General features: G+C 35.9%; 1 protein-coding gene across 3 annotated transcripts; it reads left to right on the top strand.

Moving 5' to 3' along the window:
- The first annotated feature begins 60,646 nt into the window (after positions 1 to 60,646).
- Positions 60,647 to 141,868, top strand: HBS1L (HBS1 like translational GTPase). Of its 3 annotated transcripts, XM_061130200.1 has the most exons (18): positions 60,663 to 60,827; positions 66,335 to 66,400; positions 74,031 to 74,159; positions 76,956 to 77,150; positions 111,798 to 111,906; positions 118,717 to 118,979; positions 119,445 to 119,610; positions 121,276 to 121,393; positions 122,287 to 122,433; positions 124,364 to 124,438; positions 125,117 to 125,234; positions 125,632 to 125,700; positions 128,835 to 128,939; positions 131,991 to 132,081; positions 132,509 to 132,617; positions 136,507 to 136,607; positions 139,181 to 139,325; positions 141,197 to 141,868. In XM_061130200.1, exons 1-18 carry the CDS (start codon positions 60,785 to 60,787, stop codon positions 141,206 to 141,208), a joined length of 2,061 nt encoding a protein of 686 aa, XP_060986183.1. In that variant the 5' UTR covers positions 60,663 to 60,784; the 3' UTR covers positions 141,209 to 141,868. The 3 variants fall into 3 exon arrangements, with proteins under 3 accessions (XP_060986184.1, XP_060986183.1, XP_060986185.1); XM_061130202.1 differs by lacking the exons at positions 60,663 to 60,827; positions 66,335 to 66,400; positions 74,031 to 74,159; positions 76,956 to 77,150 and adding an exon at positions 78,547 to 78,570; XM_061130201.1 differs by lacking the exons at positions 111,798 to 111,906; positions 118,717 to 118,979; positions 119,445 to 119,610; ... (9 more) ...; positions 139,181 to 139,325; positions 141,197 to 141,868 and adding an exon at positions 78,352 to 82,346 and having other exon boundaries at positions 60,647 to 60,827.
- Positions 141,869 to 144,179: the final 2,311 nt, after the last annotated feature.

The raw sequence follows: 144,179 nt of genomic DNA, 5'->3' as shown, positions 1-144,179 counted from the left end.
GTAAACTTCCTTAGATACCCAAGGTCATACTAGGTTCACAGCCCATTTTACGGAGGTTTGCAAATCTTTCAGCAATGATGAATTGGATTTCAGTTGAATTGCACGCAAACTTGGGCCAAGTTTTAAAGGAACACTGTGTAGTTCTTTCAGGTAGAAGTCAGGTGAAACTCAAGGGGTCCAAAGTGGGTTTTGCTTTGAGTTTCTTTGGGGTTCTGCTTGAACTTGACACTCAAAGTGAAACTCAGGAGATCTGAACGTCTTGCAAACTCAGGCTCAAAGGGAGGTTTTTGGAAGTAAACTTGCATGTTGAAAATGCTGAGCTAACAGTGCTAATTGGTGCTTTAGTTTGCCTTGTCCAACCCTCTGAATAGAGTTTCATCGGGAAAGAAAAAGAGGTTCTCTTAATAGGTTAAGAGTTTAGTAAAGCTCTGCAGAAGGACTTTGGTATTGCTGACAGGTTATATGCATATGCAACAAGTGGAATGTATAAATTGCCATAATGTTGGGTTAATAAGAGCAATTGACTGGCTCAAGCAAGTCCTGATATCACATCCCAGAGTTGAGATTAAAGGCCTTTGGGGACGATTCAGTTTATCTGGGCAATTCAAGTGAAAACTGAGTGTATTACAAGCATTACCTAGATAGTTGCTACACTATAGATTTGACCACAGTGACATGAAAATATTCTCTTACTTATGAGAATGAATAACTGGAAGGAAAATTTTGCCCCCCTGCTCCACTAAACATATTCAGTAAGACCAATCTATGACAGTGCTTTAAAGGCATAATAAGCCTAAGCATGCACATCAAGTCTGTAGGTGAGCCGAACGCCATGACATTTTATAAAACATGCTTCTAATCTAATTAGGGGTTGGTGCTAGAGCAGAGGGGATTTAATTTAGCTTTGGCAAATAAATCTAAATATTAAAATAAACTTAGAAATTAAGGGGCTTTTTGAGGAAGGAAACAAGTTGGCAGGATTTTGGCATATCAACAAAAAGAAAGTACAACAAAAGAAAAGGATTAGTCAAAATAAAGATCAAATAAAAATCAAAAATAATTTGGCTTCTATCCAGGAAACTTTTGTTGCATTTTAGAAGCATGTCTTTCCTTCCCAAGTGTGACGAACAGAGGAACCATCTGATCTTCCCCTAAAGGTCATCCAGCACACCGCACGCCACAGCAGAGTCACACCTGAGCCCGGTGCCGTATTGAAATTCACACCTCATAGTCATAACTCTATAAACAACATGGAGGCAATGAATGGTGGTAAGCAGATTCTAAGGAACTGATGAACCAGGTATTCACACTTCAGAAATATTCACACAGTGAGTGCTTTAAGAAAATGAATAAACAATATTTATCTTATCTACCTATCTCTCCATCTATCTGTTTATCACCTTTCTATGGAGGAGATGTTCCAAAAGATATTGTACTTTTTTGGACTTCAACGGATCCTGTTTGACGCGTTATTAAAACCAACACCTCATAATCTGTGGGGCTCAGTTCAAAATCAAAATACAGAAAACTTGTTCAGAAATCAGACAGAAATGCTGTTAAAGGTATTTATATGAAGCTTCTTCCTTTCTTTTGGGGTCTGTTTCCTCTTATGGGTTTTTCTAATTTCCAACTTATTGTCATTTCAAGTGAAGAAAAACTAAAGTCGAATTTATTAGCTCAAATCTTACTGCTCATCTTTATTTTGTGCACACAAGGTGTTAAATACAAATTGAAGAGCATCAATTGTGTATGCCTAATTACTGAAATTGCACAGCTCGTATTTTGCAGTTCATCTGTATGCTTTGCATTCTTACCAGAACAGTGGAAATGTTTCACAGAATTAACTCCTGTTTTTATTTCATTTCTTGATATGCACACATTCTACCAACACTCTCAACCTTCAGTTTACTAATGAGTAAGGAAGGCCTTAAAAAAAAGAGCAGCTAAAGGATTTATAGAAGGCTTACTGAAGAAGGAGACATCCGAAGATAGTAGGAGTAAGCTACAGATGAGAAAGCTTCAGGATAATATCATTCTGGTAAAGAGGCAGGATTACTGTATGAGATTAAATATGCTTTAGCACACCTGATAATTTCATTTTTGGCTTATGTTTTCCTGTTCTTGAGTCTTTTGGATTCCCTGTAATCAATTGATACATTTTATAAATGAAGTGCTCATATTCATCTTGAAAATTTGATCTTCATATCAATGTATGACAAAACCCACTGAAAAAAATAAATTAATTAAAAAAACAAACAAACAAACAAACAAAAAAAAGAAAATTTGATCATCTCCAGCAAACTTCAGTGTCATTCAAAAATTTTCATTATTTGTCTATAGATTATAAACCTAATCTCGACTAAGCTATTCAGATAAACAATAAAGATGTGTTGGCAGTTCTAATACTTTTTCTAGAACCACGTCTAGAAAGAAATTCGACACAGATCACTAAATCCTAGATTCAACAAAAGAGTTAAAAGTAGAATGATTCTGGAAACATTATTTCAATCTGATAGGAGACTTTCAGTGAAATTAATTCTGAGGTCTTTGCAATAATATAATCATTATACTTGTATAAGAAACTAATCGAGGCTATCATTTTGTTTTTGTTCAGTCACTAAGTCCTGTCCAACTCTTTGCGACCCCATGGATTGCAGCAAGATAGGCTACCCTGTCCTTCACTATCTCCTAGAATTTTCTCAAACTCGTGTCAATGGAATTGATGCTGGCATCCAACCACCTCATTCTCTACTAATCCCTTCTCCTCCTGTTCTCAATCTTTCCCAGCATCAGAGTCTTCCAGTAAATCAGCTTTTTATATCAGATGACTCTTTGCATCCTATCATTTTAGGAAACCATTAGCTTGGATATTTCTCATATTTATCAATTTTTTAGATAAGGAAATACAAATAAAATTTTAATATACCCTTAAAAAGTATTATACACAAATTTCTGAGTTTGAAATACATTTATTCTTCAAGTTGTTTCACTATATTGCAAATAAACATACTCAGAACCTAAATTACTTACACATACATATATTCATCTTACTGGTATATGCAAGTAAATAGATATATCTACTTAAAGAACTATTATACAAGGATGGATATGTTAGATGAATGCAAAAAGGAAGGGAAAAACATTCTCAGGGCACATATTGCAGTATCTCTAATTTTGTAGCCTCAGACAGCTGGGCTATGTAGGTAGCTGATAAACTGGCCCAGCACAAAGTCATGAAGCTTGGAGCTATCCGTTGGGGAAAAGTCTGCACAGAATCTGAAGAACTAATGGCCTATACATTTTTATTGAAGATATAAGTCCAAGAGCCAGTGTAGAAAACACAGTTTTTATTAAGCACACTATTAGAATTGAATAGGTCATCTTTAAAAATCAAAATGAAAAAGAAAAGAGGAAAATGGAGGCTGGGAAGCCAGTTGTGTGAAAGCATGTTTATAATGAGGTTTATAATAAGGGCATAGATCCAGTCAGTGCTACGTACTCCATGGCCACATACATTCCCCTAAATCATAACCTCAGAACTATGCTTCATTAGTCATACGGAGAATCACAGAAGAAAACGTGGGTTGGTTTGTGCAAAAGAAATACTACCCCAGGAAAAAAGCAGCTCAAAGTGTGTGCCCTGGAGACCATGGTTCAGAAACGTTTTACACAAGGGAGAAACATAAACAGCAAATGCCATATGCTTTTGAATTGTTTTAATAGTAGAGGTAGCTTTCCATACTCATTCAATTTCCCATGTGACCAAGCATCTGATCTCCAGCTACATACAGCAATGACCACAAACCCTGTATTTAGTAGATCTATATTTGTTAAACAGCAATAAACCATCCATTTAAATTTTTATCTATTATGACCTAGAATTTACCTCAGCTTTCTGTCTTACTTTTATTACTACAAGTCTGAAGAGGAAAGAAGTTTAATATTGACAGATATTTTTGGACTTGACTTCTGGGAATATTTTTGTGATCCTCTTTTTGTGTGTGTGTAAGTTTCTTTGTGGAAAAGGACAGCCTTAAAAAGCAACTGGTCTGTTTTGTGGGCTGTTTCTGTGGTCTTGCCAGACAGTGTCTATTTATTTCTTCACAACCTGACCAAAATGCCATCGATAATGGCATGGGCTTATGTGACAGAGCAAGAAAAATGTCAGCCAGATCAATCTGAATCTCAGTGAGTCCAAGACTGCTTTTATTCTTGAAATTTTCACTAATGTGCTTTTATAAATTTTAGAAAGTGGCAAAGATTGAGCAAATACATATTTAGTATTATCATGAAAATGATTTGACTTTGTGGACCCTCAAAGGAACTTTGGGGTCCTCAGATACTTTGCAAATCATTTCTGTGACAGTGATGATCCCCTTGGTTGATTAATAGCATTATGGATAGCATATTATATACTTCATCTTCACCTTACTTGTTTTTCACTTAATGAACCATGAACCATGTGAAGTCGCTCAGTCGTGTCCGTCTCTTTGCGACTCCATGGACTGTAACCTACGGGCTCCTCTGTCCATGGGATTTTACAGGCAAGAGTACTGGAGTGGGTTGCCATTTCCTTCTCCAGGGGATCTTCCCGACCCAGGGATCAAACTCAGGTCTCCCACTTTGCAGGCAGACAGTTTACTGTCTGAGCCACCAGGAAAGCCATTATGTTCTAAAGATCTATCCACATCAATAAAAGGAAAGCTTCTTCACTTGCTCTTGTAACAGCCTACTGTTTCATTGTCTGGATTTACCATAATTTATTTTAATTGTTCTCCTTTGATAGACACTCTTTGCCCTATTTAATTTTTTTCCTATCATGAGCAGCAGTGAATTACCTTGTAAATGAGAGTTTTATATACAAGCAGGTATAACTGCAGGGGGAAACTGTAGAAAGAAAATTCAAATTGCAATTTGTCAAGTTTGGTCAAATCGTCCTTCACAGAGTTTGTTCCATTTTGCATGACTACCTAAGTTACATGAATAGGCTTTCTTCCCCAACTAGCTATTGAGAGCTTTGCTAATCTGGTAGGTGAGCAGTATTATCTTAGAGTGGTTTAAATATGCATTTTTCTTATGCTGAGTAAGGTTGAACATCTCTTCATATGTAAGGACCCTTTATATTCCCTTTTCTGTGAACTGTAGATTTTCTTTTAGATTGTTGCTCTTTTTCTTCTCAATATCTAGGGGTTTTTTAAGAATTAGAGAAAGTATACAGGAGCCTCTAAAGTATTGCTTTTGCTGTACATTTCAGATGCTTGATCTCTATGTGTCATTTGATTTTAGATTTGCTCCTGGTGTCTTTTGCCTTGTAGAACTTTCCCTTTTTTATGTAGTCTGTTTTAGCAATCTTTTTGCCTTTTGAGACTTGGTTTTGAAAGGCTTTTTTTACCCAGAGTTGTAAAGGAACACATTGAAATTTTCTTTCTGTACCTTTACCTTCTTATATCATGGTTTACATTTAATCATTGGCACATTTGTAGAGTACCTTTGTGTTTAGTATAAAAGCTTAATCCAGTTTAATATTTTTCTATATCCTATCCACTTTTCATAACACCATGTGCTGACAAAGCCCATCTTTTCCATACTGAATTAAGTAATCTTTATCATGTAATAAATTCTTGAAAAGATTTGGTTCCAGTAGTATATAAAAAAATTAAAATCTCACAAGCCAATAAAATGTGTTCTAGCAATGCAAGAATCACTTAATGTTAGATGATATGTAACTTATTAGATTAAAAGATCTTCTATCCACTATGTTGATAAATGTCAATAGTAGGATCCAATGGACTGAGGAACCAGACCAAGACACCTCCTGATAAATCAAGAAAATTTAGTTATCTGGAACCTACAGAAGGAAATTATTGCAGTCATGATATACAGCAAAGAGGCCAGCAGCATTCTCCAATAACAGACAGAAGACACTGACAGATGTACGTTCGCAGATAGTAAGTCCAAAGAGCTAGAGCCCCGTGAGAACTCCTAGAAGTCCAACTGACACCCTCCATGCCCAGCCTTACATTCCTGTGGTTGTGGCTTTTTCCTGTGGACCACAGTGGATGTTTGTGAGGGTCTGTGTCATCAGTGTTAGGTATACCATCAATCTTGGTGGAACCCAATGCATATTAGTCTCCCTGACACAGTATATATGTGGTTTATTCCATATATTTATCGCCTTTAGCCTCTTCAAGATACACATCCTATTTCAATTTTTTCTTAACTTAGAGCTATGGAAAAAGAAAAAGCATCAGTTATGAACTTCTTTGGTAGTAATGTGAACAACTTCTTAGCTGTAAGAACCTGTAAGAAGAAAGCACATATGATTTCTCAGCAGGTGTAAAAAACAATTTATTGCTAAAGAAAGACCCACAAACATAGAAATATTAATAAACTAGGACTTTACCAAGAACGTATAGCCAACATTCTAATAACGAAATATTGGAAGAATTCTTACGAAGACAAGAATTTCTGCGAAACTATTGCTATTTAGTATGCAGTGAAAGCTCTGAAAAGTATACTGAGGAAAAGAAATTTAAAATATAAATATTAAAAGGGAAAAGGTAAAATCAACACTTATAGGAAATATAATAGCTATACAGGAAAGTAAAAACAAATCAATGGATTTACTATAAGATACAAAAATAGTATTCTATATAAAAGCAATAACTGATAACATAATATAAAAAGAAAAAAGCCTATTCACAATAGCAACAATAATAAAAACTATAAGATAGTAATAATAATAATACTTGTGTGAGATCCATATGAAGAATACAATCAAACTTTTTCTTAACGTTGTCAAGAGACTTGAAGAAAATGGAAAAATCAGCCATGTTCTTAGATGGGAAAACAATATTATTTAAAAAACCCTTTGATTCTAACCCAATTAATTTATAAGTTTAATGAAATCCTAAATACCATATTACCAGAATTTTAAAGGAAGTTTAATTTAAAAATTTCTCTGAAAAATAATCTTAAAATTTAAAGAGAAAAAGATGCAAAAATGTTCATAAAAGAATAGAGGAAAATCATAGTCATTGGAGCTTGCATTACTATATATGAAAACCTAAAGTTTTACTAATGAAAATTGGATAATGTTGATGGTAAAGTGGACACAAAGATCAATAGACCAGGACAGTCCAGATGTCAACCTTATTTGTATGCAGATATATGGTAATTTAAACCAAAGGGGAAAGTTAATGAATATCACTAGAAAATTTAGCAAATGATTTGGAAAAAGTAAGGCTAGATACCGTACTCAATTCATACAGGTAGACAGTTGAATTTCAGGTGGATAAGGAGCTATTCATAAACAAAAGTGAGCCGGAAAGTAGAGGTTAGATGATTTCCAACTTGCCTAATTAATAAATTGAAATGGGATTGTTGCAAACTGGATACATAATAGATCCTTAATAAACAAAGACTCCTCATTTTCTCCTTCTTGCAATGCCCAACATGAGGTCATATTGTCTATATAAACATATTCAGAAAAGGTGACACCCCTTGCTCATCATTTAAGTCATCTTTTACTGTCTCTAGCCTAGGGTCTAACCCGGAGCATCTCCTTATGGTAGGTTCCAATATACTGCTTATATCATAAAATAGAGTAATTGCTTAGAGTCACAGCACATCATGGATGAAGAATGCTCCTTTAGGATTGGATTCCTAGGATTTAATAAGATTTTTTATGCATTCTCACATAGCTAGAGTGCCCATGGCTAGCACACAAATTGTCTGGTCATTTCCCAAACAGCCTGAATGCTCTCTGAGAAACAGGGATGAGTAAATGTTTGTTGTAGTTAAACTAATAGTAAGTCCCAGACTGCTCTCCTACTGGGACATTGAAACATACAGAATGATCCTAAAGAGTGTGTCTTCTTCAGAGTAAAGATAAAATGGACTAACCATTGGGTGAAAATAGCCGCAGTAAAAGTAAAGATTCATTTGACTAAATGTTGCAGACTCTTTCTCCATAAGCCCACATAATTTTAGCAGTTTTGTGTCATATTTTATGAGTAAATTTGTTGTTGATCATGAAGTTTCAATGAAAAGTGCTTTCAGTGGCTAAATCTTGAAAATTTTCACAACTCAGTCCATTTATACCAACTTCCATAAACCAGTATATGTTCTGTGTCAGTGTGTGCTTATTTATTCCATATTTGTTTACAGTTGCTTGCAAACCTAGTAGGTATTTATTGAGGACATAAGAGGGATTTCTTTTCATTTTTTGGTCTCTCATCCTCCAAAGCAAGGAATGTTGCCTAAGGATGCTAAAGTTGTCAAAATCCAGCATGTTCTCTATGGAATATGCTATTCTCTTAAATATCTAACAGTATAAATAAAATACAGTGCATATTGATTATGAAGTGAAATTGGAAATCTTATAATAAAGCCAATGAAATCAATGAAGGAAAACTTCCAATTTATAGACAAATCTGTAGACAGATGAGGACCTGGGAGAACTAGATTAGTTAATAACCAAAGAAGAAATAATTGACAAGAATGATAACATAATAGGCATTTCAAAGAGACTTACTTGCATATCAGTGTGCTAAGAGAGCACCTTGGAAAATCAAAGTTCTCGAATAATTTTCAGTGACTCAAACTATGATCATTTTGCAAATGTCAGACAGGTAACAAATTGTATACCTTGCTAGCCTGCATCTTTGTCAGAAAACTTAACCTTAGAAAGAATCAGCTCTTGATTCAGTCATTGTTTCAGTAATTACTGCACAATTGCAATTTTAACTTGTATACCATTAGATATGAGATGAAATAGTTTCATAAGTTTCGATTTTATTTTTCAAAATAAATCTTTTGTTTATACAAAATGATTTTATTTCCTCTTTTTACGTAGGTTTACTTTAGGTGAGCTTTTTCCAAGACAAATCATCCTGTGGCAATGAAGATTTGCTCTTCATTAAACAATTGACTCTACACTAGAAGAAATGACAAAGTACAAATTGAATAAGACAGGGTCACTATGCTAAAGAAGCATACAGGTGAGTCAATATATATCACGTTTCCTAGTTTTCTAATCTCTTTCAGGTCTTGCATACTATTTTGAGAGGTTTTTGTTTATGTTTTTCCCTAATTCTTTTTCTTTATTCCCAATAAAACTAATAGTTTCAAGACGGTAAAGACAACGAGCACAGTGATTGCAAACTTGAGGTGAATGTTCAGGCCTTAATTAAACAAATACTTCCTATGTTTTCTTGTTTGCTTTGTATAAAAATCTTATTTATTATTCTTTCTGTTTGATGGAAGGACATGGTTTATTGCTGTCTGAGATCCTTTACAAATAATGATAGAAACTCTGAGGGATGTTGGCTTTTCTAAAGCAGTTTTATTATGTTTGAATATGAAGAGTGCATAGCTTCCCGGGTGGCTCAGTGGTAAAGGATTCCCTGCCAAGCAGGAGAACCTGGATTAAATCTCTGGGTCAGGAAGATGCCCTAGAGAAGGAAGTGACAACCCACTCCAGTATCCTTGTCTGGGAAATCCCATGGACAGAGGAGCCTGGGGTCACAAAGAGTCAGACACAACTTAGCAACTAAACAAAACAATATCATGAAGAATTGATTTGAAGATTTTCCCCTCTCTATTTTTTTGTTAAAATTTTTTTAGTTCTAGAACTTGTTAGGTGGAAGAAGCAGATGCCTTTTTTAAAGCATCAAAAACAGTTTAGCTTTTCATCCATATAAAAGAAAAAAAATTTTTGAACATTTGTGTTATAAATGAATCACTACCTATATACACCACTTAGCCAGGGCAGTCCCAGAAATGATATTCCTATCTTAAATGATGATCAATGTCTTTTAAAATGTACTGCTAGACAGGATTTTATTGTTACTAGTAGAAATTCTACTCTCTACAATTTGTATTCAAGGCAATATTTATTTTATTTCTCACTCCATTTCTACCTCAATCTTAATATCTATGAAAAGAGAGATAGATAGCTGTGTAGGTAAAGAATGTTCATAATCTCTCTGTGTTATAACTGCAATGCCTAAATAAGAAATTAAACTTGCAGTCTAGCTCAAAGAATGATCTTCAATTCAACCTTCAATTAGGATCACAAATTGAGGACTAGACATGCAGAACTGTTTCTGTAGAGCAATGTTTGCTAATGTTAGTGAAACCAGATAGATTACAACTCAGGAAAAATACACCAAGTTTGCAGTTTCTTAATGAGACTAAGAAAAATAAATTTAAAAAACCGAGAAGATTCTATTGGTCAAAATCTTTTTCATGACAGGGCTGTGTCTTTACACCTTTTAGTTAGTGGCGAAAGAAGATTCTGGTGACTAGCTGGGTCCTGGTTCTCTTTCCTGGCTTGCAATCTTGATATTTACTTCAAATGTGGCTTCTTAGTTGTTCTGGGCAGAGGTTAATTTTTTCTAAAGCCACATTTTGCAAACTACTTGGAAGAGTGGTGGTGGTGTTTAGTAGCTCAATCATGTCCAACTTTGTGACCCATGGACTGTAGCCCACCAGGCTCTTCTGTCCATGGGATTTCCTAGGCAAGAATCCTGGAGTGGGTTGCCAATTCCTTCTCCAGGGGATCTTTAAACTTGCGTTTCCTGTATTGCAGACAGATTCTTTACCATTTGAACCACCAGGAAACTCACTTGGGAGAGTGCTGTCTCCCAAATATCTCATTTTACAAATCCCAAGCAATCAGCAAGCAAGGCCTCTTTCTCTCTCACTGCTGGTGGACTGGCTTCTCTAGGGGCCGCATTGCTCCCTTCCACCTAAGTCTTGACAGGGCCACCTGAGGTCCTCCAGTCCTATTTCTGCCTCAGGCATGGCAGCTGCCCAACATCACAGACATTGCTCCACCCTGAAGCTCTCTGGGGCTTTTCCTTTCTCCTTTGTCAAAAGTGCAACCCTCAATACCCAGCTTTACTCTGGACAAAACTACCTTTTGTTATTGCCACAGTGGATGCTTTCCTACAGTGATGTAGAGAGGACTCCTCTGCTTTTCTGCCTTTACTAGAATGATAAAGAACAGAAAGAAAAAAAAAAGAAAGAAATCTGTCCCAAGGGCAGATACTTAAAACTTATCTGTTGTCTTATCACAGATAGAACAAAGGACTGGAGTCAGTTTTTCCGTGTCTTCCAAGGAAATCTGAGCTTGCCAGGATGTGGATCTTGTGGCCTAAGTGTTTCTTATTCTTTCTCATCTGCTGCTTGTTCAATGGGAAGAAGCAACACAAGGAGCCCCCCTTTCTATCTCCTGGTTCCCTGCCACCATTTTCAATAATCACAGCAGTCTAATATTGTAGCAGAGGAGAAATAACTTACTCACTATGATGATCCTGGCCTCTGGTCTTAGCCTCCAGGGCACAAGCAAATCCCTTGTGTTATGTTTTTTGGGGCCAACTAGTGCTTATGCTAATGTTCATTGGACGTAGTTACTGCTTTCTTCTCCCCTATATTTTTAAAATTTTTATTTATTTATTTATTTGAGGCTCTGCTGGGGCTTCACTGATGCGTGAGCGCTTTCTCCAGTTGCGATGAGCTGGGGCTATTCTCTAGTTGTGGTGCAGGGGCTTCTCATTGCAGTAGCTACTCTTGTTGCAGAGCACAGGCTCAGTAGTTGTGGCACATGGGCTTAGTTGCTTGGGGCATGTTGGATGTTCCCAGACCAGAGATCAAACAGATGTTTCCTGCATTCACTGCCAGGTGGATTCGTAACCACTGAACCACCAGGGAAGTCCCTTCCCCCCATATTAATGTCGATTTTTGTGATTCATCAACATTAAGTGACTATTGTGTTTGTGTTAAGAACTGTCGTGTGTTATATTGGCATGCTTTATGGTAGATTATTCAAAGAAAAGGAAAAGGAAAGGAAAGAAAGAGGAAAGAAAAGAAAAAGAGAGGAAAAAAAAAAAGAAAGGCAGTAGAGATGAAGTTGGAGAACACCTTTGTCTTTCTCTTTTTGCCTTATGCCCCTTCACACGTGCTCTCTTCCACCTGCCACAAACCCCGCAGCAGCTTGTCCCAGATGGCACTGGGGCCTAGGGAGCAGGAACTACTCGAGTCTGAAAGGCTTTCTCAATCGTATGGATGAATGGATGGGTGACCATGTGTTTACTTTACTATTTTTAGTGTTTTCTGAAGTTAGATTATAGGAAGCATAAAAAAGCTGGGTAGGCTTGGTCTCCAGAGTTTGTTGCTTGTTACTATATAGGCTGGAAAACAACAACAAAAAATATGACCATCGATTTTTATTGGTGACACAGGAGATCAATTCACATCTCTGTGTGAAAGACTCTACTTTCATTCCATCTCCATAACACATGAAGAAATAACAAGTCCTTACTGTGGTCTCCAAAGCCCTACATGATCACCCCTGCTTACTATTCTGACTCTTCTAGCTGCCATACTGTTTCTTTCTCCCAAGAATCTAGTCAGCGTTGACTTTCTTGCTCTTTCCTGAACATGCTGTTATATGCTTATCTTAGAGTCTTTCCACTTGCTCTTCCCTTTGCCTGGATCTCCCTGCACCTAGGCTTTCTACCTAACTTACTAAGATTGCTGCTCAGACATCACTTTAAAGAAAGGCTTTCCCCAACCATCCTTTCTAAACTAGTTCCCCTTTCCTATTCCCATAACTAGTTTTATTTTATTTTTATAGCACTTACCATCTTTTGTTATATGTTTGTTTATGGTCTGTTTCCCAGATAGGAATACAAACTTCTGAACTTAGATTTTGTTTATGGTCCATATTCTTAGCACTTACAACAATACTCGGGACAAACCAAAGAGTCACCACCATCAGTGCCCCTCCCTTGGAATGTACCATTTAATGTGCTCTTGCCAAGTTCTGGCTTCTAACTTCTGCATCTCCAAGTTTGAGGATACTTTCCAGAAACTGTAGGCTATTTTGTCCCCCTGTGCATCTGACTTGAGGGTTGATATCTCTCCCCAAACACTGACGTGCCACACCTTCAGTTGTTGATTCTCAACATTTGCTGCATAAATACTGCAGCTCTGTAGTCCTTGAATTGAGGGAGAGGAGTACTTCTGAGACTGAAGCAGCTGTCTTAACCACACACTGTTTATTGGCTAGCATCCCTTCCCAGTGGACTTTCCTGGTGGCTCAGTGGTAAAGAATCCTCCTGTCAATGCAGGAGATGTGGGTTCAAATCCCTGGGTCGGGAAGATCCCCTGGAGAAGGAAATGGCAACCCACTCCAGTATTCCTGCCTGGAGAATCCCATGGATAGAGGAGCCTGGTCGACTACAGTCCATGGGTCACAAAAGAGTCCAACACAACTTAGTGACTAAACAATCACCATCTCTTCTCAGTATCAGTTCTCCAGTCCCCTACCAACTTGCACCTCTCAAGTAAATATTTTGCCTCAAACTCTCATCTCGGGATCTGTTTGGGGCCACCCAAGCCAATCTAATAAAGATTTTGTTACTGTTGAATGAACTACTCAGTTCAGTGGATTCTAGACACATGTTTAGAAAAAAGGCTGAAGAGGAGATGGGGCAGCATAGTTTCATAGAAACTATCTAGAAGGTGGAAAGTTTGTTCAGCAGTCAAGGGATGGGGCTACCACAACCTGGGGAGGAGATAAGATGGTTAGAATATGAAAAAAAAAAAAAAATGAAAATGAAGTCTTGGCAACATCTGGAAATCAGTTTCTGCAACTGAGTCTTTAGAAATCTATAAAGCTGAATACAGAAACATGGACACCCAACACTGACTTCTCATGTGAAACCTGGGGAGCAGCACAGGGCCTCATGTTCAGAACGACCCTTGTTGTTGTTTAGTCAGTAAGTTGTGTCCAACTCTGCGAATGACCCTGACGTAGCTTAATGCTCTGCTGTTGCTGTCTTGAAATTCTTAATAATATATATATATGTATATTTTTAATCAAGGAGCCTTGCATTTTCATTCTGTACTGGGTCCCACACCTAATCTAGTCGACCTAAGCCACGTCATATTTTCTCATTACAGCTGAGGAAGATGCATAGAATATAAAGAATTTGGAACGAAAGAAATAGATACTATAGCACTAGATGGTAGGTGACTAAAAATCACTAAGATTCTTCCTATAGTCTACTTTAAGAGTGTTTGTTTCTTATTTCAGATGATTATAGCTGTCTTAGATGCAGAAATAAGTGATGTAGCAATATTTCATGATATGATTTGATATAAATCATTAAACATTTTTGGATAGATGTGATATGTATTCTTAGTTTAAAGTTTGATTTGTTCAGAGAAAAAAATACAATTGATATAAACTAGAAAAAACTATGATGGAACAGTTACAAAAAAGTCACATTTCTCATCTTCATTGACCTGTTATATTCTATTTTTATGGAATGTGTCTTATTTGCTGTAGTGACTTTTTAATTGATCATTCATCTGACATTCCAGTTTTGCCAAGAATTTTTGGTATTTCCAATCTGACAGCTGGCATGTAAGATGTTATTTTTAAAAATATGCTATTTTGTTTATTTCCAGTTAAAACACTGAAGATTTTAAATAGTACACTTAAATACTAAAAAAGATGTCTTTTGATATATAAAAGAGAAAAATGTTTGAGAAAAAAACAATGATCCTGTATAGGAAATTTGGTTTGTGGATTTTCAAGCAGAGTGGCAAGAGAGTAAAGTATTGTAGCATTTTCCACTAACTAAAAACAGATGTCATGTGATGATGGGTGTTACATTTGCAGCTGACACCCACTTCAAAGAACAGGTGCCTCTAGATGTTTAAAAAAGAAAAAGCAGCTCTTGTACCAGTCTGTAGCAGCTTCCGGAAGTGAGGAGTGGGAGCAATGGGAAGACTCGCTCAGCAGCAGCTCTGGGTCACTATGTCAGGAAGGTACACCAGGGCCCTTAGGTTCTCACTGTACTTTCTCCTGAGTGAGTCTTCAGTGTCAGAAGCTATATTGCTGAATGATAACATTTATTAAAAAGTAATGACTATCCATGCAAAAGAATGATGTTGGACTCTTACCTTATGTCGCATACAACAACTAGCTAAACATAGATGACAGGTCTAAACGTGAGAGATAAAACATAAAACTCCTAGAAGAAAATAGGGAAAAGCTTCATGACACTGCCTTGCCAATCATTTCTTAGATAAGACACCAAAAACATAGGCTACAAAGAAAAAAAACAGATAAATTGGATATCATCAAAATTGCAAAGTTTTATCCATTGAAGGACACAACAGACTGAAAAGGCAACCCACAGGTTAGAGAAAACATTTGCAATCCATACAGGTCTTAATATCCAGAATATATAAAGAACTCTTCCAACACAATAGCAATGAAACAACAAACTCAAATTAAAAATGGGCAAAGGACTTGAACAGAAAGATCTATAAATGGCCAACAAACACATGAAAAAACATTCAACATAATAGTCATTAGGGAAATGGAGATCAAAACCACAAAGAGATCTTACTTTATACCCATTAGGATGGCTATTTTTTTTTTTTTTTAAAAGCAAGCTTTGTCAAGGAAGTGGACGAATTGGAATTGTTGTGTATCACTGGTGGGAATGCAAAATGGTGTAGCCAACTGTGGAAAACATTATGGAAGTTCCTCAAAAAATTAAGCAGAATTATCATATAATCCAGCATTTCTACTTCTGACTACATGCTCACAAAAATTGAAAACAGGCACTTTAACAAGTATTTGTATGTCAATGTTCACGGTTACATTATTTACAGTTACATTATTTACGGTTTCCAAAAGGTGGACACAACCCAAATGTCGATGAACAGAAAAATGGATAAATGAAATGCAATACACATATTACATTATATAATATATATATGCATATATATACACACACATGTATACAATGGAATATGATTCGACATTAAAAAGGAATGAAGTTGACATATGCTACAACATGGATGAACTTTGAAAACATTATGCTAAGTGAAATAAGCCTGATATAAAAGGACAAATACTGTATGATTCCCCTTAAAAGAGGGACCTAGAATAGGCAAATTCATAGAGACAGAAAGGAAAATAGTGGTTACTATGGGCAGGAGGAGTGCGGAATAGGGAGTTAATTGTTTAATGTGCTCAAAGTTTGCATTTGGAATGATGAAAAATTCTGGGTATGGGTGATATTTATGGTTGCACAACATAGTGAATGTAATTAATACCACCAAGCCTTACACTTAGGCATGGTGGAAACAATGGATTTTGTTTTATGTATATTTTAACACAAACACAAAAACAAAAGAAATCATTTAATCAGAAAAAGGTAGTGACTTTACTAGGTTTTTTTTAAAAAAAATGATAAGATAGGCATATGAATTTTAGACAAAAGAGAAATTACCAAACGTAAAGGGGCAAGTCTCATCATTACCTCACATCATGGTGATGTCATTTCAGACATGTCTCTGCATTATTTAAGATGGTTGAATGAGTGGATAAATGTGTTGGCAATTGTTTGGGCTGAAATATAGAACATAGGTAAGCAATTTAACAAGAACGAGGTTATATTATGCACACTACTTTTAAAATAGAAATGTTATATTTCATTTGACCTAAATATAATGCAGTGGCTTTCCTGGTGGTTCAGCAGTAAAAAATTTACCCACAATGAAAGAGGCATGGGTTCGATCCCTGGGTCGGGAAGATCCCTTGGAGAAGTAAATGGTAGCCCACTCCAGTACTCTTGCCTGGGAAATCCCATGGACAGAGAAGTCTGGTGGTCTATAGTCCATGCGGTCACAAAGAGTCGGACATAACTTAGCGACTAAACAACAACGAATGTATGTGCTAGTTGCCCAGTCGTGTCTGACTCTCTGCAACCCCATAGACTGCAGCCCACCAGGCCCCTCCGTCCATAGGACTCTCCAGGCAAGAACACTGGAGTGGGTTGCCATTTCCTTCTCCAAAAGGAACTATAGAAAGAAAGAAAGTGGAGTCGCTCAGCCGTGTCCGACTCCTTGTGACCCCACGGACTGCAAATATAATGCAAGAAAAAAATGAAAATGAAACTGAAGGAATTACTGAAATTAAGAGAAATATTTATTTTTACCTCAGGAAGACATTGGTTAAGAAAAGAGGATGGAATTTTATTTTTAAGCTATATGTTTCAATTTTAGACAATGTATGGATTGACTCCATGCAATGAAAGAAAGGTGATTAGTAATCTTACACTTTCACCTCTTCCACTCCGGTCTTGCAATTTTTGTTGCTTATACTATTTTCACTTGGTTAGAATCTATAGTATTTATGTCTGATTCTGAAAGTACAGTCTCCCAATTTTTTTAGTCTTAATTTATATATTTAAACAGACTTAATGACCATCATCAGTCTTTTCCCCTACAGTCTCTTTTGCTGAAACTTTAGTTTTGAGCCCCGTTCAAGTTGGTTAGCTTTCATTGTTAAAAGTGTTTTTTAAGAAAAGTTCTTCTCCCTGAATGCTTTCACACTGAAGAATGCATGCACCTGTGTATCTGAATGTCCAATCGGCAGGGAACAATACTTTTGAGTCATATTTTCTCTCCTTCAGAGCATCGTAAGCATTGCTCTGCTGTCTTACAGTATTGAATTTTGCTATGAAGATATTAGAAAAGACCCTGATGCTGGGAAAGATTGAAGGCAGGAGGAGAAGGGGATGACAGAGGATGAGATGGTTGGGTGGCATCACTGACTCTATGGACACGAGTTTGAGCAAACTCTGGGAGATAGTAAAGGACAGGGAAGCCTGGCGTGCTGCAGTCCAAGGGGTTAGAGAGTCAGATACGACTGAGTGGCTGAACAACAATGAGGCCTCACTGATACACACCCACCCTCTCACCTGTAGATAACCTCACTTTTTTGTCTGCCTGGATTTCGAAGAATTCTCTCTTTGACATTGATACTCAGTAACGTTACCAGTATATGCCCAATATTGGCAATCAATATCAATCTTTCCTAGTAAACAATGTGTCCATTTGACCTGTTAAATCGGTTTTTCCTCATTTCAGAGAAAAATTTGCTGAATTATATCTTTCTTTCTCTTTCTTCCTTCCTCTGGTGTATTTGTCTACTTGCTGTGACATTCCTTTTGTCCAGATTTACTTAGAAGGCTTAGTTCAAACACTCTGTCTTCTATAATGAAGTGTGGGTGTGTTCTCCCTAATTCTCTTCCCACTTATCTCTGGGGCCTAATTGTTCTTTCCCCTCTGGGCTAATGTATCACGGCAGTTTTATTCTTTCAATTTGCTTTCTCTGTAATGTAATAGCAGAGATGAAAGAAGGGAAAGAAAGTGAGCTTAACCTGGACTCCTGGCCTGGTGCAGTCCATGCTGGGAAATCTTGTTCCGCAGAGTCTTCCTGGTGTGTTACGCGTTCTGTCTCATGGCCCAGTCCAGTAAACCAGAGGCATATCTCATCCATGGGCTTTGGCATACCACCCCAAGACACCATAGCACCTGTAAGATGGTGAGTACTACTGACCTTCTGCCTCAGACAAACTTCTAAGTTAATTTTAGATGTTTCTACTCTTGAAGAATTTCTCTTGACTTTTCCCATAGCTAACAAGAGGCTCCTTAAGCCTACTCTGTAAAAATCTTTAGCTCATCTTTTTTCTCCTTACGGATTATATCTGGGGAAGAGTTGGAAGCTATAATTGTCATACTATGCCCCGTCAAAAAATTTTCCCTCCTATTCACCCCTTTTCAAATTCTGTAGTCCAAGTTTATTCACTTTTCTTGGGGAGCTTGGAAGATTCTGTGATCTTGCTTTATTCTACAATATTTTCCTAAAATCTTAAAAAAACCCTCCAAAATGAAAATTCCTACGTGATGTACACCAACACGATGCTAACCAGTGTTGATTAATTCTGAAAGCCATGTTATTTTAAATCAAACAAGTGTTATAATATTTAAATGCTAGTGCAAAATTGTAACAAAATTATGACTACTATTAAACAGACAGCATAATTTGGGGAAATTGAAAAAAAACAACAACATGGAGTCACAGGACTGAAAGTCACCCTAGAAGAACATGTCTTAACTGTGTTCTCTCTCTGTGGCCTGGAGCTGACAGCATATTTGCAATCTGCTGTAGAGAGGCTGGATCCATACAACACACACAAACGAAACAAGAGTGTAGCATGTGAACCAAGTGGCATTTCAAATCAATGAGGAAAAGCAAAATTATTCAATAAATGATGTTGTAACAAACAGTTAATCTTTTGAGGCAGAAAATACAAGATATATATTATACCTATCCTTTGATGCAGGGGTCTCTATGTAAATGTGTATTCCTAACTCAAGTAAAGTCCCAAAACAGATGCCAGAGATATTGTGTTCCTAAATGTTAAAACCAAAACCTTTCAATGCCAGAGTATAACTGCTAATATTCTTACAATCTCTGTATAGAGTGGAAATTTCTAAGTTTGATGCCAAAGGTAACAGATTAAATTACATAAGAGTGAAAACCTTGGGTTTTTTTTGTAAAAACATCAAAGATTCAAAATCAAAAGAGACTGATGAATCTATTGCTGCATCTATAACAAAGGATTACTGCATAAAGAGTTCACAGAAATGAATAATAAAAATATCCAATATGAAAGTAACAAAGAACATGAACAGGCATTTCACAAAAGAAGAATATAAAAGACAGATAAATATACTTTAAAAATTGGATATTAAGAATAACCAAAAAAATACAGGGGTTTAAAAACCTAGCAAACTTATCATTTAAAGAAAAACAACAACAGACAAAGATTGTTTTTAGTGATGTTTTTTGTTTTGGGCAAGGTTGATTCATTGATGGAAGTACTTTGGTGAGAATTCAAACTATTTAAAACTTTGACCAGGTGATTCCACTTCCAGAATTTTATCCTAATAATGGAACTGTATCTGTGCACAGAAGTTTTTATAGCAAGAGTGCTTATAATAGTGAATAAATTGTAAGCAATCATATGTTCAGTTAAGTAAATTACTGTGTATCAATGGAATAGAATTCCACATAGCCTTTTAAGGTGATGTTGTACAAGACTATTTAACGACATGAAGAATATCTATTGCAGAAGTAACGTGCAAATTATATAAATATTGCATGCACTCTGCCCCAGTAGGCCTGTGCTTTTCTCAGTAATGACATTTCTGAAAATTTTTATTTTATTCTTTTTTTTCATTTGTACTTTCTAAATTGTCTACCATTAACTCTTATAAGGAGAAAAATGTTAAATTTTTTGATAGTAAATGTCAGAAGTTTTTGCCAGTAAGTGTCTTCTGAGGGAACCGCCCTGATAACATTTTGTGGTTTTGATATAGTAACATCTGCTTTCTAGGGTGAGTTTAATCCTGATGTAGCGTCAGTAGAGCTCCTTAATCAGAAAGACCAAATTGCTTTGTTCTCCTGCAACGTCACAAAATTATTTTCCCAATCAGGCTTAAAAAAGAACTTAAAAATGGTGTGTACTGAAAACATGATGGTGGAGTTAGATGAATGTGAAAATTAACTAATTTGTCCCTAATAACTACAGAGATGAAGAATAACAATGAGTGTCTGGGCAAGCTAGGTTAAAAATCTGAAGACCCAGCTTCTAGTTCCACTTGATTCTTCAGCTAGAAATGTGCTTTGGAGCTAATGAGAAAAATAATAATAATTACAGGCATTATTATTAACCTCTTTATAACTAATATATATTAGTTTCCACAGCACTTTATTATCTAATTTTTACAATCTCTTTCTCAGGATATTAAGTATTCTTATTTTTACTGTTGAAGAGACTCAGGTTCAGAAAGCCAGCTATTAGCCAACTTCCTAGTTGCAGAAAAAGATGTGATGATATTTCCAGCTTGTTTCATTCACTAGAGCCCTGATTGCCCTGCCTCAGTAAAAACCTATTAAAGGCAGTAACTTTGGTTTACTTTAGAGGCAGTGGCTCACGAAGAATGACCCACTAAATTTCCCTGACCCAAACACTTTCACTACCGTCATAATTCTATTCAGCAAATACTTAATAAATACTTCTAAATACAATCTACTACATTCTTTAAGGCAGGAGCACATGATTGTTGAAAATGATCCTTCCTCTGTAGAAATTTAAAATCCAGAGTGCTGAGTTTAGATCCCAGGTCCTTCACTTACTATCTGTGTGGACCCTGGACTTCACTGTGTCCCAGCTTTTTTTTTTATCCATAAAATGAGAACCATAATAATACCTACCTGAAATTTATTTAGGAGGATTAAGAGAGTTTTATGTAATGTGCTTAGAATAGTGTTTGGTACTTACTAAAGTACTAATATGTATTTTATTGTGGCTAATCATATAATGTTGATAGTATTCACTGATAGAGCTACTGGTTTTCTTCTTCAAATTTATAATTCCTTCAAGCCACATTCACAGTTCTGAGCAACGGCCCTGTATGTATATATGCATACATTGAGCTGAACTATGCTTTTCTACTACCTGGTCCTCTGCTTGAGTATTGTATCTGAAAAATAAGATCAGTAATAACACTAAATTCAGCAGTTTATTGGCTAGATTAAATAATACAAGAAATCTGAAAAAAAATTATACTCAAAATGTGTACTTATTACTGCTATGGATCAGTCAGTTGTCTTCTTAGTCGCTTTCTTTAAATACAGAGGTTTAAGAGAAGATAAAAATCTGACTAAAAATCATAATTAGGGTCAAATCTAGAATGAACACTCACAACACCATAGTTCCTAAGTATTTGAGGTACTGCTTCTTTTAAATATGTTCCAGACATGTCAGACATTATGAATAGATGTTTTTCTAAAACTTCACAGAATTCTGTGAGTAGGTATCAGGTGTAAGTCTTGTTTTAGTATTTCAATAGGCTTGAACACTAGCCTTTTAATGAGTTTGTGATTTCATACAAAATTCTGAATATGTATCCTTGCCTATTTTCAGGTATATACATAATGTATATATATATTTATACATTGAATATATATTCAGTATATAATTGAATATTATATTCAAGAATATAATATTCATACATTGATAAAGTCAGAAAAGACAGTCCAACTTCATAAATAATAAGAGAGTTATTTAAGCAAACATGAAGAAACAGAGGAGTAGGTGACTTGGTTAATTTAAGCACATGATGTAAATTAATGTCAGTACTAATTAATTAAAGAAACTCTTGGCAAAGAACAGTTTTCTGCTGAGAGAGCTGAGATTGTTAAACTGCATGTGCAGAAATGCACACTTTCTTAGTTTGGTTTATTTTTCTATGACTTCATTGCAATTCAAATAATAACAAAGAACAATGACTGACCATATTTAGCAGATGAGCTGGTCTTTGGAAGATATGCTTTTGATACTCTTAGAGTATTTCAGGTTATTTCTTTATTCATAAATTATCAGGCATTAAAAAGAGAAACTCAATCACTTAATTGAGAGTTCAGTTGCATCCAATCTACCTATCAGATGAATTCACTCATTAATGAACAAATGCAGTAGTGAGAATATCTGAAGTGGTTAATATCTCGGAAGAGTCTCAGCCTCAGGCCAGGCTATTTTCACTCAAAATATAACCATAATCACACACATGTCAAAACTCATTTACTATGAAGTGATATAGGTTTTGAAATAGGTTAATACTTGTCTAAGTATAGCCAGTGAAATATACTATAGACTTTTCCCTACCACTGTTTCTGTCTTCCTTTGCTTATCTTGAAATGCTCACTGTTTGAAACAGATTAAAATCGCATTTTATATTCTAGTTTTAAAGATTCTGCTTTATAGCTAACTTGCAATTAGAAAAAAATCTTTTGTTCTTTAAAAAAAATGATCTAGAATAGAAACTCAGAATAATCCTGTATTACAAAAGTATGACCAATTCTTATGTTAGACTTGAAAGACTCAGAGTATTTAATTGTATTTACATTAAACAATGGAATAAAAATCCAACAAAGCCTCAAGGGTTTAAAAAATTGTTTTTGGAAATAAGAAAAGCTTAATTTAAGCAGTAAAGATAATTATCACGCTTAAAAAAAAAATAAGTAGCAGTGAATCACCAAGGATCATTTTACTATGAGTCATAATGATATGTGATCAGAGTCTTTAGTCTTTAGTCTCAGTAGTCTTTTTTTTTTTTTTTTAAGAATACCCTTTGGTGGTTTTCTCCTGCCTCCGGATTTTTCATAATTTGACATTGCTTTCTGGGGTTGAGACTTTTCCTCTCTAGAAGATTCACTACACTATAAATACAGTTCTTGTGGTTCACATGGTACAACAGAGTTGATCATACAGATGAGTCCTCTTCAGTGTCACCTACTCAGCTCCTTTCTTCACCCCATCCTGTCTCATGTGCAGATATGTAAAATGTTCAGTTGATAAACAGGATGGTTTAAGGTGAAAGGTGAGAAGGGAAAAAAAAGATAATACGAAGTTTTTTGAGGGTGGCTATATTACTTCTTCGTGTCCTCTCCTTGTGATTATAGCCCGGTTATCCTGTCCATAATAGGACATCAGTAAATATTTGTTGACAAAGAGAATGAATGGATAAATGAGTAATCATTGAGGATGGTTTGGAGCCTCTTTAACTTAAAAAATTTTTTTTAAAATTTTATTTAAGTATAGTTGATTTAATTTCTACTCTACAGCAAAGTGACTCAGTTACACATATATTTATATTCTTTTTCACATTCTTTCCTATTACGATTTATCACAGGGTATTGAATATAGTTTCCTGTGCTCTATAGTAGGACCTGGTTGTTTTTTCATCCTGTATATAATAGTTTGCATCTTGTAACCTCTTTTACTGTACCTGGGAAAGCAATTTGAATAAAAGAGAATTATCAATAAGGACATTGGAATAATAATATATGTTAATAGTACTTTATAGAACATGTAAAGCAGTTTCACATATTTATCTCATCTGAACTTCATAAAACTCTTGTAAAAAAGACAAGTGTTATTATAGGTGGAAAATATAAGGTTCAGGATCAAAAGATGACAGTGTTTTTCGTCAATATCTCACTAACAAAGCCCCGACCTCTGGGAGTGTCTATCTTCTTGATAGCATATCGTTAGTTGTGGTCATTGTGGTGAGCAACAAACCATCCCAAAGATTAGACTTACACCAGTTTAGGGATGAAATAATTAGTCTAATGAGTAGCTTTATGTATATGTGGATAGCATGGCGGGGAATGGAGTAGGATAGAAGCCTATAAACCAACATTATGCAAACAATAAACATTTAATGAGGACTTACTATGTGTCAGACACTTTGATAGGTCCCTTCTCATACATTTTCTCCAGTTTACAAGTGAGGCTTTTAGAGACTGAGTGACTTCTGCAAGGTCACACAGCAAATAAGAGGCAGGGATGGAATTTTAATATCCAAAAAGTGTGATAAAGGTTTCTGTCTTAAAGAGCATAAAATTTGGTTGGAAGAAAAACCATGAGTTACATTCATCAACTGGATAAGCAGAGACACAGCACAGAACAAACTCAGTTGTACAAATAGTGAGTATGGAGTGAGCTAGAGCAGTAAAGTTCTTAGGAGAGGTGGAAAATTTGAGCTGGCCCTTGATAAGTGGGCAGGATTTAGTTACCTATAAGGAAAAGTTGTTTCAGACAAAGTGAAATACATCAGTAAATTACCAGTACAGGGGTAAACATAACAAAGTCAAGGGACAATAAAAATCTGGTGGATTTTCATGACCGTTAGCATCTGCCATCTTACATGATTTAGGGCATGGTGCTGGATATGTCAGAAAATTCAGAGGCATCTGACACATGATGTGAAGGATCAGAGAGGGCAGTCAAGGCCTGGGTTGGCTAATAAAATTTCACGACAGAGCCGTATCTTCAGCTCAGTTCTAATAAAAGCTTAGAACCTAGATATGCATAGAGGAGGAAAGAAGGGCCAGGAGAACACTCTCAATAAAGACACGCTGGGTATATGATGTGTTTTGATGGAAAGCAATATTTCTATGCACCCTGGAGGTCAGGCTAAAGGGTTTGTGCTTTTTTAGTCAAAATTTCAAATCACTGAAAGTTTGGAATTGCCTTCAAGAAAGACAGAGATAAAGCCTTTGTTTTTGTAAAACTGAATAAAAGAAAAAAGAAATAGCAGCTTGAGTTAGAACAATTAGGAGGCTATTAAAATAATTAAGCATTAGCATGTGGAATGGGCAGTGAAAAATGAAAAGATAGATGGAAAGATCTGAGGGCCTATTGGACATGAATTGAGAAGACAAAGGGAAAGAGGGTGTGAGGAGTCTGGTCTGGTGACAAGTAGACAGAACACCTTGGTCTCCTGCACGCTACTCTGTAATGTCCACAGCTCTCCACATTCATCATGTCATTTCACCTTTCACCCTTATGATGAACCTATGGAATGGATATCATTTTTCCTTTCTACAAAAGAGGAAATTGAGAGGTTAAGCTAGGGTCTCCAGGCCCCAGGCAAGTAGTGCCTGTGAGCCTGGGGATTTGGTGGTGGGAGTAGTGGGGATATGAAGACCTGGAAAGCATGATCCCTAGCTTCCACATTGTATAGATTCTGTTTGTTCATATTTTAACATTTTTGAAACTGAAACAGTCACATAGTCCTTATCAGTGAGGTGGCAGTTGTAATGTAGATCTTCTTGCCTGAGCATGTATGAACTTGTCATAGCCGCTTATGCTACGGTCAATTCAGTTTAATTACTTGCATGTTGATACTACATGTACTGAGTTTAATTGTCAGAAGAGATGTCTCTTAAAGGAGCATACAATTATTTGCCATTGAAAGTGAAGGTAACTGTTCAAAAAAGGCATGCAAACAGAGCAGTGGGGCATACCTTTGATATTTGCTATATTAATTTTCTGGGCTTCCCTGATAGCTCAGTTGGTAAAGGATCCACCTGCAATGCAAGAGACCCTGGTTTGATTCCTGGGTCAGGAAGATTCGCTGGAGAAAGGATAGGCTACCCACTCCAGTATTCTTGGACTTCCCTTGTGGCTCAGCTGGTAAAGAATCTGCCTGCAATGTGGGAGGTCAGGGTTCAATCCCTCGGTTGGGAAGATCCACTGGAGAAGGGAAAGGCTACTCACTCCAGCATTCTGGCCTAGAGAATTCCAAAGACTGTATAGTCCATGTGGTCACAAAGAGTCGGACATGACCGAGTGACTTTCACTTCCACTTTTCGCTTTTCATATTAGTTTTCTATTACTTCTATAACAAATTTTGTAACTTAAAACAATAGATGTTTATCATCTTATGGTTCTGGAAGTCTGACACAGGTTTCACCAGGCTGAAATGAAGGTGTTGGTTGGGCTGCTTTCCTTTCTGGAAGCTCTAGGAGAGAATCTGTTTCCAGGTCCCCTGGACTGCTTGCTTTCCTCGGCTCCTGGATCTCCTCCTCCATCTTCAATGCCAGCAACAGCAGGTTAACTCCTCAAATCACACCTCTCTTACACTTCTTCTATATCCACATCTCCCTCTGAGACTGACCTTAGCTAGGAAATCTCTGCTTTTAAAGACTCATGTGATTTCATCAGATCTGCCTAGATGATCCAGGATAATCTCCCCATCTCAAGGTCCTTACCCTTAATCTTTACATTTTTACTTCTTAATCTTTACATCTGTAGAGTCCCCTTTGTTCCCATGTACTCTAATATACTCACAGCTTCCAGGAATTAGGACTTGGATGTCCATGAGGGTCATTATTCTGCTTATCACTTTGGGTAAAGCAAAAATTTGTCTTTTGAGAAATGACGGAGCTTCATATTTTCTTGCAAAGCAACAACCAGTATTTAAAAGGACCCCAAAAAGGAAATTATCACAAGGAATATGCAACCATATTACACCTTATTATTGAGATATGTCCAGGAGACTTTATCACAAGTCAAGCAATACAACTAGGTGAAAGGGAGGTTGTCTAATCCATCAGAATGGATATAAAATAATGCAATGCCAAGAGATGGTCCTTGTAGAGCTTTAGAATATCAGAAGAGTAATGATTTTCTAGACTGTGTAAAGTCTGAGCCATGTAAATTCTCACTGTTTTAGAGTCTGAATTAGTTCAGTATTTCTTGCGCTATTAAGTTCCAAATGTATATCAAACAGGCTTTGTTAGAATTGAAAGTTGTCCTCTCTTTGTTTCTTGCCCTCTTTCTATTTAAGAGTGAAAGAACAAGACAAGCTTTATTGGTCAGAATATGTGTTATTCCTGGGCAAGAGTACGTTAGTGACAATTTCCAGTGTGGGTGGATTTCAGCTTCTGAAGGATGAATATTTTCCAGTTTGACTTTCTATCAACATCAAAGACTCTATTGTCATATCGCCCCCTTTACTGCTTCAGTGTTGTGCCTGTTATAAAATATGTTCTCAACCTTAAAATCTTTTACAGAGGTCTTGTTTCATATATTTAGGTTTATAGTTAATTAAATGGAAAATTTAATTAACACAGTAATGGCAGAGTGCCTACCTGTGCCAAAACTGTGCTAGAGGCTTCAACATGTGTCAGCATATCACATCTAATCCTGACTTTGTCCAGGAGGCATATATCCCACTACTGTGAGCTAGGCTTTATTTGTTCCTAGCAGTCTGGACTTAGTTCTACATGATATTGACTACAGCAATCAATCCCCCTCCAATCCTGCTAATGTGGAGGCTATTGAAAACTCCAATGGCTCTGACAGATTTTAGAAATATCATAATACACAGGCAAGGCAACTGCTTTTAAGAAAGCAATGGTTACATAGATAATTGGCCCCTGGACTTTTGTTTAGCAAAAATCAATGTCCATTTTCAGTCATATTCGTGTGAGGACTGCAAGTAATTAAAATGAACCATAATTTGGACCTAAATCCTTATAGATTTTCTCAATACATATGATTGCTCAATAAATGTTAGTATAAATATGTGACTGAAAATTAAAACATTAGGAGCTGCCAAAATAGAAGAATTAGCTGGTTCAACTGTGCATAAATAAATGAGTGTGAAAAAGAGAATCCGTTTATGTAAATTTCCAATTTCTCTTTCAATACTTCTGCTCCCATTTATTAGGGCCCTAACAAAGCCTGTTTATAGAGGAAACATTACTTTGCTTGTATCAGATTAGTAACATTCTAAACGAAGAATCCATGTTCCCAAGTCACCATGTCCACAGAGTTTAAATGTGAATCCATATCCATCACACAGGACCCTAACTATAATTGCAATCCTATGCAGATTAAAAAATTAGCATTCTAATCACCCAGCCATTTAGAAGAATGAAATAGGACTTCACTGGGGACTCAATGATAAAGCATCCGCCTGCCAATTCAGAAGACACAGATCCAGGAAGATACCTCATGCTGTGGAGTAACTAAATCCATGTGCCACAACTATTGAAACTGTGCTCTAGAGCCTGGGACCCACAACTACTGAGCCCATGTGCTGCAACTACTGAATCCCCTGTGCCCTGGAGCCCATGCTCCGAAACAAAAGAAGCCACGGCAATGAGAAGCCCATGCACTGCAATTAGAGGAGCACCTGCTTGCTGCAACTAGAGAAAAGCCCATAAAGCAACAGCCAAAAATAAATAAATCAAATTGTATAAAAAAGAATGAAATAATGCCATTTGCAACAGCACTGCGTATGAAGGTCATACTGACTGAAGTAAGTCAGATGGAGAAGGAGAAATTGTGTATGACATCCCTTGTATGAGGAATCTAAAAAGAAATGATACAAATGAACTTACTTACAAAACAGAAAGAGACTCATAGACTTAGAAAATTAATTTATGGTTACCGGGGATGGGGGGAAGGGGTAGTTAGGGAGTTTGGGATAGTTATATACACATTGCTATATTTAAAATGGATAAAAAACAAGGACCTATCGGATAGCACATTGAACTCTGCTCAACGTTAATGTGGCAACCTGAATGAGAGAGGGGTTTGGGGGAGAATGAATACAGGTATGTGTATGGCCGAGTCCCTTCATTGTTCACCTGAAACTATCACAACACTGTTATTGGCTATACCCCAATAAAAAACAAAAAGTTCAAAAGAAAAAAAATTAACATTCATTCCCAACGGTGTTGACTTTTCTTGATGGATCATTTGCATGTGACTGTATTTCATAAGCTCTCTAATTGCATGCTACCAGAGGACAAAAGGTTGTAGGTTGCTCTATCCTCTATAGATGCAATAAACCAAAGCAACAGTGTGATATTTAAGAGTATCAAGAGTGTCCTTAGGTGTGAGGCAGAAATAGACTGGTGCTGGTTCAAACTGGCTCATGAGAACTGCTTGTGTTCATTTCTTCCCAACTCAGCTTCTATGACTTCATGTTGGTAACCTGAAACTGGATATGGTAGGATTCTTTATATTGCGGAAATTGGCAAACAATGCAAATCAGGTTTGTTTGTTGATTTACTTATTTGGAGCTGGCTTATCAGCTCACCACTGGTGTGGGTGATTTCTGTCTCCCAGACGAAGAAACACACAATGTTACTCAATTTTAACTTGCATTATCCCATACTGACCCCAAGCCAGGTCACCTGAGCTATTACCTTAAGAGTGTGCAAGACTACAGGCAACAGAAAGATCTGCAACTGTTAGCAAATTTATATTGAGTGCCTGTTACACTCTGTGGAGGTGACTAAAGTCAGGGACAGTCCCTTGCTCTCATGGTTTTACAACTGTTGGAAGAAATTGATGTCAGCCCAAGAGAATGTAAATGTAAAATTCAGCTGTAATGAGAGCTGTGAAGGTGGGATAAATAGCATTTCCAGCATGTATAAAATGAGGATTTGACCTCTTCAGGGAAAGAAGGAAAGCCTTTACTGAATGATGATTCACTGAGATTGAAAGAAACAGTGGGATTTAAACAGACAAAGATGGGAAGGTGCATAGTTCACAGGAGGTGCACAATAAAGACGAATGGTGGATAAATTGCCTGTTTGTGTACTGGAATTTCTGTTCAACCTTGATACCAATTTCCTGGGAAACCTGGATTTCTTTTGATTTTAAATGCGTGTCACTCTGGGACAACAGCTGGAGGTGTCTTTCTGACCCTTCTTTGGTCTCTCTTAAAAACTGGCTTTCAGGGACCGTTGGCACCTGCTCGCTGGAAGCACCCCAGCTCTGTGTGAGATCATATGATAGGAGAGGCATGGCCTTTAGGTACACACCAACCACACAAGTAGCTGTGGTTTGCCTAGTTTAAAAAAAAAAATCATTCTACTTTAGAAGTCCAAAAACTGCCAGCTTCTTAAGTTGTTGTGACGCGGTCTGTTTTCATGTCTGGCTGCTTGTTTCCATGAGCGCGGTGATTCATGTTCTGTCTTGTCCCTTTGCCACATGGCTTATGGAGGCAAAATTTCCTTGAGGAAGAACAGTCACAGACACACACACACACACACACACACACACACACACACACAGAACCACATAATCATTACTATATTAACGCAGTGGAACTTAAGTGTGGAATGCAATTGTATGTTGAATGTCATAACTTTATGCTGAAAGAAGCAAAATATAATTATAATATATATATAATATATTATATATATATTCTATATATATAGATGCACTTACCTAGGGTTTCATGTCTATGTGTGGCTCTAAAGCCTACGCACTTTCTACTATGCTCAAACTGCCTTTATTTCTTTTTTTTCCCCATACTCTAGTCTTCATGCATAAGAATTTTGAATAAATTATTTAGTTCTGTCTCCAAATATCAGACTAATTTTTTTCTAGTCTTAGCATTGAAGTAACCATACTATTCAAGTGATAGGATTCATATTAAACTTCCTATCTTCTTTCAAATACTGCTGAAATTAAGTAAAAATAGATGACATTAAAAAAAAAAGACATCTTTTAAATATAAAGATCTTTAAGGATTTCTGAGAGTCTAGGATGTTCAAGTGAAAGTTACCTGCTCCGGGTTTTAAACAGAGCCACTGATATTGACTTACTGTTATTATCTTTGAGACATTCAAGTCCAGAGTGTAGGACCATAGCAGTAGTAACAGGCACAGGTTTGCAATATAGAAACACAAAGTTCAGAAACTTTACCAAAATCAAAATATGTTTAGAACCCAGCCAACCCGGAGGAAATTGTTACATAACAAAAAGAGAAAATGCATTAGGTGAACCACCTCTGCGAAAGTAAAGTGAAAGCAGCTGAAGTTGTCTTTCTACCATATGATCGCATACGCAGGACACATTAAGGCATCAGGCTGAATTAGGTGACTTTGATCAGGCCGTCCTTAGAGTCAGTGCGCAGCAGCGCTTCCGTCTGTCTGTCTCTCTGTAGTTATGGGGAACTTCGGCAAGAGGTGAGCCAGGGACAAATCATCCCAGACACCCTCCTCTGGGTACGTGCTAAGCTCCCCTGAAGGTCCCAAGGAAGGATAAAGCAGATCTACTGAAATTAAGCTCCAGGCCTAAGCCAAGAGTTTAACTGGAAGTAATTTAAAAGCCTGGCTTAATCTGTTTGTGAAAAATATATACCGATGTCACAGTTTTAAAAACTGGATTGCTCCACCTCTTATTTATCCTGGACAATTTTCACTTTGACAACCCAAAGTCCATCACATAGATTCTTATTCTTTCTTAGGGTTTTCTTGGTGAAATATTTCCTACATAGAGTTTCTATCACAGTTCACCTGAAACTATCCCAACATTGTTAATTGGCTGTATCCCAGTACAAAATAAAAGGGTCACAAAAAAGGCATTTGATCACTTACTGTCTCGTGTTTTGTTTATATGTGGCTCGTTATATTTTTGAGTTATAGTAAGTGAAAGTGAAAGTTGCTCAGTTGTGTCTGACTCTTTGTGATCCCATGTACTATACAGTTCATGGAATTCTCCAGGCCAGAATAATGGAGTGGGTAGCCTTTCCCTTCTCCAGGGGATCTTCCCAACCCAGGGATTGAACCCAGGTCTCCTGCATTGAAGGCAGATTCTTTACCAGTTGGGCCACAGGGAACCCAGCGTTATAATAAGGCAAAAGATAAAATTAAAAAAAAATTTTTTTGGGTAAAAGGCATATTTGAGTTAGGGGCTTCCCTGATACCTCAGTTGGAAAAGAATCCGCCTGCAATGCAGAAGACCCACGTTCGATTCCTGGGTTGGGAAGATCCGCTGGAGAACGGATAGGCTATCCACTCCAGTATTCCTGGGTTTCCCTTGTGGCTCAGCTGGCAAAGAATCCGTCTGCAATGCAGGAGACCTGGGTTCTATCTCTGTGTTGGGAAGATCCCCTGGAGAAAGGAAAGGCTATCCACTCCAGTATTCTGGACTGGAGAATTCCATAGATTGTATAGTCCATGAGGTCGCAAAGAGTTGGACACGACTGAGTGACTTTCACCTTATTTGAGTTAAGGTGATTTTACTTCTACTTATTTTGATGATTGTATTATCTCCACTAAGTTTACAAGAGTTTTCATTAATTTTGGTCTTGTTTTTGGAGACCGTGCTTTAAATTTGCAGCATGCATTCTACTCTCAGAAGGCTGGTTAGAGTGAAGATTGAATTTCAGACACTGCTGTCTATCTATCTATCCATCCACTTATTCACTCACTTATTTTTACCACTCTTCATTAAACTGTAGTTTCCTAATTTGACAAGTACTATAAATACTTTTCTGATTAGGATGTTTTCATGATTGTTACATCATAGATAAAAAGTATTGATTTTCAGTAAATATTTATTTAGGATCTTCCCTCTGAATAAATGAAAGGTTGAACAGCTATAAATAAAATCTGCAAAACATTGAAGGAAATATTCATTCTGAGCCATTATATTTTTGGAATTAGTTGACTATACTAATCAAAAGATAGAAAACACTCAATAAAATTATTACTGTATATTTCCTTCATAGCAGGAACCAAGCTAATATTTTTGGTGTTTAGACTGACGTTTCCTTGACTATTAGCCACACAGATAGTTCTAACAATTTTGAGCTCTTATAAGAGTATGTTGTAGTCTGGGATTTCTGACCACATTATTTATCTCTAAAAAATGTACTTAGCATTAATTTTCAGTTTATCCTTATATGAATTCTTTGGTTTGTGGCAAAAGATGAGGAAGTTTAATATTTCTGAGAGCTGAGTTTAACTGGAGAAATTCAGGATACTATAGCAGAATAAGGACATTTCAGGCAAGGGGATATTAGGTAAAGAAAAAAGCAAAGGGATTTCATTATAATTATAGATCTTTAAAACACAGAAAAAGAAACAGTCAGCCTGTTTTCCCCAATCCATTCTGTGTGACCCCATTCTCTCAGCCCCCGTTTGAAATATTTGCTGCTGATTCTGGCTTCCTCCCTTTATTGGGTGTTTCAAATAATTTCTTCATAAGAGCACACACCATATTCTCTGCAGTTAATGACTTTGCAAAAATGGCTTATTTTTGAGTTTCTTCATGACTTTTATTTTATTTTCTCTGCTAGGTTGTCCAGATAGTAGTTGTTCCAAGAACCTGCTATAAATCAGTCCCTCATATGACAAGCCTTGGGAAGATAACCATGTTCTGCTGTTGATGACCTTGCAGAAGACCTGACCATAACACCTCTTAACTTCATTTCTTTTATTTTTATTTGGAAAGTATTTGTTTATTTCTTCAAAAGGCAATAAACTCTATGGAGCGATAAAAACTGGCATTTAATATGATACACAGTGATATGATGAACTAATTCAGATTGCATGGGAACACTATAAGTGTGCATAAAAGAATGTGGTACAAGGAGGTACGCGGAAATCATGGTCATTTCATCTATCAGAATCAAATTTTCTTTGTTTTGTTTCCTTTTGAAGTAATTAATGATGGAGGAGTGATAAATACGAGCTTGTTTTCAAGTTAACAACAGGTCAAAACATATTCCTGTGTTTGAGTAAGTTCTATTGAATAAGTTTATGGGAATATTCAGTGGCAGCTGAGTAAAAAATTCCATGTCTATTAGGCAGACTCAAAAGAAATAAATACTTGTGAATATATCTTCTCACAGCAAGGCAAGGTTTCAGAAAGAATAAGAAAATTTCACTGAATAGTAATAGATCTTGAAAAGTTTTCAGTAAATACACAACGGGATGTGGAAATGAAATATTACTGGAGTATTATGCAGTCCTTTGATGAAATAGGTTTTCCCCATTTGTCTGAGAAACTCACTTAAGCTAGCTTAAAATTTTTAAGAAAGAGGTGGATATGCCACCACTTAACCACTCACCTATTGGTTACATCTATTTAATTTCCTGTCACTATAAATGAGAGCTGCAATCAACATCTTTTTATACATCTTTGTACATCTTTGAGATTGCTGAGCTAAAAATATATGTATATTTTATTTTAAATTTTAATAGATGCTATCAAAATGCTTTCTGAAAAGGTGTTAATAATTTGCTTCTTTAAATACCATCTTTCTACTGGATATATCCTACCAGTAGCAAGCATTAATATTTTAAAATTTTAGCCTTGTATGACAGGGTAAAATGAATCTATTAAAAACTACCAGAACAAGTAAGTGAATTTATCATGGTTGTAGTAAAAAGATCAATATACAAAAATCAATTCTATACCTTTATATTAGCAGTAAAAAAGTTGAAAACAGCAGATTACAATAGTAGTCTTACTTAGGGGTACGTTTAGCTATATCTATCGCAAGACCTGTGTAATGAAAACTTAGAAAAGTATTTTCTCAAACTGATCTATAACCAGTACAACACCAAGCAAAATATTTATTTGGTGGTAGTAGCCATATTTAAATAACTAAAAGTAACTTCTCTTAACCAGATTGCTAGAATGTTAAAATAGTGTCCGATTTGCTTTATAAGTTAGTAGTCAAACATGAATATCAAATGATGTTTGATACAGGACAATTAAACTGATTTTTTAAAATACCTAAACATTTCTCTTAAAAGTAGAAAGTAGGATGATCTTACATACTAGTTAGCCAGAGACAGTTCCTGTTTATGCCTTTTGTCCTTACATAATTATTAATAATATCCTCTGTCACTCTTAAAGCTACTTTGATTTCAATGATGAATTTTATGGTCATCTTGATAAATAAGAACTCAGTGGTTTAATTTTTCCACATTAAGCAAAAAAGTTGAATGAAGTTTAATAATAATCACCTGCTTTTATGTTAAATTGGTAGAGTCTTATGTAAGATTTTAATTCCCTATTGTGAGTGTACACATGTATACTATATATAGCATAAAAAGTGAAGTGGAAGTGTTATTTGCTAAGTTGTGTCTGACTCTTTGTGACCCCATGATCTGTAGCCTGTCAGGCTCCTTTGTCTGTGGAATTCTCCAGGCAAGAATACTGGAGTGGGTAGCCGTTCCCTTCTCCAGGGGATCTTCCCAACCCAGGGATTGAACCCGGGTCTCCCATATGCATATATAATATTTGTTATTTTCTTAGTGGTCTCCTTGGGGTTATTGTTAGCATGTAAGTTTTAAAATCATCTATTTGTATTAAGAGTAACAATTTCAATAGCATGCAGAAATTTTGCTCCAATATTGCTCTGTTTCCTCTATCTCCATTGTGTTACTATTGTCATACAAATTACATCTTTAGGGAATATAAGCCCATCAATACATTTATATGATTGTTGTTTATGCAGTTACTTTTAAAATCAAATGGGAGAAAAAAAGAATCACAAAAAATACATGTATATAATCTTTATTGAACCATATATTTTTCATTACTGGTACTTTTACTTCTTCATGTGGATTCAATTATTGTCTTGTGTTCTTTTATTTCAGCTTGAAGGTCTACCTTTAATATTTTTTGGACTTTGTTTATTTTGTAATGTCTTCATTTTCTCCTCATTTTAGAAGTATAGTTTAACTGGATGTAAAATTCTTGGTTGAATGTCTTTTTCTTACAACACTTTGAAAATATTCTCACACTGCCTTCTGGCCTTATTAGCCTCCGATTAGTGGTCAGAATGTAATAGTTATTGAGGATATTTTGTAAATGTTGAGTCGTTTCTCTTGTTTTTCTTTTTCAAGATTCTTTGTTTCTGTTTTTCTACAGTTTGACAATGATTTGTCTAGACTTTGATATCTTTGAGTTTATCATATTTGGGATTTACTGAGTTTTTTGAATGTGCAGATTGTTTTACTCAAATTTGGAAAGTTTTTAACAATCATTTGCTTAAATATTCCTCCTGTCTCCTTTCCTTCTTGGGCTGCCCTTTTATTTATCTTGGTGAAGTTGATGTCATCACACAGGTCTCTGAGGTTCTGTTTATTTTTATTTTTTTCATTCTCTCATCCTCTCTGTTGTTTAGGCTGGATAATCTCAATCTATTTCTCTTCAAGTCCACTGATTCATCTCTGATTCTGTTTCTTTTTCTTCTGTCAGTTCAAATTTCACACTTCAAAATTTGAGCCTTTCTGGTGGAATTTTCATTTCAGTTATTGTACTTTTCAATTCCAGAATAAACTTATGGTTTATCTTTTATAATTTCTACTTCTTTATTAATATTCTCTATTTGAGAAAACATCTTTCTCATACTTTTCTGTAATCCTTTAGTATTAGTCCTTTAGTTCTTTAAACATACATACAACAGCTGATTTAAATCTTTGTCTAGGCAATTCAGTGTCTGTATTTCCACTTTTTTCCTGTGTATGAGCCATAACTTCCTGTTTCTTTGTGTGTGTTATAATTTTTATGTTGAAAATGGACATTTAAGATAATATAATAAAGCAACTGTGGAAATCTAGAAATCCAAGGATTTATTGTTGTTGCTACTGTCGTGTGTTTGTTGAATGACTTTCCAAACTAATTCTGTAAGGTTTATATATTTTACTGTATGTGGTCACCAAAGTCTCTGGGTAGCTTGGTGATAAGTTGGAAATTAGTCAGTGATTTCCTTCAAGGACTTCAACTAGTTAATCTTGCTGAGGGTCTCTGTGTGTGTGTATGTGTGCGTGTGTGTGCGTGTACGCATGTGTGTATGCATGTGGGTTGAGGTATATTTTCAACCTCAGTCAGGGAGTTTTTATTACGTAAAAAAATGAATTACTTTTTATACCATATACCTTCTGTGTCTTAAGTTGAAAGCAGTGTACAAATTCTTAAAATGTTTTTAAACAGCAAAAATAAACACTGCTTCTTTTTAGTCTATACATTGCCTTTGTGTTCTAATTTTTAAAAAATGGCTGTCTTACTATACTCAGACATCTCAAGGACCATGTGGCAATGCTTACAAACACCTTCTTTCTCTAGCAAAATACTTGCTGTTCACGGAAGTAAATGTGTCATGTTTACATTAGACTTAGAGAGTAAGTAACTGGGTCGGCAGAAGTCTTGAACAGATTGTCTGCTTATATATTATTGTTAGCATAAAAAGTGCTATAGTGAAACACGCTCCCAACAATTCACTGTAATTCTGCAATATGCCTTTCAGCATGTGGAGTGCTGATGCTTCAGAATGTTTTAAAATGTTCTGTTGCATTTGATGTCTTTTTGTGTATACCCCAAAGCATAATTTAATGTTTAATACTCTTCAAATTAACAAAAATTCTGAAGAGAATATGAAAAGCATCTATAAAGGCTTACTTCATCTAATCTACGATTAAAGGGTTCTAAAGGAAACTCATTATTAGAATTTGGGGCACAGTGTTCATGTTTTTTTTCAAACATTTTAGCATGCTATTTTTCATAGTAAAACACATATTTAATGCATGAAAGCTATTGACTCTTGGGGTTTTTTATATGAGGAACTAAGAGGGAGAATGCCTTCCTCAAAATAAAGCATATCACAAATACAAGCATGATACTTAAATTAGCATAAATATTTATGATTTGTGTTCCTAATTTGCATAATTAGTAATGTCTAATTTAATTGGCACATTTGAACTGAAATCAAAATTTCACAGCGGCTATAAGTATTATCAGTAGGATTCTACAAAGGTTTCTAAACCTCACACAAGAGTTTGTGCTTTAAGCTGAAAAAGCTAATAGCTATCTAAAGAATGCTTCTCTGAGAAATCAAAATGTTACTTCAAAATCTCTTTGTATAGTAGAGAATAATGAGGGAAGAATCTAACATTTGTGGAAGAACTTCCCTTCTGAACTATATCTTTAACTTTGTTCCCTATTAGACCCCTGTATTTTCTGATTTTCAGCATTGCAGTGACTCCACTGTGTGCTGATCTTCACCATGGGCAATTTAGCTCTTATCACACCATTGTGGCACTGTGCTTTTGCCCGAAATTGGGGGGCAAAGAACTCCTTCCCTGCAGTTTGTGATACACTCTGCCATGGGGAAATCTAAGAGGTATCCCTAGTGCCTTGCATTTTACAAGGACTTCATGAATATGATCTCTTAATCCTGTTTACAGTTTCTCTTTCTCTCCTTACAGGATTCCATATTTGTCAAAAGAGACCAAGCTGAGAATTGAATGCAGGCATACTCTTTATTTTCCAATCTTTCTCACTGGCCACTTGATCATTAAAACCTATTTCCTCTTCCTTGAGCCAAAACAAAGAAATAGAACCCCCAAAAATAAAAAATCAAACTAACAAATAAATACATCAACTGAAATAATTTCCCTTAGGCCAATCTCAAAAGCTCAGTAAAAATGCCTAGACACTTTTGAATCACAATAGTGGACACAGTCTAGGCTCAAACTGAGATATTTTTCTCTATATATTCTGCCAACAAGACAGCAGCCCAACCTTCATGGCCAACTCCCAGCTTCATGAACCCATTCCTCTGAACCCCTTCCTCTGAGTTTCAGCACCAACCAGGCGAGGCTCTCTGCAGAGGCTCTGCACGGTCCTTCCTCTAGGCATTTTAAGTTCTGATAACTCCCACTTCTTTTTTTTAGCCTTTGAGTGGCAACTACTTCCTGGGGTTGCTTATCTGTTTTATCTCAGTGTCTCCTTTCTGCTTTTTCAATTTTTTAGGTTGGAAGGCATCACCAATTCAATAGACATGAATTTTGGCAAACTCTGAGAGATAGTGAAGGACAGGGAGGCCTGGTGTGCTGCAGTCCATGGGGTTGCAAAGAGTCAGACAACCACTTAGTGACTGAAAAACAACAAATATATAGTCAATCTTTCATTTCATTAACTTGGTGTCATTTCTGTTTTCCTGACTGGCCCCTGGCTGTACCAATGTGGGGACACCTTGAGACTGATAGGAGACAGGAATCATTGCCTCTGCCAGTTTGAGAGACTTTTGCTGAGACAACACCAATGAAACAGGAAGCAAACAGGAAGGAGCAAGCCCTTTCTTCAGACCCAACCTTCCTGCCTTCCTCTAACATCTTCTACTGGCTGAGCCCAGCAGGGAGCCAGATGGCCAGGGAGAAACGTGCTTTGCAGTCTCAGCCCAGCATCACAAAACAGAGTAGAAAGCGTGGATTTGGAGCTGAAAGATAATTGCTTTATAATTGGTACACATAGTTGTGACAACTGCTTTTAAATATTAGTGACCTCAACTGGATTTCTGACAATATTAGAAAATCAATGTATTATGTTACTCACTAGGACAAGAGGCATTCCACGGTATAAAAAATAAAAAAACTAATTTTTTTTGGATCTTGAATAAATATACAGAAATGTACATTATTATTTCATTACTAACTTTCATTTAGCAAAAATTATATATGAACATATACTTTTCTAGATAATTTGACAGTTCTATAATCTAAAACTAAGGATCAGAAAGTAGTAAAAATGGAGTTGTAGAACTTAGCTGTAACATACTATGGAAAGACTTGAAAGTGCATATGAACTCTGAACAGCACAGTTATAGCACTGGACTCATAATACTATCATGTTTTAATCTTTGTTTTAAAAATATTTTTTATTTTACTCAACCCACTGGTTAAATTAACACTTTTTCCTTTAGGAGTGTTGAACTGCATCTTTTCACTCATTTGCTCACTCAAAAAGTATTTATTGTGTACTTATGAGTCTGAAAAAGTGCAGGGTATTAAGGATATAGTAGCAAGAGAAAAAAAAAATCAGGATGTTTCCTGTGTTAAATGTCTAAAAATAGACATTAAGCAAGTAATATAATAAAACTGCTGAGTTATATTTTTTTATAATTTTAATTTATCTATTTTTGACTGAACTGGGTCTTTGTTGCTATACAAAGATGGACTTTCTCTAGTTGTAGTGAGTATGGTCTACTCTTTGTTGCAGTACTTAGATTTCTTGGCTTAAACTTTCTACAATGAAGTCTGCGCACTGTTGTGGCTTCTCTTGTTGCGAAGCACAGGCTCTAGGTGTCTGAGGGCTTCAGTAGTTGTGGCTCATGGGCTCTAGAGCATGGGTCCACTAGTTGTAGGTACATGGGCTCAGCTGCTCCTCAGCATGTGGGATCTTCCAAGACCAGGGATTGAACCTGCATCCCCTCCATTGGCAGGCAGGCAGATTCGCAATCAGCGGACCACCAGGGAAGTTCCGAGGTTGACAATACATTAACCTACAGCTTGCACCAAAATTTGTCTTAGGCAAAAGACTCTTCCCCTTTGAAAAATAATTTGAGGAAAAATTTCACCTCCACTTATCCTCAGCCACCATCATCATGGACCTCCATGAAGGCTAAAACCAAGGCTCAAGAGAAAAGGGCAGAAAAGATCTGCTGCAGAGACATCTGGGAAGAGGGCCTGGCCTAAGGTTGTCCAGAGTAACCTGGATTGGGAGCTAGTGACCAAAACTAAGCATATATTTCAGATGAAATAACTCTGAGCACTCCTAGGCTGATATTCATTGGCTCGTGTTGGAGGGTCTCCTGTGGAGGCATGGGGTGGCAGGGGCTTACCACAGGGATGGGGGGCTGGCAGCGGCAACCTGGGAAGGTCCTCGTTGGCGTAAGGCCTGAGCTTTATTATAAGGAAAAGTTGTGAGTTTATAGCCCACATATCTATGTCTATGGAGTAGGAGGAGGTCTTCCTCATCTCCAAGGAGCAAGGTTTAAGTTGAAACCTGCAGGGGGAATAGGTATTGGTATTGAAAAAGAGATGGAACGTGGAAGAGAATGAAGGAGGAACATGGGGCAATGTGAGTGAAGTGAGGAGTCGAGAGAACTGGGAATGGAGAAGAGGATTCCGTCATATTCAATGACAATATTATTTTCTCTAGATTGACCTCTCCTACAGTTTTATATTATTTTTCCTAATTCATTTTGTATCTCTGGTTTCTAATGAAAGGCTTATCAAATGGTAAGTGTTCAATAAATGAATGAAAAATATATGAATCTAATGTGTTTTTTCTTTTCCCAAAATACTGAACCTCACTGATTGTTCTGGTGACCAAGATTCCAACGATTAGATACTTAAACCTGAAGGTTTAGGCATCTGGTTTTAGAAAGCCCAGTTTAAAATTCAAAGGTCTCATGCCCTAAAAAGAAATAATATCTTGACTCGTATTCATTCAATAAGATAAAAATTGAGATAATGTTAGCATTTTAGGATTCATGACAGTATTTAGAAGTTTAGGATCTCAAAGGGGAAATCAGATGTTTTGGCTTTACCTAAAAAACTCAAATATAAAATATCAATATTATTTGCTAGTTCTCTAAAATACAATTTAAAGAACATTGTATCTAATTCATTGAATATTTTTGCACTTTAAATGAACATAGAAATAGACAGCTGTATTCTGTATGTGAACTTTTCTAATAAAATCCTTAAAAATGTTAGAGTGAGACGTTACTCTATAAATATAATAAGAAGAACATGAATTTACCACAGATCTTTATGATCAAATTTCTAATTAGACTAAAGAAAGTAGCACAAACACATAATAACCAACAAAACAAAAATATTAAAAAGCAAAAAAAATCAAGTGCTTTAGTTCAACTCCCAAGTTCTTAACTAGAGTAAGTAATAAGAAAGAAGAAAGTAAAGAAGGAAGGAATGAAGGAAGGCAAGGAAGAAAAGATAACATATTCCTGTCACCTAGTATCATAGTAAAATGGTAAAATGAAGTCAAATAGATGTGAAAAAGTCAGATGATGAGCAATTAATTATCCATTCACAAAGTAAAAATAGAGATCATAATTTTCTATAGTTAAATTTTTTTAAAAAATTTCTGAGAATAAAAGAGAATCCTGATAAATACATCAAATAATAATAGTCTTATTTAACTATGCATGCACAGATATGATTTCTGAGGTTGAGGGGGGATTGAAATTATTAGGAAAATGTGACTTTTTAGGGCTGGACTTGGTGAAATTTTAAAAATGTTTCTAGCTTAAACTTGCTTAATTAAATTTTAGAGGAACAGTTTCTCATGTGAAATTGGACATAGTTAAAATAAAGTGCCCTATTAAATTATTAATGACTATATAGAAAACAATCTTTATCTTCAATTATAGGCTATTGGACTTGGCCAATGGCTTCTACAAATAAAATTATAATAAATTTACAAATAAATAAATAAAGATTCAGGGACAAGAAAATAGGGGAAGCTGGGAAATGGGGAGATTGAGAATATTTTCTGAGAGAGTTTTCCCTCTTATTAGAATTCAAAATTGACTGTAATGTTTGAAGCAAAGAAGAATTTTACTCCCAATTTCAAACATATCATTTAAGAATGAGTCAGGACAATATGTTTAACCTCAATTTTAAAATAAAGATAATGGCCAAAGTAAATAAAACCTTTCTAAAGATTTACTAATTTTTCAGGCAAATTGAGAATTTGTCTCTTTGCGCTCATGTAATAAAGTCTAAAAAACCTTCTTAGACAATTTTTTTGTGTGGAACTTAAATGTTTCTTCTTTTCATCTTGTGGCTAATGTTTTCCTATTATCAAGACTTTGCATGCTTTTAACACCCACCCAACCCATCACATAATTTTTTCTGGGGGTGAGTTCTAAGTGACAAGTACATTGATACAACTGAATCATCCTTCTGCAGGCATGTCTTTGTTATCAGATTGGTTTTCAAGTAGATTTATGCATTTTAAAAGTGCATCCGTTGAGCAAGATTAGTCTTTTCAAGATATGACATTTATCCTAGCAATGGGTGATAGAATTTTACACTTCAGACATGTGAAACAAACCAGATAGTAAGCTGTCATATTGTTAAGTAGTTCCTTTATTTCTGGTTATCAGATTAATCCACCAAAACGAAGCTGAAAGAGTGTTATCATGAAAGTATATTGAATTTGGGCCAAGTTTCCACCCTCCTCTAATGCTAGGATTTTCCAATAACCAAACCAAGTTAGGTCTTGCCTTAATATGAAAGAGAATTCAGAAAAGCTGACAACTGAGAGGTAAAGTGAAGAAGCAAGCAGTTGATGCTTTCTTGCATTTCTATGGCAAGTATAAAAAAACCTTCCAAAGAAAACCATGAAAATATACAAGAAAAGTTGAAAGTTGCTTTTTATCATGTAATTTTAGGAAATATGCCATATTACTATATGAAAATAATCATATTAAATTATATTCCTAACCATGATGTTCCATAAGCATATAATGTTGCTGTTCAGTTGTTAACTTGTGTCCGACTCTTTGCGACCCTGTGAACTGCAGCACACCAGATTTCCCTGTCCGTCATTATATCCTGGAGTTTGCTCAAACTCATGTCCAGTGAGTCAGTGATGCCATCCAACCATCTCATCCTCTGTCAGCATCAGTCCTTCAAAACACATATTACTAACATAATAAAGACATGTAACTAAATAAAGATCCAAAATGTTATTGCTGGGAAAAACTGTTGACAACCTAAATCTAATGAGTGTTTTCTAAGGGATATAAAGAATTTGTGGACTTTTAGAAATCTAAGGGTCACATTCTACCTTATAGTACAATGGTGTGAAAAACTCCAGACATGTTTTATGAGCTTTTAAGGAAGTGAAGTATGACTTCCCTCAAGTAAGCAGCAGAGGGTTCAGGTAAAGAAAATGAAATGCTTTGACTTGGAGTTTAACCAGGATGTGGAGACATGAGCACACCTTCCTCTTGAAGTAGTATGTAATCTTTAACAAATAGAAATGTGTAGGTGGCTCAGATCTTACTTATTTTTCAGAAAATAACTCTCTTTTGCTTGGTGGAAAAATAAAACCATTATGTATATCTGTGGGCCTTTGGAAAGTTCTCTCCCTCACCTCCACACAAATTCTTCAGATCTCCTTTTCTATCCATTTCTTCCAACTTCTCACCTCCCACTACGTCCTCCCGTGTAACTCTTGGGTATGTGTTGCAATGTTATGCAAAAATATATGGTGAAGAATCGAGCCCATTTAGAATTTTCCCATTAAATTGTTACATTTTCAAAGTTATGGAGTGCCTGAAGTGCCTTTAGCACTGCGTCTTAACAGCCCTCCTCCAAAGCATCGCATCGACTTTCTGATTCTTCCCTTCTCTTCTGGCTAATCTGTCAACTTCCAGTTGCATTTTTGGTTCAAGGTCCCAACCATCTTCCTGAAGGTCAAAATGCTTTATTATGTCTGGCTAAATTTCTTTACTGATTCTGTTTTTTCTTATTCCATAGTTTCTCTCCTGGTTAATTCCCCATTTACATCTCTATTACTTTCTTTCAGTCTCTATTATTTGCTTAAAATATTTCTTGCTTTAGCTTGCTATTTGATTAAAAATTGAATCACAAACCAGAGTTGCATGAGCTTTTGAAAAGACAACTAGTGTAATCTCTTCCCAAATGAAGAAATATTTTATAGTTTTTCCAATAGGATATTCTCTATAATAGGAAATTCACTATCTCTTAAGGCATTTCATTCTATTCCTGAAAAACTGTTTAAACTGTTCTCATCAGATACATGTACACGTATGGCTAGGTCACTTTGCTGTGTGCCTGAATCTATCACAGCATTGTTGATCGGCTATACTCCAATAAAAAATTAAAAACTGGAAAAGAGAATTAATCCAAAAAAATTGTCTTTGCATTCAACTGAAACTTTCCTCCTTGTGAAGTCTTCCCTTCTAGGGCAACCCAAAATAAATTGATTCCATTACCCATAGGGAAGTTCTTAATGTATTTTATAATAGCATTTATAACTTCCTTTGGCCTCCTCTTCTCTAGGCTAATCAGTTCCAAGCTATTTAGCCATTTTTTTTTTCTTATGGTGTGGTATTCATTCTCTTACATTATCTTGGTCCATAACTCGTGTGTGTGTGTGTCTGTCTGTCTTTCTCTCTCTCTCTTTCTCTCTCAGTCTTTATGCCCTCCAGGCAAAGTCATCCTATTCCCATAGTTCCCTTTCACTGAGTTCTGAGAAAGCATTTATTTCAATATTTACAATTATTTGATTATTTAGCATAATTTTAGTATTCTGTCTAATGTCCAAACTGGTATACATTGCTTATAAGCAATTTTAGAACAGAGACTATGTTGTTTCTTACATTGCATTTGTATAACAGATATTAAAAGGCAGAGAGAAATGGGCACATTTTTTAATTCTAAAACCGTTATCAGGGAATTCTCTGGTGGCCTGTTGGTTAGGATTCTGAACTATCTTTTTTTAAAATTTTAATTGGAGGCTAATTACTTTACAATATTGTGGTGGTTTTTGCCATACATTGACATGAATCCTCCATGGGTGTACATCCTGAACCCCCCTCCCACCTCTCTTCGCATCCCATCCCTCAGGGTCATCCCAGTGCACCAGCTCCGAGCACCCTGTCTCATGCATCGAACCTGGACTGGTGATCTGTTTCACATATGATAATATACATGTTTCAAGGCCATCCTCTCAAATCATCCCACCCTCACCTTCTCCCACAGAGTTCAAAAGTCTGTTCTTTACATCTGTGTCTCTTTTGCTGTCTCGCATATAGGGTCATCGTTACCATCTTTCTAAATTCCATATATATGCATTAATATACTATATTCGTGTTTTTCTTTCTGACTTACTTCACTCTGTATAATAGGCTCCAGTTTCATCCACCTCATTAGAACTGATTCAAATGCATTCTTTTTAATAGCTGAGTAATATTTCATGGTGTATATGTACCACAGCTTTCTCATCCATTTGTCTACTGATGGGCATCTAGGTTGCTTCCATGTCCTGGCTATTATAAACAGTGCTGCGATGAACATTGGGGTGCACGTGTCTCTTTCAGTTCTGGTTTCCTTGGTGTGTATGCCCAGAAGTGGGATTGCTGGGTCATATGTCAGTTCTATTTCCAGTTTTTTAAGAAATCTCCACACTGTTCTCCATAGCAGCTGTACTAGTTTGCATTCCCACCAACAGTGTAAGAGGGTTCCCTTTTCTCCACACCCTCTCCAGCATTTATTGCTTGTAGACTTTTGGATAGCAGCCATCCTGACTGGCGTGTAATGGTACCTCATTGTGGTTTTGATTTGCATTTCTCTGATAATGAGTGATGTTGAGCATCTTTTCATGTGTTTGTCAGCCATCTGTATGTCTTCTTTGGAGAAATGTCTGTTTAGTTCTTTGGCCCATTTTTTGATTAGGTCGCTTATTTTTCTGAAATTGAGCTGCAGGAGTTGCTTGTATATTTTTGAGATTAATTATTTGTCAGTTGCTTCATTTGCTATTATTTTCTTCCATTCTGAAGGCTGTCTTTTCACCTTGCTTATAGTTTCCTTCTTTGTGCAAAAGCTTTTAAGTTTAATTAGGTCCCATTTGTTTATTTTTGCTTTTATTTCCTTTACTCTGGGAAGTGGGTCATAGAGGATTCTGCTATGATTTACATCAGAGAGTGTTTTGCCTATATTTTCCTCTAGGAGTTTTGTAGTTTCTGGTCTTACATTTAGATCTTTAATCCATTTTGAGTTTATTTTATGTGTGGTGTTAGAAAGTGATCTAGTTTCATTCTTTTACAAGTGGTTGACCAGTTTTCCCAGCACCACTTGTTAAAGAGGTTGTCTTTTCTCCATTCTTGCCTCCTTTGTCAAATATAAGGTGTCCATAGGTTCGTGGATTTATCTCTGGGCTTTCTATTCTGTTCCATTGGTCTATATTTTTGTCTTTGTGCCAGTACCATACTGTTTTGTTGACTGTGGCTTTGTAGTAGAGCCTGAAGTCAGGCAGATTGATTCCTCCAGTTCCATTCTTCTTTCTCAAGGTTGCTTTGGCTATTCGAGGTTTTTTGTATTTCCATACAAATTGTGAAATTATTTGTTCTAATTCTCTGAAAAAGGATTCTGAACTTTCACTGCCCTGGCCCAGATTGAATCCCTGGTCAGGGAACTGAGATCCTGCAAGTCACATGTTGAGGCCATAAAAATGAAATAATCATCAAGATAGATGTCAGGATGAGACGTTTCAAACAGCTTTCTACATATGGAAGTCAGCATCTGTAATATAGCTATAATATGTTATAATCTATAAGGCGTTCCTTAAGGAGGGAACAGATCATATCAGCATTAAAGCTAGAATCTTGCTCATATTGTCAGATCTAGTGAAAAACGCTGTATATGTACTTTCTTCTTTTACATTCAAAGATGGCAGGATGACAGATGCTGGGAATTCTGCGGTGGTCCGGTGGTTAGGACTTGGTACTTCACTGCCGGGGCCTGGGTTTGATCCCTGGTCAGGAAACTAAGACCTCACAAGCCATGCAGTGTGGCCAAAAAGAAAATAGACAGATTCTGGTATTGTTAATCAAAAATCATGGAAATGTAAAATAAAACTGGAAGGAAACTTAGAGGTCATGTAGTAAAATCTGTTTAAAACAAACAAAGGTAAAGTGAGTTAGCATAAGACTCACAGTTACTCTTGATTAGTGGGCTGGACAAGACCCAGAGCTCCTACGTGGCAGTTATCTTTTCTCTTGCGGTATGTTGCAAAGGAGTCTTTCCATGCATTTCTCCTTGATGAAGTTTTCTCTAGCCACAGCTTCTGTTGATAAATGAACCACTATACTTAAGTTTCTCTGATACACAAGTTAAATGCTGTCAATTTGTTGTGACATGAAGGACTCCGACCATAGCTCGTAACAATCTAGATTCTTTCAACACTCCCCACTTACCACTTTTCTAGGATGCCTATTGTAAAGTGCAAAAACTGCTTTTAAATATCTCTCCCCTGGGACTACTCCCTCTTTAAACATTAGTACACTCTCAAAAGGTTCTTTACCTGAAGTAGAAAGAGCCAGCCAGAAGGCGAAGTCTCTCTATGTACAAACAGTTCAGAATCCATCAAACCCCTGGATCCAGGGCTGAGAAGAAGAAAGAGGGGCCAATATGAAGCTCAGTGTATGTCTGGCTCTTCCTGTTGGCCTTGCCAGCCAAATTGCACTTTTTAAAAACTATAATTTCCAATATCATTTTCCTCTTAAGCTTTTTATTGGTTTTTTTTTTTGTTTGCTTATATCATCAGCGGCTATGACTTACCTATACTTTCCAGTACATTAGTACAGATATGTGCACACTAATACGTTCTGAGTGTGAGAAAAACATTGCCTAACATTGTGCCTGGTCTAAAACACCTGGAGGGTAACAATTCATTCTTAAAGATTTTACTAAAATTTTAAACTTCTTCCAGAGAATGTTGTGTGTTATTGAAACTAAGACTACTTTAGTGACATGGAAAAGTGGCACCTTGCTTAATTTCTTGCCCTCTTTTTCTTTTGCTACTCAGAAAATGACTTAAGGAATAAAAAGTCTTTGAGGTAAGCCTGGATCAATTATCAACATAATGAAAATGTAATAACATAATAATATTTTTAAAAAATCATAAATGACTCACATTAAATTACTTGGGAAGGGGACATTTCATCAAACGTTTCTTTGTTGAGTTGTGTGTGTTTTTTTTTTTAAATACACATACACTGATGAATAAAACATTTGTTCCTTAATACCTTTCAGGCAATTAATGTGTTGGGTAACACATTAAAGAGTGGAGACTACAGAATTTCATCATATATATTTTAAAATTAGAAAACCGAGGCCTTGTTACACTAGCCTTCCTTAGTAATTGTAGTATAAAATATCAATGAAATGGAATAAAGAGATCTTTTGTGATTATTCATAGAATACCTAGGAAGCAGTTTTCAGAATTGTGGCTTGTGACCAAGAAAAAAATAAGAAAAATCAACCCAAAACACCTTATTTAAAAGGTGTTCATTAAACTCAAACCTTATTTAAAACAGGCCGTCTAAACTTTTATTCTCTGTCATACAAATTATCATAATTGATAGTGCTGAACATTAATCTTATCATTAACATTTTTATGAATTATCAGTCCGTAGGTACATGGAAGTCTTTCTTAAAACATTGAAGCATTTATTGCTATCTCCCAGTGAAACATTTTTAGGTTGATAATTATTCTGGTTATCTGCTGCTACATATCAAATCATCTCAAAATTCATTGGCTCAAAACAAAGATATCATTTATTTTTGTTCAGAAATCTGCCATATGAGTAGGACTGGTGAGGATAGGTTTTCTCTATCCCACTCGGCATCAGCTTGGGCATCTGGAAGGCTGGGGACCAGGATCATCTGGAGCCTCATGGTTGTGGATGCTGGCTGTCATCTGAGACTGCAGCTAAGGCCGATGCTAGAACTCAGATGCATGGTCTTTCCATGTGGCTATTTGACGTCTTTGCAATAAGGAACTAGAGAGCCTCTTGATGAGGTGAAAAAGAAGAGTGAAAAAGTTGATTTAAAACTCAACAATCAAAAAAATAAGTTCATGGCATCTGGTCCCATCACTTCATGGCAAATAGATGGGGAAGCAATGGAAACAATGACAGACTATTTTCTCGGGCTCCAAAATCATTACAGATGGTGACTGCAGCCATTAAATTAAAAGACACTTGCTCCTTGGAAAAAAAGTTATGACAAATTTAGACAGCAATTAAAAAGCAGAGACATTACTTTGCCAACAAAGAGTCCGTATAGCTAAAGCTATGGTTTTTCCAGTAGTCAGGTATGGATGTGAGAGTTAGACCATAAAGAAGGCTGAGCCCTGAAGGACTGATACTTTTGAACCGTGGTGTTGGAGAAGACTCTTGAGAGTCCCTTGGACTGCAACGAGATCAAACCAGTCCATCCTAAAGGAAATCAATCCTGAATATTCACTGGAAGGACTGATGCTGAAGCTGAAGCTCCAATAATTTGGCGAACTGATGTGAAGTGTGGACTCATTAGAAAAGGCCCTGTTGCTGGGAAAGATTGAAGGCAGAAGGAGAAGGGGACGACAGAGAATGAGATGGTTGGATGGCATCATCGACTCAATGGACAAGAGTTTGAGCAAGCTCTGGGAGATGGTAAGAACAGGGAAGCCTGGCGTGCTGTGGTCCATGGGATTGCAAAGAGCCAGACACGACTAAGTGGCCGAACAGCAGCAATAGAGTAAGTGGCTAAGGTCCAAGAATGAGCACCCCAAGGGGACAGGGTGGGAGCTGTGTCACCTCTTATGGCAGGGGAGAAAAGGCATGCAATGCTGCTTCTGCAGTAGTCACAGGTCTAAGCAGTTTTAAGTGGGTTATTTAGCCCCCTATCTCTCAGTTGAGGAGTGCCAGCATTCCATGGTAAGGAAAGTAGTTGGATGGAATATACTGGTGTAGACGTTTTAGGAAAGTATAATCTACCATAGTTGTGATGGGAAACCATTAGGGCTAATTGTTGTTCAGCGTTCTACTTGAAAAGAATTAATGCCTACTCAATTATTTATCTAAACACAAACATGGCTATAAATCCAGTCATATCAGTGTAATTATGTGCATTTCAACCAGAGTCAAAGTAACTCTTGCTTATTTAAATTATACCCTAGAAACAAAAATTAGTATATAAGGGAAAAAAAAAGGAGAAAATGACTAATCACACTGAAACCTTTCCTGGTTCAAGTAAAAATTAGGAGCTAAAAGTCTCCTAAATTATCTTTGGTCAAATTACATAAAAAGTTAATCAGTACAACTGACTTCTCAGTGTGATTTTTTTCAAAACTGCTAACAGATTTTTATGGGATAGTGTGCAAAATCAGTGGCCCAATATAAAGGCAACACCACTGTGTGACTGTCCCATAGCCCAATTTTCCAAGATGATTATCACCTGCAGGCTTACACACATTGAGATGAAGGGAAAAAATGTTTTCCTTATGATTTTCTAACTTGCCTCTCCTAAGAATAAGTATCCCAAATGGCTTAAATCATTTTATTTAAATTATTTCACTCTTGTCTTCTAGTTTTTTCCAGATTTAGGTTCCTTAACAACCCACTGACACCATACCTCATCTACCTTTTCAAAGAAAACAGAGCATGACAAGGCAAGGATGGGGAAATTCCTCAAACAGTTCACTGTTCTAAATGATTTCTAATGAGAGCCTGTTTTACCTTTTCAGACCCTACCTTTTATGTTTATGCTTTTTATGCCTTTAAATTTGATTTGCAAAGTTTCTTTGCTCTGAATTTTCCCTTGGGATTTAAAAATATTTTGCCCTTTGATTTGTTATTAATATTTTGTTGGTGCCTTGGAGCATTTTGTACTGTGGATACACACCTTACCCATGGCTAAGGAACTGTTCAGTTCAGTTCAGTCGCTCAGTTGTGTCCGACTCTTTGCAACCCCATAGATTGCTGCACGCCAGGCCTCCCTGTTCATCATCAACTCCTGGAGTTTACTCAAACTCATGTCCATTGAGCCAGTGATGCCATCCAACCATCTCATCCTCTGTCGTCCCCTTCTCCTTCTGCCTTCAATCTTTTCCAGCATCAGGGTCTTTTCAAATGAGTTAGCTCTTTGCATGAGGTGGCCAAAGTATTGGAGTTTCAGCTTCAACATCAGTCCTTCCAATGAACATTCAGGACTGATTTTCTTTAGGATGAACTGGTTGGATCTCCTTGCAGTCCAAGAGACTCTCAAGAATCTTCTCCAACACCACAGTTCAAAAGCATCAATTCTCTAGTGCTCAGCTTTCTTTATAGTCCAACTCTCACATCCATACATGATTACTGGAAAAACCATAGCCTTGACTAGACAGACCTTGTTGGCAAAGTAATGTCTCTGCTTTTTAACATGCTGTCTAGGTTGGTCATAACTTTTCTTCCAAGGAGTAAGCATCTTTTAATTTCATGGCTGCAGTCACCATCTGCAGTGATTTTGGAGCCCAAGAAAACAGTCAGCCATTTGTTTCCACTGTTCCTCCATCTACTTGCCATGAAGTGACGGGCCCGGATGCCATGATCTTAGTTTTCTGAATGTTCAGCTTTAAGCCAACTTTTTCACTCTCCTCTTTCACTTTCATCAAGAGGCTCTTTAGTTCTTCTGCACTTTCTGCCATAAGGGTGGTGTCATTTGCATATCTGAGGTTATTGATATTTCTCCTAGCAACAAGACCTTCTAGAACTAACACCCAAAAAAGATGTCCTTTTCATTATAGGGGACTGGAATGCAAAAGTAGGAAGTCAAGAGATACCTGGAGTAACAGGCAAATTTGGCCTTGGAGAACAGAATGAAGCAGGGCAAAGGCTAATAGAGTTCTCTCAAGAGAATGCACTGGTAATGGCAAACACCCTCTTCCAGCAACACAATAGAAGACTACACATGGACAACACCAGATGGTCAACACCAAAATCAGATTGATTATATTCTTTGCAGCCAAAGATGGAGAAGCTCTATACAGTCAGTAAAAACAAGACCAGGAGCTAACTGTGGCTCAGATCATGAACTCCTTATTGCCAAATTCAGACTTAAATTGAAGAAAGTAGGGAAAACCATTAGACCATTCAGGTATGACCTAAATCAAATCCCTAACGATTAGACAGTGGAAGTGAGAAATAGATCTGATAGACAGAGTGTCTAATGAACTACGGACAGAAGGAACTGCATATGTCCTTAAACTAAATGTACATAGGCAGCATTCAAGATGATACACAGACGTGGACAGGCTGTAGATCCAAGAAGTTATGTGTGCGCTAACAATGTACGTCCAGAAAGCCTCGAATGAGACCAGAATGGACAGATAAGTATTTCACCTTCTCAGTGAAGTATTTTCAACCAAATATCTTTCTTATCCAACTTTCCTCAGATTTCCAATCAAAACTAGTACATTTCCCTCGGTCAAGCTTTCTCAGACAAAGCAACAGTCAAACCACAGGGCCTTTCTTACATGGTTATCTTCCCCACGGTTCTACTTATTCCTTGTCTAAGAATCTATAGACTTTTAAGCTGTAATTGCTAATCAATGCTTGAAAAAGAGGTATAAAATGGAGGAAGTTAGCATATTAATCAGCTTATCTATCCTTGACTTTGCTTATCAAAGTAGACTGAAGTTTGGTGGGGTCTGTAGCTTATTCAGTTTTGCAGTTCTTCTCTAGGAAAAGAAATAAGAAAAGATTTCAAAATTATTTTGAAAAGTAAGTATATATTTATATTGAAAAAAATAATCTCAGAAGATGACAAATGCATTTAAAAAGCTGACAAATACTACAATTTTATGATGATAAAATCCACAAAATAACATAGTACATCTATGAATTGCCTATCACACTTCCATATTACTTTTTCCTACATTTTTACCTGCCTGCAGTTTGATCACCTCTTTCCGTGACAATAATTTTGTAATATTTTCTATAGAGAGAATAGAAATACAATTCAATCTTTCTATTCATATAAAATTTTCAATAATTATTTTTAAATTCTAGTATATGCCTGGCATCATGAAATACAAATATGAATCTTTTTTATACTTTGGCGAGTTCAGATTTCTTGGAAACCTACTTTAAATTATGCTTTGTTGGCATTTTCCACCTTTGTTCAATGTACATCTTTCAAATGCACTTATGCTTTGCTGTAGAATTCTACACGTCTAATTAAAAGCATCACCTCTGTCATAAAGCAATGAAGTACACATATTAACCATCAAATATGTATAACTACAAAATAGTTTCACATAAAATTTGTTTAAATGCTAAGGGATTGATCACTGTGGAAAAATATATGTCTAAACATTATTTTTAACGGGGACCATTTTTGAAGGCTATTGAATTTGTTACAAGATTGTTTCTATTCTATGTCTATGATTTTTTGGCTAAGAAGCATTGGAGTCTCAGCTCCCCGACAAGGGATTGAACTTGCAACCCCTCCACTGGAAGGTGAGTCTTAATGACTGGACCACCAGAGAAGTCTCTAAAAAAGATCCTGAAGTTGTCTTGCTACAGCACAGATCTGAGAAAACATTTGAGAATCATCAGCCCTGCCAAGGGGCAAGAAAGTACTAAATGTTCTGATGGACCAAGAGGCCTGGAAGTAAAGATGCAAAAGCCTGATGGGAACAATATCATTGGAGACAGTGGAAAAGTTCAAGGGTGTCCGTGTGACGGATGTCAGCACCAAGGCACGAAACCAGACCAATCCCATCTCAATGGGGATCAACGTAATATTCAATGACCAGATGTGCTCCATCCACTGCAATGGAAGTCAGGGGGGGCCTCAGATTTTTTTGGATGCTTTCTATGTATCAGGGGCTGTTTCAGGTGTTATCTTGAATTAGGACATTTAAGTCCTTACTGTCCTTTAAGGTTGTTCAAGTTTTATTTACCATCTTACAGCATAGTTAATATGGCATCAGAGGACAAGCAATTGACCCAAGATTACATAGTTGATAAATGGAAGAACAAGGCTTTTCACGCAGGAAGCTCTTAACCACTGTAGTAATTGTCACCGTGCTAAATATTTTCTCTTTCTGTGCTGAGAAGTTGCAGAAACTTCTTACCGCACCCAGGTTTCTCAACAGGATGAAATTCTCATCTTCAAATTGACTAAAAATGTGAAAGAGATTGAATTTCATGGAAAGAAACTCTGCAAAGAAACTAGCTTTATTGATATAAAATTAACATATCATACATCTTATCCATTTAAAGTGTACAATTTTTACAGTTTTTGTTGTATTTTTTGTTGTATTTGCAGAGATGTGTAACCATCACCACAATCAATTTTAGAACATTTCTATCACTCCCAATAAACCCACTGTCCATTAGCAGTCACTCCCCATTTGCCTCCAACACTTCTAGCCCTATGCAGTCCTTAATCTACTTTCTGCCTCTAGATTTGCTTTGTTGGACATTTCATAAAAACGGAGTCATGCACAATGTTTGATTTGCTACTGATTTCTTTCATTTAATGTTTCTAAGATTCATTCAAGTGGTAGCATATCATCAGTATTTATTCTTTTTATTGTCAAATAATATTCTATTTTATGAATTTACCACTTTTAAAAAAACCGTTCATCAGCTAATGAACATTTATCATGACTTGTGACTATCATGAGTAATGCTGCTGTGAACACTTGTGTATAACTTTTTGTGTGAACAAATGTTTTGTTTTTTTTGGAGGTATACAAAAACAGAGATTTGTAATGTAGAAATTTCTATTCACAGCCTATATTTCCCTATTGCCCACTCTCTCTTTTTCACCTTGCCAACAGTTTCTTTTTCCAGAATCCTATTGATAGTGATGTCTCCAAACTTATGAAATTCTTCTACCTTACAAATATATTTTACATGTTACAAATTCATTCAACAAAATGAGTTTTGTATTAGCTACTATAGTGGATGCTGGAGATACAAAATAAGCTAAAGGATGTTCTGCTGATAAGGAATTTATATCTAGAACATAAACAATTAGAATATCATTAATGAATATTATAGCAGAAACAACCAAAGGGTACTATGAATGTCCAGAGTAGGGGTGCTTATTCTGTCAGAGTCAAGGAAGGCATCACAGAATGTGTGATGCTACTGTGACACTCCTGAGTAACAAAAGGGGACATGAACATTGAAGGGAATTCTAGCGGAAAGGATAGTATGTGCAAATGTCCTGGGGCAGGAAGAGTTTGAAACACTAAAAGTAGGAACTGTGGCATACATTGCCTCAGGCACGGCAGTGGAGTGGTGTCTGGTGAGGCGTAAAATCAACCAGTGGTGAAATTACAAAGGATGCTGATGTCTTTCCAAGGATTCAAACTTATTGTGTAAGCAATGTGGCTCCATTGAAAGAATTTAAACTGGAGGATTAGTTATTTCTATAACACTTAGAATAACATGAACCTTGAGAAAGTGAATCTTATAAAGAATTCCTGAACCATATTTATTATTGTATTTCATGACAGAGTGCTTGACAGCCCAGGATTGGTGGTTGAAAGAATATATCTGTGTAAGAAGAAGGTTTTGCCTGGGCATTATTACTTTTCTGGTATTCCCTATCAAGGGTAGTTGTAGTTCACAACTAAATATAGAACACTTTGACTTTTATTTTGTTCTTGTAGAGTCATTCTGCTTTATGAAGTTCATGACCCTACCATTGACTTTTCAAAGTTTTGATATGTTCTGTATTAAGCTCAATAATACCACACAGAAATCTAAAAAGCACCTACCGAATTCCTTTGAAGATCTGTTTTAGCTTCCCTGAATACCTTCTTGTTTGTTTAGTTATGCTGTCAGTGCTTCTGTGGAATATGGAACCCCTGGACAGCCTCAAGCCCTTTGGGGGCAAAACTCTATCTTGATTAAGAATCTATTCATTGGATCTTGCCAGTTTTCACTCAGCTAAATGATTTTTAAAAAAGAGAGAGAGAGATGGACAGACAGAAAGAAAGAAAGAAAGAAAGAAAGAGGATTACACATGAAGGTAGTCAGAGGAAATTCCAAAGAGCAGTGTAAGAATATTATTAGGTCAGACAGAGGGTTATAGAACTAATTTAGAAGCTCAGGAAGAAAATTAAGTCATTTGTCTATGGTATTACAGACATTTAGAAATGATAAAGATGACTATACATGTACATTATTAATGTATAATCATAATCACAGAACTGCAAAGGACCCCCCAAACAGATCCTCCACTTACATACCTCATTTTATTGTTTGGAGTATAGGTACTTAATTAGAAAACTCTAGAACTTTTCTCGTATGCTGAGTTGACTGTCAGAATTACAATGATTCTCCCTCTTTTCCAGCTGTTCCTTTCTTAATGATTAAGATCAATTCCTTTATTTCATTTTAAGAATTACGAGGAATTCTCTGGGTGTCCAGTGGGTAGGACTCTGCACTTTCCACTGCAGGAGAAATGGGTTTGATCTGTGTGGAGTAACTAAGATCATGCAAACTGCTTCGAGATGTAGACCAAAAAAAAAAAAAAAAGAAGAAGAATTATTGAGTATAGAAGAGTCATCAATTGTATTTTCCAAAATTCCTATTGAGTATTTCAGTAGCTGTCAAGAGCAGTGTTGTTTCAGAAACATGGGAAAATTTTAAATTCAAGTTTAAAATGATCAGTTTACAATAGATAACAGAAAACAAACCACTCCAGGAAATACTGACATATTGCCAAATGAATCCCAAGAAACTGCAAGCTGCAAAGTGAAGACAAAAAAAAAAAAGGAGTTTATTCCTTGTCAACGATTCTTCAATAAAGGTGCTAAGAACTTTATGATGTAATTATGCTTTCACTTTTAATTTTTAAAAAAATTGATAGTAAAATAAATCATTTGTATAGTTTGTGGTATTTATTAAATATCTCATAGCTATAAATTATATAAATAATATAAATTATTTATAATTTATATAATATAAATTTTACAAATTTTATATTAATATAAAAAATAAATTATTATATAAATAATAATATATATAGCTATTTTAATATAATTTATATAGCTATATTTATTGTATAAATATAATAAAATTCATTATTTTATTTAGCAAATGTTCAAAGTGCCAGACATTAGGGTGCTGGAGAAGCAGATATAAAGCATTCCAACTAGTGGTGTAGAGAACTAGCATTTACTGTGTACCAAAGGAGTTCAGAGCATGTCACCCAAAAATATTCTTTGGTATATTGATTATTTTGAGTTGAAGTAACTGGAGAAACACCAAGAAAGGCTCTCAGATTTTTTTCTTTCCACCTAGAAGCACATTATAAAATTTGCTCATTAAAAACAGTGTCCTTCCTATACCAGGAGTTGATGCTGAAATGGATTGTATAAACTTACTGAAACATCCCCTATCTTTCAATGGTTTTGTAGCCCCTCCCTTCTTCGAGAATACTTCGAGAGCACTTCCCCAAAATTTACAACCCATAGCCCAAATCCTTTGTCTCCTCTGTGTGAAATCCTTCTACATGGAATTATTATTCATTCCACGTGTAAATTATTATTCACAACTCTATGTTTTAGATGGTCCTCTGGTGACTCAGCTGGTAAAGAATATGCCTGAGTTAGATACTATCACTATCTCCGTTTTACAGATGAAGAAACAGGCTACAACATAAAGATTACCTAAAAGTATACAAAAAGATCTTCACAACCTAGATAATCATGATGGTGTGATCACTCACCTAGAGCCAGACATCCTGGAATGTGAAATCAAGTGGGCCTTAGGAAGCATCACTACAAACAAAGCTAGTGGAGGTGATGGAATTCCAGTTGAGTTGTTTCAAATCCTGAAAGATGATGCTGTGAAAGTGCTGCACTCAATATGCCAGCCAATTTGGAAAACTCAGCAGTGGCCACAGGACTGGAAAAAATCAGTTTTCATTCCAATCCCAAAGAAAGGCAATTCCAAAGAATGCTCAAACTACTGCACAATTGCACTCATCTCACACGCTAGTAAAGTAATGCTCAAAATTCTCCAAGCCAGGCTTCAGCAATATGTGAACTGTGAACTTCCAGATGTTCAAGCTGGTTTTAGAAAAGGCAGAGGAACCAGAGATCAAATTGCCAACATCTGCTGGATCATCGAAAAAGCAAGAGAGTTCCAGAAAAACATCTATTTTTGCTTTATTGACTATGCCAAAGCCTTTGACTGTGAGGATCACAATAAAGTGTGGAAAATTCTTAAAGAGATGAGAATATCAGACCACCTGACCTGCCTCTTGAGAAATTTGTATGCAGGTCAAGAAGCAACAGTTAGAACTGGACATGGAACAACAGAGTGGTTCCAAGTAAGAAAAGGAGTATGTCAAGGCTGTATATTGTCACCCTACTTATTTAACTTATATGCAGAGTACAGCATGAGAAACGTTGGGCAGAGGAAGCACAAGCTGGAATCAAGATTGCCGGGAGAAATATCAATAACCTCAGATACTGACACCACTTTTATGGCGGAAAGAGAAGAAGAACTAAAGAGCCTCTTGATGAAAGTGAAAGAGGGGAGTGAAAAAGTTGGCTTAAAGCTCAACATTCAGAAAACTAAGATCATGGCATCCAGTCCCATCACTACATGGGAAATAGATGGGGAAACAGTGGAAACAGTGGCTGACTTTATTTTCTTGGTCTCCAAAATCACTGCAGATGGTGATCGCAGCCATGAAATTAAAAGACGCTTACTCTTTGGAAGGAAAGTTATGACCAACCTAGACAGCATATTAAAAAGCAGAGACATTACTTTGTCAGCAAAGGTCCATCTAGTCAAGGCTATGGCTTTTCCAGTGGTCATGTATGGATGTGATAGTTGGACTGTGAAGAAAGCTGAGCACTGAAGAATTGATGTTTTTGAACTGTGGTGTTGGAGGAGACTCTTGAGAGTCCCTTGGACTGCAAGGAGATCCAACTAGTCCATTCTAAAGGAGATCAGTCCTGGGTGTTCATTGGAAGGACTGATGTTGAAGCTGAAACTCCAATACTTTGGCCACCTGATGTGAAGAGCTGACTCATTGGAAAAGACCCTGATCCTGGGAGAGACTGAGGGCAGGAGAAGAAGGGGACGACAGAGGATGAGATGGTTGGATGGCATCACTGAGTCAAAGGACATGGGTTTGGGTGGGCTCCGGGAGTTGGTGATGGACAGGGAGGCCTGGTGCGCTGCGGTTCATGGGGTTGCAAATAGTCAAGACACCACTGAGCGACTGAATTTAACTGAACTGAAAAGTGTAAAATAAACACTTATATCATATAAAATTAGCAAATATTTTTGTGTAAAATTAAACATTTGATAGACACTTTTAAACACATGTAAAAATTACCGTTCAAGCCAGTTTCAAATATGAGTTGAATTTGTATCATTATTTTCTCTTTCAATTATGGATAATAAAAAGCTGAAAGTAAGCTTTTTATTTCTATAATTTAATGTAAAGTATCACTACTTCAAAAACTAAGTGTAGTTCTTCAGTATAATAAAGAGGTTGGTTTTTTACATAGCATCATTCACTTTGTGATCTAAGAAATGACATTTAATAAAAGGTTATAGATTTGTTCATTAGTAACATTCATCACCATTTAAGACCAGTGCTGTGTCTGAGAGCTGTATTGAGTACTCTTAGCATGTTATTGTGTTCAATGAACAGTCAATAAATCCTTTATGACGCTGATGATAATCCTTTCCATCCATAGCTAAAGACAGACAGCTGTTTATCAGAAGTATTAGTGCAGACTGGGGCATATACTTGAAAACACGAATTACATATACAAATGCATGGTGACCTATCATAGCTAGGTTATTAATGAAAATACAGCCGTTTAATAAGAGTCTTTTTAGTCTTTAAAATTTTAACTAATTCTTATACCAAACTTAAAGTTTGTTAACTCCTATTAGAGCCTAAATAGGCCCCAAAGATGAAAGTTGGGTAAGACAAGTTTCCTGCTCTTATTGAGCACAGTCATCTTTCACTAGATTATCAGAAGCCAAATTTAGAAAATAATTGGGAACGCTGGTGTAGGTCAAAGAATCCCGGGCGAAACACTCGGTTCAAAACAACAAACTCTCCGTGGTGGACGTCTTCTCTTTCGAACGTCCCGTCAATCAAGCTATCTGTGGGCGGGGCCACGCCGAAACCTACCCCTCCCTTGAGTTCCAGTAGTACGCACGCGTCCTCCGGGAGGCGGCTGACCCTGAGAGGTTGCCGTACGCAGATAAGACGCCGCGCATGCGCAGGCGCTGAGGCCTCCGGGAATTCAAGATGGCGTATAGGTGTACTTCGGGCCGCAGTTGGCGCGTTACCAGTATCTGAGCGGATAGTTTGTAAGGGACTGTGGCAAACTCCCTCTCCGCTGCCATGGCCAGGCATCGGAATGTCCGAGGCTATAACTACGATGAAGGTAGGTGGCAGGGTCATGCCAGGACGTTACGTTCACCGTTCCAACCGGGCTCGCAGACGGTTGGCACCACCTTCCATATGTTAGTTTCTCGTCAGTGGTGTCAGGTTGGAGTTCAGAGGAGGCTTATTTGGGGAAAGTTACAGGTCGTCTGAGTGCCAGCGAATGGCGTTGTTTTAAATCGTGATTTTTGTCCTCTGGGATTGATTTTATTTGGGGCGGGGGAAGTGCTGCTGGGCCTCATTTGGGAAGGACATTTGAAGAGGCTGGGATTCGGTGATACTTACACACGTAAGCATTATCACCACTCCCATTGTTTCCTCCCAGGTCGGTTACATAGTTTTATGTAGCTCCTCTCGACCCTTCTTTCAGAAGTGCCCATGAGACTTTATTTGTAGAGCACTGATTGATTTAACGCTTATACTCAGCTGTTCTGCTGTAACTGTCAGGTTTACTTGGTAAATCTTGTGTGTTTGTTCATACACATTTAGTGCAGAATCTGCCTTGAGTTAACTAACTTATTTTCTGTGCTTTTCAAATTAAATTGAAAATTTAGAAGATGGTAGAAGAAAATACGTATTAAAAAGGCCCAGAGAGTAAGTTGATCAGATTTTGACGCGTGTATTTAATTCTTGGTTGGTCATGCTCAATATAAATGTAATTTAGGGGGTAAAAAGTAGCATTAGAAGAAAGGGGGCTTTGAAAAGGACTTGCTGATTTTAAAAGTGAAATAAAGGGGAAAAAATGTGAATGTTGTCCAGGAGTTTAAAAAGATAATTAGTTTGGGACAAACATTTCTAAGCAGTGGATAGTTATTGGCATCACCTAGCATCATACAAGCTAAAATTATAAATATGAAGGAATGCAAATGAATAAAGATCAATTGCTTTGCTGAATACAGAGTGTGAAGCATGCTTAGTGTATTGGTGATCGTTATTAGCATTCCCAGCAAATTACTCTAGAACATCACTATGCTAATCAGAGTGGAGGGAAGCTAATACCCTGTGCTGCATTTCCAGACAGTGATCCAGTCAACCTGGCACATGTTAGGTTCCTGGGGATCACTTAAGAAGTCTTTTTAAATATTGCAGTGGGTGTTAAGTATTGCCTGTGGAGCACTATTACCTGAGAAATGACTTTACCCTGGGAGATATTTTTGCAGATATGTTGTAAGAGACATGAATAGGCCTAATTACTACTTATTCATTTCTTTTTACAATTTTTTTAATTGGTGAAAAATTGCTTTACAGTGTTGTGTTGATTTCTATCTTACAACAACGCCAATCAGTCATTATATATAAGAGATCAGTCCTGGGTGTTCATTGGAAGGACTGATGTTGAAGCTGAAACTACAATACTTTGGCCACCTCATGCGAAGAGCTGACTCATTTGACAAGACCCTGATGCTGGGAAAGATTGAGGGAAGGAGGAGAAGGGGTGACAGAGGATGGGGTGGTTGGATGGCATCACCAACTCAATGGACATGGGTTTGGGTGGACTCCGGGAGTTGCTGATGGATAGAGAGGCCTGGCGTGCTGTGGTTCATGGTGTCGCAAAGAGTCGGACACGACTGAGCAACTGAACTGAACTGTTGTGTTGGTTTCTATTGTACAACAATGCCAATCAGTCATTATATATATTCCCTCCCTCTTGAGCCTCTCTCCCTTCCCCCCATTCCACCCCTCTAGGTCATCACAGTTGTTCTTTTCTTTAATAGATATTGTGTCCTCAATCAACATTAACTGAGTGCTTAGAGAACTGTTAGTTTTGGGGACCAACAGTAAGATGTTTGAGAGAGTCTAAAGGGGAAAATACACAAGTAGCAGATGATCATGAAATGCTACAGAGCGTGCTTATGAAGTGCTGTGGGAGCTACTTAAGTGATTGCACTGTTGAGAATGAATTGGAGAAGTTCAGCAGAACTTCTGTGTGAAGGAAGGCATCCTGAAGGAGAGGTGCTTGACTGGAGGGAGTGAGTGCCAAGTATCTTCGCACTTTAGTGACCCCAGATCAAGTGGTCAGGTTGTCAGATTATTTGGAACAGTTGTTGACATCATAACCAAGCTGTTCCTATAGCATCAGAGGTTCATCCCCTTTTCCTGTTTGTAAAAGTTCTATTTATTTTAAGTGTCTGGTTTATTTCTCTTCTTCCCTGTTAAGCTTTCCCTTCTCTCAGATAATAATTTAAGAATTCTCAAAAGTACTGTAACTTCACTACAGAGATTTTGTGCTCCCAAACTTATTGGTTCCTCTGCTTAACTTTGATTTTGTTTTTCTCTGATATATGGGTAGTACTTTACATGACTGCCTCAGTCAGTCAGTTAAGTCACTCAGTCGTGTCCAACTCTTTGTGACCCCGTGGACTGCAGCACGCCAGGCTTCCCTGTCCATCACCAACCCCTGGAACTTGCTCAGACTCATGTCCATCGAGTTGGTGATGCCATCCAACCATCTCATCTTATGTCATTCCGTTCTCCTGCCTTCAGTCTTTCTCAGCATCAGAGTCTTTTACAATGAATCAGTTCTTCAAATCAAGTGGCTAAACTGTTGGAGTTTCAGGACTGATTTCCTTTAGGCTGGACAGGTTTGATTTCCTTGCATTACAAGGGACTCTAGAGAGTCTTCTCCAACACCATAGTTCAAAAGCATCAATTCTTCGGCGCTCAGCTTTCTTTATAGTCCAGCTCTCACATCCGTACATGACTATTGGAAAAACCATAGCTTTGACTAGATGGACTTTTGTTGGCAAAGTAATGTCTCTGCTTTTTAATATGCTGTCTAGGTTGGTCATAGCTTTTCTTACAAGGAGCAAGCAAGTCTTCTAATTTCATGGCTGCGGTCACCATCTGCAGAGATTTTGGCGCCCAAGAAAATAAAGTCTCTCACTGTTTCCATATTTATTTGCCATGAAGTGATGGGACCAGATGCCCTGATCTTAGTTTTTTGAATGTTGATTTTTAAGCCATCTTTTTCACTCTCCTCTTTCACTTTCATCAAGGTGCTCTTTAGTTCCTCTTTGCTTTCTACCATGAGGGTGGTGTCATCTGCATATCTGAGGTTATTGATGTGTCTCTCAGCAATCTTGATTCCAGTTTGTGTTATATCCAGCCTGGCATTTCGCATGATGTACTCTGCATATAAGTTAAATAAGCAGGGTGACGATATACAGCCTTGACATACTCCTTTCCCAATTTGAAACCAGTCTGTTGTTCCATGTCCAATTCTAACTGTTGCTTCTTGACTTGCATACAGACTTCTCAGGAGACAGGTAAAGTGGTCTGGTATTCTCATCTCTTTGAGAGTTTTCCACACTTTGTTGTGATATACACCATCAGACGTTTTGGAGTAGTCAATAAAGCAGAAATAGATGTTTTTCTGGAATTCCCTTGCTTTTTCTATGATCCAACGTATGTTGGCAGTTTGATCTCTGGTTCCTCTGCCTTCTCTCAATCCAGCTTGAACATCTGGGAGTTCACGGTTCACGTACTGTTGAAGCCTGACTTGGAGAATTTTGAGCATTACTTTGCTAGTGTGTGAGATGAGTGCAATTGTGCAGTAGTTTGAACATTCTTTGGTATTGCCCTGCTTTGGAATTGGAATTAAAACTGACCTTTCCAGTCCTATGGCCACTGCTGAGTTTTCCAAATTGGCTGGCATATTGAGTGCAGCACTTTCACAGCATCATCTGAGGATTTGTAATAGCTCAACTGGAATTCCATCACCTCCACTAGCTTTGTTTGTAGTGATGCTTCCTAAGGCCCACTTGATTTCACATTCCAGGATGTCTGGCTCTAGGTTAGTGATCACACCATTCTGCTTACCTGGGTCGTGAAGATCTTGTTTGTGTGGTTCTGTATATTCTTGCCACCTCTTCTTAATATCTTCTGCTTCTGTTAGGTTCATACCATTTCTGTCCTTAATTGTGCCCATCTTTGGATGAAAAGTTCCCTTGGTATCTCTAATTTTCTTGAAGAGATCTCTAGTCTCACCCATTAATTAGTAAATATCCCAGGAAGGCAAACCCATGCTTTATATTTATTCCAGTAGCTAGCATAGTGCTTTTTATGCAGTAAATACTCCAGAATATTGTTGAGGAAAAGAACCACTTTATAGAGATCATAGGAAAGGATTGTGTTTATATTTTAATAATTGTAACAATTTCAGGGTCCATTTCAGTGTAAAAAAAACTGACCCAGTATAAAAAGAAATTGTTTTCTTTAATATCCAAGTTTTTTGTGACTGGCTTCTCACTTATTTGCTAATAATTTTTATTAACTCAGGATGCTGATTATTGTTTAATAACTTAATAAATTATTAAGTTTATTGAATATTGCATGTTTTTATTGAGTAATAACATTTATGTAATTTTTATTTGTCATAAGTTTTGGTCTCAGCCTTTGAACATGCAGTTCTTGCTGCTGCTACATGAGCACCCTCAGAAATTAGCTAGCTATCCTTCAGAACTGGTTCACAACATGATATTCCGGGGGATCTTTCCCTAGCCACCCGCTCCTAGTTCTGTTTTTGTTGTTCTTATGTGTGTTCCAGAGTCATTCTTGATCATGTGTCAGACACTTGTTACATACCTTTGTAACCGCCCGGTTTCTGCCTCCCTCTGATTTTAGGTTTGCAGAGATCGGGGAATGTGCCTGTCGCTCAGTCTTGTTCCCCAAATGCCTCCGCTAGCCCCTGTCACAGTGTCAGTATTTGTCGAGTGACCGAATACACTTACGGAAGCATGTTTATGTTCCTTAGGGACTTTTATTTAATAGATTGTTTGATTCATTAATTGATAATAAAGCAAGTATCAATTTATGTCAGGCCCACGTCAGGTAGTTGTCTAGAGAGTCTTGCCCTGAAGGAGCTTATAGTCTCATGGAGTGAACCAGGTTTGGTGCTTTGAAGACATTCAATTAGAGGAGAGTGCTAGAGAATACAGGCGGTAGGGGAGGGGCTTGCTGCTTTACCCGGAGTGGTCAGGGAAGACGTCCACAAATAGATGATGTTTGAACTGGAACCTTAGCTGGGAGAAGCAAACAGTCTTAGGAAAACCCCGGCAAAGACCATATTCTAATCAGTAGGAAAAAAGACCAACTAGCTAGAGCAGAGAGGAGTTTAGGATAAGCTGGGTTTTGTACATTGCCTAGCTTTACATGAAGAGAAACTGCCTTTGTGGTCTGATTGTATACCCTGCGCTAGTCAGTTGTATGAAAAATAAATGCTTTGCTTAGAGCAGGCACTTGGTGAGTAAAATGGGTGGGTGGCTTATTTCAGATCTTTGTCAATTAAAAATCTAAAAACACATATGTCTTTATAAATATGTAAAGTCAGTAAATACCAACTTTTGGTACAATGTTTGGATTTTTTTTTTTGAAAAGTAGACATTCTAAGTTCCTTTAATTTAGGTGAACAGTAATTTATTTTGGAGAGAATTCAGATGCTTCCTCATTAATAACTAAGACTAGAAGACAAACTTGTAAATATTTTTATCTCTTGTATTTTTATTTTAGATTTTGAAGATGATGACCTCTATGGCCAGTCTGTAGAGGATGATTATTGTATTTCGCCATCAACAGGTGAGTTTTAAAAAAAATTTGATTTTCATTATTTGAGTATTTAAAAATGTTAAGTAAGTATTATTGTCATTCTAGAACTAGTGTGTTCTAGAAGACTATAATATGTACCATTTAGAAAGATAATTGTTAACTTTAAAGGTATATAAAATAATTTCATTACTTATGAATAGAATATAAAGTTTTGATTCCTTCATTTAGCTTTATACAATTTGAAGAAAACTCTCAAAACTATGGTTTTCCAGTATTCTTTGCAGTATGCAATTAATCTAAATTGATTAAAATGATAATTTAGTCAGTAGTGAAAATCTAAACTTCTAAAGACAGAAAGCAGTTAGTCTTATATCCCCAGGAAAATCTTGAATATTAGAAACACTGAAGTTATGCATAAACTTCCCTTCATACAGTATTTTATCTACTATAAATAAACCTAGTACATAGTTCAAACTTGTGATGGAGCCGCAAAATGATTTAGAGTTCAAATTCCTGTAGGATTCCACATCAGAGCTGCACCTTTTGTCTCATTTGCTGAAAAACTTCTCTGCAATCACATAATGAAAACATTTCCTGTGTTGGCGGCAGAGACAGTGTCTTTGATCCAGACCTTTTTCTTACTAATCCTCCCAACAGTGCATTTATCTTCAAATTTTATCCTACTCTATAAACAACTGGTTAAAATGCTCTGCTGAATTTTACTATGCCATAAAAGTGGGTCGAATTAAATATAGTTATGTACAGCATAAATAAACTCATAGAGTTCATTTTTCACAAGTTGAAGGTTTAATGTAGTAATTGAAATTTCCACAAGTCTGCCTGTCTTTAATACCTTACAGTTTGTTCAACTGTCTTGTAAACCTTTCCCCGCTTTAAGCCTCTTCATAGTTTCTGAAGACTAAATATGTCCCTTCTGACTTTTTAGAATTCCTTCTTTTTTATAAAGGCACAGGTGCCTTGGAAGTTGTCTTAGCACCCCTACTCTGCCTTACATCTTTTGTCCTGTTACTTATTACTCTGTAATGCATCTAGCTCTTTATGGGTACTTTGCTCATTTAGCCTGACTAATCAGAGCCTTTCCTCTCTTTCTTCAATGTTACACCGTTATCAGTCATGATTTTATTAGGAGATAGAAATTGCACTGGTTATTTTGCCAGAGAGATTTTAATATAAAAAGTTAACTAGGTATTAGAGAACACAAAGTGCAAATGAGAATATCAAGGAGGTAGTAGCTTCAGGAAGCATTTATCATCTGTAGCTCCTAGGGGAATCAGCAGATAGGGATGGAGCCAACCTTTTAGGACCTTGTGGGGGGCTCCTTGGAGCTAGGACCTAGGGGTGTGGCAGGAAGATTCTGCCTTGTTGCTTTGCCATTGAAGTTAAGAGAAGGGACTGTGGAGCTGGGGCTCAGACCTGAGAAGGGGAATGTTGTGTGGTTGGTACTGGTGTCTCTGGGAAGCTGAGGTTCAGCCTTTTAAAGAGGGCATTCTATCCTTTTAAAGAGGGCATTCTGTCCAGCAGTCTGGTCATGGTTGAAGTTGGTTCTGGGAGTTTTGGAAAAACTGATATTGATTATGATTACTGGAACAAATGATTTTGGTAAGATGAAATGTTGCTGGGGTTATGGTAACTAGATAAGAAGCAAAAAGGAAAGGAACATGTGTGTTTCTCCTCTGGCCTAGTCTCCTTTTATTATCTCCCTGTTGGCTGAACCTAAAAGGGAACCAGCTGTCTGAAGAAATGTGCTTTGCAGAGACTTCAACCTCAGCATCACAGAGCAAAGAAGACTGGCTTAAAAGTGGAGAGGTGGCTTAACCAGCATTTCTTTTAAGCTTATTATTCAGTGATTCAGAAAAGCCATATTTTGTTGAGATTAGGGATAAAAGAAATTTCAGTTTTTCTGAGGAGCCTCACAAGCACTTGTCATTTGCAGGGTGTTAAAAAAAAAAACAACTCTGTGGGTTAACCTTTTGGGGTGCCTACAGTTCATCATAATCAGTTGACTAGGTGATGAAGTAGTGTCTGGTAGCACTAGTTAGTACTATGAATGAAGTAAAGATCATGGCATGTTCATGAGACTGATGATAATATGGGTGTGGTAATTAGATTTGAGTTTTTTTTTTTTTTTTAATATATGCAGTAGAGACTGGATTAAAGGTGGTACCTAAGTGGTTGAACTTAGAATAGTTAGTTAGGAGACTGTTATACTAATCTAGAAAAATATCTCAGGACAGTGTTCTCAAAATGTGGTCCATGTGCCATTTGCATCACTTGAGAATTTGTTAGAAAAGTATTTCTTGGCCCCATCTCATATTCAGTGGGGCACAGGTACTGCTTTGAGAACTATTTGTTTAGGATAGAGGTGATAGTGGTGGATTTGGAAATAGATTCAAGAGATAATTATAGGAGCTAAAGACTACTGGACTTGGAAGTTGGTTGACTATGACTTGCACAGGAAAGCTTCATGGAGGGAGGGACTACTGAAAAACATCTTCATATTGCAGATTAATACGTTCATTTATCTAGGCTTGTTGAACTAAATCATGCTTAATGTTGACTAATGAGCCATCAGTTCACAAGGGTCAGGCATTCTGAAGGTGTTTTTCTGAGATTTGCTTTTGTGACCTACCTTTCTTGAGGTCATAGTTTACCCCTTCTCTCTTACAGCTCTTGATATGTGTACTGTGTATGGTTCATATTCAGAACAGTCTATCTGAGAGTACCTTTGTATGCTCCAGGAGGTGAAATCGACTTTATTAGAGCAGGAGATAGTTAAATAGTTTTGACTTTCCTCTGTGACAAACTGGTATTTTTAACAAAAGCGCATGGTTTAGGATTTTTAAATTTTCTAAAACATGTATAAAGTATCAGTAACATCAGATCAGACACTTAATATTCCTCTTCAGTGATGTATTCTTCCCAGGAATTTTCAATTAAAAAAGAAATAGTTTTAGAAGGATACTTTCGTTCTTAAAGAAGCAGCTAATGTCATTCATTGAAGAAATGATTGTATTTATGATCTAATGAATTCTGGTAATTGAATGACTTTATCAATTAATAGGAATTTCTCTAAAATTTATCATGTATTTTAAAAAATTCTGCTAAATACAGTTTTCTTTATGGTAAGGTGATTCCTAAATGTTATAGCTTTTTTTTCCTTTAGAAAGATTGACTGAATATTGCTTTGATACTGAATATTTAACTTATATTAGGGAGCTGCAAAAAGCAAAAAAGGGATAGCAAAAGGAGCCTATAAATAGAACTTTACAGTTTTTAATCTTGTTTCAACTAATATAATTAGAAGTGTTAAAAGATAAACTGAGGCTAACTAACATTTTTTTTCAGAGTTTATTTGCACAAGCATCAGTTTGAATCAGCTCCAAATGGGAAGTGGTTAGGAGCACTCCATCAACAGAAGTTGGGGCAGGGTTTCTATAGAGAATACACAAAACAAAGCAAGGAAATTATTTGATTGGCTTACAGCTTAAAACACATTATTTGTGAGAGAATAATTGGCTTTTTGTGATTGGATGCCCTTAATCCTGAGGCCTTTACAGGAATTGACTCTGGATTGGTTTTACCTTTGCAGCCAAGGCATTAGAGCCACTTCAGTCTCCTGACCTCCTTATATGATTACTTTAACAGTAGATATCCTTATTCAGTCCGTTCCAACTCAGAACCTTTATTGAGCATCAGTTAACTTGTAAAGAAGCTTGTTAAAAATTCCCTTCAAACGATAATATGGTGGGTAAAGAGATAGTCGTGCCTGAAGAAGGTGGGAAAGATTTCTGGAAGGAGATGGAATTGGAACTGTTGAATTTGGGAGTAAGAGTGGCATCCTAGAGAAAGGGAACAACAGTGCTTGAACAGCGGTCTCTTAAGTGAGGCGTGTTTGGGAAGACTCCTATGGTGAATGCAGTTGGAGCACAAAGTGGGCTTGGAAAGGAAATAGCCAGATTGTGGAAGGCAGTTTTTAGTTTTAGCTGTGTAATGTCAGTTTATTGAAGGCTTTTTAATTAAGGGGTCACGTTTTAGGAGATTAACTGATGATGGTAAGCAAAGTGGACTACATTTGGATGAAAGGGGAGACTTGTAAGCTGTTTCCTACCTTCTCTGATGATACCAATCAGCTGAGTAATTGTTTTCTAAAAATACAGATTCCCTGCCCCATTCTCGCACCACTTAACCAGAATCTCCAGGGGAAGAAGCCTAGAATGCTGTATCTTTAATGAGTGCCTCACATGATTTTTATTTTATATTTAGGAGACAGTGTTAGGCAGTTACAGGAGTCAAGGTTTTGAATTCTCTGAATTTTTATGTTTATCAGAATACTTGAAAAATTTGCAAGTCATTATGGTGTTCAGTTTTTCAGAAAGCATTTCTGTCAAAGTTTGTGATTTAAATTTTTAGAATAGAAGAGCATTTTATATTTATCCTTTTCTCTCCATTGCTTTCATCTCACTTTTTTTTTTTTTTTTTGGCCTTTTGGCTCTCATTTCGATTTCAGAGGTCTGGATGCTGCTTTTTTCCCCGGTAGCTATTGTCCCTGGGGAATTTTCCTGTCCACTATCTTCTCCCCACTCTTCAACAAATCCAGCCATCATTTACTTCTAAAACAGTGGCCACAATATAGGTTTCTGAGTTGGATTTATGTTTGGGAGGGTGTAGGAAAACCTTCCAGGAAGAATAGCTCCTTGGAGGTAGAGTGGAAGCCTGGATTTTGACAACTTCCATTTTCTTTGTCAATATTTTCTAAGTGAAAATTGTTGATAGAAGTATCTGATTTCTTCTCTCACTTAATTTTTGATTTGTCTTAGGTTTTTCCTTACAGTTCAGAGCTATGAGAGGAAGTTGGGGAAAGTATATTTGTTACCTTTAGGCTAAACTGAACACAGTTTACAGCCAGGAAAGTAATTTGAAAATCATTGAGCACAAAATGGCCTGGTTTACATTTTTTAATGCTACCACATTTTATTGTATCTAAGATGCCATAGATTGTAAGACATACTATTACTTTACATACCAGTTAAAAAAATCAGCTGTCAATCTAAGTATTACATAATACTAAGATACCACTTGATTGTAAGACATATCCCTCATTCTGAGATTTTTTTTTATGTGAAACAGTGATCATCTTAGAAAATCTGTAAAATAGGATATTTTTCCTACCATTTAACCATGCTGACTTTATAATGGCAATATTGTGTTTTACTTGTGCAGGATGGGGGAAATGGTGATATATATATACAGCATAATATGTGCATTCTTGAAAAACTGCAGTCCTCAAATTTGTATACTAAAAAATAACAAAGCCTGTGGGGAAAAAACAGGGTCATGACAGATCACTCAGCCTATAAAGTACTAATAAAACAAAAAAGTCATCTAATAAAAATGCTTGCATATTTAGAAAGTTATGTTAATTTCCAAATAAAGTTATATTCCAGGAAATGTTTTTGTTAAATGTTTAAATTTAACAATGTATTTTTTTACATTTAACAAAATGTTTTTGATAAATGTTTACATTTTGTTACATGTTTGCAAGATGGAAGCTTGATAAACCTGTAGGAAGAGTTGAAACTAAGGAATGATGTTGCAAAGGCAAAATGCTGACAGGTCTTAGAGAGCCAAGCAGGAAGCAAGCACAGAACAGGACACAGGGCCAAACTGAGCCAAGAGGACAAGTGTGGGGCTGTCTAACTTTACAGTACAATTCCAGTTACAGTATAATGCTCTGTGGTTGAACTTCGTATTTGCCTTACAAAGTGTTGGGGGTGGGGAGAATCTCATAAACGAAAGCGTCTTGAATGTTATACCCTCATCATTCCCCTATTGACCATTTGGTATAAACTAGTATATGTTAAGGAAACATGCATTATAGCAGAATAGATTAAATTCTTTCAGCTGCTCTGTATTTCTCTTATTCTTATCTTGCCTTCTTTATTGTAAGTGCTCCAGTCTTCAATGATCACTTAATCTTTTGTACTTTTGTCGCACTTGTCATCTGTAATAATTACTTGGCTTTTTAAAATTTGTCACTACCTTTTCTTTTTTTGCCTTTCCTGCTAATCTGTCAGGCCATCGTTGACTTATACTATGAATAAATCATAGCTTTATTTTATTTATTAGCTTTATTCATATATTATGAATTACACCATAGCTTTCTGAGTGTAGGTGTTACACTGAGCTGTAGTATTTTCTATTGTGTGTATACGCATTACCTATAAATTTTAAATGTAGTTAGATTCCCTTACGTTTATGGGTAGTGCTTTCCTGAAAACGTGCCCAGAAGTCAAAAGTGGGAATGCTGAGCAATAGAGATGTGTGTTATGTGCTCTTCCAGAAAGCTAAATAATGTAAAATCTCTGATGACACTTTGCCTTTAGAAAACTGTATTGATGTTTTTATCCTTCTTAAACTTAATACTTTAATTTTATTCTTTCACAATTGTGAACACAATCTTGAAGAATCGAGTTCAGTGGGCATCCAGTTGATGTGGAAGAGTGAACACTTTGGGCATGCTTGATGCTTTTCTCCTTTGGTCACTTGTATTTTTGTGTATGATATTCAAACATATGTTGTCACTTTGATATTTTGTCTTTCTGCCTCTTAATGAAATATATAATGTGCAGTTATGTGTTGAGTAATGACATTGCCAGTATGCAAAGTAGCACAGACTTCTGCCTGAAAGTTAGGTATGTGGCACTAATTACAGTGTCAGTGTATGATTGAAGTATAAATTGTTTAAAAGTTACAGCCTATGATTTTGGTCAGCTCTTGGGTTCAAACAAAATTAGTAGTTCCTGGAAAGTGAAAATTGAACTAGCCTGTTTTTAGTATTCTTAATTATGCAAATGAGCAAATTTGATATGAGTTTTAAAATATTTGTACCATAGAGAAGAAAATTTCAGGGAAGCTAGAGTAGTAGGCAAGCATGAGGTATTCAGTTCAGTTCAGTCGCTCAGTCATGTCCGACTCTTTGCGACCCCGTGAATCACTGCACGCCAGGCCTCCCTGTCCATCACCAACTCCTGGAGTTTACTCAAACCCATGTCCATCGAGTCGGTGATGCCATCCAGCCATCTCATCCTCTGTCGTCTCCTTCTCCTCCTGCCCCCAATCCCTTTCAGCATCAGCGTCTTTTCCAGTGAGTCAGCTCTTTGAATGAGGTAGCCAAAGTATTGGAGTTTCAGCTTCAACATCAATCCTTCCAGTGAACACTCAGGACTGATCTCCTTTAGGATGGACTGGTTGGATCTCCTTGCAGTCCAAAGGACTCTCAAGAGTCTTTTCCAACACCATAGTTCAAAAACATCAATTCTTCGGCACTCAGCAAACATGAGATATTAGGAAAGATAATTTTTGGGAACTGTGGAGAAAGTAAGCTCAGTGTTTATGAGATAGGAGAAAAGAATGAAGACAATTAGAAGAGACTAGCAAATGGTTAGTAAGGACATTTGGGCAGAATTTGGGGTATGATATGTTTTGTCTTAGTTTTTTTCTCTTTTCATCCATTATTATGACTGTGGGCAAATGACTTTAGGTAGGAGGTCAGAATCTTTAATTTTTACTTTGTGTTGTTTAAAAAAAAAGTTAACGGGAAATGGTTATAACAGCATTCTTCCATCATTTTATATTCTAGCTGCTCAGTTTATTTACTCACAACGTGACAAACCTTCAGCTGTTGAACCCGTAGAAGAATATGATTATGAAGATTTGAAAGAATTCTCCAGTTCTCTTGTGAATCATCAGCTAAGTGGAATTGATCAAGGTATAGTAAGAATTAGTATGTTTCTTATCCAAAAATGATTAATAATTTACTGAAATTTACCAATGTTATTTATCAGTTTTATTGTTCATAATATTGATCATGGGTAGTAATGGTATGAACTACCATTATATCTTGCATCTTCAACAAAAATTTACATTTTGTTAATTATGTTTTGTCAAGACTGTATGGTTAACTGTATGGTTGAAAAATTGATTGTGTGGCTGTTATTGAGTAACTGGAATTTGTGATTGAAATCTCCTTAGGAGAGAAACTTCCGTGATTCGTTTTTTGTTTTATAAGCTCTGTGTAGAGCTTATGGTTAGATTACAGAAGCTCATTTCCTTGCAAAATGTTAGGTTTGAAATGACTGGTTTTTATGAAAAAAAAAAAAAGTGCAGAGTAGCCCTGTACAAGTGCTGATTGGTCAGTCATGTAAATTAAATTTCAAGATAGAACTTGTAAACAGTAATGGCTTTGGTTCTGAGTTTGCTTCTTTTTAGTTCTCTTAAACATTTTAACAAAGATATTTTATATTTTGGCTTTTGTCTTTTATAAATAAATTTCAAATGTGACATAATTTCAGACATACTGCTCCAGTCACAGGTTGATGAATAGTGTTGTAGAACCAAAATCACCAGGTGTAAAAGTCATGCTATCTGTTGGTACTGAACAGGGCTCAGCTTGTTTGCTCCTTCTCTGGAGTGTACTCTTCCTCTGGCTTTGTTCTGTGAATATTTTTAAATTGATAACAGATTGATAACTATAAAATTTATAACAATTTGAAAACAGGAAGGAGGGAGTATATAAATCTGAGAGTTGATCTTTGCATAAATTGGTACAGTATATGTCAGCTGCTACCCAAACCAAGAAGAATGGAGAGAAAGCACAGACAGACAAAATTAGAAAGCAGAAAGGGAAACAACAGAGAATTAAAAAATTTCTTTATCAACTTTGCAGATACATTTGGCAAGTGGGATAAAAGTTCATAGAGGAGCTGCTATATAAATTCCTCCATAGTTTTGATTATATTTTCAAAGAATGTGTACAGTTGTCATTGTAGGGGGGGAGAAGGTAGGAATAAAGTAGAAGTCTTATGCTTTCTCTGCTGTGCCTCAGAATGATTAAGGAGGTATGAAATTCAGAGTTATGTTTGAGAATGAAAGTTAATCATTCCCACCTGACATATGTAAGTATTAATAATTGCATGAAAAAAATTGCATGGTAACAATAGTGATTGTAACTAGCCTCTACTAATTGCTTTCTGGGTACTGTTCCAAGTGCTGCTCATGTATTAGCATATTTAATCCTCATGACAACCTTGTGAGATAGGCCAGCTATTGTCCTCATTCTGTAGGGGAGGAAAATGAGACACCAAGTCACTTGGGGGCAGTTGTACTGCTTAGTGAGTGGCATTTGGGTATGAACCAACATAGCCTGACTTCATATCTCTACCCTTTGTGTATGTGTGGACAACAGTTGCTATAATTAATTAGAATAGACCATGATGCTAGCTATATACTAAGTATTCTGTTCCAGTTTTAGTAATTCATGTTTTTATGAAATAGGTATAATTTTTCAAGCTTATCTTATTAGCCTAAAATTAATTTTGGACTAAAGGAAAGCAGAATTACCCAAATATTTGAAGAATTTACTTGTAATAATTAAAAAAGAGCAATGGAGAAAGTATTATATACTTGGGGAAAAAAAGGATATTGCCAGTAGATGCCTTGTTCAGTATGTAAGCATGTAAAATGTAATGTAAAATGCATTTTGTGGACTGATTTCATGGATTAGGGAATCTGAAAACTTGAGTTTTATTTTGATTACTGCTAAACTGAGTAGTGCTATGATTTTCAGTCCTCTTTATGACTTGCAGTTTGATATATCTAAGTCGTAGAGTTACTGTGAGGATTACAGAAGATGTGTGTGTGTGTGTATAAGTAAAGTATTTTGAATATTGTCAACTGCTGTACAAACATAAGTTAATATATTCATGCATTTTTATTCAGTAGTTTCACATACTATTTTAAGATCTAGGGGTATAAAGCCTTTGCTCTCATGGAACTTCCATTATTAATATTATTAGTAATTACTTTTTATAAAATAGTCATCAGAAAATAAACATCCTTAAAGATTTTAGTCACCCAGATTTAAATGTTTGTGTTTAAAATGAATGTTCATTTTCCTCATTAATCTACTGGATTTCCTAATTTTTATGGCATTTTTGTACCAAGTTATCTTGTCCATTCACTAGTAAGTTAGAAATAGTTTCAAAATTAACCCTTTCTACACATGTAAAAAATCATCAGTATGGACCTCATCATCCTCATTGACTGAAATAGACTTTGTGTGTGTGGGGGTACATACTCAGTTGCTTCTGTCATGTTTGACTTTGCTACCTATGGACTGTAGCCGGCCTTGCGTCTCTGTCCATGGGGTTTTCCAGGCAAGAATACTGGAGTGAGTTGCCACGCACTCCTCCAGGGAGTCTTCCTGACCCAGGGATCGAGTCTGTGTCTCCTGCATTGCAGGAAGATTCACAATTGACACTTTTTTCAAGCGTTAATCAGTATTACTTTGAAGACATTTATTATAGTGGTTATTGAAATTGTTCCTCTGATCAGGGAATCTAGGTATATTGTGGATAAAAATATAATCATTGTAATTTTTGCCAAGGCAAATTACAAGAAATGAACATCCTACTGTAAATTCAAATCCTTTGTTTCAGTTTTGAAGATTCAGGGATCTTTCATGACACCACTGAGTATAGCTTGTAATTATTGTTGTCTGTTCTAGCTCGTCTTTATTCATGCCTTGATCACATGAGAGAGGTACTTGGAGATGCTGTGCCAGATGACATATTGATTGAAGCAGTTCTGAAGAACAAGTTTGATGTGCAGAAGGCTTTGTCAGTGGTTCTGGAGCAAGATAAAGTGCAGAATTTGAAAGTCAGGAGTGAGGGAGCAATATCTACAGGAAAAATAGCAAAAGGTATGCTTTTACTTGTTCTCTTTTAGTTTTACAGTTAATGCTTTAAAAGAGGCTTTGATTGATTGAGCTGTTAAGAAAAATGGGCAGAAATTTTTACATGTTACAATAATTCTTGATTGTTATCAGTTGATTTTGCAATTTGTGAATTTTTAAGCTGATTGGCCATGTTCTCTTCAGTCTGTTAAAGCCTATTTTTTGATCATTTCCCTGCTTATTTTTGCAACTGACAGAATATAAGGGAAATAAAAGCAAGACAAAACACTTTTTGCTTCTTGTTAGTGTCTTGAAGATCTTTTTAATTATTGGTGGTTTTTTTTTAACTAAAGGGTTGGGAGATGGAAATTAATAGCCAGACAATGTCAGAAAAATCCCTCCTATGCTTATAGCATTTTATGAATATAATTTAGTTTTCCTTAAATATCCTAAGTATTATAATTCTAGTACTCTTTCATTTCATAGCCAGATCTTTAATTTTAAATGTTTAGAATTTGAGGTTAAATTTATAACTTAGGCCACATGAGAAGGGAACTAATTATCTTAACTGGTATCTGTCAGTAGAAGCATGGTGATTTGTTAACTGGATTGATATTTCTTATAACCTGGAGTCTAGATTTTTGCCACAGTGAAATTGTGTGCAGCCTGTTACTATGAAATAAGGGTTGTTTTTATGTAAATGAAATTTTTTTAATTTTGAGGGGCCATTGGGATTCACTTTTAACTGACCAATAGTATGAGAATAAGTCTATAATGTGACAACTATAATAATAGTTTACCCCAGATCACAGTGGAAGTTATATGGTATTATTTGTTTTCCTGTTTTTAATACATTAAAAATATAGGTGAACCTAGTTCTTTCCATTGATTCTTTAGATGTTTTGAATTTGATTATGAATAACTTAAAACCTCACATAAATTTGTAAATATTAGCAGATTTACTAACTTGGTAATTACCTTTGTATATATCAGTGAACAAAGTATGAAGGTCACTTATGATGGTTAAAGGAAGGTAAAATCCTTTGTTTTTTTTTTAGAGTGTTCACTTTTTATTAAATAATGATCAAGTATCGCTTTATTCATGTCATAATCAAAAGAAACATTTAGTAATTAAATGCCTCGTTTCATGTTTCCTTTTGGTTGCTGTGACTGTCTTCTGCATATGTCAACCTATTCATCTGAAAATTAATGGCTCTTGTAAGGTAAGGAGTCTTATTATCTTCCTCTGAAGTTTCAGCTGATAATGTTCACAGCTCTTGTCGTCAGTCTGCAAACCATTTGGATTGCAGCAGCAAATCCTTTGATTTTTCTGGCCCAGTAGCAAAATATGGATTATATCATAATTCCTCAGTTATACCAAGTCACTATTTACTCCATAAAAAAAAGAAACTTGACAGACCTAAAAGTGAAAAGAAACTAGAATCATGTAAGTTAACGAAAGAGCTGTCCCTAGCTGACCTAATCGATGATATGCCAAGAGATTCTTATAAAAGTCAGCCTTCAGTCAGATTACCACCCACAGATAGTGTGGAGAGTCTACCTTCAAGGAGTCTAGATGGTGATTTGTTAAGACCTCATGTGTCTGAGTGTATTTCCAAAGATGATTCTGCCTTCAAAGGCATACCAGATTTAAAATCCTTAATGATAAAAAACACGGCACCTAATAACTCATTATTTATTCAAAATGATTCAGTACCTGATTTGCAAAACATTCCAGTACAGAACAGTTTAGGAAGTTTAAATAATCCTTTGCTGTTAATCAACTCAATGGAAAATATGGCTGTTGATAGTTTAAATGCTAGTAAAACGACTGAAGTTGGAGTTGTTTCTTCAGTTGAACAAAGCAACAAGAATTGCATGTTAAAGAATGACAACTTGCGGTTTTCTCAGTGTGAAAGTCCATCCCTAGCTGAATTGTTTCAGGAACACAAGGAAAACAATCCAAGCCAGTGCTTTACTTTACCTGATTTTTGTCACCAACCATCTGCCAGTTTCACAGATCTCAGTTTGGGATCTTTTCCCTTGTCACAACTAGCAAATCGGTATCAATCTTCAACTGGAATATCAGAGTTAACAGGATCTCTATCATCTTTGGCATTTCATAAAGCTTCTCCGACAAGAGACCTTGAGAATTTGTCACTTTCTGATTTGATTGCAGAAACGATTGATATAGACAACCCTCAGATTAAGAAAGATTCCTGTGTGCTCGGTTTATCTGAAATGAGGTCACCTGGAATAGACTCAAATATTGATCTTAGTGTCCTCATAAAAGCCCCAGATTTTGTTCCCAGACCTGTAGTAGACCAATCAGTTGCTCCAATACCAGAAACTAAAGTTCTGAGTTCAAAATTAGGGAAAACTTCCAATTCTGCTAAGGATAATAAGAGAAACAGTAAAAGCTCTCTGCCTAGGAAACCGCCTTTTTCTCTCTCTTGGACCAAGGCCCTTGCTGCCAGACCGTCAGCTTTCGCTTCAACCCTGTGTCTTCGTTACCCATTGAAAAGCTGCAAGCGACGCACTTTTGATCTCTATAAGGCTTTTCTTTATAGTAGACAAGTTCAAGACGTAAAAGACAAGGAAATAAGTCCTCTTATAGCAATAACACCATTTGACTTCAAATCAGCATCTCCTGATGACATTGTGAAAGCTAATCAAAAGAAAGCTTTTACTAGAGAATAGTAACAAAAGGAAAACTTGCTAACTGTTGTAGAGCTTTTTCTTTTAAATTAATTTAAAAATTTTAAACTTTTATAGGGTTACTTTATATTATGGGATTTAAGTTGTGATTTTTATATTAAAATTGTCTTAAGTCAGTTGATAACTTTAGTTGATAAATGCTTTTGCACTGAAATTTCTTTTTACTATATCTTCTTATAGTGATAACTGGATAAGTTGATAGCCTGTAATAGGTGTATGTTTACAAAGTGCTTATGGTAACTTGATATTGTGAAATCAAACCTCAGCTATTTTTGTTTAAAGCATTCAGCTTTGAAAGTTTTTATGATGAGATATTTTCTTTTATAAAATATTTTTGTGCTTTGTTCTTAAATGAAAATGCCACCACTTGGGATTAGTATAGTTTAATGATGAAGATTTTTCTTGTGATATATGGCATAACATAGCCAAGACAGTATTATATTTTGAAATATTAATGAAATCATTCCAAGTTTCATTATTTTTCTGCCAGTGAATACTAAAAGTTTTTTATTAGAAAATCTTAAAATTCCTAACTTTTTAAGAATACTGTGGAGGTTGTTGAAATACATTTTTCATGATAATAAAATATAAATCCTTTTAAGGGACCATGTACATACTGAAGATGATTTAATACATAATTTATTTTTATACATTTTCAAAACCATTTGTCCTAAATGAACACTTTAAAATAAATATGTAGAAAGTCTTTTCAAGTATGGTTGCATGTTCCTTGAGTAATCTTGCCAGATCTCTTTTCATTTTTTCTTTTTACTGTAAGTAATGAAATGTGGAGTTTTCCTCTTTGCTACTGACAGCTCTGTGTGCTATAAGGACAAAGTTTCAGCAGTAGTCGACCGAGTAAGATCTCTTCTAGTTGGTAGAACAAGTAGGTAATTCATCTCTTAAAGCAGTTGTCCTCAACCAGCAGTCAGAATCACTGGGGAAATTTTTTTCAAAACATAGCTATTGTGACTTCACTCCAGACATGGCGAGTCATTTCTGAGGGATGACATTTGGAAATGTGTATTTTCAGGATGGTCCCCAGTTAATTCTGATGGGTTACTTCTACTTGAGAATTGCTCCCTTAAAGAAATCAGTAGAATGAAAGGAATTACTAATGCTAGGAATAACACCTGGCCAACTTGAATTTTTAATTTGTATTTTCTAGTAATTAGGAATACCAAGGAATATTGCTAATTAGGAATTAACACCTTTTTTGTTAGAAGATAATGCTATTAGTTATTTCTTGCAGGAAAAAAGTAGTCTTTAAAATGTTGTTTCTTAATGAGAACAAAATAGCTATGTTTTCCCAGTAAAAATGTTGTTCTCTGACTACTACTCTAGTCTGCGTTTGATAATTTTTCAAAATATTTCTTGTTTCTGTTTTCAGAATGACATCCAAATATCCCAATATTTTTAGTTGTATATGATGTTTTTATGTCCAGTGTTTTGGTGAGAGAGCTGAAGCCAGCCTTATGTACTTGTTCTTGACTAAACACTTGGTGACATCTTCACTTTTTGTTTCTAACTGCAGATTTCAGTGCGTATCTTACTGATGCTTAGATCATATAAATTACAAGTTATATTTTGTGATCAGTTTTGAAGTTTGAATTACCCCAACTGCTGATTTTGTTTTTCTAGTCTTGAACTTTAATTGGATATTTTAGTAATTTTGAACTATTAGTCTGTGACTCATCAACTAAATTTATATACTGTAGGCAGTCTCCAGTTTAGAAGTGAATTGTATTCTAAGTGTTTGTTTAGAACTGACAATAATTCTTGATAGATTAAATACTGCCCAAGTGGTCCCTTTGCACATAAATCTCCAAATACATATTTATCCATATTGAAATTGAACAGCATTACTGTTATATTATCTTTTATAGCAAACTAATTTTCAAGTGGAAATACAGTACTTTTAAAGCCATATAGTAGATCTTGTAGAGTGAACTAGATCTGCCTTTGTTGGATGATCAGGATTGTGACTACTATTTATGATATTATGATTTTAGGGGAAAAACATTCTATATTACAAGGTGATAGGGAGGGTAACAATTTTTAAATACGTCTCCATATTTCTGTTGTGATGGCTACTGGGCCGTTAGGCACATACCTGACAGGCACTTGCCCCATTGACTAAGGAAGTGTCACAGTCTCTGAGATTCAGAGAGTGGAACCAGGAAGACCCAGTGCCCCTTCTGCCTTTGGCCGTTGGCCTTTGGTAAAGAGACTAGTGCCTGCTTATTCGTGGGCATTTTCCTAGTGAGGACAGATGCTTGCACTGAGTGCATCTCCTGCACCAGCTGCTGTTTATTGGTTGACTGCTGTCTTGGTAGCTCAGGTATGCTAAGTGTTTTTGGTCTATTTTCCAGTTCAGATGTCGACTTTGACGTACAGAGCCATTTTTATTTGTGTTATGCTCAAATATTAATAGTATACTTTAAGACTAGAAATAATGTTGTAATTATATTCTAAATGATACAAAATACAAGATGTTTAAAATGACCATTTTCGTCTTCACTTTTTTTGATTTTTTAAAAGAGCTGTTGTTCACAGATGTTTTTCTGTCTTGCATTTGGTTGGTCTTTTTGGTTACGGTTCTTCCCATTAATTGCAAAGAACAAGGTATCACTTCTGTACAGAACACTTTGCTTATCATTTCTTTCTTAGTTATTCTATCTTTTTCCTATTTCTTGGTTACTGAACTGGTATTCTAACCTCTCCCCCCACCTTAGCTTTGAATCTTTCTTTCTTGAACTTTTCTTTCAGCCTTTTTTCCCCTCATATAAATAGTAATAACTGTTCCCAGTGTAGAATATTTAATTTCTTGTGGTCAGTGGGAGATCATATGATTAATTGCCATATCAAGGGTAAAACTACCCCAGTGCTTTGAAATATATGGACCATTGCAAAGTAGCAAGTACACAGTTATACATTGAAGAATAACTATGTATCAGGTTTCTGTTTGGTGTTCATACAAGTGTATATTTACTTATAAAATCAGTTTAATAGTAGCCTAGAAATTGTTTTCTATTACTTTTATAAATGATGGTAATGCTGACTGGATAGGGAGGGATTGATATGAATCCTTTACTAATATGCTCAGTGTATGCAGTTGTATATTGTAATTTTAATTTGTAGGATGCAAAAGATTTGTCACATTTTGAATGTACATTGAAATAAATTATAATTCTGGGGTTTTCTAAAATCAGGTGTGAAAACATCACAATTTATCCATTAGGATTTTTTATGTAAGCTCAATATTTCAGAGTGATATTTTAATAATTTATGATAAAGGTTTCTGTAAACAAGTTGAAAAATGCACTGCCTGGTTGTGCAGACTTTCTTTGAAGATATTTGTCATTTAGAATTCTTATTTTCCAAAAGGTAGAATTTATATTTTTACTTTTGAGGACTCACATAGCAACATTCTTAAAGTATAGATCATGGTGAATATGGATAATATAATTGCAAAGATGGCAGTGAAAATAAAACATTTGACAAAGTACACAGTTTTGATGTTGACATGCCTGGTTTATATGACTTAAAGGAAAGAAAGCATCCTTCTAGTTATAGGACATAGCTGGAGATGATCAAAAATGTGATTCTCAAATGGGATGGGAAAATGGGTACTTAAACACATAGTTATATTTATTGCGGTGTGTACGGCATGCATGACATTACACTCTCCGAAGCTGATGTCTTTGTCTTCCTGATCCAAGCTGCGACCTCCTCCTGTTTCCTCTCTTTATTAGCAATATCAGCATCATCCCAGTTGCTTAAGCCAGAAACCTAGGTAGCATCATCATTGATTTTGCTCCCTCATTTACTTCTTATAACTGATTGTTGTTGTTTAGTTGCTAAATTGTGTCCAACTCTTTTGTGACCCCGTGGACTATATAGCCTGTCCAGGCTCTTCTGTCCATGGGATTTCCCAGGCAAGAATACTGGAGTAGGTTGCCATTTCCTTTTCTGGGGGATTTTCCCGACCCAGAGATCAAATCCAAGTCTCCTGCCTTAGCAGGCAGATTCTTTACCACTGAGGCCCCTGGAAAGCCCTGTAATTGATTCCAGTCCTATTATTTCTTCTTTACAAATAAGTAATTATATGTGTGTACATATACAGTTGATTGTTCTTGTATGTGGTAGTTACATTTTATAAAGTCATAAATGAGTGAACACTGAATGAAATAGGCAGACACTGACTTAGCAAAAACTGAACCATTGCTCCCATAAGAAATACGAGGTTAGGTTCCTGTGATCGTCTGGTCACATTTTTGTCAAACAATCAATACATGACCTTGTTTTATGTATGTTTAAAGACACTTTATTTAATACATATTATTCATATATTATTGATTCATTGAAATTGAACACATAGCCAGTAGCACTGTAACTTAATGCCTAACACTAACAGTATCTAACCTGCATCTTTGTAAGGTGATCACAGCTGCTTTGTGCTTAACACTAGACAGAGCTTCAGACTACTCTTGGGGACCATTTTAAACAGCAAAATCACCAACTAATATCACAGGGTGAAAAATGCGGCATTTAAGAGGTCGTGAAAAAGGATCCTAGAGAAGGCAATGGCATCCCACTCCAGTACTCTTGCCTGGAAAATCCCATGGACGGAGGAGCCTGGTAGGCTGCAGTCCATGGGGTCGCTAAGAGTCAGACATGACTGAGCAGCTTCACTTTTCCTTTTCACTTTCCTGCATTGGAGATGGAAATGGCAACCACTCCAGTGTTCTTGCCTGGAGAATCCCAGGGACGGGCAAGCCTCGTGGGATGCTGTCTGTGGGGTCGCACAGAGTCAGACATGACTGAAGTGACTTAGTAGCAGCAGCAGCAGAAAAAGGATACTGCTTTATGAGATCTGAAACAAGAAGGCAAAATGCATCTTATTTGACCTCAGTTGGGAACATGAATGTTGGGCTACTAAAATTTTTTACTGCTCTACACTGTCCACAAGAGACTGCAAAAGTGCTGAAAGTCATGGTTTTTAGTGACTAGCTGCATCCATGAATATGGAATCCTCAAGTACGGATTGATTGTCCATTTTTCGATCCATATTCTTTGTTCTTATTACTACTTTTTCTCTTAAAGACTATTAGCTTTGGGCAGAATTCCTAAAATGTTTATCTGGCTTCTTTACTTCTCAGTTAATTATCTCTCAGACACTTTCTACAATACAGGTAGAGTGACCTTTCCAAAATGTAGTCCTGACTGTCTGTTCCCCTGTTTAAACCCTTTATCTTACTGTAGGACCTTTTGCCATCTGGTTTCTCTGTGTTACCCCCTGCCCAACCCTCCCAAGAAGAGCTGCCTGAGTCTCCTCTGTAGCCCTTTGCCCTTTCCCCTCCATCTCTCCTCCTGGCAGTTAGCTCCTGAGGCTGTAGTTTACATGTCACTTTACTCCTAAGCCTGGGATAGGGGAACAGTCCTGTGTACCCGTAATTCTCTGTATTCCTTTTTATTACCACCTCATGTAAAATCATAACCTCTGCCTTACATTTAGCCCCTTTCTCTGGTAACCCGGTTTTATTGTTCCTCACAACCCTACATCATTTGTCAGGGTGTGTGTGCACAGTTTTATTTCCCTCTTCTTCCCTGTAATCCCCCCTACCCCGCCCTGCCCACCACAGTGCAACTTCTGTGAATGTAAGGTCTGTATTGCTATAGTCCCAGCTTAGACAATATCTGGCACATACATGTAGGAAAGAATTTAAAGTAAAAAGTGAGTTTCACTCTTAAATACTGTCCCACATCTTATTCCCTAGAGGAAGCTGTAAAACAAATCTGTAAAAAAATATTTTATACTGCTGTAGAAACTATTTGTGTGTTAGACATAGCAAATTTGTATACATATCATTACACAAATGGGAGGATACAGTAACACTTCAATATCTGTATCACTTAGCATGCTAAGTATATTGCAGGTTTTTCCTTACCAGCATATAGAGGTCAATCTCATTCTTTTTAAAAGCCATGTAGAATTCCATATGTTTATGCATTAAATAGCCCCTGTTAACATTTTAACTTCTTATCACTATTGACTCCTGAATGAACATCCTATGTTTCTACTGATTGATTTTCTAGGCCCATAAGTATGTACTTTAAAATTTTTGATAGATATTGTCTAATTGTCCTTAATAGAACCTGTGCTGATTTCCTTCCCACACAAGTTTATGAGTGCGTTTTGTTCAAATTCTCACATATAGGATTATTGCTCTTTTGGGTATTATGCCAGCCTGATAACTGGAAAGTATTTTTTTTCATTTGTTTATATGTCTTAAATGAGTGAAACTGACTACTTTGTCACGCATTTGAATCTGTTTGTATTTCTTAGAACTACCTATTCCTAATCTTTGATGATTTTTCTGCTGGCTATCTTTCATAATGACTTCTAGGCATATGTGTGTGTGTATATTTAATGTATTTGATTTTTATATTTAAATTCTAAGAAAATTAATCCTTTTGTTATATGCATGGAAAATATTTTTTCTTTGTCATCTTTTAGGTCATTTATAAGACAAATTGTCGATTTTATATACATAAAATCAATATTAAAATTTTGTATTAAAAGTTTCTAATTTATATTAAAATTTATAAAGTAAATTAATGAACTATATTAAAATTTTAATATTCATAATATTACAAAATTTTGATATTAATAATAAAGTATATCAAAAGTAAATTTAATAAAGTATATGAAAGTTTACTAATCTTTTATGGGTTTTTGTTTGAAAGTTCTACTTTACTACAAGATAATTTTTTTAAAAAATTGCTTCTTCTCTGTGTTTAGCAGGTTCTCTTTTTTTAAAAAAAACATTTGAGTGTTTGATTTAGCTGCTACAGGGGGTAAGGAAGAAATACAGTTTTTCTACCAACATCTTTTCTTTTTCAATAGCTCAATTTTTCACAATTACTTTTTGTTGTATTACACGTCCTTTTTCTTCTTTAACCTGATTTGAAATGCCATTTTTGACGTATGCTAAATTTTCCTCTCTCCATCTGTCTTGCCTTTTTTGAGACTCCGTGCTGTTCTATTTCTTTGTCTTGTTCTGTGCCAGTATCAAATTTTCAATTACTGTAGCTTTATATTACTGTTAATTTTTAAATACCTTATAGCCTGTCTTGTTTTTTACTCTTCTTTTTCATTTATTGTTGTTCATTTGCTAAGTTGTGTCCGACTCTTTGTCACCCCATGGACTACAGCATGCCAGGCTTCCCTGTCCATCACCATCTCCCAGAGTTTGCTTAAACTCATGTCCATTGAATCAGTGATGCCATCCAACTGTCTCGTCCTCTGTCGTCCCCTTCTCCTCCTGCCTTCAGTCTTTTCCAGCATCAGGTTCTTTTCCAGCGAATTGGCTCTTCACATCATGTAGCCAAAGTATTGGCGGTTCAACTTCAGCATCAGTCCTTCCAATAAATATTCAAGGTTGATTTCTTTTATGATTGACTGGTTTAGTCTCCTTGCTGTCCAAGGAACTCTTGAGAGTCTTCCCCAGCACCACAGTTCAAAGACATTAATTCTTGGGTGCTCAGCCTTCTTCGTGGTCCAACTTTCATATTGGTACATGACTCCTGGAGAGACCATACCTTTCACTATATGGACCTCTGTTGGCAAAGTGAAGTCTCTGCTTTTTAATACATTGTTTTAGTTTGTTATAGCTTTTCTTCCAAGGAGCAAGTGTCTTTTAATTTCATGGCCTCAGTTACCATCCGCAGTGATTTTGGAGCCCAAGAAAATAAAGTCTGTCACAGTTTCCATTTTTCCCCATCTGTTTGCCATGAGAAGGAAATGGCAACTTACTCCAGTATTTTTGCCTGGAAAATCCCATGGACTGAGGATTCTGGTAGGCTACAGTCCATGGTGTCGCAAAGAGTTGGACATGACTTAGCGACTTCACTTCATTTCTTCATTTGCCATGAAGTGATCAGACCAGGTGCCGTGATATTCCTTTTTTCACTCTCCTCTTTCACCTTCATCAAGAGGCTCTTTAGTTCCTCTTTGCTTTCTGCCATAGGGTGGTATCATCTGCATACCTGAGGTTGCTGAAATTTCTCCCGGCAATCTTGGTTCCAGCTTGTGATTCATCTAGCCTGGTATCCCACACGATGTACTCTGCGTAGGAGTTAAATAAGGGTGACAGTATCGAGCCTTGACCTACTCCTTTCCCAATTTTGAACCAGCCCATTGTTTCCTGCCCAGTTCCAACCGTTGCCCCTTGACCTGCATACAGGAGGCAGGTCAGGTGGTCAGTATTCCCATCTCTATAAGAATTTTCCACGGTTTATTGTGATCCACACAGTCAAAGGTGAGAAAAAAATAAACTGTCTTCGTTAGGTACTAAACATTGCATTATTAAATGGAGTTTCTAGTATTGGCCTAGTCTTGTATTATTGGGACATTCCTAATTGGTCGTGGTGAATTTTTTTTTTTTAATGGAATGGATTTTATTTGAAAATACTTTATTTAAAATTGATTTGTCTATTCATCAAATTAATTTACAATTGTGCGTATGTGTTCTTTGTCATGCTTTGGTTTCTCTTGTGATAGTTTTTTAGAGAATTTAGAGAGTTTTTCTTTATTCTTATGATTTGAAAGACAGTGAAATTATTTGTTTTATGATAGGAATTACTTTTCTCACTATTCTAAGGTCTGCTTGGGAAGTTTTAACTTTCTGAGTAAAGGATCCGTCTCATCTGGCTGACAGATGATTTTGTTTTGCATTGTAGCAAACATTGTCTGTTATTAGTAGTATTCATTTATGAAATGTCAGACACAGAGACTAATGTATCAAGTACTTATGAACTTGCCATTTAGATTCAACAGAAGATAGCATTTTACATTACACATTTCTGGTACTTGTTTGTCTTTGTTCTAAGAAATATATTGTTAGATTGAAATCCGAGTTCTGCACTCTTCTTGTTTCTCCTCACTCCCTTGAAGTCGACATGCGTTGTTCCCATTCTCTCTTACTTTTGTCTCTGTAGCTACTGTTTTTCTTATGAAAACTGTATTTGCTGTAACATGTGGATTCTTTTAGTTACTATTTTCTGGGTTCTTTTAGAACTATTGTTATTTTCTGGATAATCCCCATTTTAATTTTGATTTTCTTTTTAAGCCAAGAATCGAAGTGTTATTTTTTTCTTAAATCCCATTTTGCTGTGGGATTTTTATTTGCTATTTTTCTTATAATTTTTTATTTCATTGTACTGTCATCAGAGAATGTGGTTGGTACATTTTACTTTTTAAAGTTTATTCAGTTTTTCTTTGTGGTCCAATGTAGTTTTATTGTTATTTCATAGGCTAATGTCAGGAATATAAATTCTGTCTGACTAATCCAAAATATATTTCTGTTACTTTTCAGATTTTACAGAATAGATTTTTTAAAAATTTGTCAACTTTAAACAGTATGTATGTGCTGATCTCTCATGAAAGATGAAGAAATTGACACACATACTTCACCTCCTCTTTCTTATAATTTTTATTAATATTTTAAGTTTTTAGGGGAAATATTTATCTTTATACCTCTTTTTTAAACCTTATTAACTGAATTACTAATTTTAATCAGTTCTTTGATGAGTCTCACTTTAAAAGTTGAGCTCATCAGAGTTACACTTTTCATACTTGACCTCTTCTCTCCCTTTATCTCCTGGTGATTTTAGTCATATTATTTAATGTAGTGCCAAAAATTTTAACACTTTCCTTAGATTCTGTACTCAAATTTTCCTTAGTTTTTAACCAACTGTAGTTACATTAAGCGTGATTGGTTTCTCATGATTAGGCCTATATTTATCACTTGTTTGACTTTGACATCTTTTCCATCTCTCGCCGCCCCCCCCCCCCAAATATACATTTGAAATTTTCCCCAAGTTGTTGAATATATGAAAATGATTCTGTGACATATCTGCTTTATAAATAATAGTCCTTGGTTTGTCTTTTTTTTCTGGAGGGTCTTGCAGACATTGCTCTACAGTTTTCTATCATATATACTTCTAGCATGGCTTTTTAAATTTCTGAAAGTAGTTGTATTTTTTGTTTGTTTTGATTTTTTCAATCTGTATTTCTTGTGAGCTCTGCTGGCTTATTTTTTACCTTTTTCTTCTGTTTGGTTTTATTATCTTTCCTTTTATCGTGTGTGTGTGTGTGTGTGTGTGTGTGTGTGTGTATGTGTAGGGAGGGTATGTTTTTTGAGCGGAAAAGTGAGATAGAAACATCTTTACTTTGTCTTTTTAACTGGATATATCTTTCCAGCAAACCCACTCCAGTTTTCTTGCCTGGGAAATCCCATAGACAGAGGAGCCTGGTGGGCTACAGTCCATGGGGTCTCAGAAGAATCAGACTTAGCAACAGTCTTCCCAGTAACACTTGATTAGATTAAATGCCCCAAACAGCGGTGAAGCTAGATAACGTGAGAAGTTTGTGAATAATTTCTTTTCGGATATGTGATATGACAGACCTTGTTCCAAAAGCTTAGATGCTTAGGTATAATGATTCCCCTGCCCATAGCATCCTGTCTTTGTGGTGGCATACCACTGAAGTCTAGGAGAAAGCTTTTTGTTACTATGTTTATTTGGGAGTATATACACACACACACACACACACACACGTTTTGGCTGCACTGGGCCCTCTGAGGTGTGCGGGCGCTTTTTTGCGGCACACCAGGCCTTCTGTAGTTGTAGCACTTGAGCTCTAGCATGCTCGGGCTCAGTCGTGGCATTGAGTAAGATGGGCTTCGTTGCCCAGTCAGGGATCAAACCCACATCCCCTGCATTGGAAGGGGGATTCTTAACCACTCTACTAACAGGAATTCCCTCAGTGTATTTGTATTCTTAGAATTTTGAAACGAGAACTTAATATCTATGTGAAAATTAACCTTTTATCCTGTAATGAGTTAGAACTCTTCAATTTCTAAGGTGATGTATTAAATATTTATGTGTCTCCTTAACTTAGATAACATTTGAGTTCATTTTATAAACATATGTAATAGTGAACCATTATAACAAATATAAATAACCTTAGACTAGGTTAGCATATCATTTTGCTATGCATTTGTGTGGGTGAACTGCCAAAGGAGTATATATTTAGGGATTAAAATCATGGGACAATCTGTTTTCTGTAGATAGTTTCTTTATCACCTTAAACCTACCAGGAGAGGAGGGATTCACTACCAAAACTATACAACTAAGTAGCATTTTTTTCCCCACAAAGAAATCCAGAGATTGAAATGCACATATTATTATTATTTGAAAGGAAAATTCTGGGCAGAATAATCTTACTATTTATGCTCTAAAATTTATAATTAGTCAACCAACTTGGAAGAGAAAGTTTTCAACAGAATGAATGCTTTTTTGTAAAATGAGGTTTAACTCTTTTGATTGCTGTGCTTGGAGAAATATATTTGATTTCTGTATTTGGAGAAATATACTTGAATACTAAAATTTGTCTTGAGTAGAATTGGTTTGCCCATACTGTTTAGAAACCTATTATGCATCATTTTCCTTTCCCTTTTGAATTTCTTCTGGTTTTACCTTTCAAGTGAAGTTTTCATTTACAAAATAGAGCCTAATTTTACATGAGGATATAGTTAATTTGCAGGCATTGTTTTGATAGTTTTGTAGTATTAATAGTCTCTTAAACAAATGTCATATAGTGGATATCTACTATAGTGTATGCTACTATTGGAATATCTATGAAGTATTATTTGTAACTGTACTCAGATGATTATCTTAGTCTAGTCTTGCTTCTCAGTGGCAAATTGTTCCCTAGAGAAGATTACAAGAAATTAAAGATAAGAGCTGTAGACACTTGCAACAAGACTTTTTTTTTTTTAAACTTACTGTTCTGTATTTGTCTCTTTCTTCAGCATAATCTAAGTAAATAGACGTAATAGTGATATTAAATTTTTAGGAGGATATGTAACCTCTTTTTCTCCCTTCTCAGGTCAAATATATTATGAGATTTTTATCCTTGAAGTAAAGACTATGATTAACTTGAGAAGTATACCTTACAAAGAAAAATTATTAATACAGCATGTTATGAACAGTTCTGAATCTATATGAACTTTTCAGTAATGTATAAATATATATTTTATTTTGCTTTAATCTTTTTATAGGGAGTTTAGGTATATTTAGCTGGAATTTTTTGATTTCCTCTTTTAAGTATATTTTTCTTTGAAAAGTCTTCTCATTAATTTTTCTGTCACTGAGTAATTTTATTGAAGCAGTTAGAAGAATTTTATACTTGCACAGAAAGCTTCAGACTAATTGGCTTTCTGCTTTAAAATTATGTGGGCTTTTGAAAGGAAGTGGTTTATTTCAGTTAAAAAACTTAAGTAGTTCAGAATGTTCTCAGATATGTCTTAAGATTCTCTTTGTGTATACACCTACACTGGAAAAACTGAAGCACTAATTGCTTAATTTAAAAATAATTTGCTTTAGACTCTCAAAACAGCCTGTCTTCTTTGTATAGCCAGTACCATGTAAGAATTGCATGAATGTTAAATACAGTTTTCTTTTCATCCTAATTACCTTGCTTTTTTTAAACCATAAAATTATAATCAGATTGCATGTATGTGCATATACTTTCTTGTTTCATTCCAAGGCAATTATAAACCCTCTTAAATATTTTTTTGGGTGAAAGAATTGCTAAGTTTTTAGCTAGGGATTAGGATGGATTAGAATAGGAACTGATAAATACAGTTCAATTTAGCTAGCATTTATTGCATGTTCACTTTTTGTCAGAAAAATATGGTAGCCTTTGGGGACATAGATTTATGCCCCAGATTTTTCCCTAGAATTTTAAAGTAGCCCCTCAGGAGCTAAGTCTGATTTAATAGAAGCACCAAATAGAGCCAAGGTGTTTTCCCTCTGAACATGTTGGCTCTTTCTTTTTCTTGGCTATGTGTAAAAGTGTTCTGTTCTGGAAGCTACCACTTCTCAAGGGGAGATAGGGAAGTGAATTAATGCATTGAAGGTAAACTTTGTGTCAGGCTTTGTATATATTTTATTTTGTTTTTATGAGAATCTGTGAGGTAGGTGGAAGAAACTGAGGCTTATATGAAATAATTTGCTGTACTTCACAGCTATTAAGAGGCAAATTGTAACTCAAATTGAGTTCTTTTGAACTTGGACATCCTTTAAAAATTTTTTTTTAAATTTTGACTTATTTAAAATTGAAGTATAGTTAATTTACACTATTGTGTTAATTGAACACACTTTTCATTGTTATATATTGCTTGCAATAAGTTTTTATATTGTAAACTTGTTTTGTGGTTCTTTGTGTAACTTAAGGATAAAATTAAATCTCTTGTTGGGGGAATCAGCTTTATCATTAGTGAGGTACTTCAAAATTATTTTCAACTATTTTTTCTACTATATTACTTAGAGGTTTTGGCATACCTATATAGAGAATTGGTATCAGTTTTTAAATCCTTGTAAATTAGTGGTCCTATAATAAGTCCTGTTGCAGTTCATTAAATTTTAAATCACTGTGTTGTCTTTGATTATGTTTGATTTAAAAATCCTGAAGGATTTAGTTTTTTAATAGTTGTTAGCTCGGTGCCATCTTTAAGCACATGCTTAAATAATAAATGAGTGTTCATTAGTAAAGCCAGAAAGTCCGGATAACCCAGTGATACTCATAATCCCTTTGTTCAGAATTCAGAACTGTTCGTGTTTTGATGCATTTACACAGTAATGGTAGGCAAGATTGATGAACACTTACTGCACACCAAATATTGTATTAAACTCTTTATACTTATTTAATATTCACTTATCATATTTAATGTATTCAATATTTAATAAATCATGTCGAGTAGGGATTTTTTTTTTTTCAATCCTAGTGTCACCAGGAGGCTCTGAGGCTGAAAAATGGCTAAACACCTTACCCAGGGCCATAAAACTAGTAAATGGTGGAGCCAAAATTCAGAATAAAATGCTTCTAATATACTAAAGTCCTCCTTTATAGTTTGTGTATGTTTTTCTTCGTATAGGGAATATTAATTCTTTTTTTAAAAAATGGACCACTTCATTTTTTAACCCATTTAACTTAATCATGTGCTACAGGCTTTAAAATTTTTTTACTTTGGTAAATTCTGTTTTCAATTGTGGTAAAATACAGATAGCATGAAATTTATTCACTGTTTTTAAGCATGTAGTTCAGTAGTGTTAAGTATATTCACATTGTTATGCCACCAGTCTCCAGAACTTTTCCATCTTATAAACTGAAACTCAGTACTCATTTAACAACTCTACATTTTCCTGTTCTCAAGTCCCTAGCAGCCACTCAGACCTTTGTTAGTATGCCAATAAATTTAGGCTGCATAATATTATTATTTTATGTAACTAAACACCTGTTGTAGGACTTAAGTTTTTCAATGTAATTTTACCAAAAATGCTTCAGTAAACATTTTTGTGCATTTTTTTTCAATTATCTTATAAAAGGCTTTTTAAGAGTAATATTGCCGGATAAAAAGGTACAGAAAGTTTTGATGCTTTTAGTACATATTGTGAAGTTACTTTCAGGAAGATTATACTAATTTATTTCTTTCATTTAATTGTTAATCATAATAGCATTGATAGCATTTTTTATAAAGGAAAGATTTTATATTATTGATGTTTTCATTCATAGAGTAGATAAGAGAGATAGATTATTCCTTTGGTGGGAGGGGGCAGTTGTGATGAAAGTCATTTTTGTGTCCCTAAAAATTGTATCCATGGTGCATTGTGCAGTTTTATAGGTTGACAGTGTCTAAAATGTCATTTATTCCCTGTTGGCTCAGATGGTAAAGAATCTGTGGGCAATGCAGGAGAGCCGGGTTTGATTCCTGAGTCAGGATCATCCCCTGGAACTTCAGTATTCTTGCCTGGAGAATTCCAGAGGAGCCTGTTGGACTACAGTCCATGGGGTCACAGAGCTGGACACGACTGAGTGACTAACACTTGGACTTCACTTTCATTCATGAGAAGACAGTACCTAACTTTAGAAGTTCAGGTGATGCTAGTGGTAGAGAATATGCCTGCAAGTGGAGGAGATGCAAGAGACGCAGGTTCGATACCTGGTTCGGGAAGATCCCCTGGAGTAGGAAATGGCACTCCACTCCAGTATTCTTGCCTGGAAAGTTCCACAGGCAGAGAAGCCTGGCAGGCTACAGTGCACTGGGCCGCACAGAGTCAGACATGACTGAGCACACACTCATAAGTAAAGCAGCCATGTGATAAAATGGGCACAGTGTCTGGCACATAAAGAATGCTCAACAAATGATAACTTGGTTCAAAGAAATAAAGGGTTTTCTTACTACTATCTAAGGAACAAGTGCCTTAAAAAGTGATTATATATTAAAGTCTAATTCATTAAGGGACTTACATTTACTTCCACTGAATTTTTTGGGTTTTTTTAAAGTCATTCATGATGTTTTTATGTAAGCCCTTTTGGGGAGATGACTTATCTTCTCTCTTAGCCATTTTTAACAGCCTGATATAAATTCTTCCATGTATTTCTTTTTACATAATCACATATAAGAATAAACACATATACATAGAGGGATTTTTCATTACTATTATAAAAAGAAAAGATGTACTATAGTTTTCATTTTCCTTGTAATACACTGTTAACCGGAATCTTTCCATTGTAGTCTTTTTTGTTGTTGTTTCGTCATGTCAGACTCCTTTGTGACCCCATAGACTGTAGCCCTTCAAGCTCTTGGGATTTCCCAGGCAGTGACACTAGAGTGGGTTGGCGTTTCCTTCTCCAGGGTCTCTTCCCTGCCCAGGGGTCATACCTGGTCTCCTGCATTGGCGGGTGGATTGTTCGCCATGGAGCCGCCAGGGAAGCCATCCTTTTTGGTAGTTACCTCCTATTCTGTGGGACGGCTGTGCTGCCATTTAGTCAGAATATTGCATGCTGAAGGATATTAATTTTATTTCCACTTTCTGGTTCTATGAACTATTCTGTTTATAGAACATCTGTGTACATATCCTTAAAAACTGGGGCTCTTGATTCTGTGAGATAGATCCCTGTGGTGGAATTGCTGGGTTTAAAGGTATACTGTTTGCTTTCCAGTAGATAACAGCCTTTGCTTAAAGAGCGGTACTTTGGTTCATCCCTCCCCCAGCAGTTAGTATCATTGTTTATCTTGATTTTGAACAGTCTGACAGGTAAGAAATTAATGTCTCATTGCTTCGTAATGAAGTTGAATATGTTTTCACGTATTCGCTTGCCATTAAACTTGTTCTGTGAACTCTTTTTTTTTTTTGGTGAACTCTTAGTTTTGTATATTTTACCCATTTTTAATTAAGTTGTCTTTTTCTTATTAATTAAAATATGTTTATATTACAGATACTAACCTTTTATTAGCATATACATTGTAAATGTTTTCAATCTTTTCATTTTCTTTATTTATGGTCTCTTTCTACAGAAAAATTTAAAAACTTCATATGATTCTGTTTTAACAGGTTGCAGTCTTGGATTAAAAAAAAAAAAATCAAGCCTAAGTTATGCATATTCTGTTTTCCTTTGGGAAAATTATATGAGCTTAAGACTTAATTCCTCTAAAATTTGTTTCTGTGTGAAGTGTTAAAAAATAGTCGAATTTGTGTTTTCTTTCAGATTTTCATTAGAATTTAAAAGATTGAACAGTTTGTATGCTCTGACTGGTAGCATGTAACGCAGCAGAAAAGGATGATAGTGCTTGAATTAGATTAATACTGTTTTGTAACCTAGCTCTTTCATTTGCTATCTGCATGACCTTAGTAAAATTACTGGATTTCTCTGAGACTTGAATTTTTCTTTGAAATTGTAAAAATATTCTCTGTCTCAAAATATTAAGATGATTTATCTTTAACCCAGCTTGTTCCATGTAGTAGTGTCTTAAAACAATACTAGTTTCCCTTTCCTTTCCTTTACTAATTGTTTGAAAGTTCATTACATTTGTTATTATGGAGTTATTTCTGGATATTGGATAATATTGGATATTACCAAGTTTTCAGGTTATTTAGGAATGACTGCCCCACGATGATGTTTGGAGATGGTTATGACTCACTGTGTATCTTTTTTTTTTTTAATTATAGTTAATTTACAATGTTGCATTGGTTTCAGCTGTACAGCAAAGCAGTTCAGTTTGATATATATATGTATGTGTATATATATAGTCATTTTCAGATTCTTTCTCCTTGTAGATTATTATAAGATATTGAGCATAGTTCCCTGTACTGTACAGTGATGTTCCAGGCAAGAATACTGGAGTGGTTGCCATTTTCTCTTCCAGGGGGTAGAATTCTTATTGCTCCTAATATAATTTAAAATAATTACATATATTAGATTATAAAATTTTGTGGATGCTACTTCAAAGCATATAATCCAGCCTAATATAAAGTTGAAATCTATTCATCAAAAGTTTCTACTTTTTAAGATTGCTGGCTCAGTGATATTTATAGAAAATTGAAAGCTGATCCCAATGAATATTTTTTAGGATAAACATTTTTCTTCTGAATCATAGGAGATGGATACAGCATGATGGATTTGATGAGGCAGGTTATGCTATATGAGGGATATCTTAAAATGAAAAAAATACACTTAACAAATCACAGAGTGGTTGTAATATTGAAGAAGGTGGTTTAGTGGTTTATTCTCTGTAGCCTCGTTGTGCTTTCTCAATGTATATCTAGTAACTAGAATTTGTATGTGTGTTCAGATTCAATGAAATGATTTTCTATTTGAAGTGATTTTTCATTGAAAATTTAATGCTGTTTCTTTGAAAATCTTTTTTTTGTATGTGTTTCTGTATTGAAACACTTATAGAAACTATAATGATTCATGGCAAAAAAATGTATTTACCTAGAAAACCTCAGTTGAAAACAATAACCTAAAATATATTTTTTTAAAACTCTATAGATGTTTTGATTTGAGTGATTTTAAGTTGTAAATTTCTGTCTTAACCATATAAATATGAAAAATAATTTCTTCCTTTTGAAGTTTCTCAAATCTCCATTAACTTATTTTCCTAAATATTTAATGTAGTAAAAGGGGGAAAAGTCACTTATGATTTTCTTACCCAAAGACAAAATGTGTTTTGTCACATCATTTTAGGTTTTCCTATTTTTATTCTTTATGTTAATAAGGTTTGTGCACACAAGTTTACATGCAGTTTTGTATGCTGTGTTTTCCCTGTCTTCATTTTGTATCTACTTGCACACATCTTTAAAAGTGGAGTCAATTTTTAATCCCAGTTTGATTCAGAGAATACTTTAAAAATATTTATTAAAAATAATAAAATTTAAAACAAATTAATGTTACAGTGTTTTCACATCTTTATAGGTCCTGTTTAAATTTGAAATTACTTAACACAATCAGTAAATAAATAAACTTATTTTCTTAAAATGTCCCTGGTAATACCTCTCATGTTTAGTTATAGCCTTTATATGAAACAAACAAACCTTGGTTGTTTTTAATTGAATTTAAGAATATTACTTCCTAGAGAACAGTTTTTCATTACCTAGTATCCCATTTGATGTGGCTAATAGTATTAAAATGTTCAAACATTTTAGAGATTTAATGATATATATATGTGGGGAAGAGATTCTCACTGAACAAGCTATGTAGTTATTTTTAAAAATAGTATGAGGGCCACAGTAAAAGGTCATCTGAACTAATTTCCTGACTTGAGACATCTTCAAACATTTTTAGTTATGAGCCTGAAACCAGTCAACAAAAGGTAGATAAATATAATCTGCAAAGAATGTTAACCAGGGTTGGACAAATTGTGAACCTCACTTCTTCATCTGTAGAACTAGTTTTATGCTAGACGAGTCATTCACAGTAATTTTTTTTTGCCCAGGACACCTGAGATGTACCACTTTGTTGTCAGAATTGGAACCTGTCAGTGACAATGATTGTCAAAGGGGAAGAGGGCAGGGGTGTGCTTGCACCTGCCTTCTTGAAAGCTGCGAATCATTGAGTCAGGGAACCTATTACTTCTTTCCATATATAAGATTATGTAATCTTAGTGAATATTCCAGTGCTTAGTATATATTAGGCCAGTGGACTTGCTCTTGTGGAAAAGAAATTTAAAAATATCCTTCTGGAGCTCAGAGGTTAGTTGGAGAGGTAAGGCACATACTTATACTGACAGACAGATGAGAAATGATATACGCTACATGAAGATTTACAATAAAGGTTTTTTATTTCAAGTCATATCATTTTAGTCTGGAATTATCATTTTCAAGAATTTGGGATTATCGTGTGTGACCTAAATTTGATAGCATTATTCTGTAATGTATGTTTTAGACCCTAAATATTCCATTTCCCACCTAAAATAAGCATAAGCAAGAGGTTAAGAAGATTGTATCCAGATGTTTGTTATTAGAGGCAGCCTAGTGTACCCTTCTAGTTTCCCACTGAAAATTAAAATTCTACTAATTGGAAACTTCTGTGTTAAGCTGAGAATGATTTAACTTCTAGACTTACCAGATTTTGAAATGCAAATATTAATTGAAATCAGAATTACTAATTTAATATGACCAGAAGTATCTGAGTAGATAACTAAAATCAGAAAATCGTAATCTAGACAGAGCATTAAGATTTTATAGAAGTGCTTGACTTAGCAAGTTTTGTATACTTTTTTAACTTCAAAAACAGATATGATTTGGTTACCTTGGGAAATGTACTTCCATGAAGTTCTGAGGACGTGCAATCAGAAACAGGGTGGAAAGGAGAGGGTGCCTGTGAAATACCCTGGAGGAAAAAAACTCATTAATCAGGCATATGATCTTCCAAAATCCACTTAAATTTTCATCTATAAAATGATGGACAACACCAAATGATCTCTAATAATACAACCAGCAAATTTGCATGATTGTATGAACCTCAGTTCATGTAAGGACTGTACAAGGAATGTGGGTGCTTATTTTCTTTCTTTATTAGTGTACATTCATTGGACCTTCACTACCTTCTCACCTTTCATTTTCTGTAAGTTATTTCATCCATTCCCAGGTCTCAAGTTACTTGTGTTTTAATAGTGCTCTCATTCGGCTTTGCAAACTTGATTATTGAGCTTTCTATCCAATCTCTATTTGTCTTGAAAGAAAATATCAGATCCAGTGTGTTCTATATTCATATCTAATTTGGAGTCATAGGGATTAACATCTGTATTTTCATCTAGCTCATCACCATATTTTATTAATGTATTATCTTTCATGCTTGTCCCCTCTTATTTATTTCATGTGCTCTGGTACTCAGTTAGCTATAGTCATAGCACTTGTGATCACCTGCCATATTCTCTTCATTTCTTGGTTTATATTTTCTGTCAGCCTTGCCATTTTACAGGTCCATCACATCTAGAATGAAAGCTGCCTGAAAACAGACTGTTAATCACCTTTGTGTCTCCAGTGCCAAGTACATGTTACAATTTACTTTGGAAAAACTCTAAAGACCTGAGATGGTGTCTAAGCAGTGTTTAAAAAAAACATGAAATAGGCAATCTCTCTATTTAGGAGGCAGCAGTCCCTGAATAGACTGCTCTTAATTTTGCACTTGAATAAGAGACCATCCAAGAGAAGAAAGATCCTGACTAGTAGACTTCTTTTAGTTCTCTGTGATATATTTATTTGGTAATGACATAGCAATCTACTTTTCCTTGCTAGAAAATTTGGCAGCTATTCTTACTCTTACTTTCTTACATACATTTAGGCAGTAAATGTCCCTAATTTTATCTTGTAATAGGTTTTAAATAACCCTTTCTCCATCTCCATCATTCTTAGGGCAGTTAATAGAATTTCTTATGCATGTCAGTACAACACTTTTCTAACTGCTCTTCCTCAGTCTTTCCTCCACAATTCATTTTAATTCACAGTATGGTATGTCTTACCAGTGTTGAAATTCTTTTAGTGGCTCTTAAATTTCAAAATCAAGTTAAATACCTAAATGTTACAAGTGGTCTTAATGAGTTGCCAGTTTTTTTGTCCTTCCCACGCAGTTAATCTCTCATTTCCCAACCATGCTGATGTGCTGTCAGCTGTATGCTTGTGTCAGCTTCTGAGTCCCTGTTCCTTATTTTTCCCTCCAGGATTCACTAGGAATCTTTTGAAGGAAACTTGTCTAATTCTTCTAGTATAGTGGGTTAGGACCTTTCCTATGAACTGTCTCTGTGTCTGCTTTATATTGTAATAATGTTTGTGTGGTATCTCTGTTAGACATAAAGTTTCTTGAGGCTATGTGTGTGTGCATGCTAAGTCACTTCAGTCGTGTCCGACTTTTTGCAACCCTGTGGACCCACTGGAGTGGGCTGCCATGCCCTCCTCCAGGGGATCTTCCCAACCCAAGGATCAAACTCACCTCTCTTACATCTACCTGCGTTAGCAGGCAGGTTCTTGACACTGGTGCCACCTAATGTCTCTGATTTCTCTATTCTAGTACTTAGCAGAGAGAGTCACCCAACATTTCCCTCCTGTCCGTCATGAATTAATACATGATAGTCAGAGATTGATTTGTGTCTATAGATTCAGTGTGGTATGAATCACTGAGTACTTAATATATGCCAGGTATTGCTCTAAGCACTTTACATGTGTTAACTCATTAAATTCTCTTAATCTATTAGGTAGGTTTTAATATTGTTATCACTTTATAGACAAGGAAACTAGGCACAGAGAGAAGTGAAGTGATTCACTTGAGGTCAGTCAGTAAAGTTTCAGGGCCTGGATTCAACCCAGACTGCCTGGCAGCAGGTAGACTAACCTCCATTACTATACTCTAAAGTGAGAGTTGACTGGAGGATTTTGACATGGAATGGTTATTGGGTGTATCATACATATTTAATTCTTTTGCTAATAACTCTTTAGAGCAGTACTCAACTGGAGGTGATGTTGCCCCACAGCAGACATTTGGCTCTGTCTGTAGACGTTTGGGGGATGCTGCTAAGCATCCTGTAATACCCTGCTTCACCTTCAACAAAAAAATATCCTGTCCAAGATGTCAGTAGTTAAGAGTGAGAAATCCTGCTTTAGAAAATGTAAGAGTGTAGGATAGATTTTACCATGATTTTTTTTTCCCAGTAAAAGATTCCATGTTCAAGGACGTCACATTTATAATTCCCTTTAGTTTTCACCTTCATTCCTTTAGGAATTTACTAGGGAATGATTTTGTTTGTTCAGTTCAGCATTCAGCAAACCTGTATAAATGATGTGCATTGTACCAAGTACTTCAGTTGTAGAAATAGAAAAATTCAAAAGATTCAGTCCTTGCTCTCAGGAAGCCTTGGAACCTAACAAGGGGTTACTTAACACGAAAAGACAAAACTCTTTAGAATGTTACTTTCAGCCTTACTAGAGCATTCTGAATATAAAGTAATCATTGGATGATTGATTGGGTGAACTTTGTACCTTTGTTTCCAAACATGAAATAAAAATTCAGAGCATCTCTGAAGAATAGTATAGAAATGAGTTTTTAATGTTTTGAGTGTTTTAATATATATGCTTTTCAGTTAAACATTTTTAATTATAAAAAGTATATGTAGTCATTGTAGCATAGATGTATGTAAATTTTGAGATGAAAAGTCCTTCCTCTTTCCTAATATCAGTCTCTTGAAGTAATCACTTTAAAAGTTCACTTACATTCTTGTAGGCATTTTAATGCCAATAGCATAATGATATAGCATCTTTGCTGTATAATATTGCAATTGCTTTTCCCATTTAATGTATCATGGTTTTCTTTCCGTACATTTAGGTTTACTATTTTTTCTGAAGCAAATTTTTTCTTTGTCTGGATGCGTCATAATTCGTTAACCATTTCCTCATTGAGGTACATCTACAATCTTTTTGCCATTACAGACAGCACCACAGTAAATAATCTTGTTCATATATTGTTGCACAGTAGTGTTAGTATTTCTGTAGGACACATTTCCAGAAATACAGTGTATAGAGGAAACTTCCTTATTTTTATCAAATAACCCTGCCAAAGGCTGTACTCTTGCCAGTGGTGTCAGATAGTGCTCTTTTTCCATTTTCCTTTGCAATGCTGGATGCTAATAAAAAAAGTAGAAATTCTACTTATTCCTCTGCCCCCTTTAACCCTCTGCCCCCCCTTCTTTTACCATCTCCTCTTTTCAGTCCTCCTCTCCCTTCTGCTTGTCCCTCCCTGCTCCTCCATTTCCTCTGCCACACCTTTCTTTGAGTAGTGTATTTTGAACTGGTCTGTTTATTGGTTTGTAGGAGCTCTTTATGTATATTAATCCCTTCTGTGTATTTCCCCACATACACTATGTTTGCTTGTGGTATCTTTAATTGGAAACATTTAAAAATTTTTATGTAAAATTTGTCAGTCTTCCTTACCTGAAAATTAAATATATTTTTATGTTTTCTTTATGTTCATATCTTTAGTCATTAAGGAATTTATATATGATACACTGTAAACCTATGATAGGGTCTTTTCCCCAAATGGATAGCCAGTATTCCCAATACAATATTGAATATGACCCATTCTTTCCCTGCTGGTTTGAGACATTTCTTTGCACATGTTGAATTCCTACTTTTTTAGAAGACTGTGTATAACCTGTATTTTTGTTGTTGAGTCACTTAAATCATGTCCGACTTGGGACCCCATGGACTATAGTCCACCAGTCTCCACTATCCATGGGATTTTTCCAGGCAAAAATGCTGGAGCGTGTTTCCATTTCCTTCTTCAGGGGATCTTACTGACCCAGGATCGAACCCGTGTCTCCTGCATTGGCAGCCGGATTCTTCACTGCTGAGCCATGAGGGAAGCCCATTGTAACCTATATATTCATATGTATTTTTTCATACATTTAATTCTTATTTTTATGTATCTCAAACATAAATATATTCCTATTGGTTCATTTGCAGATGCTCTATTCTAATTCGTCAGGCTGTTTTTGTGCCATTACCACATTTAAATTATTTCAGCTTTATGATTGATATCTGGTAGTTCCAGTCAACTATCATTATCCTTAAGTTTAAAAATTTTATTGGTCATTCTCTCACATTACTCTTTCAGGTGAACATTAGCTTAGCATGTTTTCCCCCACAGTAGTCCCATTGGATTTTGTAATACCATCTCATTTTTTTTAATGTACCCTTTAGACTTACTTGTATATGCCATGTGCTACATCACTTCAGTCGTGTCTGACTCTTTGCAGTCCTATGGACTGTAGCCATTCAGGCTCCTCTGTCCATGGGATTCTCGAGGCAAGAATACTGGAGTCAGTTGCCATGCAATCCTCCAGGGGATCGTCCTGACCCAGGGATCGAACCCAGGTCTCTTATGTCTCCTGCATTGGCAGGTGGGTTCTTTACCAATGGCACCACCTGGAAAGACACTTAAGCAAATTTAAAAAACACACTAGGTTCAAGCCAAGTTGAGATATAAATTTTGTGTTCCTGTTTATGACTAGGTATATATTTATTCCAGCGATTTTTGATCCTGTAATTGGCTAAAATCACTTAAAAAAATAAGAGAGGTTAATGGGTACAGCAGTATCCAGTGAAGCTAAAGATACTTGACAGTAAATATGTATTGACCACGAATTCTGGCAAGGATGTTCTATGAACAATGATGAGATAATTCCAAAGAATAAGATCTGACAATTTTTTTTTTTTTAGTTGACAGTATTTTAAAATAGTTGGTGTGCTTTTTTACAAATACAATATTTATTATAAAATTGTTGTCAGGTAGAGGGTTTAGGTAGTGATATCCTTATTTTGCCCATGGGATAAACTCAGTCTTTGGAGTATTTGATGACTCAGTCTAGGCTCAAGTTCATGAATTTTCTGGTGGCAGAGACTTAGATTTCTAGACATACTAGAATTGATTACTGCAAGGTGGAAGATACCTATAGAGTTTAAAGCATCCTAGGAATGAAGAAGTGGATGCCTTATTAACGGCTAGGGAAAAGTTAAGGAATTATAAACAGAAGAGAGATGGCAGCATATTTTATGGAGAAATCATTATTACATATAAGTTTTTATGGTTTTTGTTTTACCTCCTCTTAATTTAGCTTTTCCCATTTTAAACAGTAATTATCCTCCCTAACTTAGTATACTTAATATTATTTGTTTTACTCTACTTATTGAATGAGAAAATAGCCCTTGAAAATACATCTATGAAAGATTATTTTTTTAAAGAATGCTTTCCTTCAAAGCTTCAGTGTTACATAGTCTTTAAAAATGTCTTTTGTAGCTGCCCATTCTTTTTCAGAACTTTTGCCCCATTAACACTTAAAAATGACTTTTCTCATGTTGTTTTCCAGGTTCAGGTCAAATCTCATTTCATTTGTTAAAAGTTGTTCCTAAGTACTCAGATGCATACTTAGAATTCTGTTGCTTACTGCTTCTACAACTTAATCGCCACAGCTTTTATAATTGTCTCAGAATAGTGTATAAGCTCTTTAATCACCATGTGATGCATATCTTTTTTTTAAAAAAAATCTAGCTGTGTCACTGCCCAAGGTTGTATAATCCTGACAAAGCAACTGTTTTGAACCTTAGTTTCTCTAAAGTAGGAATAATTATACTCACTTTGTGTGGTTGTTGTGAAGGTAAAAGAGCATATGCAACCCCTGGCAGAAGAGCCTACCTGAGTACCCATAGCAAGAGTCAGACTGGCTTCTGGAGCCCAGGTCTCTAAGCATTAGGAGGTGGCTGGTAGTAAGTGCAATAGGTAGGTAGAAAGTAAACTGAGGTTATTGCCTGAAGAAGAGAACTAAGATAACTTGCAGAAGCAACAGGGATGAACTCATGGTTTGACATTTTAAACCCTCAAGGCTTTATCATTCAACTCTTTCTTGAATGCTAGTTGTGAGCAGAGCCCTGTGTCTGTGCTGGGCTCTGTGTGGACAGGTGTATGAGGCAGTTCCTGCCCTCAGAGAGCTGTAGTATTCTAGTACTGATTGTGTTTTAAAGACCAAAGGAATGAATCAGAAGAGGGTAATCTTGTGGATATGTAAATGGCAAGTTTCATTAAGTTTAGCAAGTCTGTTACAGTTGTGGAGAGCTAGGGAGATTTAGCTTTGAATCCTTTAGGAAGGCGTATACATTGAATATACGTCTTCAGGATGAGAGACCTGGGTAATTGCATGTTCAAGAGACAGATCTAAATGGTTTCTGCTACTTAGATTTTAGCCCCCAGGAAGGAAGTGGAAGCAGTTCTGGAGGAAGCAGCCCAGCAAGGGGTAACCACTAGGAACTAGGTAACCACTAGCAAAGAAGGCTTTGCTTTAGAGATAGAGGTGAACTGGACAAGTAGGCGGGCTGATTCAGTACAGACCCTGCGACTAAGGTGGTCACTTCTTTGTTCCTTGTTTTTGTTTGGGAGACTTTTTTTTTTTTTGGTTTATGTAACAAGCTGGTTGGACTTGATTAACTGGATAGCTGTTATTTTCATTGAAAAGAAGAATCTAAAAGGTGGTCAGTTCTTCATCCTGCTAGAGACCAAACACTAATCACTAATATATGACTCTTCAGAATATTTCTTTTTGTGAGCATGATTTGGTGGGTGGGTTTTACATGACTTGGGGGAGGACTTTGATAATTTTTCTTTGGAGTGGTACATTTTTCTTTACCTTCTAAGGGGCTGTTTGATTTAAGGGATATCTTAATGGTTTGGGAATGATAGACGCATTCACAGAACTTCTAGAAACCTTTTAATTTACTTCATTGTGTAGATGGGAAAACTGAAGCTAGTGAAATTAAACAAACTTTAAGCTGTAAGGTAGACAACACTTAATTCGTGGTAGAGCAGTACGGAGTCCAAGCTCCTTTTTTCCATCCAGGACTCATTCCATACTGCCATTACTTTGAGACTTCTTGAAAATGTAATGCTCAACTTCTTGAGGTTGTTATACAGAAAATGAATTTCTAGTTGGTTGGAGGAAGATGAGGGAATACAGTAAACATTTTACATTTTTATGTGATGGATATATGTATCTCTTATTGATCCATGACTGGTTATTTTAGTTATTAGTTCATTTCTGACCTGTGTCAGTAGATTTTACCTGTCATCAGTTTGATCCTAGTTATGAAGGGAGCTGTGTAATGTGGTTGGATAAATGGAACCACATCACACTGCTATTAATAACAGCTTAATAGAAAATGTATTGAGCATATGCTTTTGTTGACTATGGATAACATCAAATTGAATTAGTGTATTTCCAAAATAGGCTGAAGCAAGGTTCTCTCTCAAGGGGAGAGTTCTAGGGTTGGAATTACTGAACCTGCTGAAATAGCATGCAGAATTTTGTGTGCTGTGTATTTTTCTGTCAAAAGTGTCCCATTATTCTCAATAGCTTTTTCAAAGGGGTATCTGACCGAAATAAGAAGATTTATGAACCATTGCTTTAATGGTTGATATTCAGATTCTTTTTTTTTTTTTTTTTCTAAATAAGGCTTTCATTTGTATAACCAAATTTTTGAAATACTGCATCTTTGGTTTGAGGTGTGATATCCTGTAGATAGAAATCACCAGAAATGAAAAAGATTTACTGCATCCCCAGAAACAGCCCTGGTGGCTCAGATGGTAAAGAATCTATGTGCAATGCAGGAGACCTGGGTTCGATCCCTGGGTTTGGAAGATTCCCCCGGAGGAAGGCATGGCAACCCACTCAAGTATTCTTACCTGGAGAATCCCCATGGATAGAAGAGTCTGGCGGGCTACAGTCCATGGGGTCACAAAGAGTTGGACACAACTGAGTGACTAAGCACAGCCAGAAATAGTATGAATTCATATTGTGACTTTTCTTTATGCTTAAAGACCTTTTATTTCATTTTATGACCCAACTAATTTTTATGAAACTCACCATTAAAGTATTTCAATGTACTAAATGTATAAATGAGCCAAGGGGTTTTTTACACACAAAATAGAAGGTATTAAAATTAGTTTTAATTATCTTAAGTTTTATATTCACTATATTCCCTAAAGTATACCTTAATAAGTATTTTATAATGGGGGGGGGGGGGGAATAAAAGGCAGGAGAAGTGGGAATTAACCTTGTATTACTTGGATTGAGACATTTTTATGCTGAGCCTTTCCCTCTATTTTGACAGAGTCCAAAACCTGCCATGCGTCTGTATCAGTCAGGGTGTTCTCCCCACCTACACACACCACTCCCTCATCCACCCTCCTCCCCATCATCATCATCCTCATCATGTTCTCAGTCTCCTCCCTTTTCATTCACTCACCCCTTCCTATGTTTGCTAGAATTTTGAAACTGCTTTTATCATGGAAATCAAACCCCTTCAGAATTCTCAACCTGTTTTCTTAGTGTTTTTTCCACTTCCTTGCTTAGTTCGTGTATATCCTCTCAAACTCCAAGGTCTAGAAAGTCAACTTTATTTTCTTTTCTGCCATTTCCAACCATATCCCTTCGCTCTCTTTTCCCACTTTAATCTTGGCTCCTTTGAAGCCTCTGTCTTTTCCCTAACCAGCCTTTAGTTCATCTTCACTGCTGTCCTTTCCTGAACAACCTCACAATCACTGTTCCTTGAGCACTGTTCCTTGAGACTTTGGCAGCTGACTTACAGTTTTCTTCTGTGCTGTGAGCTCTTCATGATCATAGCTTGTGCATTCATGTGGGAAAACAAGTCCAGTGCTCTGAACTTGGCAATTCCTTGACCAGCTCATTTCCAGTGACCTTCACCTTTCATCAGCAGTTCACTGATGAATTCCCTCCCTTCAACTTCCTCTCCCCTCAAATCATGAAATCACTTGTCCCATTCTGACTACAACCACTTCATTGTATTCCTTACGTCATGGACTTTTCTTGACCTTTGGACCCCAACTTTCAGTGCATCAGCACTCTTCCTTTATCATTTGTTTAATCCAGCTTAGAGTTCGTGGTTTATAATTTCAATAACTCCCCTTTTTTGTTGCCGTTACCTTCAACCACCTTTATTTCTTTGCCTGTTTTTTGTATCTGTTGAGTAGAAACCTACCTCTGAATGATGCAGTCAGTATCTTCTCTGTACCTGTTCCTGAATGACTGAACATTGCTAGAAAAAGTCATATGGACAGGCAGATTGATTCCATTGCACGTTCATTATTGCAAATCTTAAATGGGCAAATCTCAATCTTAAATACTGTAAATGTCAGTACTGTCCAACAGTTCCCCTATTTTGGTGTGTGTTCAACTCATTTCTTGTGCAAAAATTATTGAAAGCCTCATTTGCTTCACCAGTCTTTTAACTTTTTTCAGTCACCCTCAGTTTCACCAGTTAACTGGTTGCTATGTTATGGAGAAAATAGGAACTAGCTATTAGGAGTTTTCATCTTCTAGCTTCTCAACATGAAGGCAATGGCAACCCACTCCATTGGGTATTCTTGCCTGGAAAATCCCATGGGCAGAGGAGCCTGGTGGGCTGCAGTCCATGGGGTCGTGAAGAGTCGGACACGACTGAGCGACTTCACTTTCACTTTTCACTTTCATGCACTGGAGAAGGGAATGGCAGCCCACTCCAGTGTTCTTGCCTGGAGAATCCTAGGGACGGCGGAGCCTGGTGGGCTGCCGTCTAAGGGGTCGCACAGAGTCGGACACGACTGAAACGACTTAGCAGCAGCAGCAATAGCAGCTTCTCAACATACCAGTCTGGTTTCTATTGTAGTAAAAGTGCCTTTCTCCTATTTTAGTTCAGTTTCTACCTGTGCTTTATGGCCCATCCCTTTCTGCATTGTCAGAAATTCTAAAACACCTGACATGATCTTGTTTCTTCCTGATACTTTGAACCAGGCCTTCTCAATTTTACTTTCTTCACCAGATGATCCCATATAACATTTTTGCTACCATTCTACCACGTTCCCCCCATTTCCAGTCAGATTTTTTTCAAAGAGTCATTGGTCTGTATATCTACACAATTGCTTATCTAAGCCCTTGGGACCAGATTTGACTCAGAAATCAGAAGTTTTTGGATTTCAGAAAGCATTAACACCTGTAGTGTGATATCCCTGATGGGATTTGGGGCAGCACCCTATGATCATCACATTGTTATTTCTGCACTGGAATGTGTGGCTTTTCACTTGAAGTGAAGTAAGGGCTGCAAAAAGCTTCACTTCAGTCCAGGTCAGGTTTTACTTCCAAATGAGGTTAAAAAAACCTTGATTTTTTTTTTAGAGCTTTTGGACTTTGGAATCATGCGTAAGAGATAGTGGACATGCACTTGCAGCTACTTCTGTTTTCTCAACTTCATTTTCTTTTTAACCCGTTCTAACATTTCCTCCCCTCATGTCTCTCAAGTGATTCTTGCTAACTCTACTAATGACCTTTATCTAAAGGGCTCGCATCACTGGTGAATGATTTTGTTCGTCTCACTTGCTTGAACAGCAGCCTCAGACTCTGGTGATGCTAAATCCCCTTAGCTTTGGGCACCATTCACCCCCAGCCTTCCTCTCTCACCTTTTTGCAGGCCTTGTCCTCTTTCTTACTGTCCTCTGTCTTAATGATTAAAGGTTGCGTTTCTTCCAAGGCTTTGTCCTCAGACCACTTGTTTTCTTCCTCAGTGTTCTCTGCCGTGATCTCACTTATGTCAGTGCCTTCAGCAACTGATTATGTGCCGATGAGTCACAAATAAATACTCCAGCCCAGACTTCTTCTTTGAGAGTGACCATTTATTTTATCTTTTCCTCTAGTTCCCTTCCCCCTCATGTTCTTACATCATTTTCTGGGCTTCCAGTTGTGTTAGAACGAACATTGGGTTCTTTGCTGTGACTTAAAGGTCCTACATTGCCCGACCATCGCCTCCTCCTTCAGCTTCATTTAACTCTGCTCCCTCTCTCCTCCACTTTCACTCTCTCTGTTTGAAATGCTCTTCTCTGCAGTTTATTCCTATTCATTTGTTTTGCATCTTAACTCTTGTTTTCATGTCCCTTGTCACCAAATTATATATGGATTATAACACTAGTGACAGTTTTAATTTTACTTACATTTTTGTGATCAGTTAGTACCTATTCTCCACTAGACTTTCTCAGTACAAGGATTATGGCTGTTCTTGTTCAACATTTTATTTCCAGCATAATGCTTGGCATACAGTAGGCAGATAACAAATGTTTTGAATGAATTATATACATTAATTTGCCTTTTCTAATTTTTAAACATAATTTCTGTATATACACTTACCAGTGCAGCAGTGCAGTTTCCATAGTTTTATGTGGACAAAATCCTGATGGTACTCTTACTGAAAATAATAAAAGTTCATTCTAAAGAATTCCATGAATTAAATATATATGTGTGTGTGTGTGTGTGTATTTTTTAAAGGTTCAAATGCATAAAAGTCTTACTTTGACCTAGCTCATAATTTTATCTTCCTTCATGTTCTTCATTTTTCAACTTTGACCTCTTTGTCCGTATTCTATATAGATATCAAGTATCTATACTTGTGTGCTGCAGTCCATGGGGTCGCAAAGAGTGGGACACAACTGAGTGACTGAACAACAAATGAAGTATCTTACTAAGTCTAGTATTATGTCCACGTAAAATATATGCAGTGTCTAGTACAATTCAGCAGACTCTCAACTTGCTCATCAGTTTGTAGGTATCATGATTAAAAATAGTTTAACCATCTGCTAACTGACTGAACAATTTTAGTGTTGTGAAAGGGCGTGGTAGGAGAGAGAGAGAGAGGGTCTAGGTATAATGTCAGAACGAGGCTCAGTGCAGAAAGCACCTTGTGACCTCTTAATATTGAAACTTCAGAGTCAGTTCAGAATTAGGAAGAGATTTGGTGGTTGGTGGAGGGTTAAGCATAGAAGAGTCCTGACAGGAGGGGATTTCCCAGAACAGGGTGACAGAAGAATTTCTTTCAGCATTTTAATATTTCACTGAGTTTTTTTAGAGAAAAAAACATGTTTAAAGATGTGGTTCTGTGAAAATTGTCATAATATGTATTTAAAATATAATGTTTCTAGGAATCAACTTGAATTAATGTGCTTTTTATATTTTACTCTTTAATTAGGAAAATCAATAGATTCCCAGTCATCTCAAAGTGAATCTGAAATTGTGCCAAAAGTTACTAAGATGACTGTATCTGGAAAGAAGCAAACTATGGGATTTGAAGTGCCCAGGTAAGGTTTTTAACTCTTCCTCCTTTTTTTTGAAATTAGTGTTGTCTCCTTGTTAGACTGTAAGAATCTATTTCAATTTTTCATAATATAATCATTGAAGTACAATAGGTCCTCAGTATGGCATAATGCAAAGAAAAGGGGATGAGAAATTAGGCTTGATTCTAAACTTACATGTGTGTTAATCTACCTCATTGTCAATTTCCTCATACAAATAAAGTATAGCTTCTCTACTGTCAAAAGCCTATGATTTTGTGAAATCAAGCACTGCGAGGTAGGGCATCCTTATGCCACTAGATGGCATAAACAAGCAGTGTTTGCGAATTAAATGTAGCTGGTGAATCATGCAATCATTAATTAAATATTTTGCTATTACCTTTAAACTCTTTTAGACTTTGATATTGAATAAAATGGATCAGTATAACAAAGACAAAATATAAAATAAAGCATACCTAGACTCACAGATATCTAATGAGAAATGATAATAAGTCATACTTAGCTATTACTCATTTATTCTTTCTTTTCACAATCTTTAGAATTCTCTCAAGAGTTTCTATAGATGAGGCAAGTGGGTTGCTTGAGACATAACAGCAGAGTCGTAACTTTAATTATATATGTTTTGTCTACCAGTTAGACAAGAAACACTTATCAGATATGAACAATATATATTTTTTTCAATTTCAGGAAATACAACCTCAGCAGCCATTTTTTTCTCCTTTACAGTATTTCTTAATGTAAATTAATAGAAATATCCATGAGTGTCTGTTGGGACAGATGTGAATGATTATTTCGTTCATTTTATTTATTTTTATTTTTAATTTTATAGAAGCCAGATTTATTCATTCGATCTCAAATTTAGTGAGGGAAAGAACTCTATATCTAGGACATAGTAGGCATTCAGTATATGTTAGTTGAATGAATGGATGAATGAAAAAGTTAATTTTTAGTTTGAGTAACTTTAGCCCATTAAAATAATTTTGCATCCTGATTCAGTAACAAAAAGCTTAGTGTATGTCTTTTCTCTCTGAATTAGGCTTGGGTTGTTGGAATCATAAGTACCTTTTTATTCTCAAGTCTTGAGTACCATTTAATCCTATTATGGAATTATTTCCATTGAGCAAGGAAAAAATAAATAAAATATGCAGTTCCTTGTTCTAAGGATTTTAAAATCTTATGCAAAAGGTTTTAGAGGCTTAGAAAGCAACATGCAAATGAGCCTAGTACAAAGAAAAGAGAATGAGAAAATGGGCTTGATTCTAGACTTGTCTATGTATATTTGTTTATATATTACAGCCCATGGGGTACTATATATCAGAAGTAAATACGTAGTTATGTTTGTAAGTATTTATAACAGTAATACTCAATAATTAGTTAAAATTATTATTAATTGAAATTATTAATATAGTAATTAATGATCAAGAAAAAATGCTCAATTCAAGTAGTAATTCTTAGAATACTACCTTTATGCTTTACAAGTATAATGCAAGCTTTTCAGAATTTATAAGACTATATGCTTCATGAGGACAGGGACCATTAATATTAATCACTATTTTCTTTTCATAGAATAGTTGTTTAAGTATTTACTGATCAGAATCCTTGGGGAAATACATTAAAAAAAAAAAAAAACCTGGAAATAGTAAAAAGCAGACCTGTGAGCTAGTATTTTGATGTGGCTCTGTAGGAGAAGTCATCAGAATGTGAAAGGTCTACAGGTACAGATGGAAAATACTTAGAAATGCATAAATATTGCTCGAGGACCAAGCTATATTTACATCAAATACTTTTATAGGATTTTTTGGGAAATTTATAGTAAGGATAATACTTAGGCTGTTGTTTTTATTTAGTCTCAAGAAAGCACAGAGAAATATAATTAAACACTTTTGAGTCAAGATTTCAGCATCATAGGTTTCTATATAATGTGATTCCCAGTGACTGCTTATTAAAAAAAAAGGGTAATGCATTTCTTAGAATAAAGTGAAAGAGCCAACTTTTTCTTCACTATTAGTAAAGATAGTAAATACCTCTCTCGAAAATGCAGTGAGTAAAAATCATTAGAACGTTGTGTAGAGAACAAATAACTCTGTGGTTAACCTCTTCAATCTAAATTATTAACTTTTCAGTATCATTTAAAGAACTCACAAAGAAACATGAAGCCTCTCGAAATGTGGAAATATTCTCAATTTTGGAAAGATGGTTTAAAAAAGCAGATCAGTCATTTTATAGTAATAGATAAGGTTAAACAATTATGTGTTAAAGCACCTTAAAAAATATTCACAAGCTTATTCTTCCATACTTTCTTTCTTTCAGTCAGTAATTATAGCTCTGAACTCGTAATAGTTACTTTACCTCATCTTAAGAGATTTTTCAAAATCTTAATACAGTAACTTTTACTTTATAATATGCAGAAGTTTTTACTCAGTACAGACTTACCTAGAATGCTTTCTAGCTACATTGGCGCTTTGCTGTAACACTGCATGGGTTAGTGAATTAAAATGCAGTTTTCCTAAAATTGAAGAAATGTTGTGAGAGTTAGAGAAAAGCAAATCTTCCATGTTGCTGAACCGTAAATGAGATAATCAAGACAGACCGCGTTTCTGGTGCTCTTCCTATCCTGAGGAGGGCTGCCTACTTTGTGGGTGAGCCCAGCTTCAGCCCTCAGCCCACTGTGTCAGATCAGAGCTGTTCTGCTTCTGTCTGTTTTCTGTGTTGGAGTTACCATGAATTTTCCTTTGAAGAAAAGTCTCACTAAAAACAGAAAGATTTGAAGCCAGAGAGTGTGATTTTTCCCAGGCCTGATCAGAACCAGAGTTTGTGACTAGTTATTCTGGTTGAGTACTTTGACAGTAATTTGTAGGGTTTGTTTTTTTTTTTTCTTTACTCCTCTAAATACAGAGTTGTCATGTTTTTGTTTTAGAGAACTAGTTGTGGACATTCAAATAAATGTTTGAAAATTTCAGTTTAAATTTGATTTACTTAGCTTGGTTTGTTGGACTCTTTTAAGAGTGGGAACAGTTTCCACATACTTAAATTTTTTCCCTGTAGTTCGAGGTGAAGCTAATCTGTCTAAGCAGTGACCGCTCAAGTTAGTGGAGATTTGCTAAAGCAAAATAAAACAGGAGTGGATAAGAGGCTTTTAATGAAGTTGAAAATATAACTAATGTGATTCTTTCCTGAGGCATGGGATGAGAATCAGTGTTGGGCATTTAAAAAATACTGAGAGAGAGAACAGTGAATCTCTTTTTGTTATGCAGGGCAGGAAGAAAAGAGATTTGCTGTTCGTACACATCTCCATCACAGTACAATCCTTAAGTGATCTTTGTGAACTTCTTTCTATATGTAATTCTTCTCTGCCAGCTCCACATTAAGATGGGTCTAATTGGTTTCATTCTAATAACTTGAAATTTAACCTGTTCTTTGTCCTAAGTCTTTATTTGTGTCATTGAAGGAAAGGTAAAGCACATCATAAGTCTGTTTGATTACATTACATCTTTCATAGCTATCCACAGGATAGCACTGGTATGATTTCCATGGAGGACAGTCAAGGAGCTAATGAAGAACTCAGTAAGAGCAGTGTTTACTTTTGGAGGCACTGTCATTGTCAAGGAGGAAATAAGCCAGGTGGTCTTATTTCTATTTTACGTATCTGATATCTGAGTTCCTTACTAGATTGTAAACTTTTGGGATCAATTGATAACTTTTTTGTTTCTATATCTTTTCTTCTCAGCATCAGTGACTAGTGTATATTACAGTTTTTAGTGAATCAAGTATTTATTGAATTAATGAATTAAAACCCCTTTGCCAAAAGTAATAAAAATGTAGACATTTAGAGATACTTCCTTCAAGGACAGTGTTTGAGCAAAAGAAGATTGTGAGTCTCTGTGCTGTTGAAGGAATGAGTTAGGGATTAAAAACTGATAAAGCTATTGTTTTTTTTTTTTTTAATATGAATTTATCTGCTGGAACATGTTTGGTACCAAGTTTTACAAAATATCTCCTTTATGCCACCTGTTTTGATAGGACTGTATGGCTGAGCTATGGGCTTAGACATTGAGTTTCAGTTACTTTATGGGATATTTTCTTCTTATCTTAGTTTTTAGTAGTCTGTTTTTCTCCTGGAATCTTCTAAGTCTGTATTTGTGTGGTTTGGGTCTAACTGCTTATCATTTCCACCTTAACAGACTCTAGCCACGTAGCGGAGATTATTTTTTGGTCTGCAGATGTAATGAATATAAAGAGATGTCTCTGCCCTTCTGACATTATAGGATGTCAGTCAAATTGGTTTAAATATTCTTTTTTTTTAATTTATTTTTTTATTGAAGGATAATTGCTTTACAGAATTTTGTTGTTTTCTGTCAAATCTCAACATGAATCAGTCATAGGTATACATATATATATATCCCCTCGCTTTTGAATCTCCCTCCCCATCCCACCCCTCTAGGTTGAAACAGCCCCCGTTTGAGTTTCCTGAGCCATACAGCAAATTCCCGTTGGCTCTGTATTTCACATATGGTAATGTAAGTTTCCGTGTTACTCTTTACATACATCTCACCATCTGCTCCCCTCTCCCCATGTCCATAAGTCTGTTCTCTATGTCTGTTTCTCCATTGCTGCCCTGTAAATAAATTCTTCAGTACCGTTTTTCTAGGTTCCATATATGTGCTTTAGAATATATTTATCTTTCTTTCTGACTCACTTCACTTGTATAACAGGTTTTAGGTTCATCCACCTCATCAGAACTGACTGAAATGTGTTCCTTTTTTATGACTGAGTAATATTACATTGTGTACCACAACTTCTTTATCCATTCATCTGTCAGTAGACATCTAGATTGCTTCCATCTTCTAACTATTGTAAATAGTGCTGCAATGAACAGTGGGATACATGTGTCTTTTTCAACCCTGGTTTTCTCAGGGTATATGCCTAGGAGTGGGATTGCTGGGTCATATGGTGGTTTTATTCCTAGTTTTTAAAGGAATCTCCATACCATCTTCCATAGTGGCTGTATCACTTTACATTCCCACCAGTGCAAGAGCAGTCCCTTTTCTCCACACCCTCTCCAGCGTTTATTGTTTGTAGGCTTTTTGATGATGGCCATTCTGACCAGTGTGAAGTGTTATCTCATTGTGGTTTTGATTTGCGTTTCTCTAATAATGAGCAATGTTGAGCATCTTTTTATGTGTTTGTTGGCCATCTTTATGTCTTCTTTGGAGAAATGTCTGTTTAGGTCTTTTCCCCACTTTTTGATTGGATTGTTTGTTTTTTTGGCATTGAGTTGTATGAGCTACTTGTATATTTTGGAAATGAATCCTTTGTCAGTTGTTTCATTTGCTATTAATTTTCTCCCATTCTGAGGGTTGTCTTTTCATCTTGCTTATAGTTTCCTTTGCTGTGCTTGTAAGTTTAATCAGGTCCCACTTATTTACTTTTGTTTTTACTTCCGTTACTCTAGGAGGTGGGTCAGAGAGGATCTTACTTTGATTTGTGTCATCGAGTGTTCTTCCTTCCTGTATTTTCCTCTAAGAGTTTTATAATTTCTGGTCTTACATTTAGGTCTTTCATCCATTGAGTTTATCTTTGTGTATGGTGTTAGGAAGTGTTCTAATTTCATTCTTTTACATGTATTTGTCCAGTTTTCCCAGCACCATTTATTGAAGAGTCTGTCTTTGCCCCATTTAATACTCTTGCCTCCTTTGTCAAAAATAAGGTACCCATAGGTGCCTGGGTTTATTTCTGTGTTTTCTGTCTTGTTTCATTGGTCAGTATTTCTGTTTCTGTGCCAGCACCATACTGTCCTGATGACTGTAGCTTTGTGTATAATCTGAAGTCAGGAAGGTTGATTCCTCCAGCTCCATTCTTCTTTCTCAAGACTGCTTTGGCTGTTTGGGGTCTTTTGTATTTCCATATGAATTGTGAAATTTTTAGTTCTAGTTCTGTGAAAAAATGCCGTTGGTAATTTGATAGGGATCACATTGAATCTGTAGATTGCGTTTGGTAGTATAGTCATTTTCACAATGTTGATTCTTCCTACCCAGGAACATGGAATATCTCTCCATCTGTTTATGTCACCTTTGATTTCTTTCATCAGTGTCTTATAATTTTCTGTGTACAGTTCTTTTGTCTCCTTAGGTAAGTTTATTCCTAGATATTTAATTCTTTTTGTTGCAGTGATGAATGGGATTGATTCCTTAATTTCTCTTTCTGAGTTTTCATTGTTAGTATATAGACATGCAAGTGATTTCTGTGTATTGATTTTGTATCCTGCAGCTTTGCTAAATTCACTGATTAGCTCTAGTAATTTTCTGATACTATCTTTAGGGTTTTCCATGTACAGTATCATGTCATCTGCAAACAGTGAGAGCTTTACTTCTTCTTTCTCAATCTGGATTCCTTTTATTTCTTTTTCTTCTCTGATTGCTATAGCTAGTACTTCCAGAACTATGTTGAATAATAGTGGCAAAAGTGGACACCCTTGTCTTGTTCCTGATCGTAGGTGGAATGATTTCAAGGTGCTACTGGTGTTGGGTGATACTGGGTCTTGTATTCAAGTGGTTTCCTTTTTGTGAGTTCTCACTATTTGATACTCCCTAGGGTTAGTTCTCTGGTAGTCTAGGGTCTTGGAATCAGTGCTCCCACTCCAAAGGCTCAGGACTTGATCTCGGATTATTCTCTATGTCGGCATGTGACTTCACTACTTGGCTTCTCTGCTAACACTCCCAAGAAATATCCCAGCACCTCTGGGAAAGCAGCAGTTCTTCAAGGGTGGTCGCCAGACCTGGTTTAAATATTCTTTATTCCTGTCTCTGCCTTCTGTAGAGTAACTGCTGAAGAAAATGGTCATAGTTTCCACACACCTCAAAAAGGACACTCTAGTGAAGATACCAACCTTGTTTCTTCTGATGTACTTGAGAGTGCCTCTAAATCAGCTCTTCCATCCTACACCATTCAAGCATCAGAAGAGCAGAGTTCAACACCAACACCAGTGAAAAAGTCTAGCAAGCTGAGGCAACAAATAGATATCAAAGCGGAACTGGAGAAGCGGCAAGGAGGAAAGCAGCTGCTCAACCTAGTGGTCATTGGTAATGCCTTTTGTTCCTCTGGATTGTCAGTCAACTGCTTCAGCCCAGTAACTGTCTAGTGGCAGCATGGGAATACACTCCACTCTAGTTTCTGTGTGGGTGTAATAGACATGAAGCAAGAGGGCATGGTACCGTAATGTTGAGTTGTCAAGGTCACTTGGGGTGAAATAATGCCAAGTTGCCAAAGAGGTCATTAGACTTGGTTGTGGCCTTTTCATTTTGTGAATATTGGAAAATGGCATGTCTTGTTGATCATTTTGATTTCCAGAAATCAAGAAAACTTTCTCCCCTTTAAAGAGATATGCTCTTTTTCCTCCATTTAAACAACTTATTGGCAAACTATTATTTGATAAAAATTGGTGTTTATTGCTCTAAACTATTGAATTACAAATTCATGCTATGCCTCAATGTGAACAACATCTGGAAAATGTACCTATTTTTAAATCTTGAATCAATTTTCCTTAGGTCATGTTGATGCTGGGAAAAGTACTCTGATGGGACATTTGCTTTATCTTCTGGGTGACATAAACAAAAGAACTATGCATAAGTATGAGCAAGAGTCTAAAAAGGCTGGCAAAGCTTCGTTTGCATATGCATGGGTCTTGGATGAGACTGGTGAAGAAAGGGAAAGGTAGTCATTATATATAAAATTTTCATTCTGAAATTGTATATAGTTTTTTAAATGATTGTGTAATATGTGTTGAATATGCATGAAACAAATCATGAAATATTTTAGATACTATTTTTAGAAACCTTTCAGTTATCAGGGAAATATTTTTATTGCAGTTTTGGTTGTAGTAGACTACAACATACAATGTTTTACTCCTTTAAATTCTATGGAAATAGTTTGAAAGTATGTTTATAAAAAAACTGAAAGAAAAACACATACAGAAAAAGGCAGTAAAATCTCTTAGTTAATTATTCTGTGGGAGAAGTTTTGCTTGTCACTTCCCTGAGTATATGTCAAATTGTCTTGATTTTGAATTAACATTATGAGAAAGACTCTTAATTTAAAATTAGTATATATAGTGTTAAATATATATATCCTATATATATATGTAGAATTATTATAATATCAGTTTATAAAGGAAAAGTAACTTTTTGTAGTATACTATCTTTTGTCTGAAATCAAAATGACTAGTAAATTCAATTACAAGATTTAATTCATCTTTATACTTTCTTTACTATGTTTTTATGAGACACAGTCAACAAACAAGTTGACTCATGTGTTGAACAGAAATTAGTAGTAGCCTGAGTGACATTTTCATATTCTTTTGGTTACACATGCAGAGTAAAGATAGGTCCAAAGCATATGGTCAAAGCGATCCAAGGAGGAGCTTAGGCTCAGTCTTGGTTCATCACTATTCTCAGATAATTATTTGGAGATTATTAAAGAAAATTAAGTATCGTTTTTACAAGCTTAAATGGCCCATGGTTTCAGATTAAACTAGAATAATGTGACTAAGAAGACCCACAGTTACTTTACTGCTAAGATGAACATGTAATTTACCAGCATAATTGTTGGGATACTGCTAGTAAAAGAGTGCTCATTCCTTATTCTGGATTTTTCAGGGCAAACCAGAATGAATAATTACCTAATTTATTGCCCGCTTGTTTTCACTTTCTAAACTCCTCAAGTTTAGAAAGACTTGCTACTTTTTTAGACACTCCTGGACTTTCTTATAATCTGACTGTTTTTGTGGCTAAGAAGAGTACTGTGTTGGACTCCAAGAAGATTACATGGGATGCAAAATCTCTTTGTCTCTCTTTGTCTCTCTCAATTTTTAAGAAATTGTGCATCTCCTTTGTTATGTCTCGTTTGATAAATGTGTAACATGCTGACCAACCTTGCAAATGAAAGTTTCACAAGTTTATTTCTATAATGACTGAAACATAAATGTAAGAAGATAAGGAAAAGTTCCTCTTGATAGTACCTCATTCTTCATTTTTATCTTTTCTCATGTGCAGTATTTGTTTCCCACTCCAGAGATGTCCCTATATTTCTTTCTTCCTTCGCAATTTATACTGCTTCTTACTGGGGAAAAAAAAAGAAAGAAAGAAAATGGGAAACATCAATCATTTTGATTAAGCTCTTGTTGTGTCTACAACCTTGTTTTGAAGCCATACCAGCAGAAATTCCAGATAACCTAATTATTCAAAATAACAGATTGTATAATAGAATTCTCACTATAACTTAAGAATTTAGACTGTTAATTTTCCTATATTATTAAGTAACTTAATCTCTAAAGCTTGATTATTTCTATAGTTGTTCTAACCATTTTATGTTTTCTTTAAGGGGGGTAACAATGGATGTTGGTATGACAAAGTTTGAGACCAAAACGAAAGTTATTACATTAATGGATGCTCCAGGCCATAAGGATTTCATTCCAAATATGATTACAGGAGCAGCCCAGGTACCAGATATTTCCTTAACCAAAGTACAGTGAATGTAAATAAAATTTCCTGATGCTGAGGTTATAATTCTAGGATTATAACTTGAAATACTAAAGTTCTAACCTTTTAAAAAATTTGAAAAAAATAGAGAAATATTGTATTTTTCATTGTCTATTTATTGGTACTGTATAAAACCTTAGAATTGTAATTTATTACAAAGTAGTAAATGTATAAAAGCCACAAGTTTCTTTAGTAAAATTAATGGTAGGGGCTTGATGAGGCATAACTTTGTATTTCATTTATTAATAAATTGGAGTGAATATTTCAATATAAGCCTTTTTGTTACATTTATATTAGTATTCGAGTCCTGTATCTTTTTAAAGAGCTTATTTATGCAGAAATAGGGAACCTTGGGAGTTTTCCCCCTGTGGTCTTAATGGAATTAAATGTACATGATTCTTAATAAGGGTACTGAAAAAAAAATTCAAAGATAATAACTTTAAATAATTAAAACATTGAAAATAGCATTAGACATATGGAACACTGATTTCTTCTGTAATAGATGATTATTAGAAAATATGGAGAGTTCATAACACAATTATTTGTCCCTGTTTACTTAGGTTTTAATTTTATGTTTTTCTTCCTTTGCCCAGTTATCATAATTGTTATGTAATCAAACATGGGAAGGTTTTATTCTTTATGTCATTATTTTTTTGACCACATGCTAGTACTTTCTTCTCTTTAAAGTTTTTAATCCATCTGTGTGACTCCTTTGATTTGCTTGTGTTTGATGTCATGTTAGAGTCTTCCTTTAAAATCTGAGCTGCACAATTACTTCAGTAGTCTGTCCTTGGAATTCAAATGCTGTGACACTGTTTCTAGCTTAGTTTTTTTTTTTTTTTTCGTTTTTTAGGCAGATGTAGCTGTTTTAGTTGTAGATGCCAGCAGGGGAGAGTTTGAAGCTGGATTTGAGACTGGGGGACAAACACGAGAGCATGGCCTCTTGGTTCGTTCTCTTGGAGTGACCCAACTCGCAGTTGCCGTCAATAAAATGGATCAGGTATTTTTTTTTTTTGGATCAGGTATTTAAAAGCGTTTTGAGTATTCATTTTAGATGCTGATTAAGATGATGTTCTGCCTTGTTGATGACCTCAGGTGTGACTGGTATACATTTTCTTAGCCCAGTTGTCATATTTTAAAGAATAAATACATGATGCTGATTTTAAAATGAGGTATTAGTAGTATTAAGCAAGAAGATAAATTTTTACTTTCAGAATTAACTTATAAATCTTAAAATCATTTTTAAGATAAATAAATAATAAATTAATTAAGATAAATAAATAAATGAAAATGCTTTATTTATTCTGTTATGAGGAAAACCTGAAATAAACTATATTTCCAGCCTCCCCCTCCTGCACATTTTTAACTTTTCATTTTGTACTTCCACTCAGTTTATTTTTGCACATAAAAATCTTTTTCTTTATAACATTGGGTTCTAGTCTGCTTCATTTATCTACTTTTTTCAAAAAATTGGCAATATTCTTGTTTTTGTTTCTAAGTAACTAATACTTTTTATGTAAAGAGGTTTTTACAGCTTTATTCTAGTATATTTTGAAGATATACTTTATTCAGACAGCCCCCTACTTTTGAATGTTTTCAGTTTTGTGCGTGTATTTAGAAATAGTTTATTCTGTGGAAATTTCTGGGCCTAAGGATATATATGTTTTTAAGTCTTGTTGTACATGATCAGAAGAGTTTCCCAGGTGGTGCTAGTGCTAAAGAACCCACCTGTCCATGCAGGAGACATAGGAGATGTGAGTTTGATCCCTGGGTCTGGAAGATCCCCTGGAGGAGGGCATGGCAGCCCACTCCAGTTTTCTTGCCTGGGGAATCCCGTGGACAGAGGAGCGTGGCAGGCTACAGTCCTCATGGTTGCAAAAAGCTGGATATGACTGAAGTGACTTAGCCCACACACATGGACGGACATTCTTTGTGTATTTATTTATCACTTGTATTTTTTTGAATTTGTATAATTTGATTTTTTTAAAGTTTTAAAACTGAGTGATTTGTAAGCATTATTTATTAAAGACATTACTATTTCCTTTTAATTTCTTTCTTTATGCATAGGCATTTTCTTATCCTGGGATCAAATACATATTCACCTAAATTTTCTACATAGTTCTTTTATGGTATCATTATTACATATACCTTTTATTTTTCCCCCAACATTTTAGTATGAAAATATTCAGACATAAAGCAAAGTTGGAAGAATTTTACAGTAGACACCCAGAATATACCTCCTACATAATATTCTTCCACTTGCTTGATCTCATTTTTGTCTGTCTACCCCTGTGTCCATCCATTAATCCATCTTATTTTGACACGACTTTCCATGTAACTTACAAGTTATAGTCATTTTTACATTTAGCCCTGAATACTATAGCATGGGAATAGTTACCTAGAATTCATATCACATATGAACATTACATATACTAAGACGTCTAGTTGACTTGAGTAGGTGTCAGTAATTTTATGTTATTTCATTTGGTCAAGCGATTGGTCCAAGCACAAATTTAATAAGTAACTCACTTTTTCTCCTCACATTTGAATTCACTTTTAGAGGTAGCCCACTCCAGTATTCTTGCCTAGAATATCTCATGGACAGAGGAACCTGTTGGGCTACAGTCCATAGGTTACAGAGTTGGACATGACTTAGCAACTGAACAACAAAAACAAAATTAGCATACACAAAAAATTCTGTTTTGGTGTTTGTTTCCAGGCTTTCTGTTGTAGGAAAAGCTACTTTTCAATCATTTTAATAGTAAGATCTGACATTCTGAGCTTTAATTTTAAGTAGATTTCATTTTTTCATAGATTTTATAATTATATTTCACAGTTTTAATTATTTATATTTTATTTCAGAAATTAAATTTTTTTATATATAGCATGGTCTTCTGCATAGTTTTAAAAATAAATTGGATCTTTTTCAGGTTAATTGGCAACAAGAAAGGTTTCAAGAGATTACTGGAAAACTTGGGCACTTTCTTAAGCAAGCAGGTTTTAAGGTAAGATAATTTTATTTGGTTACTTTTCTTAAGTCTCATCTTACTGATATGAGAGAAAAAACTACTTTGATATTCTTGTCTTGTTCAGTGTGTTTAATCCTTGTTGTTTTTATTTATCCCTGGTATTATATGTATCTTATGTTCTTTGGATTACTTTGTTTTAGAAAATTACATAAATTGGCTTGGATTTAGTATAAGTAGAAGACTTTTTCTCCACTTATTAGATGTATTGGTTTAGGGAGGTCACAGAGGAGTGTAGAAACAAGTAGAGTATTATCTCCAGCAAAAGTATGAAATATACCTATGTTACTAGCTAAAAATGAGTGTTTTGGAACAGACTTGTAAGTTTCCCACAAAATAAAAAAGGTTGGAAACTGTTGGATCAGATAACAGCAGGGCAGTAGTTCTATGATTTAAGTTACTTTTTGAAAAGTACATTGTTACTTTTGCAAACTTGATACAGTTATGGTAATAGTGAACCTTTTAGCTTTTTAAAAATAATGTTGTACTGGGAATTCTCTGGCTGTATGGTGGTTAGAACTCCTTGCTTCCAGTGCAGGGGACATGGGTTCAATCCTTGGTTGTGAAACTAAGATCCCACATGCCTATGGCACAGGCAGGCAAAAAAAAGGTAAACAACGTTGTTTTGAGTTTCATGTGTTCAATCCTTTTTTATAGGAAAGTGATGTAGCTTTTATCCCTACAAGTGGTCTCAGTGGTGAAAATCTAATCACAAGATCTCAATCAAGTGAACTTACAAAATGGTATAAAGGACTATGTTTATTAGAACAAATTGGTAAGACTACTGCCATATTAATTTTAATGCTTTATAAACTTGATAGTAATTATTATTTAGAGTTCTTTATAGAGGACAGTGATTTATGTGAAAATGGATAGTGTTTATACTCAGGAATGAGATTACCAGTTTTAGAATTATATGAATATTCAAATTGGTGTCAAATTTTTCTTGTTTAATTAATGCATACTCCACCTACCTCACACACTGTTGTGAAATTAAATAAGAAATGTGTGAAAACATTTCACAAACTACAAAGTATTATATGAATCACAGTCAATTTGCTATTAGTATTAAAAATATTTTCTAGGAGACATAGGAGTATAGTGGACTCATTGGACATGAATCAAAAATTACTTTTAAATTAAATCTTTCTATATTTACCATTTTTTCCCAGATTCCTTCAAGCCTCCTCAAAGATCTATAGATAAGCCTTTTAGATTATGTGTATCTGATGTTTTCAAAGGTAAGTGCTACCTCTATTGGCCTTCTCCAGTATGACCCCTGCTTTTTCATTTTCTCTTGACCTCTGTTGTTGGACGAAATTATGATGTTGTCTTGAGATTCTCCCTTCTTTATGCTAGTGGTACATAATTCTAGTTACTTAATGCCCCCACCCAGAAAAATCTTCAGTTTACTTACCATTTCCTCATATCTTACTTAGGCTTCCCTTGTGGCTCAGCTGGTAAAGAATCCGCCCGCGATGCGGGAGACTTGGGTTCGATCCCTGGTTTGGGAAGATCCCCTGGAGAAGGGGAAGGTTACCCACTCCAGTATTCTGGCCTGGATAGTTCCATGGATTGTATAGTCCATGGGGTCGCAAAGAGTCAGACACGGCTGAGTGACTTTCACTTTCACTTATATATCTTACTCATCTTCCAAGGGTAAAAAAAACCTAGTTTTTTATCTTTCTAGCCTTGTAGTTTTGTTTTTTCTCCCTTTAGATTCCTTTAGTTTCTGTATCCTTCAGCCAAACTGGATCATTCAGTGTTTCTTAATCATATAGGGTTTTTATTGCCACTGTGTCTACCCATCTTGTGCTCTTCTCTCTCTTCACTTGTTCATTTCCTACCCATATGTAGCAATTTTGGTCAGGAAATAGGTGTGACACATAGGTAAAATAGGAAGTTTAATATAGAGAATTATTAATATGATAAAAAAGAGTGACTGTAAGATACCAGGGACTATGTGGGACCCTAGGACTGATGATGTGAACCCAAGGAAGGACAAACTTAGAAGAGGTGTTAGAGGAGGTATTGTATTAAATGTCTAAGAATACATCTAATTTAATGTTTACAAGGCCTTACATAAAAAATATAACATGGAAATGAAATAAAAGTTCTTAATAAATAGAAGAATATAATGTACTTAACATATTGGAATAATCAGTATGGTAAAGATGTCAGCTATTCCCCAAATTTTCATTACCACAGAGTGGGCAATAAAGAGTAGATTTGGAACTGAGCAGCTATAAATTGACAGTTTGGAGGTGATAAGTGAGGTCGTCCACACACATACCCTAAGGTGTTCCTCTGTGGTCTCTGTGTGTGCTCTCGTTGCATTTTTCATGCAGTGTTATACTTGTTTCTGTGCTGTTTATTTCCTTTAGATTATGAACTCCTTGAGAGCAAGTACTGTCACTTCTATTTCAATATTTGCAGCACCTAGCCCAGTGGTTGGCATATAACACATACTTAATAAATGTTTAATAAATGAATAAATGAAGGTGCTTCACAAAAATCATTCAGTGAAATTGAAATTTATTATTATCATCTTCCAGCATTCTAGTAGAAGAGAAATTATGGTAATGCTTTTCAAAATGCTACTATTATCTATTTAAAAAATAAGATGAGCTTAATTCTTTTTCTGACTAACAGCCTTTGCTGGCTACTTTTTACCCCCTCTTCTTTCTTCTGGCTGCTCCCTGACTTCCGCCTGCATTGCCTCCTCAGTGTTCCCACTGAGGTTATCAAATGACTCCTTGGTTGCCAGCGTCAGTATGCCTTTTTCAGTTCTGTCTTACTTCCATCTTACTTGAATTTGGCATTTCCTCTGAGGCTGCTAGCCACATCCACCCTGAAGCTTTTCCCCCTTGGTTTCCGTGACCCACTTTCTCCTGCTCCACTGTTTGACCTCTCTCTATCGCCTCTGGCCTCCTCTTTCTCTGTCCTTTAACTTGTGTTCTGTCACTTCACTTCTCTTACTCTGCACGCTTCTTTTGACCAACATCCATGATTTCTTCTATCTCCTACATCTTGATGCACCCCAAATCTTCCACCCAAACCTGTTCTCACCCTGCAGATACATCTGCTGACTGCTGCTGGGCATCTCCACAGGGAGTGTGCTCCCAGGGCTCCATTCTCGTGGATTTGGTATGATTGGGGCCCCCTTGAATGCATCTTCTTCACCTGTCTGCCTTGCAAACACTTGAGATTCACCAAAGCTAAAATGAATCTTGTTCTTTAATTTTCTATCTCACGGTTAATACACATCATCTCAGATTTCTCTTGTTTTGCCATTATTCCCCACTTACCTTATCACCTTAAATCTGTCATACCTTATTCTCAGATTCTTGAGTTTCTTCTCTTTTTACAGTTAACATATGCATTTCAGTCAACCTCTCCACTCTGACACACAAATACCATCATGTTACTTCTCCATTTCACAGTTCTTCACTAGCTTCCAGTTACTTAGCTGAGGATGAAATTCAAACCCTAAGCATGATTTATGAGGCACCATTATTATTTGTTCTGTGTCTGCATCCTTTGCTTCCTCTCTTGGCTTCCCCTCATTATTCCATACGGTCCCGTACAGATTCCATGTTGGTGACATGTGGGTCTTAGCACACCCCACGTCCGTTTATGACTGTGCCTTTGTACACGCCTACAGTCTGCCTGCTAGACTCCTGACTCTTTCTCTTCTAAGTGCCTGGCTGAAGTGTAGTCGTTGCCCATTATCAGGGATTCTTGGACGCATCTTGTTTTGTTTCTGTTGCACATTGTAAATAACTTTTGCCTTGGGACAGTGTAATTATTTTTGCCTTTCTCTTCACTGGTATAAACTCCTTCTAGGTAGAGGCTTATATTTTTATCTCTTTATTCCCAGAGTTTAGCACAATGCCTGGTATTTAGTAAGCATTAATAAATATTTGAAGAAGGAATTCCTACCTTTTCTTATATAAATATTTTTATTTATAAGAAAATAGAATGTGGTGTACCATATTTAGTAGATATATTAAAAATTCTGAAACAATCATTGCTTAATGTTCATTGAACTGCTGCTTTCATATAACTAGTAGGAAATGGTGGCACTAGTGGTAAAGAACCCACCTGTCAATTCAGGAGATGTAAGAGAGGTGGGTTCGACCCAACGGGTCAGGAAGATCCCCTGGAGGAGGGCGTGGCAGCCCACTCCAGTATTCTTGCCTGAAGAATCCCAGGGACGGGGGAGCCTCGTGGGATGCAGTTTATAGGGTCACAAAGAAGCAGACACAGCTGAAGTCGGTTAGCACAGCATGCAGGGAACTAAGTATAGCCAGCAGTGTGAAGCATCAGATGATATGTTAAGTAAACCATAACAAAATTGTGGCATGTTTTGCAGATCAAGGATCTGGATTTTGTGTAACTGGCAAAATTGAAGCTGGTTATATCCAAACTGGTGACCGACTACTAGCAATGCCTCCTAATGAAACTTGTACTGCAAAAGGTATTCCTCTGCAAAATTCTTTTGTTAAACAACCCTTACATTGAGACAGCAAATTTTTAAAAGTAGTTTAGTTATTAACTCCAGAGTAAATAACCTGTTACTGAAATTGTAACTGACTGTCAAAATGATACTAACTGTTAAAGATAAAAATGTGAAAACATTAAACGATTTTTTTCAGTTGTGACTATGTGTGTATAAATGTATATATAACATTCTTACTGTGGTAGCATTTTTCTTTTTTCTTGACATTGATTTGAGAAGCCTGGATAAGACTGAACCAGATGTACAGACACCTGTCAGATACATTTAAAACAGTATTCAGTAGCAGAAATCAAGTCTGACCCCCTCCTGGCACTGAACAGTCAGTGGCAAAGCAGACTGCTACAGTCTGTTGTTTTGAAATGTGTATTTCAGAATTACTATGTTATCAATCTATATCATGTTTATACCCCAAAAATTTTTTTACAGGAAGACCTAAGTAAGAAAATAAGATGCAAATGCAGAGAATCCTGATGTTGAAAAGAGAAATTGAGCTAGTTTTAAATGCCACAATTACTGCTTTTGCACGCATGACTTTTCATAATAGCTAGTAACTGTTTCTTTCTTCTAATCATTGGACCGTGTGTACATATTCTTCTTTTTTGAATTCTACTTTTAAGTTTATAATTCTGTTCTTACCTTAATCTAGCTTCCAACTAAATTTCTGACTTCAACATTAAACTGAAGATCTTTATACTGTAAATATTTGTAACAATTTTAAGCTAATTATAACCTACTGGTAATGTTAAAATTTAAAAAATTTTTTCTACTTTTCCTTCTGTTTATTGTTGTTTAGTTGCTGAGTCATGTCTGTCTGTTACTCTTATTTGTAGTTTATAACCAGAGTTGTACCTAACTAGCTTATGAATTCAAATGTATGTTTTTTGAATTGCTCTGTTTACTTTAAAAACTGCTTCCTTAAGGATTAAGAAGAAATTAATGAATATCTGCTAGGTAACAGACTTTAATCTAAATTTAAGGATGAATAAGGGTATGAAAGCCAAAGTTACTTTACACTTTTTAAAAAGGAATCATTTTTCATAATCCTGTTATTTGCAAGTTTAAATCTCTGCTTTTGTCTCTTAAAGTGGTCAAGAGCTGAAATACTTTTGAAATGCTGGTTTATCTTTATATGTTAAGGAGCTTTTTAAGAATAGGAAATTTTTTTATATAATCATTTAGACATGAATTCAAACCATGATCATAAACCATGGTCATGGACCTTACAGATTGGCTCCTTTGTTAACTTCCAAATTATAATTTGGTCACTTCTGAGAGTTCCATGTTCTTCGTCTCTTCCCACCCTGTTTCTACCCCACCAGAAAAATCCCAACCGCTTCTCTTTAGCCCAGTGGTTCTTAAAGGGAAGCCACGTCAGGAGCACCGCCTCACTCTGCGAGAATCACCCTTCTCGCCCAGTTTCTCACTCTAATGCTTTTGCTTGGTTTACTTGATTGTTTAGTGCACCTTCTATCTGAACACTTTAAGTACTGCTGTGGCTCACTAACCAGTAATATCCTAAAAAAGAGAACTGACTGAATCTGCTACCAACAAATGGAAATTCTAAATTACATTTTCACTTAGAGTGTTAAAAAAGAACTTACTCCAATGAAAAATGTTCTTAAGAAAGTAAATATCACTGTATAGGACAGTATAACATGTTTGGGGGAAGGAAATCAGATTATATGTTATCTTGAGAAAATTTTATAATTGAACTTCTAGTATGAAAACTCTTAATTCTAATCTGAAGGCAATCTTTAGTCTGTGAGTAGCTCCTGATTTCAATTCCACATTTCAAACCGAAAATCACATATGGTCATTTTAAATTTACATGAAAAAACTAAATTTAATTAGTTTAAATTGTAACCAGCATTTAAAAATATCATAATTGTTAACATTTTGGGAGTCAGGAACCTCTTTGATACCTTGATGAAAGTTATGGCCCCTCTTCTCAGATTAATGCAGATGTACACCTACATGAAATTTTGAATAAAGCTTTAGGTTGTCTCAGAGCCCTTAAAGTTCTCCTTGAACTCTCAGAGAGTCTCAAAGAAACTCACTTAAGAGGATGCTACATGGGAAAGATAAGTACTTTGAGGAATAGATGGGTGAATTGTAATTTACTAAAAGCATGTCAATCAAGAACTGTTCCCCAGTGGTTGGCCTACATACTTTTTTCCGCAGAAGACTCAAGTTACAGTGGAAAGGAATTTACCCTGCAGAATCAGAAAACTATGAACAACTTTTTAAAAGCCTTTATTTAAATACCTGAGTATTATTGCCCTTTACCTTTGTACTCCAGGATTTTCCCTAGGTAATAAAGGTATATAGCAACAACTGAGATCATTTTAAAATTTTTTTACACTATGAATCTCCTTTTCATATAACTGTTTATTGCTGTGGATCTCTCTCTGAGAAGCAGTTCTCTTGAGCTGGGAATAGTGAAGGGGCGTGCTAAGGGCACCATCTGACTGAGTACTGACGCCCTGTAGGTTACTCAGAGAACACAGGAGATTGTTGACGTGGTTGTTTAATTAAAGCAGTGCTCAAGAGAATAAAATATTGCTAAGCATCTCCCCCAGTCTCGTCTTTTATGTTATTAAAAATAATTGGAGCTGTTCTTTTATGCCTGCATCCATTAATGTAAGAGAGGTATTGCAGTGGGGCCTATATAATGAGTATACTAATTGTGTACATGAGTTTTAAAAATTTTGGTTAAATAAGTAGAAATCAGCCTTTTATGGACAAATGCAAGTCACTCTGTGTTTAGGGTGGTGGTCCAGAAGGACAAATGCAAGTCACTCTATGTTTAGGGTGGTGGTCCAGAAGAGTCAAGTCTGGAGGAAGTGTGTTTTCCTCAACGCTCACAGTTAACACTTCTCACTCTCAATCCATTCATATTGAAAATGATGAGTAGTGACTGATGAGGTACAAATCAGCCAGACTCCTTTGGTTGTTATGGTTTGATATTGAGGTGTTTCACTGTATGCTTTAGTTCTTACTCATTTCCAGGAATCACTCTGCACGATGAACCTGTCGACTGGGCGGCAGCAGGAGATCATGTTAGTCTTACGTTGGTTGGAATGGATATCATCAAAATCAAGTGAGTGAGAAAATGAGTTTAAGCAACCATTGTTATGGATATAGAACCTCAAAACACGTAAAATTTGCAGTTCACCAGCTCAAATGAAAGAATGAGTGTTAATTCTGAATCTCCTTTGGCCAAAAATAGGCACTTGTGGAAGTATAAGTAAAACCTACTAAAATTTAAATTAATACACGTCAGCAGGTATACCTGATGTGTTCTTTGAGGGAAAACTGTAGTGTGTGAAAATGATATCAGGTTAATAACGGTGTAAAGCCATGCTTTAACCTAGAAGGGAATATTTAAAAGTCCCTAATTTACTTGATTGTTTTACTTTGTAAATGGTTTTAGAGGTATTCAATATGTGTTTGATTATTCCCCCAACTACCCACTCTCCTTTATTTTTACTCTCCTTTTTTGTTTTTTTTTGTTGTTGTTGTTACAGTGTTGGCTGCATATTTTGTGTCCCCAAAGAACCCATTAAGGTTTGCACTCGTTTCAGAGCCCGAATCCTCATCTTTAATATTGAAATTCCTATCACTAAAGGATTTCCCGTAAGTTTTAAAATGTTTGTTACTGTTTTTGTAAATTCACTGTAACTTTGTCCTAGGAAGTGGTAACTGTCGTTATAACTGATGATGCTATTGTTATTTTCAACTAGCATTGTATTACTCTAATCCATAAAAACATGAAATTAGAATTTGAAAATCATGTTTTGCTTTTTATTTTGATCCTTAAGTCTGGCATTTATTTTCAGAGTCAGTGAGAAGAAATTTAATAATCAATAGGATACAAAGTGATGATAGTAAAAAAAATTCATTTAAGGAAATTGGTAGATTACTTTTTTGCTGAATTCTAAAGATTGCTTCTTAGATCGTGTCTTTGTTTTTTTGGAATTTTGGAAAACACAAAAATAAAAACAATAACATTCTATAATGGCACAACCTATAAATATCTATTCTCTACATTTCAGAGTATTTTTTTGTGTACATTGGTATCTGGTATATTCTGGAGATACTTGGCATAAGGTAAACTTTGTGCTGAAGCTGTGAGGTTGGTTTGCAGGTCATCATTGACTAGCACCATTTGAACATAACATTTATGGGAAGAGGGATAGTGGTGGTGGTTTAGTCGCTAGTCGTGTCCAACTCATGCAACCCCATGGACTGTAGCCCATCAGGCTCCTCTGTCCATGGGATCCTCCAGGCAAGAATACTGGAGTAGGTTGCCATTTCCTTCTCCAAAATCAGATCTTACTATGGATCTATATGTTATATTGATGGATCTATAATTATATATATATGGATCTGTATATGTATATAGATGGATCTATATATGTGTGTGTATGTGTATATAGGATTTCCATGGGGTCACAAAGAGTAGGACACAACTGAGCGATTTTCACTCACTCACTCACTCGTGTGTGTGTGTGTGTGTGTATATAAAACTACGGATCAATATACTGTATTGTTACTTATCTAGGAAAGGTTTTTGTTTTATGTGTAATTTTTTTTCAAATATTTGGGAGTTTGGTACCTTGCTTTTGCTGTTTAACAAATGGGCATTTTTCCCACTAGACTTCTCTTTCTTTTCTTGATCAGCTTATATAGTACAGGTTCTCCACGACAAAAAAAATGTTTCTCGGTGGAATTAAATGGCTTGCCCCTGAAAATATAGACAGATCATTTCCTCCATTTGATGCAGCTCTGAAATAAAAGTAAGGCAGTAATAGTAATTGACCTTTAAACTTTATTTAAATTAGTGATAGTATTTTAAGATTGGAAATAAATTTATTTAGCTCATTTAAATTTATTTTATACCTCTGCACCTTTATTTGAGATAACTATATGCTTTGATATAGTTCTGTATAATGATTTCTTTGTAAATTTGATCTTATGAAAGTATATTTGTAAGATATCATTTAAGCATTTTAGTTTTATAATCATATTTCTCCCATGCTAAAAAAAAAAATAGGAGGCAAAAGTTTCTTTCCAAATACTTGATTTTTAAATATTCAGAATTTACATGTTGGTAGGAAAGAAATTGCTATGAGTGACTTGCACTCATTCTTAGAAAGCAGCATGTCCAGTGAGGAGAAGCTGGAGAAGTTGGTTACTGTGTTTTCACTCATGCAGCAACAATCTGCCAGTGGAGAGGTAGAGAGGTCAAGAAGTCAGTAATTACTTTGAATAGTAATACTGTCTTCCTGTGTACTGTAGTTTCTTTTATGAATTAAACGTTTTTCAGTGCCGCTTTATGAGATTCCACTCACATATGTCGATTGACGAATATCAGGATGAAATTTGTCTCAGAAAACATTGGTCACGTTTTGTCATTTAATCCATTCTCTGCGGGGAAAAAACTCACAATTTTTAAAAGTTTAACCAAGAAAAGGCTTCCTGAGCAGTTAAAATACCGCTGTTTAGGGACTAGTCCTTTAATACATATTTTTTGTTTCTCTTGTTTATATGGTAAACTCTATATATTTAAGAAGGAAAAAACAGATGAATGAATTAGACTTTAAATTTCATGTTTTTATTTTTATTTTTTTATTGTGATAAAAATTTATAATGGAAAATTTATCATTTTAACCATTTTTAATGCAGTTCAGTGTCATTAGAGTACATTCACCTTGTTGTGTAACCATCATCCACCCCCAGGACTTTTTCCTTCTCCCAAACTGTACCCATTAAACAGTCACTCTGCCATTACACTTTCTCCCATCCTCTGGTAACCACAGTTCTGCTTTGCCTCTCTCTGAATTTGCCTGCTCTACATCCCTCATGTAAGTGGGATTATACAATATTTGTCCTTTTGTGTCTGACTTGTTTCACTTAACATAATGCTTTTGAGGTTCATCCATGCTGTAGCATGTATCAGGGTTTTGTTTCTTTTTAAGACTGAATAATATTTCATTGTAAGTATGTACCACTTTTTGTTTATCCATTCCTCTGTTGATGGGTATTTGGGCTGTTTCCATCTTCTGACAGATGTAAATGATGCTTCTATGAATATCAGCATACAAGTATCTGTTTGAGCCCCTGCTTTCAATTCTTTTGGGTATATATCTAGTAGTGGAATTGCTTGATCATGTGGAAATTCTGTGTTTAACTCTTGAGGAGCCACTAAACTTTTCCACAGCAGCTATACCAATTTTGCATTCCCACCAGCAGTACACAGGGGTTCTAATTTCTCCTCTGCCTCATCAACATTTATTTTCCTTTCTTGTGTGTGTGGGGGATGACTTTTCGTTTGTTGTTTGTAATAGGTAAACTAATGATTTTGAAGGGATGTATCACTGTAGTGTTTGATTTGTCCTTCCCTAATGGCTATTGTTGTTGAGCATCTTTTCATTTTTTTAAAAAATATATTTTAGGTTTTAATTCCATATCAGTGTTACCTTCTTCCATTCTGTGGGTTTACTTTTTACTCCTATCCTTTGATGCACAAAAACCTTAAACTCTGCTGATGTCCAGTTTATTAACATTCTCTTTTTCTTTTTTTTGCTTTACTTTTGGTGTCATATCCAAAAAGTCATTGCCAGATTCAACACTGAGAAGATTTCCCCTTCTATTTTCTTCTAAGAGTCTCATAGTTCTAGTCCTTTTATTTAGGTCTTTGCACCACTTTGAGTTAATTTTTGTTTATGGTATAAGGCTTCATCTTCATTCTGTTGGATCTCAGTATCCCATTTTCCTAGCTCTATTTGTTGAAAAGACTGTTCTTTCTCTGTTGGTGGTTTTGGCACTGTTATTGCTGCTTAACCAACTTGATCCTAATTTCCTTACATGTGAAACATGAGAAATAATAGCTAATATGTAAGGTCATCAGTTCACTTCAGCTTTACCATGTATTGGGCACCACTTTGAAGTAACATTGTCTGGTGTTCCTCACTTAGTGACAAGGGACCTGAGGCTGGGGATATTGGGGGTGGAGGGGTGGGAAGGGTTATTACAGGACTTGTCCCAGCTGGAGTAAGGATTCAAATTCGGGTCTGCCTGACTTCAAAGCCTGTCTAAACATCCATTTAATACTTTAGTCTCATTATCCAACAATAAATAATATTCATTACTGCTGAATGTTACATAGTTTCCCTTCCCTCCTTTTTATGATGAAACCGTTCACATTTGCTGAACATCTACTGTACCAGGCACTGTCTCTGATGTTATTTCATTCTCATCATAACCATGTAAGGAAGGTTATGTAATTTACCCAGGTTTCCACCGTAGTGGTGGAGGAGCGATTGGAACTGCTTCCCATGACCTTACCCCTCGTGAGTTAAGGGACAGCCTGATGAGAGTGGTGGAGCTTCAAGGAAGCAGCTGGAGATCCTGCGACTCCAGGCAGTAGTCCCGAGGCTGATGTGATGCAGTGTAAGTGCCAGAGTAGAAGGCCAGAGATGCTGCAGCCAGCAGCTTTTTTGTGTTACGATTCTTTTTTCAGGTGCTGTTACACTACCAAACCGTCAGTGAACCTGCTGTTATTAAAAGATTGATTAGTGTCTTAAGCAAAAGCACTGGTGAAGTCACAAAGAAAAAGCCTAAGTAAGTATTTTAATGCCTAAATAACAAACACAAGTAAGTACATTTCTTACAGATGAATTCATTTGTATAATATTTCTCTTTGTGATAAGTGAACTCTCTTTGTGATAAGTCTATTTTAACTTGTTCCAGAAATCATTTTTTTAAAGGACTGGGTGAAAACACAAAAACAAATATTTAAGCTCCTATTTTAGGTAGGAATGCTTGATATAATTTCTGTTACATATGATAGTGGTGGGTGTGAATTGTAAATAAAAATATAAATATAAGTTTTTATTTAACTATCAAGCCCTAGATACCGATGATGTAAAAATGAAGTCATTTAAAAAAATCAGTCTTACATTTTTGAAGATGAGTTTGATTTATGCCTAGCCACTTGTCCCAAATTCCAACTGATTGTTCTTCTATACTATCTTGTTACCCCCTCGTGAGAATCATGCCCTGTGCTGAGAGTACCTCAGGGAGAGAGTGACCTACACACTGCTTTTTTTCCCACCTGGGAGGTGTCCTTTTTTCCTCCTTAAAGTCGCCTGGTGCCATGGGCCGAGGTGATCACACGTCGGTCCCCTCTGATTACCATTAGTATCTAGGTCTGCGTGTGGACAACTCCCCTTTCGCTGGGATAGGCTTGGGATTTTTCAGAGGAAGTGCTTCCTGAGAACCTTGAGTGTCTTACTCTAATTCAACAAAAGACTGACCACAGATTGGCTTGGCTGCTTCAGCATTGGGGTTTTCCTCACTTCAGCCCTATGGGGAATCCCACCCAAAATCCCCTTTCTTAAGTCCTGGGGTATTCCTCCTCATTTGCACCTGTGTAAGAGGCCAAGGTGGTAAGAGGGTTAATTTAGGGTTGGTTGCAAGTAGAAGACAGAACTTCACACCACTCTAACACCCATGTCTGTTTCTCCATTACTTAGAAAAACGAGGCTACTTAACCCCTCTTTTAAAGGTAGTTCTTTATTTTTAACCCGAATCTCTAGCTTCTAGCATGAGTGCCTGCCATAACGTACTAAGAATTGTCACAGAACTAATCATGACTGATGTTTCTTGAGGACCACTATTCTCTTGGTTCTGTCATAAGTGCTTTTGTGTGGTTTACATTCTCAGCTACAATATGAATCAAATATTATGCTTCCCATTTTTCAGATAAGGAAACTGAGGCTTAGAGAGATTGTATAACATGTTCAAGATTCCAAAGCTAGCAAGTGGCAGGCTCAAGATTCTAATCCAGTCAGTTTGTTCACATAAATTATATTTTTTGGCAGGACCCAGGCTGTTGGACTGAGATATAAGTGATTTGGAAAGTTCTCAAGCTGATACTGACTCATCAGATCTAATCCTGAATTTTCCCCTCCCTGCTCCTGCTGCAGAGTCCTAGTTCAGTGATGCTGACACTAGGTCTTAATATATTATCATGCTAGTTTTTCCAATCACCATATCTGTAGCTTTGTCCTTTTATCTTGCACCAACATCATTTAGCCTTTCTGCTTTGCTTCCACTTGAGGCACGTTGTAGACTCAGTTGATTTATATGGGATGGAGTTAGACTTTCTAGAACCAAACTTAACTGCAAATTATGAATATATTAAATTTTTCCCTTCCTAACAAATGGGACCTTAAGCTGAAATTGCCCAAAACCAGTATTTAGAATTTTTGGCATACTTTTTTGGAAACCTTGGTTTATTCTTTCTGTCCCTAAAGCAGTCTTTCAGAAGGGGAGTTTTTGATTGCTGTCCTCTAGCCTTCCAGAATACATCAAAATTGAATTAGAGAATGTTTCTAAATGTCCCCTTTGGGTTCTACTTCTTTTAGTAAGCTGGTGGGGCCCATGCATAAGGATTTTTATTCGTTTGCTTATTTGTGTGGAGCTGTTTACAGTCAGGCCCATGCCTCATCTGCCTTCATTTCCTACAAACAGCATGTTGTGGGAAAATCTTACGTGTTTTTAACTTGAACCGTCTGTTAAAGAACCACTGTTCCCAGGTGAGAAAAGAGAGAGGAGGGAAGGAGAGAGAGAGAACTCTCAGGTAGCGTGTTGACACTAGGAAAGTGTCCTCTTTAAAGATAACTTTTTAACACATAATCTACCAATTAGGACTTTACTGGGGAAGACATAGGACATTGCATTCCACTTTTAAAATGCAAATGTATCATTTTCTTTAATTTCATGAAGGAATGAAAGAGAAGGCTTATTGTGCAGAGGTCCTGAGTATTTTAGATTATAGGATCCTTGAAGGGGTAGAGTTATATTTGGAGGATTGTTTAAAAAAATGTGTATATGTATGTATGTGTGTGTGTGTGTATATATATATATATATATATATGTGCATACACATGTATGAACTAGCTAATATTTCTTAAATCTAGATCTACTCTTCTCATTTCTTTCAACTAACTGCCCCAAATTTAAAAGCATATATTTTCATTTAAAGAAAATCCCTTTTTTCTTTTTAAGTTTTTTTAAAAACTAAGTTGATTTATAGAAGGAATGTGAAATGTTTATTTTGCAGGTTTTAATTACATTTTTTACCTCTGTTAGACATCTGTTGGTTTCTTTTATTTTATTTTTCATGATAGATTGTTGACCAAAGGCCAGAATGCATTAGTGGAGCTACAGACACAAAGACCAGTGGCTCTTGAGCTGTACAAAGACTTTAAAGAGCTGGGGAGATTCATGCTGCGCTACAGCGGTTCCACCATAGCTGCTGGTGTAGTGACTGAGGTATTTTAAAGTGACTGATTATGTGTCCCTGGTTATTATGTCTTTTCTTTTTCTACTTTTTAAGAATGATTCCTGAGATTTTATGGCTTAAGGGGAACAGTTATGATATTAGAACAGCATTTTAAAAATTATATTAAAAAATTAAAAGAATGATGAGAGGAAAATGTTTGGTCTTAGATCTTCTCATAATAAGACTTCCAGATTATCTTCTCCACCAGTAATATTGCTCAAAATTAAAGGAAATCCACTGAAAAATAGATACGTAAGTATGCAATACAAATCATGAAAATATAGACTTTAAGAGTCAATGAATTGGGGGTAGTTGTTTTGTTTAATAGAAACACCCTCATTACTTTTTTTTCTTTAAATAACTAGCTCTTAATGCATTCATTCAGAAAGTTCAGTTAACATACCAGTAATGTTTCTGAAACATACCTAATCTGTAAGGATAAGGTAAGGTACAGCTGAATTTTGGAGAAGATAGCCAGAAATGAACCAGAATTTCATTAACTTTAATTTTCTTCCACAGTATGATGTGTTAATATAGATCTTATGAATATGAGCATGCCTCATTTTATTACACTTTGCAGATATTGCATTCTTTTAGAAATAAAGGTTTATGGCAACTTTGCCTCAAGCAAGTCTATAGGCGCCATTTTCCCAACAGCACTTGCTCACTTCATGTCTCTGTTTCACATTTTGGTAATTCTTGAGATGTTTCAGACTTTTGCATTTTTTGTTATCTTTGTTGAGCTTCCCTGATGACTCAGATTGTCAAGAATCGGCCTTAAAGCAGGAGACCTGAATTCAGTCCCTGGGTTGGGAAGATCCTCTGGAGAAGGAAATGGCTACCCACTCCAGTATTCTTGCCTGGAGAATTCCATGGACAGAGGAGCCTGGTGGGCTACAGTCCATGGAATCACAAAGAGTTGGACACGACAGTGACTTCGATACTCACTTGCATTATATTTGTTATGGGTGTCTGTGATCAGTAATCTTAAAAAAATTATGACTCACCCAAGGCTCAGATGATGATTAGCAATTGTTAGCAATGAAGTGTTTTTAAGTTAAGGTATGTACATGTTTTTTTAAACATAATGCTATTACACTCTTAATAGACTATGGCATAGTATAAATGTAACTTTTCTATGCAGTGGGAAACCAAAAAAAATTCCTATGACTCACTTTATTGTGATTCTCACTTTATTGAAGTGGTCTGGGATCAAACCCACAATATCTCTGAGGTATGCATGTATTTTTAAAAGGGGCTTCATTACTTCATATGATTGTTTTCTGCATAAAAATTACTTCATTTAACTGGACGGATAACTTTTGACATGGGCATCATGTTGCATCAAAATTCAGTTATCCATACCCGTGTCATATAGAAGGCTCTGGCCTTAAACATCAGCCCACTTTTGAGTTACTGCCCTACTGATGCCTGGCTGCAGAAGCATAGTGTTTCTCCTGTCACTGATTCATCTGTGAGAACAGGGCAAGAATCTCCTTTCTGGAGCTGTGAAATGAGATGATCTGTGTAAGGCACTTGGCACAGTGATTGGCATTTAGAAAGAATTCAGTAAATGTTACCTAACATCTTTGTCATTAGCCTTGCATTTAATTTGTCAAAACATTCTTTATAAAAGAGCATTCTAAAAATAAGATGCAGTTTCTTGTGGAAAATAATGGAGAGACTATAGAAAATCTCAAATAGCATGACTAGGAAAGGAGAAAAGTTGCAGGAAAAACAAAAAGTTCTGTCTGATATAATGATTACTCTCCTGCCATTTTCCTTTTGTTTGTTGTTGGTGGTTCCTTCTGTGTACTGTGATTGGTTAAATTGTAGCAAATACTTTTTTTCTCTTTTACAGATAAAAGATTGATGGGTCAGAATTTCTACCATGTTTCTAAATGTAATGAGATAGCTAACCTCCGTTTTGAAAGAATCCAGTTACTCAGTTAAAGCAACAATGTGCAATTGATTTTTTTTTTAAATGAGAGAGAAAATTAAAGCTATGATCAACCACAAAGAAGTATTCATCAGCCCTACAAAAATTTCAAGTTGCCAACTGACAAAGAAAGGCTAATACTGCACTTTGATTTTAAAAACTAGCTTTTTCCTTTGAAATATTAGGAATGGACTTACCTTACTGAGATTTATGGAAGCTATCAGAAATATGTTAGAAGACATTGAATCATCATGAAGTGAACTCTACTTCCAGCCAAACTACAAATGTTTACAGTTTTCTCTCTTGATTTCAACTCTACAACATACATTTTTAAGGAAAAATAACTAAAATGGATTATTGAGGTAGTTAATATTTGAGCTGAATAGTTTTTTAGTTAACTCTAAGAAAAGATTTGTTGAAGGTTATAATTAAGGTATTTGGTGTTGAGCATAAGAGTATTCTTCCTTCAGCAAGCAACCATTTGAAAGCTTAGTTTGGAATTAGTGGAAATTGTTCCTTTGGTAACATAATATTTAAGATGTAAAGCTAGCTAATAAAATGTCTTAGTTTGAGCATAACAACAAAATGTGTTGTGGTTTCACTGATGTTTATGAGATTTCCAAGTGGGACTTGGGTTTTATGGGGTCTTGTTCGCCTGTGAGTTTCCCGACTCTTTCATGTGAATCCTTGCTTTTGATCTTAATAGAGCAAATTTAGTCTCATCCATTTCTAACCATAACTTTATTTTTCCCATTCTCACTTCCATAATTCCATGTATAATGACTTCATCTCATATACTTTATAGATTATAAGTCCCCTATGAGTAAGAATCATGTTTTTCTTTAAAGTTTGAGCAGACTCCAAGATATATTTAGTGAGCAAATATTTGTTGAGCTCCCTCCTGGGTACAATTGCTTTGGAGTAGATTTTGTCCTCAACTGAGCCTGGGACCCATCATATGATCTGATGGACCATATGATAGAATTTTTTTCTTTTTTACTGGGAAATGATGTGATTTGTATATTGATGGCTTGCCATATTCAATAGCATTTCTTCTTAATTGAAGAGTAAGTCTGGTAAGATGTACAGACCATAAATGTGCTGCTTGGTGGACCATCACAAGATGAGCACGTTTTTTAACTGAAAAATATATGTGTAGCTGTCACGAGAGTAAACTAAGGCAAGAAAGTGTTTTGTTTATACACTATATTAATCAGAAATTTAACAGATATATCTGACAGAATGGGGCAGCAGGTAAAGCATCCGCCTGCAATGTAGGAGACATGAGACGTGGGTTCGATCCCTGGGTTGGAAAGATCCCCTAGAGAAGGAAATTTCTACCCATCCCAGTATTCTTGCCTGAAAAATCCCATGGACAGAGGAACCTGGCAAGCTACAGTCCAAAGGGTCGTGAAGAGTCAGACATGACTGAGTGACTAAGCACATTATGGGTAGTCTGGTGGAAACCTAACTTTAAGTGAATTAAGCAAAAAAGAAAGACTAGCAGTAGCCCCGGTTTTTCAGCAGTAGCCCTGGCTTTCAGCCCTGGCCTTGCTTGAGTAACAGAGTCATACAAAATCTTCTCTGTACTCTCCCTTTTCTAGTGTGGGTGTTACCCTCAGACTCCATACGGAACCCCTGTGCTTCCACATTTAGATCCTCAGACCCTGCATCAAGCACACAGACAGGCTAAAACATGTCTTTTCCAGAAGGCCTAAAAACATCTTACCACTGACTGTAATTCTGCTTAATTTCTTTCCTTGGAGCATCCTTTGGATATGGTATAAATCTCACGCAAAGCACATAGCTGAGGATTGTGGAAGGGATGGAAGGAAATTCAGAATTTCCTATGAGGAAGGGGAAATGGATTGGGGGGGGAGGGGTGGGGTGCAAAAACAGACATCCGCTCTGTATCATATTTAAGGGCACGATAGTATAGCATTAAGAATTTTAAGTAAAAATTTAGCATAAAACAAGTAATAGTAGCAGTAGTAGAAATGAGTTTATTTCTTCATTCAATTGTGATAGAGTGATCCTTTTATTTACATTATATGAATTGTTGAGGGGGTGGTGATAAGAGGACCCACTGTGAGAGGTTAGGGATAAGTGACAGGGCGTCCAGCAAGCATGCCCAAGCTTGGTTTGGTCTGAAATCCTTCCCCTGAGACTTACCCACACAAAAGAGTATGTTCATTTTGGGTCATTTTGCTTCAGGTACTTCTTGTCTCTGCTGCTGCTTCCTATTTATGGCCACTGCGTTTCTTCACACAAATGGTTTTGTCCTCTTATCTCAACTCTTCATGGGTCTCCACTGGATCAGTTGCCTGTTTGGTAACCTGGCTTGAAAAAATTTCAGATCCACAGGTTTGACTTGATAATGTTTTTCTACACGTTCATTCTTGAATTTTAGAAACTCAAATATTGGTTTAGAAAACAGCTTCTGGACATAGTCCTTTTTTTCTCCTGTGAATACACAAACTAGTAATTTTAACTATTGCTAAAAATGTAATCGTTCACTCTGGAAATTTTGGAAAATACAGAAAAGTAGAAGGAAGAGTAAAATTCACCCATTGTAGTATTGCCTAAATGTTACTGCTGTTAACGTTTTCATGTGTTTCTTTTCTGTCTCTCATGCATACTTTTTTTTGGAGTTGTGATCATTAGTCAGGATCTTTTCATTTTATAACATAATCAAGATTTTTTTTTAATAGAACTATAGCTTTAAAAATTATTTAAAAATACAAAATTACAAACATAAATGTATAGGAGTTAATCAAGATTATGCTCTTGTTCAGTTACTAAGTCATGTCTGATTCTTTGCAGCCTCATGGACTGTAGCGTGCCAGGCTCCTCTGTTCTCCACTGTCTCCCAGAGTTTGCTCAAACTCATGTCCATTTAGTTGGT

The sequence above is a fragment of the Dama dama genome, chromosome 26, assembly GCF_033118175.1.
Source record: "Dama dama isolate Ldn47 chromosome 26, ASM3311817v1, whole genome shotgun sequence".
Taxonomy (NCBI): Eukaryota; Metazoa; Chordata; class Mammalia; order Artiodactyla; family Cervidae; genus Dama; species Dama dama.
This window is presented reverse-complemented; position numbering and strand designations above follow the sequence as displayed.

Bases quoted from the DNA above. Each gene is read 5' to 3' on its own strand.
- HBS1L (XM_061130200.1), top strand. From the start codon at position 60,785: ATGGCCAGGCATCGGAATGTCCGAGGCTATAACTACGATGAAG. The intron at 66,401-74,030 runs GTGAGTTTTAAA...TTTATATTCTAG, and splicing joins TTGTATTTCGCCATCAACAG to CTGCTCAGTTTATTTACTCA. The intron at 132,618-136,506 runs GTAAGTTTTAAA...TTCTTTTTTCAG, and splicing joins CTATCACTAAAGGATTTCCC to GTGCTGTTACACTACCAAAC.